The sequence below is a fragment of the Saccopteryx bilineata genome, chromosome 2, assembly GCF_036850765.1.
Source record: "Saccopteryx bilineata isolate mSacBil1 chromosome 2, mSacBil1_pri_phased_curated, whole genome shotgun sequence".
Taxonomy (NCBI): domain Eukaryota; kingdom Metazoa; phylum Chordata; class Mammalia; order Chiroptera; family Emballonuridae; genus Saccopteryx; species Saccopteryx bilineata.
Window position 1 is genome coordinate 372,238,534 of NC_089491.1, and position 137,212 is coordinate 372,375,745.

Genomic DNA, 137,212 nt, shown 5'->3' on the forward strand with positions numbered 1-137,212 from the left:
TTCATGGGCATCACTGGGGAAGGAAGGGAGGAACTGTGATGTTGTGGAGGACTGGGACAGAAGCTTAGATTTGGGAAGTGCTATCTTTCATATAATTCAGACTAAACATAAATGAAGGACCCACCCTTGCCTCTGGGTAGGCAGAAGCCTCAATCTTTCTGTTATTCCAGAGAAAAGAGAAAGTTCAATTGGTATAAAGACACAACAGGGTGGCTGGCAGTGTCTGTGGAGGAGGGCACCCAATGCGCACGCACGTGAGTATGGGTGGATCTCTAGCCACCAGAGCATCGCAATCGCACCAGGGTCTGCAGCTTTAGAAAGAGGTCAAAGTACCTGTATTTTTAATAATTTCTTGACATGGTAAAAGAATTATACATTACGATCCAAGGGCGGTTGGGTGAGGAGGAGGGGCAGCAGAACAATCCAACAAACAAAAAGGGAAACTGAGAAACTCATGGTAGGAGAAGGGACATGTTTTATCTGGAAGGGATCTGGAGGATGGGTAGGGGCACTGCCCAACTAAAATGCAATTGGTTTGTTACTGAGTACTATTCACGGGAAGAGAGCATCCTGACTGCTTCTCTATATAGCATATCGGGAGTAAAAATGATGTATCCAGGTGGAAATACGATTAGGGGTTGGAAGACAGAGACAGGGGAAGAGTAAGTCAGAGACAGACACTGAAAGAGTCACTAGCAGGCTAACTGCAGACACTGACTCTCCAGCACTGGTAAAGTTAAAAAGTGGGGGATATCTCTGGAAGATTCAAGAGACAGGAGGCAACTCTTCTATAGTTTTGACTTGCCCAGCAGATTTCCACATACACACAATGCGTACACACTCGCGTGTATACACACATATACACACAAGTGACTGCTTTCCCTGGAAGCACAATACTATAAATAAGAGAAATACTTTTCCCAAAGAGAGCCCAGCCGGAGCAGCAGCATCTGGCACTCACAGCTGTAGACTCCCCCACCCCAATTTACAACTGGTCTGAAGAGAGGCAATCAGGAGTCCGAGGACTGGCCTTTGCAATAATGCCCAACAGGACCCAAATCACACAAAGAGAAAGGAGCCTTCTCCAAACCCTCTGCCTCCCACCTCTCGGTTCTCCAACTCACCAGCCTCTGGGTACCAAGAAGCTACAATATCAGAAGACAATGGGCCCCAGTGAATGACAGCTGAGACAACTATCAACTCCTGAACAGTGTGTGTGTGTGTGTGTGTGTGTGTGTGTATGTGTGTGTGTGCGCGCGCATGCACATGTGCGCATGTCGCGGTTTGGGGGGAGTCAGGTAACAGAGTAGGAAGGCAGATGTGTGTGTCTATCGTGCACATATGTGTATGTGAAAATTCTAGTTATAAAAACATCTGAAGGAGCTAGAAACAGCTGAGGTCTAAGATGTTTCTTGTCATGTATGTAGATGGGAAACCTGAAGTCATCACCAGCACAACTGTGGCATGGAGGACCCGATATCCCACAATAGCAAGAGACCCTAACCTTACATCAGAAGAGAGGAGCTGGTCTCCCCAACCCCAGATCCTAAAAAAGAAAACCTGGCACTTTCCTTCTAGATCCCTCAGCTCCTAACCAACTAATCATCAAAAGGGAAAAAAAGCCCAAGACACAGGAGTGGGGCGGGGAGAGGAAACACAAGTGTTCTTGTGCCAATATCCTGCACACACAAACCTGGAGTTCTCCAGAAATTAGGACAGGTCGGGTGTTAGGTGTTAGGGAAGGAAAATAGAAGAGTTCCTGAGGCCTGAAAAAAGAGGTAAACACGTCACAGAACTACATGAGAGTTTCATTAGACTCTAACTAAAAACAGAGAGAGGTGTGATTACTATTTCCAGCCAGTTTCCCCGTCACGATAGTCATGTAACAAACCAAGGCAATGTCGGTCTTGAGCCAGACTCACAGAGTCCCCTGGCCCTGGCCTCAGTACAGTGTCTCTGCATTGCTGCTCCGGGGCCGTTTGATCTTCTCAATATTTTTCAGAATCATGTCATGTAGAGTGACCTGGGAGAAGAGATCAGAGAATCATAGAGAATTCTACCCCTGCCTCAAAAAGAAAAGGCCCCTCCCCACCAAATCCCCAAGCAATTCACATAATCTCACTCTCTCATTTGAACCTGAAATCAAGGTGGCTACCCAATTTTTTTTTTTCTTACAGAGACAGAAAGAGATTCAGAGAGAGGGATAGATAGGGACAGACAGACAGGAACAGAGAGAGATGAGAAGCATCAATCATCAGTTTTTTGTTGCAACATCTTAGTTGTTCATTGATTGCTTTCTCATATGTGACCGTGGGCCTTCAGCAGACCAAGTAACCTTGTGCTCAAGCCAGCGACCTTGGGTCCAAGCTGGTGAGCTTCGCTCAAACCAGATGAGCCCATGCTCAAGCAAGCTGGCGACCTCAGGGTCTCAAACCTGGGTCCTCTACATCCTAGTCTGACGCTCTATCCACTGTGCCACCATCTGGTCAGGTGCTACCCAATTCTTATACCCCAAAACTGGGTATACCTGGGTATTTCCAAGGCCCTGTATCTAATAAAAACTAACCTTTATTGAGCATTTAACATACCAATAATTTCACTGGGCCCTTTTATATATTATCTCACTCGTTATTTAAAAAAAATTTTTTAAGACTTTACTCATTAGAGGAGGAGAGAGAGGAAAATAGAGAGGGAAACAGAGGAAGAGAAGGGGGAAGAACAGGAAGCATCAACTCCCATATGTGCCTTGACCAAGCAAGCCCAGGGTTTCGAACCGGCGACCTCAGCATTCCAGGTCGATGCTTTATCCACCGGACCACCACAGGTGAGACCCTCACTCATTTTTAAAAACCATCTTTGTAGAGTATATAATGACTCTAAGCTGCATTTCAGAGATGAAGAAACTGGAATCTGAGGTTAAACAACTCACCCAAGGCCACACACTACAGGTAGCTTTGGTTCCAAACCTAAGTCTGCCTGACTCTAATAATCTCATCTTCGCCCCTATACTACATCACACTCCCTCCCATCCAGGTAGAAAGAAGGAAAATACCCAGCTATATACCCTCAATGATTTCAGAGTTCTTGACACTCCGCTGACTTTGTTCTATTCATTTTACCTCCACCCCTATCTCAACCCCCACAGAGTGGCAAGAAATTTATCACCAGAGCTAAGAGAAGACAGAGCAACCGTGGGCAGGGGCCCAGGTTACTTACATATTGATTCCTTAGTTCTGATATGATGAGGCGAAGGCTGATATATTCTTTCTCATCAATCTCTGTCACAGTTCGGCGATAGTCCTCCTGAAAGAAGGGGCAGAGCAAAGGCTAGTTCCTGAGGCCGACTAGCCGCAGACGGCTCCTCCCCAGCAAGTCACTCCTCCCGTCCTTCCACTTCCACCCTCAGGCCACAAAACCCTTACTTACCACGTGGGGATATTTAGCTATTTTAGAAACCAATTTGGCTCTTGTAATATAATATCTGGAAGGAGAGAGAAGAGGAGGAAGCTGCAGGAGACCCGGACAGTGTTTATCACCACCTCACCAGCCCCCAATGCCTGGGCCAAGCCCTACCTAGAAATCTGGTCCAGATAAGAGGCAGCTTCACTCTCAACAGTCCTTAGTTCTGCAACTGTCTCTTCCTGGAACAAACAACAACAGTAAGTCAGAAGTGTCTTCCACATCACTTCACAGCAGCCCAAAGAGAAAGGAAAAACTGACAAAGCAGGGAGATAAGAGGATCTCCAAAAACCTTCCTCTGCAGTGTGTAAGGGAAGCACATTACCTGAATGGACACCCCAAAGTTGTTCCCATCTTCTATCCTGGGGATCAGGAGCTGTACCCACATTTTGACCTGGAGAGTAAGGAGAATAAAATGTACATATGAAGTCCATGGCTTTTTCTGCTTACGCCATGAAGCATACAATTCATGCTGCTGCGGCCAGATGCCAGGAGCACAGGAGCCAAGATACTTAGTCTGCCAACACCCATATCACCTCCATGCCTCCAGCCCCACCATCCATCATTTTTCATAGTTCAAGCCAGGCTGTCAGAAGTCAGCCTATTGGTCACTAGCCCCTGCCTCACCGTGTTGCATTTCTCAATCAGCAGCCGGATCTCTGGTTTCACTTTCTCAATAATGTCCACCAGCTGCTGGTTGCTTTTTAGCATCCCATTGGGCATCACAAACACCTTGGTTCCTGGCAGGGACATGAAGAAGGCCAAATGATTGGGCTGAGGGCCAGGACATAGCATCCCCCTCCTTTCTCTCTTCTTCCCCAGACCCATGAGATGCTATGACCTCTGCCTTTTATCTGTCACAACAAACACTGACACACCAACAGAATCAAAAAGAGAGAGTGTATGGATTAACAAATGAGCATTTAAAATGTGCCCAAAGTCTGAAAATAAGGAAATTAAAGTATGCTTTAAAGACTTAATGCACTATTATTAAAGAGGAAAAAATAACATGAAACTGGGACTTCTGTGAAAAATCTGCGGTGGGAAATTACCCCAAGCTCTCTCCTTTGGCAGTTCATACTAAGTCAAACCCTCCCTTTTACTGGAAAGTGAGGTTGAGCGTGCTAAATAATGACCATATTTGGAAGACTTGGGAATGCCAACTCTGAGAAATAAAATGAGATCCTGCTTCCATTCCTGGAGAACACCATACCCATCCCGTTTCTCAAGGCTGCAAACCAGGGAGTAGGTGGGGTGGAGGGGCTCTCACCTTGAAAGGCCTCTTCACACTCATCCAACCTTCGCTTCTTGTAAGTGGGCTAAGGAAATAAAGAGACAGAAATTAGCCTGCTCTGAACTCTCACATCCCTACCAGTTACACTTTAAGCAAGTTTAATCCCTTCTTTGACCCCACTGGTTACCTTACTAATTATACAATTTACTAAGTACATACAAGGCTTTAAGAAAAGGTTCTTGCCACAAAGTAACTTACGTTCTAGTTGGTAAGACCAACCTTTCAAGAAATATAACCTATTAAGCAAATACAGGAGGACAGATACTATAAACCTGCGGTTTCCAACCCTTTGCATCTCTCAGCAGACATAAATTACCATATTTCCCCATGTATAAGACACACCTTAATTTTGGGACCCAAAATTTTAAAAAAATGTATTACATAAAATTATTAAACTCAAGTTTTATTCATAAAATTCATACAACTCATCACTGTCAAACTCCCATCCATTAGCTTGTCCTTATCTGTGTCTGATGACGAATCGTTTTCTTCATATATTGCCTCGTCTTCAGTTCCATCTACAGCATTTGAAATGCCAAAACGCACCCAGTTTTTAGACACCAAATTTTTCAGGGAAAGGTGCATCTTATACATGGGGGAAATATGGTAAATTCTGCAGCACACCAAAAACATATTTTTTGCCAATGTGACTAAAAAAATAAGTATAATTTTGATTCATTCACAATGAAGCACTCTTGTTGTGCTGGCTGTTGTCAGTTGTTTTATTTGACAACCTAAGGCAGCAGTTCTCAACCTGTGGGTCGTGACCCCGGGGGGGGGGGGTCGAACGACCAAAACACAGGGGCCGCCTAAAGCCATTGGAAAATACATATTTATTATACAATACATTTTAAAATAAAATATGTATTTCCGATGGCTTTAGGCGACCCCTGTGTTTTGGTCGTTCAACACCCGCCGGGGTCGCAACCCACAGGTTGAAAACCGCTGACCTAAGGGAATAGAGGTCAGTGCCCCTGATGAAACAGTCTAGTATTGGATGTTTTAAAAATTCTTGCAGCACACCAGTGTGCCACAGCACACAGTTGAAAATTGCTACTATAAACAATAGGAAAAAAGAACCATTCAATGCAGGATAAAGAATAATTAAGAGAATATATACAAAACTGCTTGTTCCATAAAGAAACAATATTCGATCAATAAATACATATTTAGCACCTGTTATGTACCAGGAACAATGCTAGGTGCTGGGAATACAAATATGATTGAGATAGTTTCTGCTTTCCTGAATTTTAAGTTCTAACAATGAGACAGTAATGCAGACAAAGAGCAATACAGTGTCATTAGTGTTATAGAATGTAGATATTTAATTGACAGTGAATAGGTAGTAAAGATGCACAGCAAAGATAGGGACTGCAATTATATATCAAGAGCTATCCATCCAATAACAAGACTCAAGACACTGCAACAGGTAAGAAAAATCTTGCTTAGAGGTGTGGGAACAGATCAGACAGCCTGAGGGAACCCTGTAGTTATTAGTCCTACTTGAAACTCTAACACACAGTAGCATTACTAAATTCACCTCAATGCTATTAATAAAAATCAGGGTCTAAAGGGGGTGTACTGCAGTCATCATGTCTGTAGTCCTCATTCCCAGATCCAAATCCCACTGTCTCCTCTGTACATGTTTAGACTGACCAGGAAATAAAGGACAAAGAACCTATTGCTTCAGAAGACAAAGACAATTATAGGACACTTACACCATCCAGTCCATCGTGGCTATTGGTGAGAAGAATGGGATCAGGAACAGGGAGATTCATGTCTGAGTGGATCTGAGTTAGGTCATGAATATTTAGAATTGGTTCCTGAAAGAGTAAGATAGCCACACCCCAAACATTAGTCGTTTTTTTTGTTTTGTTTTTAGTGAGAGGAGGGGAGAAAGTGAGACAGACTCCCACATGTGACCCAGCAACCCATCTTGGGCGGATGGTCCAATCAACTGAGCTATCTTTAGTGCCTGAGGCTGATGCTTGGACCAATGGAACCACTGGCTTTGGGAGGGAAAAGGGAGGGAGGGAGAGAGAGAGTGAAGGGGAGAGAAGTAGATGGTCCTTCTCTTGTGTGCCCTGACAGGGAATAGAACCTGGGAGGTCCGTACACCAGAGGATTTATACACTGAGCCAACTGGCCAGCACCTCATTAGTCTTTTCAAGATGAACAAAAGAGTATCTCATTTGAAGGGCAAGAAATGAAATTACTGTACAGTACAAAACAAAATAGAATCAACACTTAATTTGTCCCATTTGACAGAAAGACCAGGGTCAAAAAAATTGGGAAAAGGAAACGGATCTCTCACCTTCAAAAAACTATCAAGTTCTAACAACTTCTTTGGGAAAAAATTTGCCACCAAATCTTCTGCCTAAAGATGAGAAAAAATACATTAAGAATTATGAGACGGTATCTGTTAACAGGTATCTCTCCTTTAGGAAACTACCAATTAACCGATACTAACGTTTTCTATTTATTTCACTCACCTCACTTGTGATCCGCTCCCTGAAAGAATCAACCTAAAATTAACAAAGAACAATTTAGTAAGAGCAAGTCATTACCTGGCAACAGCGGTAAGGGCAGGATGGGGAGACCCAAATCTAGTTGTCTTTCCCTCACCTTGTAATTGTAATGAAAAGCTGAGAGGCCCCCAGATTGCAAGTACTTTATTTTTTTGCGGACCCATTTCTCCATCTCAGGAGAGGGAAGCAGGGCTTGCGGCCGCGCCTGCCTGTCTTCCCTCTCTCCCTCCCTGTGTCTGAGGCTGTCTGAATTTGTGAACAGATGAAAGACAGACAGATAGGGGAGGTGTGAGCTCACAAACGTGCCAACTTCAGTCCAGACTTGGCCTAAGATACTAGGCAGGCCTGACGCCAAGGGCAGCGGCAGCGGCCGGAGGCGGGGCTGGGGAACTTCCAGCTGTCACTAGCCTAAAGCACTGAGTCCACCACGTGTCCGGGGCTCTCCATCACCATACGAGGTACAGAAGACCACCCTGTATTATCCTCTCCCCTCATGCCGTCTTCGGGAGTGGGGGGTTGGGCTGAGCCGAGCGGAAGCTCAGAGCCGGTGTCCCCAGGGAGACAAAGACGCCATGGGGAATGGGGAGCTGATCAGACTGTTCGGGGATCGAAGCGAGGGGTAAGGAAGCCAGGACCGGTGCCGCTACCTTGAGCTTCACTTCCTGATCCACTTTCAGCAACGAGGCCATGGCCGGGCAGGGCCGTGTCCGCTCCGCTGGAGACCGGAGGCGCTGTGGCTCCGGGGAGGGGGTAAGAGGGACGGGAGGAATCTCGGCTGCTCTCGGGACGCGGCTGCCCTCGCTGGCTCACTCCCTGCTCTCTCGCTCGCTCCCTCCCTCTGTGCGATCTGCCAGCCCGCCCGCCTGCTGCCTGCTGCTGGATGCCTGCTTGCTCTCTCTCTGGCCCTCCCGGCTTTCGCCGCTCACGCCGGAAGTTACGTCACAGCCAATCGCCGGGACTCCAGCTAGAATGCGTATGAGCTTTGCGCAGCCGTACTGAGGGTCGACTCTGGATGCTCGGGTCAGGTTCATGTCTCCCCAGTTCCTGTGCCCGGTAAGAGGAAAGTAAAAGGGAGGGTGGCGGAGGCTGGTTTACTGAGTCCCAGAGAGACTCAGGAGCTGTTTGACTCTCTGTTAGCTCGGCACTCGCCTTCACCGAAAGGACTTTCTTAGCGCTGCCGCTTGGAGGACAGGACCAACGATGTCGTCGCGCGCAAGTGACGTTAGACCGAGAAAGCTGTCGGTCCCGGCGCTAGCTTCAGGGATCTCGTCTGCGATTCTTGCAGCCTCTTCTCTTTGACCGAAGCTCTACTGCTATGCTAGAGCCAGAGACAAAGTTCTATTTTACCAGGCTTCCCCACCTTTCTCCACCACTTAACTCTCATACACTTTCAGACATCGGAGATCAACTGCCTGATGGGTAAATTAACGCCCAGAATGGGTTGGCTTCACGGTGATGCCACTTAATCCTGGAACAGAACCCAGGTCTCCTGATTTCTAGGACAGTGCTGTATCCATTTTCCTAATGGGAGGCAAAGACCTTATCTCCACTCACCCATTCTCTCGGTCTGTCGACATTGGTTATTTTGCTAAATAAAATGGGCGGGCTGTTGTGCTAGGCTCTGTAACATCACTGCCGCAGAGCCTAGAAATATAATGTTAGTCACTTAAGTAAGTTAAAATCTTCTAGTAGCCACATTAAAAAGTAAAACGGGTGAAATTAATTTTAATCATACTTAACCAAGTTTCTCCAAATATTTCAATGTGTATGTAATCAATATTTTTAAATTAATGAGATCATATACATTATTTTTTTCATACCAAATCTTCAAAATATGGTAAGAATGTTAAACTTACAGCACATCTCAATTCAGACGTGCCACAATTGCAGTACTGAATAGGCTCGTGTGACAAGTGGCTCCTGTATAGAACAGCACAGCTCTGGGAAATCAAAGGTAAACAAGACTCAAGTTCTCTGGTCTCACAGGGCTTAATACTGGGGAAGACACCTGAAAGTAAACTGTCATCACCATAATTACAAAATTTGATAAATATTAGGAAACTGATACGGAGAAAATAGCAGGGACCTATTTTAGATAAAGTGGCCAAGGAAGGCCTTTTAGATGAAGTAACAATTACTCTGAGATCTAAAGGATGTAATGAGATTAGCTTGGGAAGACTCAGGGGAGGAGCCTTCAAAGATACAGGTGCAGCACAAGAAAATGCCTTGGGGAAGGAAAGAAGTCCTATTAAAGAAATTGAAAGACTAGTGAGCTGGGTGGGAGTGGGGTGAGGTAGGGTGAAGTGGGTTGTTAGGAAACAAATTTGATTAAGTGCAAAAAATTCTGTAGGGTTGTGAGTATTGGAAATCATATCTTTGAAAGAACTAGCCAGTGCCAGGACACAAGGCAGGCACTAGATACATAAGCCATTTTGATAAGCTACCTATTAGTGTTTAGCATGAAGAGGTTACTCTTTAAACTATGTAATTATCCCTGCTTTCAGACTCAAAGACCTTTTGCACTTATTCAAGACTACATACAACATAGCCCATACTACCTATCTTGCTTATTAACATCTGTTTTCCCATTTTCTATTAACACTTGTCCCTAGGAAATTTAACCTCAGGTCAGGTCTAAAACTTCAGAAATGCTTTCCCAAATTTACCTTATTTTAAGTTTGCTTTACCCTGCATGTATTTAAAAATTTATAACTTCAACTTACAAACTTAATATGTTTGTTCTTGTTGGTGGCTTTGTTCTCAAATACTTGTGTTTTGTTGTCAAGTTGTAAGAAGGCATATACACATTCCTTCTTTTTTTTTTTTTTTTTTTCATTTTTCTGAAGCTGGAAACAGGGAGAGACAGTCAGACAGACTCCCGCATGCGCCCGACCGGGATCCACCCGGCACGCCCACCAGGTGCGATGCTCTGCCCACCAGGGGGCGATGCTCTTCCCATCCTGGGCGTCGCCATATTGCGACCAGAGCCACTCTAGCGCCCGGGGCAGAGGCCAAGGAGCCATCCCCAGCGCCCGGGCCATCCCTGCTCCAATGGAGCCCTGGCTGCGGGAGGGGAAGAGAGAGACAGAGAGGAAAGCGCGGCGGAGGGGTGGAGAAGCAAATGGGCGCTTCTCCTGTGTGCCCTGGCCGGGAATCGAACCCGGGTCCTCCGCACGCTAGACCGACGCTCTACCGCTGAGCCAACCGGCCAGGGCTACACACATTCCTTCTTTATCTCCATTCCTCCTCCCTTATCCAAATGTTTTATGTACTGCTCACAAAAATTAGGGGATATTTCAAAATGAATATAAAGCAATAAAAAAAGCATTTGATTTTTTTTATTAAACAAGAATATCAGAAAAGCAAAGGACAAGTCAAAGAAAGTTGATTATGCAAATGAGACACAAAACCAACTTTTATTTCATTAGTGAAAATGCACTATACAAAAGTCTAAAAGTACTAGAGTATCTGCATGTTTCCTGATGCCCTAATTTTTGTGAACAGTGTATAATATTCCACTTTATTCAGTGAACAGCTGCCGAGGGCACCACTATATTTACCAAACTTTGTTCATTCCTGTGTGCTTATAAATCAAACACGATCACTGATAACTGGTCTCTCTTTAAGTTCATGTCCACAAATCTCAAGACGGTGCACAACACTGCCTGAGACCCTACTACATGCTACTGACAAGTTTACTCTTCCACACTCCAAAGACTGTCATACCTTCTTATCTCCCCAAACCTTCAATATCCCTCCCCTCCCACCTCCAATTTATGGTCTTGGCTTATTTTTCACTGTGAAAACAGAAGCAAGTGAGAATTTAAACACCACCAAATCTGCCAACCTGGAAATACCTTCTGCCTTTCTTCCCCTTTTATTGAAGGAAACATCCCTGTTCCCATTAAAAACCAACTCTTTCTGGCCCTGGCCAGCTAGCTCAGCAGTAGAGCGTTGGCCTGGTATGTGGAAATCCTGCGTTCAATTCCTGGCCAGGGCACACAGGAGAAGCGCCCATCTGCTTCTCCCCCCTTTCCCCTCTCCTTTATCTCTCTCTTCCCCTTCTGTAGCCAAGGCTCCACTGGAGCAAAGTTGGCCCGGGCACTGAGGACGGCTACATGGCCTCCACCTCAGGCACTAGAATGGCTCTGGTTGCAACGGAGCAATGCCCCAGATGGGCAAAGCATCACCCCCTGTTGGGCATGTCGGGTGGATCCTGGTTGGGCGCGTGTGGGATTCTGTCTCTCTGCCTCCCTGCTTCTCACTTCAGAAAAATACTCCCAAAAAACAAACAAAAAAACACCAACTCTTGTGCATTGAAACCCATCCTCTTTTACTTTTTTTTTTTTAAGTTTTATTTATTTATTTATTCATTTTAGAAAGGAGAGAGAGAGAGAGGAGACACAGAGAGAGAGAAGGGGGGGAGGAGCTGGAAGCATCAACTCCCATATGTGCCTTGACCAGGCAAGCCCAGGGTTTCGAACGGCGACCTCAGCATTTCCAGGTCGACGCTTTATCCACTGTGCCACCACAGGTCAGGCCATCTTTTACTTTCTCAAGGTCTGTGTTCAGTGATTCTCCATTCTTTTTCCTGTATTACATATATCTTCCTCCACTGGAACGCTTCCAAACATGGTAAATCTCTCCCATCTTGAGAAAAACCCTCCCTTGAATTCAGATTCCTCTTTCACACTCTATTTCTGTGCTCTTCTTCATGGCAAGACTTCTTGAGCAATGTTGTTGTTTCATTCTAATTCCTTATCTCCCATTTACTCCAATCCTCTCCAGTTAGACTCCCATTCCACATTCTCACTGAGATAGTTCTTGTTAGGTTACTAATGACTTCCATGTTGACAGCACCAGTGGTCACCTCTCTATCTTGCATGAACCTCTCAGTGGTACCCAACACCTGTATGCTGATGGCTATAAATTTACTTCTCTAGGCCTGACATGTTACTGAGTTCCAGTTGTCAACTAAAAAGGCATCTCAAACTTCAGGTGAATTCTTGATTCTCCCACACACACACCTGTTATTTTTCTGCTTGTTTCTATCTCAGTAACCAGCACAACTGTCAACCTAATTGTGAAATGAAATACCTATCAACCTCGATTCCTCTTTCCCTCATCTCCCCACATCCAACCTTCATCTGATCTTGTCAGTTTTACCTGTATAATCCTGTATGAGTATGTTTTTTTTCCATCTCCTCACGTGTTACCCTACCAGTAGTTGGCAAACTCATTAGTCAACAGAGCCCAATATCAACAGTACAATGATGGAAATTTCTTTTGAGAGCCAAATTTTTTAAACTTAAACTATATAGGTAGGTACATTCCTTATCGAGGTAGCGCCCGCACGTGGTATTTTGTAGAAGAGCCGCATGTGGCTCACGAGCCGCAGTTGCTGACCAGGGCCCTAGTCAAAGCCACTGTCATCCTTTGCTGGGACCATTATGATAGACTGATCTCCATTTTCACTCTTGCCATCACCTCCACTACCACATTGTATTCTCTACTCATACCCAAATTATCTTTTAATATGTTAGCTGTGGTTATGGCAGTATCTACTAAAGCTGAATAAATCTGTCTTCCAGAAATCCCAACTCTAGAAACACCCAACAGAAATGTATAAATGTATTCACTAAAAACATGAAAAAGAATGTACATTGCAACACTATTCACAATTGCCTCAACTGAAAACTACTCAAATGTCTCTCAAGAGTAAGATGGATAGCCTGACCAGGTGGTGGTGCAGTGGATAGAGCGTCAGCATGGGACACTGAGGACCCAGGTTCGAAACCCTGAGGTAACTGGCTTGAGCATGGGGTCATCTGGCTTGAGCACAGGCTCAACAGATTGAGTGCAGGGTTGCCAGCTTGAGCATGGGATCACAGACATGACTTCGTGGTTGTTGGCTTCAGCCTAGAGGTGTCTGGCTTGAAGCCCAAGGTCATTGGCTTAAGCAAGGGGTCACTGGCTCAGCTGGAGCTCCTCAACTGTCAAGGCACATGTGAGTAGCAATCAATGAACAACTAAAGTGCCACAGCTACAAGTTGACACTTCTCATCTCCCTTCCTTTCTGTCAGTCTGTCTCTCTCACTCCCACTAAATAAATTTAAAAAGAGTAGAATGGATAACTAAATTAAAAAAAAATTATTGATTTTTAGAGAGAGACAATAAAACATCAACCTGTTGTTCCACCCATCCATGCACTCATTATCATACCTACTATATTGGTTTGTTGCTTTAACAAAGTACCACAAACTGGGTGTCTTTGAACAAGAGAAACATACTGTTTCACAGTCTGAAATCAAAGTAGCTGGACCATGCTCCTGCTGAAGGTACTAAGGCGAAACCTGTTTCAGCCCTCTCTCCTAGCTCCTGGTAGCCTCAGGTGTTGGCTTGGAGATAACTCTTCTCTCTGTGTCTCTTCACATGTTCTGTTCTTGACTATCTTTGTGTCTAAACTGCCCCTTTAAATTTTTTTTTTTTTTTAGATAAAGGGAGAGAGGAGAAACATCGATTTGTTGTTTTACTTATGAATTCATTGGTTGACTTTTTGTGTGTATGTGTGACAGAAACAGAGAGACAGGAAGCGAGAGAGATGAGAAGCATCAGTTCTTTGTTGCAGCTCCTTAGTTGTTCATTGATTGCTTTCTCATATGGGCCTTGACCTGGGGGGGGGGCTAAAGCAGAGCAAGTCACCCCTTGCTCATGCCAGTGACCTTGGGCTCAAGTCAGCGACCTTGGGCTCAAGCCAGCAACCTTTTGGGTCATCTCTATGATCCCATGCTCAAGCCAGTGACCCCACGCTCAAGCTGGTGAGCCCGTGCTCAAGCTGGGACCTTGGGGTTTTGAACCTGGGTCCTTTGCATCCTAATCTGACACTGTCCACTGCGCCACCACCTGATGAGCCTGGTTGATTCTTATATGTGCCCTGATGGGGGATCAAACCTGCAACCTTGGCATATTGGGAGGATGCCCTATCCAACCCAGCTAGGGCTCAAACTGTTTTTATAAAACATCAGTCAAGCCCTGGCCGGTTGGCTCAGCGGTAGAGCGTCGGCCTAGCGTGCGGAGGACCCGGGTTCGATTCCCGGCCAGGGCACATGGGAGAAGCGCCCATTTGCTTCTCCACCCCTCCGCTGCGCCTTCCTCTCTGTCTCTCTCTTCCCCTCCCGCAGCCAAGGCTCCATTGGAGCAAAGATGGCCCGGGCGCTGGGGATGGCTCTGTGGCCTCTGCCCCAGGCGCTAGAGTGGCTCTGGTCGCAACATGGCGACACCCAGGAGGGTCGCAACATGGCGACGCCCAGGATGGGCAGAGCATCGCCCCCTGGTGGGCAGAGCGTCGCCCCTGGTGGGCGTGCCGGGTGGATCCCGGTCGGGCGCATGCGGGAGTCTGTCTGACTGTCTCTCCCTGTTTCCAGCTTCAGAAAAATGCAAAAAAAAAAACAAAAAAAAACCATCAGTCATATTGGGTTAGGGAAACCTAACAACTTCATTAACTTGATCATCTGCAAAGACCCTATTTCCATAAAGGATCCTGGGACTGAACATTAACATCTTTGAAAGACTCAATTCATCCCATAACACCTACTATTATCTGAAATCATCTTATTCATTTGTTTACATGTTTATTGTCAAATTCTCTCCCCTAGAATATAAGCTATTAGAGCAGTTCACCAATGTATCCTCCCAGACCTAGAAGACTGATTAGGTCCTCAGTAAACCTTTGTTGAATTGATGGTTTGGGGTATGTTGTTGAGTATTCACAATCCCTCAAGCACTATACATACTGACCTGTCACATATTCTCCAAACAGCAGGGCACACAGACAGTTTACTCTGTGCTGAGCATTGCTCTCTTTACTTCATATTATTACATCATTTAATCATCACACTACCCTGTGCTCACTTTAGAAACAAGACAAGAGTAGTTGAATAATTGGCTCAAGATCAATGTTGGTGAATGACAAAGATACATTTTCAACCCAGGCAGTCTAGACTTTCAAACCCTCAGGTGTAATCTCTATACACCCATACCCCTCTATAAGCCCATTATATCTCTATGCCTTTCTGAGACCATTAGTAGTGGTAGTTAAAGCAGGAAGAAATGTAGGACTACGAACCCACCATGCCAGGCCTAGGTGGGATTTCTTTGGGAGTGATTCCATTCACCTACTCTAGAGGGAGTCTCATGCTGAAAGATCCAAGAGGAAGAAGGGTTGTAAAGACTAATTAGCAATACTAGGAGAAAATCATCTGTTCATATATTACATTTATGTAATACTAATCATAGGGAGATCACGTACATTTAAAATAATAGGAAAGTGACAATGACTTACTAAAAAATTTTTTAGCCCTGGCCGGTTGGCTCAGCAGTAGAGTGTTGGCCTGGCGTGCGGGGGACCCGGGTTCGATTCCCGGCCAGGGCACATAGGGGAAGCGCCCATTTGCTTCTCCACCTCCCACCCCCCCCCTCCTTCCTCTCTATCTCTCTCTTCCCCTCCCGAAGCCAAGGCTCCATTGGAGCAAAGATAGCCCGGGCGCTGGGGATTGCTCCCTGGCCTCTGCCCCAGGCACTAGAGTGGCTCTGGTCGCAATAGAGTGATGCCCCGGAGGGGCAGAGCATCGCCCCTGGTGGGCGTGCCAGGTAGATCCCGGTCGGGCGCATGTGGGAGTCTGTCTGACTGTCTCTCCCCGTTTCCAGCTTCAGAAAAATACAAAAAAAAAAAAAAATTTTATAAGAGAAAGTTAGAAAGTTACAGAGGTAGAAGGACTCTTGGAGTTTAGGGAGAATGTCAGAGGTGACACACCTGGGGGGGGGGTAGGAGAGGGGAATGGGAACGGCCAGAGTGTGCTGCGGAAAGTGCACTGGGAGTGAGGACGACTTTCTAAGCAATATAAATCACCCAGAAAAAAAAAAGACAGATTTGCCCTGGCCGGTTGGCTCAGCGGTAGAGCGTCGGCCTAGCGTGCAGAGGACCCGGGTTCGATTCCCGGCCAGGGCACACAGGAGAAGCGCCCATTTGCTTCTCCACCCCTCCGCCGCGCTTTCCTCTCTGTCTCTCTCTTCCCCTCCCGCAGCCAAGGCTCCATTGGAGCAGAGATGGCCCGGGCGCTGGGCATGGCTCTGTGGCCTCTGCCCCAGGCGCTAGAGTGGCTCTGGTCGCAATATGGCGACGCCCAGGATGGGCAGAGCACCCCCCCCTGGGGGGCAGAGCACCGCCCCTGGTGGGCGTGCCGGGTGGATCCCGGTCGGGCGCATGCGGGAGTCTGTCTGACTGTCTCTCCCTGTTTCCAGCTTCAGAAAAATAAAAAAAAAAAAAAAAAAAAAAAAAAGACAGATTTGACCTCATAAAAATTGAAAACTTTTGCACATCTGGAAAATACATTAATAGACCACTCATACAAATTGATGAAAAATATTGAGCAAAATATTACCTAGTAGATAAATGAGTAAAGGACACAAACAGAAAGTTCACAAAAAAGTGAACAAGCTGATTTGTACAAATGATGTCAATTTTTTTTTTTTTTAGATTTTATTTATTCATTTTAGAGAGAAAGGAGGGGAGAGGAGCAGGAAGCTCAACTGCCATATGTGCCTTGACTGGGAAAGCCCAGGATTTTGAACCAGTGACCTCAGTGTTCCAAGTTGATGCTTTATCCATTGTGCCACCACAGGTCCTGATGATGCCAATTAATATAATAGAGAAGTGCCATTTATTCCCCCTCCTCAAATATTTGATACCTAATACTGGCCAAGGCATCATGAAACAGACTCTTATACATTACTGGCCCTGGCCAGTTGGCTCAGCAGTAGAGCATCGGCATAGCATGTGGAAGTCCTGGGTTCAATTCCCAGTCAGGACACATAGGAGAAGTGACCATCTGCTTCTCTACTCTTCCCCCTCTTCCTTCTCTCTCTCTCTCTCTCTCCTTCTCCCACAGCCATGGCTCAAATGGTTTGAGTGAGTTGGCCCCAGGTGCTGAGGATGGCTCCATGGCCTCGCCTCAGGTGCTAAAATGGTTCAGTTACTGAGCAACGGAGCAGCAGCCCCAAATGTGCAGAGCATCATCCACAAGTGGCCTTGTTGGGTGGGTCCCCATCCCAGTGCATGCAGGAGTCTGTCTCTCTGCCTCCATGCCTCTCACTTAATGTATAAAATAAAGTAAAATAAAAATATACATTATTGCAGGCAGAATATGATTTTGTGCAACTGCTCTGGAAAACAGTTGCTAATATTAAATAAGAGACATGAAATAGCCATACTCTTTTCATCAATAATCCCAATAATGAGGCTTTATCATAAGAAAGCAGTCAGCTCTTCATTGCAGTGTTACTGTAATCACCAAAACTGGAAGCAAGGGAAATTTCCAGCAACAAATACGTTAAGTTAGAGTGCATGTGATGTGATGCAGCCATGACAATACAATTATAGTGTAGTGCGATTATGGGTAATTCCATGACACTATACCTCTAACTTTTTGTATTGTTACATTATCTTTCTGTAAAAGTTTAATTTTGTTGTAAATTAACTATAAACTTGTGAAAATAACAACACAAACTAAGTAAAGTCTCTGTTCCATTGTCCAATGAAAAACTGCTTGCTGCATATCACTTGATATAATGTAATATATTATACACCACATACAGTATATATTTTTTTGTGCAAATGGAATCATACCATGTATACTGCCTATAACTTTTTTTTTTTTTTTTTTTTGCAAGAGAGACAGAAAGAGGGAGGGACAGACAGGGACAGAGATGAGAAGGGAAAGGAGAGAGATGAGAAGCATCAACTCACTGTTGTGGCACTTGAGGTGTTCATTGATTGTTTTTTCATACATTCCTTGAACTGGGGGCTCCAGCTGAGCCAGTGACCCCTTGCTCAAGCCAGTGACCTTGGGCTTTAAGGGAGCAGCCTTTGGACCCAAGCCAGCAGCCATGAGGTCATGTCTATGATCCCATACTCAAGTGGCAACCCTGTGCTCAAGCTGGTGAGCCCACACTCAAGCCAGCGACCTCGGGATTTCGATCCTGGGTCCTCAGTGTCCCAGGTCGATGCTCTATCGACTGCGCCACTCTGTGGTCAGTCTTTATGTAAATTTTCTTATTTCAATAGACAATCATCTCTTGTGTCAATGCAAAAAAAAAACCCTCCTATCTGGTCTTCCTGCTTCCAACCTTGCCCTTCTTCAGACTACTCTCAAAGTAGTCAACTGAACCAAGTAAAAAGCAAGTTTAACTTTTTTTTTTTTTTTTTGTATTTTTCTGAAGCTGGAAACGGGAGACAGACAGACTCCCGCATGCGCCGGACCGGGATCCACCCGGCACGCCCACCAGGGGCAACGCTCTGCCCAACAGGGGGCGTCGCTCTGCCCCGACCAGAGCCACTCTAGCGCCTGGGGCAGAGGCCAAGGAGCCATCCCCAGCTCCCGGGCCATCCCTGCTCCAATGGAGCCTCGGCTGCGGGAGGGGAAGAGAGAGACAGAGAGGAAGGAGGGGGGGGTGGAGAAGCAGATGGGCGCCTCTCCTGTGTGCCCTGGCCGGGAATCGAACCCGGGTCCCCCTCACGCCAGGCCGACGCTCTACCACTGAGCCAACCGGCCAGGGCCTAACTTTTTTATTATTACTACTAATTTTAGAGAGAGAAAACATTGGCTTGTTGTTCCATTTATTTATGCATTCATTGGTCAACTCTTGTATGTGTCCTGACCGGGGATCCAACTGACAACCTTGGCATATCCAGAGGACACTAACCAACGGAGCCATGGGGCCAGAGCCCTACATTTTTCTTTTGTAATTTTTTTTTTTACAGTGTCTTTGATAGTTCCAGAAGTTTTCATTTCTAAGGAATAAAATTCAATATTCTCCTTTTGGGCTTCTGATTTTCATGTCATGCTTAGGCAGAACTTTTCCACTCCAGGATTATTAAAAATATTCACTCATGCTTTCATGAAGTACTTTTTAAAAGTTTTTATTTATTGGTTTTTATAGAGGGGCATGAGTAGTGAGAAGTATAAATTCACAGTTACTTGGGTCTTTTTAAACTTTTTTTTAAAGAACTTTACTTATTTTAGAGAGGAGATGGAGAGAAGGGGGAGGAGCAGGAAGCATTAACTCCCATATGTGCCTTGACCAGGCAAGCCCAGGGTGGCGACCTCAGTGTTCCAGGTCAATGCTTTATCTACTGTGCCACCACAGGTTAGGCTAGTTGCTTGTTTTGCTTGCTTGTCATATGTGCCTTGACAGGGCAAGCCCAGGGCTTCAAACCCTCAACTTCAGCATTCCAGGTCAATGCTCTATCCACTGCGCCACCACATACCAGGCATGTAGTACTTTTTTTTTTTTTTTTTTTTTACAGAGGCAGAGATAGACAGGGACAGACAGACAGGAACGGAGAGAGATGAGAAGCATCAATCATCAGTTTCTCATTGCGCGTTGCGACTTCTTAGTTGTTCATTGATTGCGTTCTCACATGTGCCTTGACCGCGGGCCTTCAGCAGACCGAGTAACCCCCTGCTGGAGCCAGTGACCTTGGGTCCAAGCTGGTGAGCTCTTTGCTCAAGCCAGATGAGCCTGCGCTCAAGCTGGCGACCTCGGGGTCTCGAACCTGGGTCCTTCCGCATCCCAGTCCGACGCTCCATCCACTGCGCCACCGCCTGGTCAGGCTGTAGTACTTTTTTAATCATTGTATTTTTTCTTTTTTTTCTGTCCCCCTTCCCCCTTATTCATTATATTTTTGATGCCTAAATCCGTGGCTAACTTGGACCTTCTGGTGTAAGCAGTGAAGTAGAAGATTCAGCTCACCACTATCTACATGGTTCTTTTGCCCCACTCATTACATTAAGTATATAGTTCATTTCTCCACTGATTTGGAATACTTTATCACAAACTAAATCCCCCTGTATACTTGGTCTATTTTTAAATTATTTTGTATTTTTCCTAAGTTAGAAGCAGGGAGGCAGTCAGACTCCCACATGCACCGGACCGGTATCTATCCGGCCTGCCCACCAGGGGGCGATGTTCTGCCAATCTGGGCCGGGGCGGAGCCATTCTAGTGCCTGAGGTGAGGCCATGGAGCCGTGCTCAGCACCCCCGCCGACTTTGCTCCAATGGAGCCTTGGGGGCAGGAGGGGAAGAGAGAGACAGAGAGGAAGAAGGCGGGGGGGGGGGTGGAGAAGCAGATGGGCGCTTCTCCTGTGGGCCCTGGCCGGGAATCGAACCCGGGACTTAAACACGCCGGGCGGACGCTCTACCGTTTAGCCAACGGGCCAGGGCCACTTGGTCCATTTTTGAACTCTATTCTGGGTCATTGACCGCCCTATTCCTGCACCAAAACAGAAATGTTTTAATTTTATGCTTTATTATAAAAGATATATCTTTTTACTTTCAGTATCTGAGGTGCTTGACTTTTCCCAATTAATAATTGAAATTTTATAATATAAAATAAAACACAAAGTTTACCTTCTCTCCAAGTGTGTCTACCACTCTCTCAGGGACGTTTGAGAGAAATCCCAGCTCTCCCAAAGCGAAACTTTTTTTAACACTGATACTGCAGGAATAATTAAAGTGGCTCTTCAGAAGCGACATCTGAAGAAAAGTCACTGAATTAGAGAAAGGCGGAGCCTCCTCATTCTCCAATTCTGTCTCTCCACTTCCCCTCCCAATCTTTGCCCGTCAGCCTGTGCCGGCCGCGTTTCCCAGTTTAGCCTCTAGGGGGCGCAAGCCGGCCCGAAAGCGGCCAGGCAAAACAGACCTATTGGCTCCTCCTACAACTGCAGCCGTCGTGGCGTCACATCCTGTCAGGGCGGAAGTCCTCCGCAGGCCGACCGGGAAGTAGCTGAAGGCTGGCTATGGCAGTTCTGAAGGCCTCGCTCCAGGACAGACTTGAGGCCACGGTGCCCCCGCGGTAGACCAGACCAGGGTGGCGGGCTCCGGGCCCCGAGGTGAACAGCGTCGAGGACTGAATCGTGGCCTTAGAAGGGAGCCTGGGAACCCTGACTGCCCCTAATGCAGCCCCTCTCTGACTGGGCTGTAAACAGTCTTTGCCGGGGCTGCCCCGGAAGCAAGTCCACTTGGTATCGTGCGGTTGCTAGAGGGAACGGCGCGGGCGGGATTTCCCCCTTCACAACAGCAAGGTTGGTGGTATCCTCGGACCGGGGGTTTAAGGGTGCCTATTCTCCCTAACATCGCCTCCTCTCCACCGCCGCAGGGATGGAGGGATCTAAGACGTCCAGCAGCACCATGCAGGTGAGCTTTGTTTGCCAGCGCTGCAGCCAGCCCCTAAAACTGGACACGAGCTTCAAGATCCTGGACCGTGTCACCATCCAGGAGCTCACAGGTCAGCGAGACCCTTGCAAAGAGAGTGGTCAAAATTGTTGAAAGTGAGCAGCTTTGGAGATGTAGGTCTTAAGATGTCTGTGCAGTCTGTCACAGACTCCAGTGTCGACCTAGGAAAGTCACTTAATCACTTTGACTCCCTGTTTTCTCATCTGAAACATAAAGGAGTTCTGACATAGTATGCTTCTGAGAGCTTTCTATAACAAGGAACGGTTCTTAGTTTTTACTCCTGCTGTTTCAGTAGATATAATATATATATATATATTATATATATATGAAAATAAAATAAAGGGCATTTTTTGAGGACTTGTCATATACCAAGTGCATTACATGCATTACTTTGTTTAGTCCCTGCAACAACCTCTAGGGATGATTTTACAAATGAGGAATTGAGGCTCAGAAAGCTTAAGTGGCCCTGGCCAGTTGGCTCAGTGGTAGAGCATCAGCCTGGCATGTGGAAGTCCCAGGTTTGATTCCTGGTCAAGGCACACGGGAGAAGCGCCCATCTGCTTCTCCACCCTTCCCCTTCTCTCTTACCCTCCTACAGCCAAGGCTCCATTGGAGCAAAGCTGGCCTAGTGCTGAGGATGGCTCCATGGTCTCCGCCTCAGGTGCTAGAATGGCTCCTGCTGCAACGCAGCAACACCCCAGATGGGCAGAGCACCGCCCACTCCTGGTCATACCTAGTAGATCCCGGTCTAGCGCATGCAGGAGTGTGTCTCTGCCTCCCAGCTTCTCACTTCAGAAAAATACACAAAAAAGAAAGAAAGCTTAAGTGATTTACCCAGTGGTCAACAGTTGATAAATGGAGTAACAGAGTCTCATAGTCTCAAGAAGTGAGATTTAGTTTTAAAAAACTGAATAGGCAGTTTAAATAAGTTCAAGGATCTGACGGAATCAGCCTGCTTGGATATAAATCCTGGCGTCATTTACTAGGTGAATGTCGTTTTGCAAGTGACATCACCTCTCTAGGTCCTGGTTTTTTGGTTTCTTTATCTGTAAAATGACTTCCAGGTAGTTTTAAAAATCAAATATGACTAAGAACAAATACTTAGGAATATGCTGGACAAATAAAACTAAATAAATGTTAGCCTTTGTTACTACCCAATTTCTCTTCTTTGAGAATTAACTCTTTAATGGATTTAGAACTTTTTATCATGGTGGCCCTGACCGAGTTGCTCAGTGGATAGAGCATCTTCCAGTGCGCTGAGGTCTTTGGGTTCAATCCCAGGTCAGGGCACATAAGAGAAGCAACCAATGAGTGCACAAATAAGTAGAACAAGAGTTGATGCTTCTCTCTCTCTCTCTCTCTCTCTCTCTCTCTCCCTCCCCCCCGCCCCTCCTTCCCCCTTCTCTCTTTTTTTTTTCTCAAATCAATGGAAAAATTAAAAAGAAACATTTTTATTTTGGAGATTTTCACATATACAGCTAAGAGAAGGGCATAATGAACATCACCCAGCTTCAACAAGTAACTCCATTCTCTCAGTCTTGTGTCCTCTATACCTCCACTCACCTCCCATTCCCTCTCATTATTTTGTTTTTTTACTTTTGTTATGGAAAACTTCCAAGTATATAATGAACTCTATGTACCCATCACCTAGCTTCAACAATTATTTTTTTAAATGTTTATTTTTTTATTGATTTTAGAGAGAGACTGGAATGTAGATCTGTTCCTGTATGTGCCCTGACCAGAGATCAAACTAAACTGGCAACCTCTGTGCTTCGGGATGATGCTCTAACCAACTGAGCTATCCGGCCAGGGCACTTCAACAATTATCGATGCATATTTAATCATGTTTTATCTGCAGCCCTATCTCTTCCCCTCCCACCCCAAATTATTTTGAAGCAAAACCCAAAAATAAATACCATAAATATTTTGGTAACTATTTTTTAAAGATAAGGTATCTTTAAAAACATAACCATAACATTATACTGGAGAAAAAATTAACAGCCCCTTAATCTTATTTAATGGGAACAAGGGGAAGAAGAGATTCTTCTTTGTGTAAATGGTACTCAGAAAAAGGTGGAGGTGGGGTGATGATAAGGATGTTTCTAATTCTTTTTTTATACTTTCATATCCACTTTTTTTTTTTTTTTAAAGAGAGAGAGGACAGACAGGGACAAACAGGAAGGGAAAGAGATGAGAAACATCAATTCTTTGTTGTGACACCTTAGCTGTTCATTGATTGCTTTCTCATGTGTGCTGTGACCTGGGGGGACTCCAGCTGAGCCAGTGACCCCTTGCTCAAACCAGTGACCTTGGGCCCAACCCAGAGACCTTGGGCTTCAAGCCAGTGATCATGGGGTCATATCTATGATCCCACATTCAAGCCAGTGACCCCGCGCTCAAGCCGGTGACCTCAGGGTTTCAAACCTGTGTCCTCAGCCTTCCTGGCCAATGCTCTATCCACTGTACCAACACCTGGTCATGCTTCACTTCTGCTTTGATAGGATTCTTTCTGACTTAATATTTTCCTTGCCCTTAGCTCCATTACTTGCCACAGCCCAGGTGAAATCAGGAGAGACCCAGGAGGAAGAGGCTAACTCAGGAGAGGTAGGAAACACTGAAAGGCAAACTGGGTTTCTGCAAGGTACTTTGTGCTTCTAGAGCCACAGATTTTGGGGATGTCTGGTTAATAAGAGACATTCTACGCAATCAGGCCGCTGTGGATCATTGGAGGTAAGGAAGTACACCTGAGGTCACAGGGTTACTGAATGAGGCATCCATTCAAAAATGTGAAGAGAGATTCTTTATTTGAGGCAGAATTATAAGCCATTATAGGTGAGAGATGTGATGACCTGTGGATCCAGGTCATCTCAGGGCGTACCTAGTTTATATCTGTTGTCCTAGGTAATTATTAATATCTACTTCTCTTCATTCTCTAAAGTATCTTGGTTTGGGCAACGAATTATATAATTACCCTGGCCAGATAGGATTGTCAGTGTTAGAGAACATGTCATTTTAAACTGTGATAACTTCAGTGAGCATTTTCATTGCCAAAAACAGATGTCATAGGTTTTTTTATCACATATAAATTATGTCAAAGTATTGAAAACATAAATTACCTACTTTTTTCTATGCCATGGCAACCTTCATTGTAGTCTGATCTGGCTTTGTCCTTGTGTTCTTATATATAGGACATCTCACCTTTACCCCTGACTAGTGTTGAGAAAATGTACAGTTAATTATAATTGAGTATAAACAGAGTTAGGGAATGCTGTTCCCCACAAAAAATCATATGGGACTTGAAGTATGTCTGTACCAGGGGTCCTTCCTTAGTATTCAAGAGTTGGCTAGATAATACCCATTTGTTAAGTCTCTGTGGTTTATCAGTCTTGTGGTTATCAGGTATAAAGCCAGATAGTTCTGAGGCTGTCTTTGGGAAATAGACTTCACCTCTAAACTGTCAGAATTCTAATGCCCTCTTATTTCTTTCCCAGGAGCCATTTATTGAAACTCGCCAGGATGGTGTCTCTCGCAGATTCATCCCACCAGCCAGGTGCCTACTACTCCTCAGCCCCCTGCTCCTTGCCAAAGACTAGTAGAACTTTAATTGAACCCGGACTTGAGGCCTGGAGCTAGGTGAAAGAGCTGAAGCATCACTTAGCCTTTTGACTCTTTTAGAAAAGATGCATTCCCTTATACCTGGCCCATCACTTTCCAGGATTCAATTAGTACTGGAAAACCCAATTAGTTTTTCCTGTAGCCATTCATATGTGGGAAGAGACAGTAGCTCTCATGATAAAGAATTGAGACCAAGTCAGGGGAGTGATTAACAAATAGAAAAGATGGGCTCTTGAAAAGTTTAAAAATAGCAAATGTTGTAGATGTTCAGATTCTTAGTTATTGATGCATGTGAAGGTGGCTGGCGAGGGATGTAATATTAAAATGTGGTCTTTCCAGGTTCTCCTTTTCCGTCGTAGACACACACATCTCAGTTTTTGATTGCCCCTCTCCCTCCTTAGTCCATCCAGGCCAACCTTCATGCTGAGTGCCCCTGTGGAAGACCAGCATGGCCTTCCCTTGGGAGAGAGGTACCTTTGGGAGGTCAGTCAGGCTAGGAGTGGGTGTGCACCTTGAGGCCCCTCAGCTGGTGCTTGAGAGTCTCTGCCACTGGCACCACAGTAGGTGGAGGAGGCCTCTCTGCTCCCTCATGTGGCCCATGGGCGGGGGGCTGTCTGCAGGATGATGTCTACAGAAAGTGCCAACAGCTTCACTCTGATTGGGGAGGCATCCGATGGTGGGACCATGGAGAACCTCAGCCGAAGACTGAAGGCAAGTCAGCCTCATTCCAGCATCAAGCAGTGGGCATGGCTGGTAGAGGTGGGGGGGGGGGGGACTGGGCAGGTAGCGTGGGGCAGGCCCTACCCTGACTCTCCCACACTTCCAGGTCACTGGGGACCTTTTTGACATCATGTCAGGCCAGACAGATGTGGATCACCCGCTGTGTGAGGAATGCACAGATACTCTTTTAGACCAGCTGGACACTCAGCTCAACGTCACTGAAAATGAGTGTCAGAACTACAAGTGAGTGCTTCTAGAGCCAGGGCCCAGAAAATGACATATGGGCTTGAGCTGTCACTGGTCTGAGACTGCCTGGTCCTTACCCAAGAGTGTGTTCCACTCAGGTGAACAGGTTCCCTCTGGTAAGCATACTGTGTGTCCTTGGCAGACGCTGTTTGGAGATCTTAGAGCAAATGAATGAGAATGACAGTGAACAGCTGCAGCTGGAACTAAAAGAGCTGGCGTTGGAAGAGGAGAGGCTGATTCAGGAGCTGGAAGATGTGGAAAAAAACCGTAAGATAGTGGCAGAAAATCTCGAGAAGGTGCAGGCTGAGGCTGAGAGACTGGACCAGGAGGAGGCGCAGTGAGTGATCACCCTGTTCTTCTCTTTTCCTGCCCTCAAAGCTCCAGCTGAATGTGTCTGATTCGTTTGTAAGCTGCAGTCAGCTGTCATTTCGCAGCATGTCTGCTCTGGATCCTGCCAGGCCCTGTTTCTAGAGTTTTGTTTGAAGGGTTATATGTGGAGGGTCAGCATGATTAAGTGAAAAAAGCATGTTGATTAAATAGAGAAAGGATAGCAAGGGCTGTAGTCACAGCTCTGTGCTGTAGGGAACTGGGCTCATTTGGGTTAGTCAGCTGCTGCACCCGGCATCCTGCTCTGGAAGGATGAGCATACTGGCCTACATTCATTCTTTCTTAGCTCAAAATTTTCACTGGTGCTCTTGACCTGAGAGAACCCTCTGTCTATTGGAGGAGACAGTTTTCACATTCACTGAAATAGGGGATATGAAGGACAGGACAAAAAGTTAATTTTTCACAGAGCAGTGTAACAAGTTCCATTGGAAATGGTGTTTACTAAACACTTCTCAGCCATTTGGCTAAGATCAAGTGTGGAAATGGTGATTACTAACTATTTTAAAGGACAGTAAGTATATAGAGGTGAAGTTAGAGAAGTTCAGTTATGACTAATCCATGGAAGAAGCCACTCTTGACCCACTCACCTTGATTTTGGAAAAGATCAGACATCTAAGAGATGTTTGGCCCTAGTTTGAGTCTCTTTTTCCTCCTCTTTTTGAATATGGGCAGCTGGAATTTGAGACATTCCTGTCTCTCCCAGGCAAAACAACTGGTGCAGATAAGTTCCTTTGCGTAGGATCTCTGACAAATCTGAAAGCTGCTGTGACTAGATGCAACCATGATTACTAAGAATAAATCATTAAGGAGAGTGATAACAGAAATTTTAGCCTCCAAACTAACAACCTTCAATGGCTACCTTGGTTGCTCACAGGTATCAGAGGGAATACAGTGAATTTAAACGACAACAGCTGGAACTGGACGATGAGCTAAAGAGCGTAGAAAACCAGATGCGTTACGCCCAGATGCAGCTGGACAAGCTGAAGAAAACCAACGTTTTCAATGCAACCTTCCACATCTGGTAATGAGGGCTGGAGGGTGAAGATCTGGGAAGTACCACAAATCTGGCTTCAGCTGTTGACCACCAAGCCAGGGTGCCCATCTCCCACAAAATAGGACTGTATATCATTCTTACCCCATCAGGTTTCTTTGATTCCTTGTGATGGGCTAGGAACAATCAGGGAATTGGAATTCTAGAGCTTATTGCCATCTACTCTTTCAAAGAAAGATCGAACCCTCCAGCCACATGAAATTCTGGTTCTCTGTCTGGAGCTGATTTCTTACCCCAAAGGACATTCATGTATTAATTTATTTGATGTTTTATCCATTTAGTATCTGTTGAGCGTCTTCTGTGTGGTAGGTACTATTCTAAGCACTGGGATGGCAACAGCAAACAATTTGTATTCTTTCTAGTTGCTTATAATCTCGTGGAAAAGATAGATAAGTAATAGACAATTATAACACAATGTGATAATGGTTAATATAGGGTACTGTGGGAACACAATGGCCACTTGACCCAATGTGGGGAGGCCGCATGGAACGTTTTGCTTCGGGGAAGCTGAGATGTGAAGTAGAAGTCTGCAGAGGAGGGGGGTGGTTTCTGGCAGAGAGAACATCATGTGTAAAGAAACAGGAAAGTGGGAGTGGTGAATTCAGAGAGCTTATTGTGACTAGAGATTGAGTGTAAAGGGGAGAATGACAGGATATGAAACTGGAGAGTTACCAGTTCCTAAAGTATCTTGTAGGTGTCATAAAAGCCTGCAGACTTAAACCGAAGGCATTGGGAGCCACTGAAGCATTTTAGACAGAAAAGTGATATAATCACGTTTGCGATTCTGATAACTTTACCTGCAATGTGAGAAAGAACTTGGGGAAGAGGGCAGTATTTTTGGTAAGGAGACAGTTAGTAGGAATCGTCACAGGAAAAGAAAGTAGTGGCATCGAGTCTGGGGAGAAGTGGACAGCTTGATGAGATTTAGGAGGTAGAATCACCAGAGTGGTGCTTTTTTGCAGGGGGGGGAGCTGAGAAAGAGCATTCAAGGATGGTACCCAGGCTCTGCTTTGGCATCTGAGCAGCAGGTAGAGGTGAGGACTGACACTTAGACATATATTTGAAGCACCACGTAGAGGTTGGATATATTAATCTGGAGATGAGAGAGGTATAGGCTAGATTTTAGGTGAGAGCAGGAAGTGTCAGAATTTGCTAAGTTTTAAGTTCTCCCTATATTTTTCCTTGCCTGTTTGCCTTCTTCTGTAGGCACAGTGGACAATTTGGCACAATCAATAACTTCAGACTGGGTCGCTTGCCCAGTGTTCCTGTGGAATGGAATGAAATTAATGCTGCTTGGGGCCAGACGGTGTTGCTGCTCCATGCGCTGGCCAATAAGATGGGTCTGAAATTTCAGAGGTAAGAAATGTAGCCCTTTCTTGTGGCGTGGTACATCTTTGATATCGTTTGTATCTCCATTCTGGTACTGCTCTCCACTATGGCCGAAACCCTTTCTCCCAACAGCCTGGGAGTTTCCTGTCTGTGGAGACTGCCTGCTTCTGGTTTTCCCCTCATCATAGGGCTCTTCCTACTGATAAGCAGTCCTTGAGTTGCATGACCTTAGCAGTAGTCCCTAACTTACCATCTATCTCCAGAACCTTAGTGTTCCTTAGGCTCTTTTCAGTTTTTGTCCTTAAATCTAAAACAATTTCATCCACAAAGGCCCCCCCAGACAATTATGTAATAAATATACTTTGTTTGGTAAGCAAATCTTTTTTTTTTTTTTCTGAAGTGAGAAAAGCAAAGGCAGAGAGACTCCCACATGCGCCCAACTGGGATCCACCAGCATGCCCACCAGGGGGCGATGCTCTGCCCATCTGAGCCATTGCTCCGTTGCCCTGGAGGCACTAGTGCCTGAGGCAGAGGCCACGGAGCCATCCTCAGCACCCAGGCCAACTTTGCTCCAGTGGAGCCTTGACTGTGGGAGGGGAAGAGAAAGACAGAGAGGAAAGAGAGGGGGAGGGGTGGAGAAGCAGATGGGCGCTTCTCCTGTGTGCCCTGGCTGGGAATCAAACCCGGGACATCCACATGCTGGGCCGACGCTCTACCGCTGAGCCAACCAGCCAGGGCCGGTAAGCAAATCTTAAACATGGATTCTATAGGGAGATGAGGGAGAGGGTTGGGAATAATAAAAGAGGATGAAGTCTGAAAAACCATTGGGTTCTAACATCCCAATAATCACTTTAGTAAGAGTCCTGTATCCATCTCTGTATGCTTCTTCTTTTAGATATCGACTTGTTCCCTATGGAAACCATTCATACCTGGAGTCTCTGACAGACAAATCCAAGGTACTCTGGGGAGCTCCATTTTCACTGGAATACAGAATTCTTGTACCTTCTAACAAAATGGTTTTCTTTTGATAGTGGCATTATTCAGTTTCCTTCTTAGACTGATATATCTCAAGAAGAGTCAATGTCTTATCTAGTTCAGGATTAGCTCTTTGAGGTCTAGAGAGAAGTTAGGTGTTTCACAGTCTATTGAGAAGGGATATGGACAGATTGGAGGAGAGTGTGTGCTTTAGAATGGGGAGTGAATCACTGTGAGGTAGATATTTAATTCATTTCCATTGATAGTAAAACAGTACTAAGTGCATTTTTATTTGCCCAGAGTTACTGTTTTCAGTGGGATACAGAACATGACTTGAGAGATTGAGAGGATTGGGAACAGTCTCTGAAATATAATAGCCTGTCTTAGTGCCACACCCATAGCCAGTTCTCTCTTCTTGGGCAGGAGCTGCCATTATACTGTTCTGGTGGGTTGCGGTTTTTCTGGGACAACAAGTTTGACCATGCAATGGTGGCTTTCCTGGACTGTGTTCAGCAGTTCAAAGAAGAGGTTGAGAAAGGCGAGACACGTTTTTGTCTTCCTTACAGGTCAGTATCCCCCAGTGCTGAATGAACCTAGAGTAGGACCAAATTGAGCAGGATTGAAGGGACAGTAAGAATAAAGGCAAAACATATAGAAGGGGAAAAAAAAAACAACATATAGAAGGTGGGAAAGCAGAAAATGGTACGAAATCACTTGACACTGATGGGCAAAGACTGATGTAGCACTGCAGGGAGGACCAAGTGTGACCACCTGGCTCCTGGAGAAAGGAATGTTGTCTTAGACAGTTCAGGGGATTTTCATAGCACAGAGCTCATGCCCACTCTCCAATTTCAGGAGGATGTTTCCTTAAGGCCCTGGAAATATACAGGAATGCTTCCTTTGGCCAAATTGTGTAGGAGCCCGGTGATGGATGGCAGTCTTAGTTCAAGAGAGTAAGGCCGAGCTGCTTCTGTCACCCCAAAACAAAGCATTTCTTTTCTTCTGCTGCCCTTCTCTCCCCATGAGCTCAGGGATGCCTAGGAAAACAGTGAGGAGTACTGTAACCCTCACTTACCCTCTGCTCCAGGCTTGTCATCTGTTTGGGTGTGTGTCCTGTCCCTGTACTCCACAATGACAATGAGACTCTTGTGACAGCCTTCTTGATTTTTGGCTTTCAAGCAAATCCAAAATACACTACCGTTCCTCGCCAAGAGTTCTTTAGTAGATAAAATGACGTGAATGGTCCCATGATTGAGTCCTTGCCCATTTGCCTGAACTGACTTAACTCGGATCTCAGTTACTAATGAGCTCTGCTGTGTCCATCTGCAGGATGGATGTGGAAAAAGGCAAGATTGAAGACACAGGAGGCAGCGGTGGCTCCTATTCCATCAAAACCCAGTTTAATTCTGAGGAACAGTGGACAAAAGCTCTCAAGTTCATGCTGACGAATCTTAAGTGGGGTCTTGCTTGGGTGTCCTCACAGTTTTATAATAAATGACTTTCTTTTTTCCTTAGGGGGACGTTTGCCTTAAAGGCTTTAAAGTATGTTTTGTTTGAAAAAAATAAAGGTTTTAAATTAAATTCGGGTACTATTAAAGAGCACATGTTTACAATACCAAAAAAGAAAAAAATCTACAAAAGCCACTTTATTTTAAAATATCGTATGACAAATAGTTTCAAAAGCTATACATGCCATGTATAGCTACCAGCCTTTGTTACACTTTTGACTCTTAACCCCATGCCTTCCTTCCCCTTCTTCCCTTAATACAGCTAATTTAAGTTTGCTTCTGTGTTGTTTTTTAACTGAGTTGAATTGAGATTGATGTGTTTTCACTGGATTTTATCTCTCAATTTCCTGCACTTAACAAATTAAATAGACACTTTTGTCTCCACCGAGACAAGATGTATAAGACGCACAGTTGGATAACGTGAGAAAATGACATATAAGCTTTGGTCACCATGTGATGCGATCAGAAGCTTGAAATTTAACACTTCTTCTCACTTGGTTCTAGTACTGAATGCCTGCTCTGCTCTGTGTTAGAGATATGAAATGGTGTTTGATACTGTTTGAGACGTTATGGAGAGATTTAATTATTTGTAATAAAAGATTTGCTGCAGTCTGATAATTGCCCAAGGTGCACTGTTGTTATTGTTTTGTTTGTTTGTTTGTTACCTGAAAGAGAGTACTTTGTATTTCTGAGAGAATTGAGTTCAAATGCAGGTATGTGGAAATTCTGTGAAACATGTTTAGAGATGGGTTAGTGTTACCTTTTAAAAGGATTAGTGGAAATAGCTGCAGAGAAAGCCCTATTTGTGTAGATCTCAATAACAGAACAGAGATGTTTAACTAAGGGAAATACAGGCTGCCTTCTTGCTAAGTCAGGGTCAACCAGTTTTTGAGCCCCTGATTAATACTCATCTCCATGTCTGATGTTCTCTATTTATTTATTTATTTATTTATTTTCTCTTTTCTGAAGCTGGAAACGGGGAGAGACAGACAGACTCCCGCATGCGCCCCACCGGGATCCACCTGGCACGCCCACCAGGGGCGAGGCTCTGCCCACCAGGGGGCGATGCTCTTCCCCTCCGGGGCGTAGCTCTGCCGCAACCAGAGCCACTCTAGCGCCTGGGGCAGCGGCCAAGGAGCCATCCCCAGCATCCGGGCCATCTTTGCTCCAATGGAGCCTTGGCTGCAGTAGGGGAAGAGAGACAGAGAGGAAGGAGGGGAGGGGTGGGGTGGAGAAGCAAATGGGCGCTTCTCCTGTGTGCCCTGGCTGGGAATCGAACCCGGGTCCCCCGCACGCCAGGCCGACGCTCTACCACTGAGCCAACCGGCCAGGGCCTGATGTTCTCTCTTAATGAAATGAACAGTTAAAGCCATAAATACCTTGTTAAGCAAAAATGAACCAACTTCACTAATATTCTGTCTCTCCCACCTTTTTACATTTTCAGCCTGATGCAACAAAAAGGACATACTTGTCCACCTTAACTCTTGTCTCTGATGCAGAAAAATAAGCATAAAGTTGGAAAACACAGTTCAAAAGATCCTTGAAACTTTTGTACTCTGGGTATTAAAGTAAACAAAGGGATGGATGAGTGCCGTGATAGAGGGCTGTTTATAGCTGGCACATCCAGCCTGTCTCATGTGTTGGAGGAAGCGGCAGCTTTCAGAGCTCTGGCCGCGAGGTGGGGAGGAACAGGCTGCTGTCGCCTGGGAGTGTTGGCTCCCACGCTGTGAGTCAGGATTGCATAAGAGAATGCAGCAATGCTCTCCAAGGCAATGCCAGTGATGCTCTGCAAATGCCCCACAACCTTCAGAAATAGAGACAGATTGCTTATTACTAAATCATCTCAACATGTTTTAGTGCACAAATTGCTTGGGCTGTTCTCTCAAGCCAAGTATAAATTTTTTTGTTTCTCTGAATTTACAGAGAAGATTAAGTCCAGATCCCAGTGTTTGCCAATAGCCAGATTACACTTGGATACCTTTGCCCTGATGGTGCTAGTGTGGAAAGTTTCTGCTAGACATTTCACTCGGCTGGAGATAAGTTTTGTGAAATGTGAGAGGGATGTTTGGGCCTTGACCTTTTCTCTATTTGGGACGATATATCTATTGGACTTTAAAATGATAGTGGATTATCATCATAAAGGGAAATGAACAAGCTGAACTGGACCTCCATTCCAATTTCATAAGAGGAAAATGACACTTCAGTTCTAACCTAGTTTTTCCTCTCCTAAATCCTGCTCATTCATGTTAATCCTGGGACTTGGCACTTATCTTTTATAGGTTGTTTTCTGTTTTCCTTTAACGAATGGGGGAATGCTTTCTATTAAATGAATTCTGACCATGCTGGTCCTGCTCAGTGGTGCATACCTGGCTCCAGCACTCGTGGTTTTGGATGAAAGCACTTGCTGCAATGATTCCTACTGCCAGCAGCATAAAGTCTTCCTTCACTGAAACAAACTTTTCCCTGAGTGATTAAAACCATTATTAAGTTGGGAGCTAGAATGAAATTTGATCTTCCCAATCCTAGGGTCATGGAACTTCAATTGTTCTTTATGTTGACAATCTTGGATATTTTAGACATGGAAGGAAATGGTCAAATAATAGCTAATCGACCCTTCTCCCAGCCTCCCCCAAATCACCTGGGATTAAAACATGAGCCTCCTGTCTGGTTTATAGGCCTTTTGTTGTTCCATCTGTCTCCCTAACAAATGTAACTGTGAGGCTTTTTACCATTCTGACTTTACAGTAATCAAACACTTGTGTCCAAGTTGCAACCTTGTGACTGGCTTCTTTTCCCAAGTGACTGTAAAAGCAGTCCAGTAACCTCAAATTATACACAGCTATAAAGAAAGAACTAGAAAATAATTACTTGAAGTCATTTAAATTTAAGAGTAAAAGCAAAAAAAGGCTTTTAGGGTTTTGCTAATTGGGCTCAGTCATCTGCATCCAAGCAACATACTGGATGTTAATTTGAACCAGATAACCTGTGCAGGTTATCTGGACTGGGTGCCTTGCTAGGTAAAGTGCATTCCCCAAGTTCTCATGCTGCATTCTAGACTCCCTGTTTCTGGAGGGAGCCTACGCTAAAGGGGTTGCCTTACCCTTGCAGTTGACTGGGTGTGGAGTTCTCAATTGAAGCCCTCAGAAGGCTCTCATATATGGGCTCATGCAGAAGATAGACTAGGTCGAGCAGGGTTAGACAGGTTGCATGCAGCTGTGCGGCTGGGACCAAACAGCCATTGTATCCTAGGTGGAGTATGGGCATGGTAAAGAGCATTATGCAGGTCTTTTCTGATCATATCAGTTGTTATGTAACATAAAACTGTTGAGCTGCTAAAGTGCTTCCTGGTTTCTTTGCTTTACTGTAAGAAACCTCTTTAGTTGGAGGTCAACTTTAAAGGACAAAGGGAAAGATAGAGAAATCTCCATATAACATGCTGTATGTTTGTTTGTTCCCCTCTTATCTCATGCCTCCATAAAATCACTTCTTTGATCCTGCAGTAAGAGGGTGCCTAGTGAGTCCAAACAGCAGCCAGGCGCTGGGACCTAGATTCCTTTCCCTGACAGGTACCAGTGAGAGCCCTTTCCTCAGTCATCCCAGGCTTCTTGCTGTTCCTCACTGGTGGGTTCTGCCCACTGCCCCCAAAACCCTGAGTACATTCTTACTGTCTTCTCTGGAACACTCCAACCCACAGTCCCTGACACTTAACAAAGTACCTAGAACCTCGAGGAGCATCTCCACATATGCCAGTGGAGTAGGCAGATTGATTTGAAAGTTCAGGGACTTCAAAACATCAAGCTCTGACTCCAACAGTTCTTCTTTAGTGTGTAGATACCCTAGAGCTTGGAGGAAATTCAAGACTGTAATGTTGCTGATTATCTGAGCAAGAAAAAACAAAAGAGAGAGAAAAGGGTGTCAGAATGAAGGTCATACATCTTGGCATAGTATCCAAAGCCCTTCACAGTCCAGCCCATGCCTTCATCTCATCTTCTGTGTTGGTAATTCCCCCTTACACTAATGCTGGTCATGTAGAGCTTCCACTTCCAAACCCACCAAGCTCTCCAAGCCTCTCTCTACACATGCTGTTTCCTGTATCAGGATCTCTCTTTCCTCCCCCTTCTCTCCCTGCTTTCCTTAACTCCTCTCTCTCTTCCCTTAAGACCCACCCATCTTCCACACTCCTCCCCCTTCAAGAAGTCATTTTCTCTAAATACACTTCCTGGACTCTCCAAGGCTAATAAGGTACATACACAGCCCTCGGTATTTACACTAATCAGAATACTTTCCCACATTGTTTGCCTGTGTGTCTTCTCTCATTGGATAGTAAGTTCCTTGAGAGCACAGACAATATTTTTACTGTTGCAGCCATGGCACCTAGTGCAGCATCTGGCCACAGAAGACAATAAATATTTGTTGAATGAATGATACTTTGTTATATAGGCATTGGGTAGTGATGTGGAAAAAATTTATCCTTTATAAATGTAATAGCTTGCCTTTAATACTGATAGGCTTGTTGACAGTTCAGACATTTTATATCAACTGTCCTTGAGTCCATGGGGAGAAAAGGTGACCTGTGTGAATAATGGCATCTATCCAGCAATTATACTTTGGGAACAAAACTTCAGGCTATCTAATAACCGCCTGTGCGTGTGTGTACGTGCGCATGTGTGGGAGGTATGCTTAGGGAGCATAATTGCACTCTGGAATTTCCATATAAATAGTATCACCTAGCCTAGGAGTAGGTTTCTCCCAGTCACCTTTGGATGAGCTGGTTTCTTTCTAACACTCAGGTGCCCATGAGCAATCCCAGCTCCTTACTTTGTAGTGGAAAGAAAGTTTGCTCGCCAGCTGAACACATGACACAAGACGCAGGATAAACTTGCTGAACAGCTGCTCTTTCAGAGTCCTCCAATTCTGAGGCACTGTCTTTCCTCTCAGCTGGATTGTAGCTTGCCTACAGATAGTCTCTGCCTGCTTAACCATAAACCTATAAAGAAGGAAAAGGGAGAGTGAACAATCCACACTCACTCAAACTAAGGGGAGTTTCTGCTTCAAATTCTGCTACATCTTATCCTCTCCAATAGCAATTGCTAGCTAAAAAAATTTACATTTGCAATAGAGGGTGCAAAACGAAGTGTCATAGTAAGGGGAAACTAGTACTTTTTTTTTTTTTAAGATTTGGGGACATTAGTTGTTCTGAGGGTACCACTTACAAAGGCCTTATGCTTAGGGCTTTACCTTTCTAGGATTTCCACAGCCTGGTAGCTCACGGATTTCTCCAGACACCATTGTTCAGACAGAAGAAAAACAAACTCTGCCAAAACAGGAAAGAAGAGCCTAATTCACAAGGTGCAACCAAAACCACTCTGTGAAGTCTTGGCGTTGTGTAAAAGCCATGGTGGGGCCAAGGGAAGAAGGTCAAGAGGTGAGAAAGATGAGACTGAAACAACCCAAGCTAGCTTGGTTCCCTTTGCTGCCAATAGGCAGATCAGAGGCATGAAAAGGAGGCTGACTGAGTGCCAAAGACAAGGGCTTACCAAGCCCCCTCAGTGACCCTGGAGACTTCCTGTGGGTCTCAGCTGATAAAAGGCTTAGCCAGCTACACACAAACATACCAGCTGGTCTAATTGGCCTGAACATCATGCTGGGAACCCCGAGTTTCAAGGGAGATTTTTGGCTAGATAAAAACCCTAACCCCTATATTGTTTGCAGTGGAATGTTGACAGGAACAGAAAGGTCCCTCCTGCAGCTTCAATAGTCTTTATAGTACTGTTTGTTTAGTAACCACCCTCTGAAGAACTCCCATTGCTTTACAAACACGATTCACCTTACAGCTGGACACCATCTCTCCACCAACAGTTTGTTGGGTAAATGTGTGGTGGCTGAGCCTCTCAGGAGCAGGCTTGTTACGGTGGAGTGACTTGTTTTGAAGAAACATCCTCCAAATCAGGGCACACAGCCCAATTTGGGGAGGGGAGGGGAGTCACTGGGAAGGTATCTGGCGGGAAGGGCCAGATACCTTGGCAAGATTGGAGGCTGCCTGTTTCTCTTTTAAAGAACCACCCAAGATAGAATTTTATTTAGTTTGCAATATCATGAGAGGGTGGAAACAAGGGTAAATGTTAGTGCTCAGTAAAGAAACCTGCAAAACTGAGAACTTTTAGCCCTGATCAGCAAAGAATTACATACAAATTACTATATGTTTTCAGGGAAATTTTGACCTTCTTAGAAAAGAACTATCAAAGTTAAGCAAGCACAAGCTAATTTAACAATCTATTCGACATATATTACACATAGGTATATGTACAAAACCTTATTGTTAGTAGGGATTAAAGCTCTGCTAGCAGTGTCCAATGAAGAGAATTAGTTTAAGCAAGTAAGCAAAATACCCTAGAATATTTGCATGTTATTAACCAATCTTTTTATTTAATAGAGTTTAGGCTTTGTTTTCTTTGTGCGTGTGTGTGTATGTATAGTTGTCAGTTTGGTTTTGGTCTGAATTATCTGGGAAATTGTTTCTGTTTTTCATTTTAGCTTGCCAAGAGCACAGAGCTTGGGTTAGGTGGAATGGATGAGGGTTGCACCTCTCCCTTGCTGCTGGCTCCACCTCCTGCACTTACAAACATAATCAGATCTTGCCTGACCAGGTGGTGATGCAGTGGATAGTGTTGGACTGGGATGCAGAGGACCCAGATTCGAGACCCCGAGGTTGCCAGCTTGAGCGCGGGCTCATCTGGTTTGAGCAAAGCTCACCAGCTTGGACCCAAGGTCGCTGGCTTGAGCAAGGGGTCACTCGTTCTGCTGAAGGCCCACGGTCAAGGCACATTTGAGAAAGCAATAAATGAACAACTAAGGTGTCACAATGAAAAACTGATGATTGATGCTTCTCATCTCTCTTCATTCCTGTCTATCTGTTCCTATCTATCCCTCTCTCTGACTCTCTCTCTCTGTCTCTGTAAAAACAAAAACAAAACAAACATACTCAGATCTATTCTTAACTAAAAGACCCTCCCTTACTGTCCTCGTAAGCTAAGACTTTGTCTAATTTCTTGAAAGCCTAGCTTACATCTGCGGCTTCCACTCCATCATTCACTTCCTAATGTTCTGCAATTTGGCTTCTATTTTTTCCTACTTGCTGAAATGATTGTCTCAAAGGCCAGCAAATATGTCCTAATTGTAAAATATCATGACCCTTTTGCCATCCTCATTCCCGTGGTTCATATCCCCGAAGCATCTGAAACTGCTGGCCATCATTCCTTCTTAAAACTCTCCTCTTGCTTCCAAAGATCTCTTGGTTCTATCTTCCAAACCATTCCTTTTATTTCCTTCACAACTCTTCTTCCTACTCCAATTTCTGGAACACAAAATGTTTCCCAAGGAACTGTCCATGACCTTTTTTCTCCCTCTAGTAGCTCATCCTCTGCTACAGTTTCACAGTATCATATATGGAGATAATTTCCAAACCTTTATCCCTAGTTCTGACCTCTCCTCTGGCTTTTTAAGCAGCCTTTTAGAAACCTTCCTCTGTTTTATAAGCACCAAAATTCAGTAGATTCAAAACCAAAGCAATTATCTTTCCCAAACAAAAGTTTTTCTGGGGGTTTTGTTGTTGTTGTTGTTGTTTAATGTATGTGTGTGTTTCCCTCAATGGCTCCACTATATTCCCAGTCTCCTAAGCTCAACTCTTCGGCATAGTCATCTTTGTCCTCTTCACTTCGTCAGCCCATCCACTGTGGTACACTATATGTTCTTAATCCATCCTTCCTACCTTGTCATTCTCTCAGCCTTATTATCTAAACTACTAACACAGACGCTACTGGTCTACCTCCCTCCCATCTCTCTCTACTCCAATCCATCCTTTACATCACAGCCAAAATATTTTTCTAAGGCAAAAGGTACAGTTATATCACACTCGTATTAAAAAACCTTCAATGCCTTCTTGCTTTCCTACCAAGCCAACTATAAACTTCTTACCTTGGCACTCTAAGTTCCATATGGAATGTCTCCAAACTACCTTTCTGATCTTTTTTTTTTTTTTTTTCTGAAGCTGGAAACAGGGAGAGACAGTCAGACAGACTCCCGCATGCGCCCGACCGGGATCCACCCGGCACGCCCACCATGGGGCGACGCTCTGCCCACCAGGGGGCGATGCTCTGCCCATCCTGGGCGTCGCCATATTGCGACCAGAGCCACTCTAGCGCCTGAGGCAGAGGCCACAGAGCCATCCCCAGCGCCCGGGCCATCTTTGCTCCAATGGAGTCTTGGCTGCGGGAGGGGAAGAGAGAGACAGAGAGGAAAGTGCGGCGGAGGGGTGGAGAAGCAAATGGGCGCTTCTCCTGTGTGCCCTGGCCGGGAATCGAACCCGGGTCCTCCGCACGCTAGGCCGACGCTCTACCGCTGAGCCAACCGGCCAGGGCACCTTTCTCATCTTAATTTAAACTTTTCCAGTGCTTTGGCCAACATGGCCTACATGGTACTCACACTTACCCTGAGTGTCCCTATTTCCATAGCTTTACTCATGTTAGAAACGCTGACACCCCCCCCCCCCTTACTATCTTTACCAACCAGAATGTCATCTTTCAAGGTCTACTTCAAATGCCAGGATGCCTGGAGGACTCCTTTAATTCTTCCTATCCACACCTCATCTCATCACTCCTTTCAATTACCCTTAAAAGCTTGTTTAATCTCGTATGTCACTTATTCAGCCATACTTGTACCTAAGCATTTGCAGATTTGCCCTAATATCCTCCAAGGATTATAAACATGGTTTGAAAGCAGGGACTAGATCTCCGTTTCATCTTTCTATCCCAGTCAACATGGATAATAAATACTCTGCACATATGGAAAGCAAGGGTAGGGTGCTGGTGTGTCTCGTTCATCACTATATCCCCAGCACCTGGCATACAGTAACTTATTTGAATTAATAAAGTAAACTGAATCTCAAGTTCGGTGCCTCAGAGACTGATGCCCGGGTCTTCCCTAAAAACCCAGCTCCCCGGCCCTGCGTCCACACCCACGATCCGGGTCTCCCTGAAGCTGCCCATCCAGCCCGTAGACTCCTGCACTGCTTGCTCATTCTGCTGCGCCAGGTGGAGCAGAGCGTCTTCAATAGTCTCTGTGGCAACAGCTCCAAACTGAAATTCACTGAGAGAGGCCAATCTTGGCCTTACAGGTCCTTCCATTTTCAGAGGCCTTTTTGGACACCCAGACGGCTCACTAGACCCAAAAACCAATGCCCTTATCTCCTTCCAGAGCCTTCTGCCACATTCTGGATTCGTTCTCCCCTCCTCTGTGCTTGTCCTCGCCTCAAGTCTGAGGAAAACCCAGTGCTACCACGGCCTCCAGCCCTTCACAGCCTTTTCCCGCCTCAACGGCCGCGAACCCCTTAGCCAATCAGAAAGCACGGCCGTTTCCCTTCTCCCCGCCCTTCTCCTAAGGCCAAGAGACGCACCGGGTTGGTAAAAGAAAAGGCGGACTACAGTTCCCAGCGTCCCCGGCGGCGGCCAAACGCTGTTATTCCCAGCAAACTCCGCGCCTGGGGACTGCGAAGGGCGAGCGGCACTATGGCGGCGTCGGGATCTGGTGACCCTCTGGATGCTAAGAGTGGACAGGCTCCTGTGGCCCAGCGCATCGACCCGACTCGGGAGAAACTGACTCCGGCACAGCTGTATGTCATGCGTCAGGCGCAGCTCGCCCAGTGGCAGAAGACGCTGCCACAGCGGCGGACCCGGAACGTCGTGACCGGCCTGGGCATCGGGGCCCTGGTGTTAGCTATTTGTATCCGTCTGGACTGTAGACTCAGGGAGACCGCAGATGGGGGTCAGAGAAGGGGAACAGAGGCGTGTAGGAGGGCAGTGTGAGGATGATAGAAGGAGTCTGAGCTGTGAAAGTCGAACGCTGAGCCGAGCGTTTAATGTCATTTTAAGATGCTCTTTTAATGTAATTCATTAGTAATAACGGGGTGGGAGTTAGGGCTTGGAAGAACAGAGGGCAGAAGATCAAGTCACTGATTTGGGAAGATGAGAGATTAACAAGTGTGGTGGAAACAAATCTAGGAAAGGGGAATGTGCATATATTCCAAGTGGTTTCCCTAACCCACCTCCCCAGATGGTTACACAATCTACTCAGTGTCCCAGGAGCGTTTCCTAGATGAGCTGGAAGATGAGGCCAAAGCAGCTCAAGCCCGAGCTATGGCAAGGGCATCATCAGGACCCTGATTCAGATGGGCATTGCACATCTTCAGGCTGCTGGAACCTCTTCACATGATGGATGATGCCCCGTGACCTCGTAGAAGTTGAAGCCTGCTCACAGCATTGCTGGCCACCTTACAAACCTTGGACAGTGACTGAGCCCAAAAAGACAGGGAGTTATGCATTTGGCCATCGTCAAGGGAACATTGCCCACCTCATACTCAGTATGTGGCAGCTGAGCCATTCTTATAGTTTGTTTTCTTTTTTGAAAGGTACCCAACCTTGGCTTTTCCCACGCTTTCTGACTTTGTGATTTATCCCCTTCACTTCCCAGGGGCTGGGAGGAAGAAATACAAGAAATGGGCTGTTATTGGAGTGGGTATGACAGCTCTGGCAATGTTGGGGACTATAGGAAATATGGGGTCAAGTGGAGAATAATAAACTGAGTCATCTCTCTTGGAGTCAGATGAGTGTGTTGGGCTGACACTTCATGCTGGAAAGCTCCACAGGCAGTAGCTGCAGCGGTGGCATTGCCCCAGGGAGCTGTAAATGTTTAACTAGAATTACTTTTTCCGTGAGATCTTTCCACCTGATTTAAGGGAGAACTCATGGTGGGTCACTGGGCTGTTTGAGACTAAACCACATCTTGGGGATAGGAAGGTCACTCTCTGTCCTCTACCCTCAAGAACACACTATTCCAACTTTGGCATTTCCCACCCTTAGAGAGAACGGTCAATGAAGGATGAGGGACAAGCAGCTTTTTTTTTTTTTTTTTTTTTTTTTTTTAACTTCTATTGGGGCCCACCTGTGCAAATGTAAGGTGATGTCTAGATGGGATCTTAGTTTGGTGAGGTGGGTCATTGACCTTGCATTTTTCTTATGAACTGCTGGCAGGAAACCAGAAGGCTGGGCATCTTCTACCTTTGCCTCCTATAGTGAGAGGAAAGTCCCTTCTAAGTCTTCCCCTTCTTTACCGCACAAGCCTTTGTCCCCAGTTTTTAAGGCCTGACAGACACAAATTCAGAGTCCTGGTTTCCAGCATTTTTATTGACTGCTGCTAATTCTTGTGAGAACACCCTGTCCACTTGCCCTGCTGGGAGTGTGCCCTCTGGAAGCATCTGTGCTTGGGTGGTATTGCTTAGTGGTTGAATCTTGGCTGAGGAGGTAGCAGGGATGGGAATGGTAGGCTGCAGAATTTATACCTTCTACACACAGCAAATAGTTCTCATATTTTTGGCTCTTCGCTGTAATGGAACAACACTCTCCATGCCCCTTTGTCCTCCTACTCCCTCAGTACTGGGATCTTCCTTGCAGAGTAGTGCTGGTCAGCAGATTCTGAGAGCACAAGCTACATGGTGGGTCCTGGTATGGTGGAGACACATGGCTTCTGTTCTGAATTCACTGCAGGGAAAAGAAAAAGTACTGAAGAAACCTCCAGGGTGGGAGGAAGGTACAGCTGCAGCCAGTTACAATTCCCTGGGCTCTCCCACCCTTGGGCCCGCCCTCACCATCCTGCCAACATCCCCGGCGAATGTCACCCCCTTGCTTGCCCGCTGCTCCTGGGAGCCGGTGCTGCTGCCACTCAGGGAGTTCCTTCGTATGATGCCTGGGTGCAGGATGGGGAGGGAGAGCACTGAGTGAGGGAAGGGGCCGCAGGGAGACAGGGGACTAGGCCCCACAAACCAAGGTCAGACCTCCAGGGCCTGAAAGAAAGCTGCATCACTAGGGAAATGAACTTAGGAAAGATGGGAGTCTGGCAACTGCAGTCTCACCAGGGCCTGGGGGCTCGGAGCGCTGCAGGCTGTTGCGGCGGGATGTGGGGAAGCTGCCCTTGGAGAGCCGGCGCTGGCGGCTGGAAAGCATGGCAGCCGGGGCCACGATGCCCGGCGGGGGCTGCTTCCCAAGCCTGCTGTACAGGTCCTCAATTTCCTTTTTCTGTAGTGTCTGCAGTGCCTCCACCTCTGTCAAGTGCCTGAGGGTGCACCAGGAGCATGAGGGCTAGGTACACGCTTTGCTCTCCCAAGTCCACTTCTTGTCCTCCATCCTCCCCAGACTCACTTCTGTCGAAGGCTCTGCAGCTCAGCCCAGAATTCTTCATCCTCCCCACTGCTCTCTGATTCCTCACTGCTCAGACACAGGCTGCTATAGGAGTAGTTCATCCACACTGGGCTGGGGTGGCCCAGGGGTAGGGAGCTGTCCCCCACTTGGGGCTCCTTCCCACTGTCCCTTTCCTCCTCAATTCCAGCGCCCAAGCCCTCGGCTGCGCGGTCACTCTCGGCCAGAGCCTCCCTGGCCTCCGGCCCGCCTCCAGCACTGTCCTCTGTGTCTGAGCTTTCTGAGGTCAGCTGAGGAGTTGGAGGCTTCAGGGAACCAGAAAGAGCCAGGGATGTTGGTTGCCTGGGAAGAGGCTCAGGTGGTTCCTTGGATGAAGTCACTTGGAAACGCCCAACAAGCTGGGGCTTTCCCTCTGCAGAGAGACAAGGAGGGAGTCATGGAGAGAGGGGGAGAAACCGGTGGTGGTATACCAAGTGGCTTGATAGTGGGCGGAGGAAGGTCAGTGGTCAGAGGCCTCACCTTCAGAGATGGGTGCCAGTCTGGCTTCACCCAGAAGTGGCCGAGCAGGATTTGGGGAGGCCTACAAAGTGCAGGTCCATGAGGAGAATGATCCAGAATGGAGCCCCCTTAATCATCCCTCTTGGTTTCATACTTACCTCACTCTCCAACTCGGCTGTCAAAGGCGAAGGCCTCTCCTGGCCACAGGAAGCAAGGGGGGCGGGAGGGGGCAGGCTCGGTAAGGGACCAGGAGGGGCTGGAGGAGACTGGGAAAGGAGCCCAGGTGAGGGTGACAGCAGGGACTGGGCCACAGTCATTACCGCCAGTGAGAAGGCACTAGCCAGAGAGAGGAGAGGGGCTGCTGTGGTGGGGGGGAGGGGCGAAGCAGAGGAGCATGGGAGAAAGGAATGAGGCATGAGAGTGCCCTGGGAACCATTGGGAGAGAAGGGAGGGGGGGAGCTGGGGGGGAGAGAACTCTGTGGAGGCTGAGAGGGTGGAACTGGAAACTGGGATACACTGGGGGGAAATGGAAGTGGAGAGCTGGGAGGGTGTGGATAGAGGTTTGAGACCTGGGAAGAAATTGAGGAGAATGGGGTGGGGCAGGAATGACATGGGGGAGAAGTGATGGGGAAGATGGGACTCGGAAAAACAGGGGTTCCAGGAGAAAATGGGTTTCCAGGAGACACAGGGGTTCCAGGGGAAGATGGGGAGGTGGAGAAGGCTGCCCAGCTGCCATGCTCCAGGGAGGTACTGCTCTGGAGCTCTGCGAGGGGAGAAGGGAGTGTTGAGATTCCAATCCACCATTTGCTGCACCTTTCCCAGGAGGTGGGAAGAGTACGGACAGAACTCAGTACATACCACTGGATGGGTTGGGGAGGGGGCCTGGGAGGGAAGGCAATGGCGCTGGCTCCTCCTGAGGGAGAGAAGGGGCCCACAGTCACAGTGGGGAAGAGCCTAGTCTTAGATGGAAGCTTTCAGACTAGGGTTCTTAAGCTAGGACTCATGGACCTCTAGGAGTCCAGAGACAGATTTGAGGAATTCAAAAATGTATTGCTGAAAGGTAAAAAGGCATGATGGCTGTACCTTATTTAAGTGATTCAGAAAAAATATGTGGACACACAGAAGGGAAAGGAGAAAGATAAAATTAGTGTGGCAAAACAATTGGCAAGTCTAGTCTAAGAGTATCTGGGAGTTCTTTGTACAATTCTTGCAACTTCTTTCAATGAGTTAGAAATGTAGGCATTGAAGACATTTTTCTAGAACAAGGGTCCATGGCTTTCATCAGAGGTTAAGAGCCACTAGTTTAGGTTCCCAGAGATGGAGAGGGGTTAGATCCAAGGTGACTGGTGAAGCAGAGAGTAACGAAGCTGCAGCAGAGTCCGTTTCCCCCTGGAGGTGCCCAAAGGGTCTGACCTGAGGACCCAGGGGGTTTTCGGCAGCTTCCACAGGGCCTGTATCTCTCTTCAACAGGGTCTCCACTCTCTGGATAATCTCCCGAATCCGGTTCAAGAATCCGGCTCGCTCCGAAGGTAGAATGAACTCATTATACACCTGGCAAAGGTCAGCAGGAAGGGGGATGGAGGATTCAGTTATCCCACTCATCTCTTTCCCCTGCCCCGATCTTTCAAAACCAGCCCTTCACCCCACCACTTCTGCCAACCACCAACCTAAAACAAGTATTTAAAAAATGTCTACTGAGTGTCAAGCACTGCGTGGCATTAGCTATTTTCCTCTAAGCTGTAGAGGAAACTAGCTAACCTTCATAGGATGCACATATATAGTAGAGACTTTACATATCACATTTAATGCCAACAGCTTTCTGGGATTTGTATTAATACCCCTATTATAGAGTTAAAATAACCAGTATTCAAAGGTTAAGTTCAGTCTGCCCAAGATCACAGGATTTGCACCCAAACCTGTCTAAGCCAAAGCCTGAGTTCTTTCCACTGTTTGCTCACATGCTTTTGGACACAGTTCTGTTCTCTTAGGGCTTTTAAAGTATAACAAGATTCCTGGCCAGTTAGAGCATCATCCCAATATGACAAGGTTGTGGGTTCCATCTCTGGTCAGGGCAGATGCAAGAATCAACCAATGAATGCATAAGGAACAACAACAAATTGATGTTTCTCTCACTTTCTCTAAAATCAATCAATCAGCCAATAAATAAATAAAATATACCACATAGATGTGTATGTGGCATGCACACACACATACACTTAAATAAAAATGAGGCAATAAATAGTAAATATAACATTCCACAAACACTTATTAGCACATATTATGTGTCAGGCATTGTGCCAGGTACTGTGAGAAATACAGGGAAGCATAGAACAAGGTCCTGGTCCTGAAGAAGCCCAAAATCTAGTGGAAGAGACACATACATACAGAACTCAATACACTGCAAGTCAGCCCACGACAGGTGAGGCATTTATGATTGAGGGATAGATAACAATGCTGTTCTGGGCAGGGGAAAGGGAGAGTTGTTGTTTAATGGGTATTGAGTTTCAGATCTGCAAGATGAAAAAGTTCTGGAGATCTGTTTGACAACAGTGTGAATATACTTAACGCTCACAAACTGTATACTTAAAAAGGGTTGAGGGCACATTGTATGTTATGTGGGTTTTTGTTTTGTTTTGTTTTGTTTTTTTTAACAGAGAGAGAGACAGATAGGGACAGACAGACAGGAACACAGAGAGATGAGAAGCATCAATCATTAGTTTTTTGTTGCAAGACACCGTAGTTGTTTATTGATTGCTTTCTCATATGTGCCTTGACCACGGGCCTTCAGCAGACCGAGTAACCCCTTGCTCGAGCCAGCGACCTTGGGTCCAAGCTGGTGAGCTTTGCTCAAGCTAGATAAACCCATGCTCAAGCTAGATAAACCTATGCTCAAGCTGGCAACCTCGAGGTCTCAAACCTGAGTCGTTTGCATCCCAGGCTGACGCTCTATCCACTGCGCCACTGCCTGGTCAGGCTGTTACGTGTTTTTTAACCACAATTCTTAAAAATGCTATTCCAAAAATAGAGTAGGTGATACCACCCCAGGGGGTGCAGAGTGGAGGGAGCTAGGGGAGCTGGGAGGGTGGCACCAAGCTGAACTTTGAAGGATGGATAAGAAAAACAAGCCTTTAGGACCTACTGTGTGAACACATCTCATAGATTATATCATAGCATTGCCCTTCTCATATATATCACATCTCATATATTATATCAGAACATGTTTGCAAAATAGATATTATCACCTACATTTTACTGATGAACAAGGGAGGTTCAGAGAGGTTAAGAAACTTGCCCAAGTTCACTGAATTAGTAAATAACAGCTGAAATTTAAACTCAAGTCTTATGTGAAAGCCCATCCTTTCTTCTGTTCCACACTTCATCAGGAAGAGGAGGGCAGTGCAGGCAGAGGGAACAGCAGGAGTAATAGCTCTGGGGCGTGGAAGGGCTGGCACGTTCACAGAGTAGTGGAGACTTAAGTAGAGCTGAAAGGACTGCGAATTGTAAAGACCATGTTCTAGACGCAGGGGTCCCCAAACTTTTTACACAGGGGGCCAGTTCACTGTCCCTCAGGCCGTTGGAGGGCCGCCACATACAGTGCTCCTCTCACTGACCACCAATGAAAGAGGTGGCCCTTCCGAAGTGTGGTGGGGGGCCGATAAATGGCCTCAGGGGGCTGCATGCGGCCCGCGGGCCGGAGTTTGGGGACGCCTGTTCTAGAGTTTGGCTCTTACTCTGTAACCACAAATAGCCACTGAAGATTTTGGGGAAAAAGCAAGATCAGATTTAAGTCTCAGGAGAATTCTGCTGCAGAGAAGTGGAGGGTAGACTGGTAAAGAAAGAAAAGAGGGCAGTGGGTCCTGGGGTCAGGGGGCGGGTCTCTGTGGCAGCGTGAGGCCTGAGTGGGCTTGAGAACCCAGTAGAGAAGGCTCTCAGGCAAGAGGCGACAGACCCCTGAGCAGATAAGGCAGAAGCAGAAAAGCTCCCAGCCTCTTCAGAGAGGACCATTTAGAAACCAGGGTGACTGGAGGAAAGATTCCAGAAGAGGCAAGTAGCTTGATAAAAAGGTGATACTCTTGCATGCCAAGTGATAGTTTGTCTTTGTCCTGGACACAAGCTGAGTGACATAGAGGAGAAGCGTTTTTAGAAGACAGTACCTGAAATGTGACGTTTCTCCCATTCCCTTCCCTCCTTCACCCCGGAAGCTGACGGCCACCGCTCTCACTCCACTGAAACTGGTCTCTCACAAGGACCTTCTCCTGACAAAAGCCAGTGTGATCTTGCCTTAGGCTTCACTCTATGCCACCTCCTTGAAACTCTCTCTCCCCTTAGTTTTTACTAACATCTTTCGGGGCTCTTCCTACCTCTCAGGCTCCATCTCTGTGCCCTGTGATGACCTGTGCCCCCTCCCATTCCAGAAGTGGAGGTATCCACTGAGACACACTCTCAGGCTTTCTATGCCTCTGGTTTTGCATGCCCATCTCCCTTCATTCTCAGTTCTATACTGACGACTCCTAAATCCACCTCTCTCTCTAGCCCTGCCTGACTCACATCCTGCAACTGTGGACAATCTTATCTTGCCTGTCATTGAAGCTCACCATGACCCCTAAGAAAAGCCCACTTTCTTTTCCAACTTCCCCTTTTCTTTGATAGTCTACTCCCAATAGTCCCTCCAAGCTACAAGTCACCCTTGATATCCCCTCTCCCTAACACCCTATCATATCAACTCAGCAAATATTTACTGAGTACCATGTGTATTGTACTACGTCAATAAATTATTGTATTACAGAGTAACTTATTTGCTTGAAACCCCCTCCTGCTTCCCAGATAATCTATTGTTTCCAATCCACACCTGGTTTCTTGTACCCACCTGTCAACTGGATTCCCTACCCCCCACCCACACCCACATCCCATGGCAGATCGGTCTTCCTAGAACCTATTCTAACCATGTTACACTCTGCCTAACTCATAAGACCATCTATAATCCAGGCCCACTCCAAATGCCCAACCTTGCTTCCAGAAGGACTTTTAGTGGAACCCTTAATTTTAGTGGTCTCCTCATGAAGATCTCCCAATGCCATATTCCAAGTTACTCCCTACTTCTTTGCCTTTGCCTGTGCTATACCCCCCCGACTGCCCTTTCTACCCTTCACTGCCATTCTTACCCATCTGTCAGACCTCACCTAAATCCTACTTCTTCCCGCCCCTGCCCCTAGCCCATCCTTCACTTACAGCCACAGTATTGCCATCTAGCATGGACTTCACTGTAGCACTTGTGTATATTCAATCTTAGTCTCAGATTGCTCCCCCTGAGGATCCAAACCTCACTGGATAAACAAATCTCCCCCAAAACAAGGGCAGAGATGTCTTTGGTGACATTGTGCTGAGTGTCAACCAGTGCTTTAAAAACCCTTGCTGTTGGTTGGGGCAGGGGGAGTTCAGCAACAGGGAACACCAGGAGAGAGAGTCTTATCCAAGACTCAGACACTCTATCCTCCTATGTCTCCCCCTTACCATGGCAGCTGCGATCTCTTCCGGACTGTCCCCATCCAGATCAAATCGGAAGGTCACCATCTTGCTGTTGTGTGTCTGTAGCTGGCACTCAACCACTCTGTCATTCTGGTCTGAGACCTTCAGATTTAAATTCAGAAAAATGGAGGAGGTCAAGCCCTCTGTCCTCTCCTCACATGTCCCCACCCCACCCCAACCAAGTTATGTGGCTGGATTATAATTGGAGAGAAGCAGACGCTGTCCCCAAAGTCTGGCTGCCACTTGGGTACCAGTCACACACTGCTACTTCCCTTTTCTGGCTGACCTCCCCCATCCTCCTGACAGCTCCCTCCTGGCCCTGAAGGTTGTTCCCCAGCTCCTGTGCCTCTTCCTTACACTAGTGACACGAAGCCGGGATCGGGGTCTGCGCCGGAGATTTCTCGCGAGGGGTCTCCTCATCCGTCCCACCCCTTCACCCACGTCGCTGAGGCCTGATGCTGCATCTGAGGCGTAGCTACAAGAGGAAAAGGAGATAGAAGGACTGTCAGGGTGGACACTGGGACCCCAGAGCTCCATGTCTCACCCCAGCACCCCAAACTCATGCCAGAACTTACCTGTCTGCAGGGGAGAAGTCACTACCAGGGCCAGAGCATGGGATGGATAGGGCAAAAGCCTGCAATAGGATACAGGCTCTTGAGATCAGGGAAAGAGCATTGCTGGCCCCCAGGAGGCAGTTTCAAGGATGCTGAGGTAGTAGGGAGATGGAATTAAGGAAGATGAGGACAACAGTGGTGGATCTCCAGGGACATGGGGCCCGGTCATGGGGTTGGATTTCACAAGGAAGGAGGTAGGTCATAGGCTTTGGATAGCTGGCAACCCTCCCAAGTGACCCCCTCTCACCGAGGGCAGGCAGAGATGGGACTCAGCGGGGCTGGATGGCACCTCCATAGGGGGCTGAAGGGCAGGGTCTGAGGCATCCAGGAAGCCAGAAGAGCTGAGGTAGCCATCAGTCTCGCAATCCGCTGGTGGGTGAGGGGATCGAAAAAGGGGAAATAAAGGAGAGTGGTGGCAGAGGAGGGGGCTGCCTGAGAAGGGAGGGGCCTGGAGTCGTCCAGAGGAGCTCCAGGGCTAGATGTGGAAGGCAGGGTAAGTGGCAGTGCTGCTGGGTTGAACTTCTGGGCAAGGGGTGGGGTGCAGAGGCCAAGGGTTCTGGGAGTTACGTGCCAAGGTCAGAGGTGACTTACAGGTGGTAGATGAGTAGCTGGCATGGCGGAAGAGGAACAGCTGGTGCTGGTCTGCCTCTGGCTCCTCAGGCTCAGGGGGGAAGGAACTGGGAAGACCAGGAGTCATGGGAACAGCTGGTGGCGGGGGTTCTGGCTCAGGGGGGAGGGCCTCCAACTCCCTAGCTTTGCGTAGCTTCTCACGCTTCCGTTGGATAGCAGCCACCCGTTCACGCACTGCACGGGCCACTGGCTGATAATCAGCTTCGCAGACTAAGCCCAGGGCCACCTGGAGTAGGAGGGTGAGAAACACAGGTTGGGCCCACCCTCCTCAAAGACCCATCAGAACACTTTTGTGGAGCCTCTAAGTCTAAGACATAGGAGGAAGGAAACTGACATTTATTGGTTACCTACTGTACCCATTAACTAGCAATCCCTTACACTGTCACTATTCAATCCTCCCAATAACCTCCTGAGGGAAGTCTTATCAACCCCATTTTAGAAATAAGTTGATATTTCATGTTTATATAGTAAGTCACTTGCTTTCATTTGGGGGGAGGTGGGACATTTGGCAATATTTGGAGACTTTTTAGTTGTCATAACTGGGCATCTACTAAGTAGAAACCAGGGATTCTTCTCAACATCCTACAATGCATAGGACAGTCCCCAAAACAAAGATGTGAGTGGTGTCCCGCTCAAGAACCCCTATAAGCCCTGGCCGGTTGGCTCAGTGGTAGAGCGTCAGCCTGGCGTATAGAAGTCCCGGGTTCGATTCCCGGCCAGGGCACACAGGAGAAGCGCCCATCTGCTTCTCCACCCCTCCCTCTCTCCTTCCTCTCTGTCTCTCTCTTCCCCTCCCGCAGCCGAGGCTCCATTGGATCAAAAGATGGCCCAGGTGCTGGGGATGGCTCCTTGGCCTCTGCCCCAGGCGCTAGAGTGGCTCTGGTCGCGGCAGAGCAACGCCCTGGAGGGGCAGAGCATCGCCCCCTGGTGGGCGTGCCGGGTGGATCCCGGTCGGGCGCATGCGGGAATCTGTCTGACTGTCTCTCCCCGTTTCTAGCTTCAGCGAGAAAAAAAAAAAAAGAGCCCCTATAAGTAGTGGGTCAGGATTTGATCTCAGGTCAGTGCTATGGAAAACTGTTCTTATGCCACATTTCCAGCTTCTTGACCCAGACCCACAAAGTTGACCCCCACCCTTTCAACTTCCATTTTTCTATTAATAACCTTATATTCTCTCCCTTCCCCCTCAGGCCTTCCTAAGCCAGGCCCCCAAACTTTCCCCATATCTTCTGCCTCCCAGGTATACCTCTCCTGTTCCGACAGCTTGCTTTCATCATCTCCTTATTCATTTCAGCAACAAGCTTTGCTGGGCACGTAAAGGAAGTAGGGTGGGGTGATGTGACTTAAAGGCTGAACAACCTGAGTTTAGATCCAGCTCTGCCACTTGCTTGGCACCTTGGACAAGATATTCAACCTCTCTGAGCATTCATTTCCTCACTAATAAATCAGGGTAAAGTCATTCCATGTAGAGGTGGTAACAATGATCAAATGCATGAGAGTGCTCTGAGCCATGTACACATGTGGGCTATTAATAGACTCCTACCATGTGTCAACACTGTCAGGAACAGAAAAATCAGTAAATAGTCTCAGCACTTAAGGAGAGAGAAATGTATCCTGGTGGAAAACAAGACCGCTGGTGGTGGGTCCTGCCACTGAGGACCTGCTAAAGTGAAAAGCAGCTTTTAATTTTGACTCTAGAGGGTCCTGAAATTGACGGTTCTGAGCATGGAGGACGAAAGAAAAGAGAGAGATGGGGTGTCGGGGTGAATAAGAAAAAAAAAACGAGAGAGAAAAGAGTAGCTCGATAAATTGCAGAGAAAGGCATTCCAGAAACATCAGATCAGCAGGAAAGAAAGCAGGGAGGTTGGAGGAGCCAGGGTTTGTCTTGGAAAAGGAAATCTTAAGCGTGTTGAACACAGGATGTGTGTGTGGGTGTGTTAAGAAGGAAGGGGCAGGGAGACACTGGCAGGAGATGCTGAGAAGAGTGATTGGGCCATTTCGTACCACCCCGAGGCTCCTCAGATGCCCGCTGTAGGGCAGTCTGCCCTCCCCTCACCATCTCCTGCGCCACTTCCTCAGCTGCGTCCCGGCCCAGCTGGAAGAGGAACTCAATGGCCTGGTTATCCCGTGGACGTCCCCCGCGCCGGGCGTCCTCCATGCGTAGCCAGAGCTTGAGGTCAGGCTTCTCTCCATCATCCTCCTCTGCCAGCTCCACGTGCACCCCACGCTCCTCGCGGAAGAAGGCGTGAGCCAGAAGGTCCTGGATGGTGAACCTGCGGGCCAGCGGCGCCCAGTGAGCCCACCCCCCGCAGCCACCGCCCCAGCAACCCACCCAATCTGGCTCCCTCTATCCCACCTTTCATTCTTATCCGTGCGGATGCAGCCTTCAATGATCTCCTTCACCTCGGGTATTTTCACCTTGTAGAAGCTGTTTGGCTTTGTGCCCTGAGGGAAGGGGTTGCTTTAAGCCTCCAGCTCTCTGCACCCTTGCTATGGGCTTGATGCGCGTGTTCGCACACACACGCCCAAGGAAGCAACACTTGCAGCTGCAAAAGCACTGTGACTGCTACTAGAACATTTGATTTCAATTCCCAAACCCCCAAGTACCGACAGTGTGAACTTAAACAAGTCTGCCTCTAAGCCAGTTTTTTCATTTTAAAACGCTGGGCAGAATATTTGCCATGCTGACTGACCCCCTGGGGCAGTTGAAAGGATCCGATGAGAGATTGGAAGTGGAATCATTTGTAAACTCTAGGGAGCGCTACACACACATCATTATTCTAAATAGCTTAATCTGGGGGGGGGGGGGTGCGCGCACGCATCATATCCTTCAGTGCAAACCAGGGCATCTTGTGTCTAGCCTGTTTTCATTAAGGGAAAGGGCACTGACCACGGACTGGTTAGGACAGGAATATGGGAGGGGACCTGGAATTCCTTCTCCTCTCCGGCCTTCTCTCACCGAGGTGACCTTTCGGTAGATTTGTGCGGCATTCTGGCACTCGGAGTAAGGGTATTCGGAGGTAGCCATCTCCAGCATGCACATGCCAAACGCGTACACGTCCACAGCCTCATCGTACTTTTCTTCGTACATCTCCGGCGCCATGAACTCTGGGGTCCCTGTAGGATTCACAGCAGGCATCAGGCTGCAAAGCCTCCCTTCTGGCTTCTTCCTCCCCTTGGGTGTACATAGGCTGGGCAGCCCTCCAGTTCTGGAGTGCAAGTGGGCGACCCTTCACCACTGCGGTAAGGGGGAGAGGAGATGCCATAGGTCTCCCCATTTTCCCCATGGTTTTCTAACTCCGTAGAACTCGAAGGACCCTGCTGGGGGAAAGGGGGGACCCCAAGCTCTCTTCTGACTGGGAGAGGTAGAAATGGCAAAGACCGTTCTGGAGGGACGCACCGATGACACTCTTGGCAAAGGAAGCACGCTTGAGCGTGGCCAGGCCCAGGTCCCCGATCTTGACGGAGCCCGTAGGGCCCGTGATAAAGACGTTGTCACACTTGAGATCTCGGTGCAGGATGGGGGGTACCCGCGAGTGTAGGAAATGAAGCCCTCGCAGGATTTGACGGCTCCAGCGCTGAAGGACTCGGGGCTTCATCTCACGGAATCGCCTCAGGTATCTGGGGAGAGTACAGAGCCAGGATTGTTGCGGGGGGGGGGGGGAGCGGGGGAGCAGCCCCCCCCCGGAAGTTCTCCTAGCCCCACCAGCACCACCACCCATGCATCTTCTGCCCAGCATTCTCCTAGCCTAGGTCAGCGCAGGGATCCAGGGAGAAACGGAGTTGGGAAGTGTGGTAGGCACATATGGGGCTATAGGGCTGAGGCCAAGGTGCTGTGGTAGCACCGGAAGGGATGACTAACTGCCCCAGCGTGGGGGAGGGCTCTACAAAGGAAATAACTTTTGTATTGCATCGTGAAGGATGAGTAGGAGTTCAAGGGTGAAAAGGGGAAGAGATGGAGACTTTCCAGGGAGAGGGAACACTGTGCTTAAAGGCATGCAACCAACAAGCCACAGAGGAGGATGGGAGGAGGTGCTGGGAATTTGGTTTGTCTGAAATTTAGGCTGAATATGAGGCTGGATCCTAAGGGCTATGAGCAGGTTAGGAAGTATGGACTTTATCCTAAGAGCCCAGGGAGATCTTGAAGGGTTTTAAGGATGGGAGTGATAGGGTCAGATTTGCAATGGAAGGAGATAACCCTGGATTGCAGGAAGATAGGATAGTTTGGAGAGGAGAGGGATAGCGCGAAGGAAGGCCCTCTGAGGGGACTGCAGGTCTCCAGACCAGTGAGGTGGCAGCAATGTAAGAGTGTAGATGGGGCAGTGAACTCTGAGTGGGGAGATGCAAGGAGGGACTTGGAGACAGACTGATGGGGGAAGGGTATGCACAGAGTGGAACGAGAGGAGGCATCTGGGGAGATGCCCAAGTTTTGGCTGGAGTACTGAGTGGACCTTGCCATTCATCAAAGCAGGGACACAAGAGGGGTGCGTGAGAGATAGTGAACCTGGTGCTGGACCTGGATGTAGAGTTTGAGGAGCCTGAAAAGTTTCAGAAGCAGTGAAAGCTCCCACCACCAACCCTCCCACCAACCGTTACAACCAATCGCAGAGCTCACGTCTTCAGCGTGCCAGAGGTCATGAGTTCCGTGACCAGCACAATGCAAACCTGGCCCCTCAGCACTGACTTCCACGAGTCATAGAAGCGAACGATGTTGGGGTGCTGCAGCCCCTTGAGCATCTCCACTTCTTCTGAGAATCGCTGCCGCTCTGCTCGCGACAGTTTCCGAGTCTGTGGGGTAGGGGATAGGAGTCAAGGTCAAGTCAAGCCCAGGACCCCCCCGTGGAAGGAAAGGATGGGGCACAGGGGGCGGGAAGATGATGAGGGCTGAAGCTGTGGGATGGGGCTGGGTTGGTGAGATCGCAGGCCTAACCAGCTGTAAACCCCGAATTTCAGGTACGCCCCCTCAAAGTTGCTCAAGGACACGCCCATCCTGGGTCTGGGGCCGCCTCTTGGACCCCCCGCTGGACACAAGCGGCTTTATGCAATCAGGTCCTGGAGCCCTGAGCTCATTCAATAGCGCCTTTGTGGCCGCCCAGGCAGGCCTTGAGGCGGGAGGGGGCGCCCGGGGGCTGGCAGCGGGCTGGCAGCAGGCGGGCAGCAGGCGGGCAGACGGCGGACACAGAATTGGGGCCGGCAAGGGGGTTAACCTCATAAATTGAGAACTGCTAGAACGAGACAGGAGGCAGAAGGGCTGCAGAGGGAAGTACAGAGAAAGGAAGAATCAAGGACCAGGTGCCAGGAGACTGCCCCCTGTCCCATGGCTGTCCCGCCTGTCTCATCACCCTCCCTCACCCCCTCCACCCCAGTCTGGCCGCCTCTCCTAGCCTGGCCTAGAGCCTGGGGTGCGGCACTGGCAGGAGCAAGGGGCAAGCCCAGTGCCAGGGCTCCAGGAAGGACCCTTCCCCCAGGCTCTGTTCCCCACTCGGCATCTGAAGCTGCTGGCCCCAACTTGAAACCCACGGGACTCAGCAACTTTGGGTCTGGGGAGGGAGAGCCCAGGTAGTCAGTGGGATAAAGAGCAGGACTGGATTCCAGCCAGGGCCTGAGCTCCTTGTCTCCTCCTCCCCCAACTGTGGAGAAGTCCAGAAGTCTGACTGCTCCAGAAGGGGCCTGGAAGGGCCCCATCCTGCCACAACAGCTGAACTCTTCTTAAGTGGAGAGGACTCTGCCCCACTCCCTGGCCTCCATCATTCTGCAATGATCCAGGTTGAGGAAACAGGAGGACCAGGGTCATGCTGTGGGTCTCAGGACTTAGGGGAAGGGAGGGACCACAGCAGGAAAGTAGTAAGGCCAGCCACCTTTTCATACCTGAACTGGCTCAGTACTCAATTTCCCACCCTACTTCCCACTTCTCAGGGCTGAGTATAGAGACTTTAAAGTGAGAAAATGTCCAAACCCATTGGGGAACCACCACACACCACCTGCCTCAGTTTCTCTTTCTGCTCCCCAGAATCAGCCAGATCCATGGGTCATCAGAACAAGTGGGAGCAGGAATGTCTGGACATTTGACTGGAAAAATACATCCCTCCCTTGTTGCTATCCCTTGGGTCTCCCATCCCAAGACCTCCAAAGGGTCCCATCCCAAGGTGCTGCCAAGGGGGCACCCAGCCGCACCTGCAGCTCACACCAGGCCACCTCCACCGTGGTGTCGGTGTCTAGCCCTCGATACACCGTTTTGAATGAGCCACGTCCAATCTCAATGTCAAACTTGAGGTATCGGCCGTCTGGGGACGTTGCCACAGCCTGGGTCTCTGTGTCCTCTTTTTCCTCCTGCTCCCTCCGCCGCTCCTGGGCCGCGGCTTCGGGGACCCTCGGCGGTTCCCGAGACCCCGGGCTTCCTGCAGAGCACGCAAGCTCTGGACACACAGTGTCTGCAGCCTTTACCGGGGCTCCTCCAGTGCACGTGCCCTTGGGGGGCTCTTCGGAGCTAGGCGGTGGACTCCTTGAGGGGTCGGGACCAGCAGAGTCCGGAGGATCGGGGGGCTCCGGAACGGGTGAGGTTGTCTGGGACCAAGAGCTCAGCAGCCCCAAGTCAACTGAACTTCGGCGGCTGAGACGGGAAGAACGCGGCCGGGGCTCAGTCTTCCCGGAGAAGCGACGCGCCCGGCGAGCAAGGGGCCCAAGACGGGGTGCCCCCGTGGCAGTGACAAGGGGCGGGGGCCGCAGAGCCAGGTCTGCCTCCGCCTGGGACATGGGGACCGCGGTCTCTGGAGCCGAGGGTGCCAGCATGAATAAGGGCCGGGCGGCGCAGGGCGGTAATACGGCCGGCTGGAGAGGAGGTGGCTTGACAGGCGGAACGGCTGGGTGCGCAGCACTCAGGCTGAGCTACTGGGGCCCTAGCCCCCAGCTCACCCGCCCCGGAGCCCCGCCCCTATTCCCCCGGGGCCGCCCCCTCCGAACGGCGAGCGGTGTGGATTCCGGTGCACAGCCCTTCACCTCATACGTCGCCCCGCCCCCGGCCGATCCCCCTCCCTCGCCTCCCCATGCGCCGCCTTCGGGCTCATTCCTAAGAGCCGGGTGCGAGGTCGTGGAGTGTCCTCCCGCACTGAGTGCGCAAACCTGTTTGGGGGGGCATGATGCTGGATAGGGAGAGGAAATGTGACTGTGGCTCGCCAGCCCTAGAAAGGGGGGTGGCTAGGGGGAGGCCACAGCACGCCTGCACGCCCCAGATAAGTAGCACCACCCCTACTAGTCGTCCAGAGTTGCACCAGGCTGACCATACAGAGGTCAACGGAAAGGTCTGGTTTTCTCCATTGCCACCATCCCTCCTGGCTGCACAGAGATGGGTGTGTGCAACCCAGGACAAGCCCCACACCCCAAATCAAGGACCCGGTAAGCCATCCCGTCCACCTTCCTACCTTGACCACACCTTGGCCCTGATTAGAGTGGCTGTTTTTGCTATGTGGGCTCTCCTTCCTCCCCCTTATGTTTGCCAAAGTTTCCAATAAACCAAAGTCCATGTCCAGTTACCCCCCCCCCCCTCAGCTCCCCTTGGCCTCAACTACCTCACCCAGACCAGATGGATGGAGGGAAGGTCTTCGGAGTAGTTCAGGACTTTCATGAGGTTGGTGAGGGAAGGGGAAGCCATTAAGTTTCTCCAGTTCAGACACAGAAAGCAGTCTGTCCCCAAGCTGTGTTCCATCAGCACTCCCCCACACAGCCCATCCAGCAGATGTAAAACCGCAGGCTCATTGGAGCCTGCCAGCACTGGAGGACTTTCTCATTTACAAAGGCCATAGGCGTTCTCTCCCATTTCCTTAGCTGGGATTTGCTCAGGGCATAACACTTCACAGCCCTCTCCATGCCCATTTTAGTAGTGACATCAGAGGCAGGCAGTGGGGTTGAGCTTTTTAATATCATAAATCACTGTCTGGCCCCGCCTCTCACTGCCAGGCCCCTTCTTGGGCCTCCTATCTCCATATTGCCTGGAAGGCTGCCTGCAGCCAGGGCTTCCACCATCCCCTAGTTAGGATCCAGCACCAGCCTAAGAGGGGAGGCAACAGCAGCTAAGGGGGTTGGAGGGGGAAGAGACAGAAGCTTGTATAGGCATGTGTGTGTACTTACATATGTGAACACATGTAAAGTGCTGGGTTGCAGACCCTGGCTCAGGGACAATCTAGGACAGGAGAGAAGGTGGGGCAAGGAGCACATCTTTTCTTTGTGGCACCTCAGCCTCGCCCTATCCCAGGGACAGACACACGGGGTAAGTGGGAAACCCATCCCTGGACTGAAGCCCTTTTGAGTCTGGTGGAGTCACAGATCCAGTCTGTGGGGACACTGGGTCTGTCTCCTTTTGAAAGCCCTGGAAGGGTGAGAGGTAAGGCGTAAAGGGAGACAGGTCTCTGCTAGAAGAACTTGACACCGCGGCCATCGCTGATGGTGATGATCTCTGCCTTGTGCTCCTGCTGTAGGGCCTGCAGAGCCCGCAGTACAGTTGCCTCATCCAGCCCATGGAACTCTGGACAGGAGACAGGGGCAGTCAGGGACACTCAGCGCCTTGAGATTCAAAGCCTCTGAGTAGAGCAGTCTAGTTGGAGGCTGAGACCTTACAAGGCCAGGATACACATGTGCCATCTCTACTGCTGCAGCTGCCACCCACCCTTCCAGGGGTGGGCCTGACCAGAAGGTGGTACAGTGGATAGAGCATTGGACTGGGATGTGGAGGACCCAGATTCAAAACCTCAAGGTCACTGGCTCGAGAGCAGGCTCACCAGCTTGAGCGCAGGGTCACCAGCTTGAGCATGGGATCATAGACATGACCCCATAGTCACTGGCTTGAGCCCAAAGGTCGCTGGCTTGGAGCCCAAGGTTACTAGCTTGAGCAAGGGGTCACTGGCTCTGCTGGAACCCCCAGACAAGGCACATATGAGAAAGCAATCAATAAACAACTAAACTGCCATAGCTACAAGTTGATGCTTCTCACGTCTCCCTGTCTGTCTGTCTGTCCCTGTCTTTCTTTCTCGCCCCCACCCCCAAGAAAAAGAATAAGGAGTGAGCCCTGGCCAGGTAGCTCAGTTGGTTAGAGTGTCATTCTGATACGCCAAGGTTGCGGGTTTGATCCCTCCTCAGGGTATATAACACAAGAATCAACCCATGAATGCATAAATAAATGGAACAACAAATCTATCTCTCTCTCTAAAATCAATAAATAAAAAAAATTTTTTTAAAACATTAAGTAGAAGAAAGCTTTAGTCAGCATAAAATGAGTATTCATACTTATTTTCCCTTTTTTGATTTTGTCTGACTCAACTCCCATGTGCACCCCAATTAGTGTACAACGCACAAAAGTGACACTATTTGCTTACGGGCCACAGAAGAGACCTTGACAATCAAGACTAGGGAGGTCAAGGACAAGGGCCTAGTTGCACATCTGTACCCATCATAAAGACCTGTCCTAAAACAAAGCATAGCCATATGCCAGAAGACTGTTAAGGTCCAGCACAGGTAACTGCCCTTTCCTAGTTAAAAGGAACAAAGGTGGGAGCCCTGGGCTAACTGAGTGTCTAGAGATGTGGCAATCTACTACAGGGAGATATGAGGCAGGAGGCAAGCCCTAACAAGCTTGTACACCTCATTCCCTGCAAGGGGCCCAGCTCTTGAGTCAGGAAGCTTGCTTTCTGAGGAAGCCTCCACCTTTATCCAGCCCGAGTGGTGGGCTAAGCAAGGCAGAATCACTGAAGTCATAGGTAATGGTGGAAGTAGCAAGCACAGGCCTGCAGAGCCAAGAGTTATAAATGCTGTTGGGGCAGTCGGGACCTAGTAAAAAAAGAACGCACCCCCCCTTTCCGCAGCTAAGATCGGAACTTTTGGTGATCCGGGGGTCAGAATATGAAGGCAGAAACAAAAGATCTAAGAGAACATTTATACTATGTAAAAATCAAACATTATGCAAATCACTGCCTGGTTAGGAAACAAACTATTTAAAGGGCTGAGGGTGTTGGCCCAATCCCTTTAGCTAATGCCCAGAAATCTTGAGCCCTCTATAAGAATAAAGGGTGAAAAGAAAGCCTGCATCAGCAAGAAATGAGATTTCAGGCTTAATCTCCTGCCCTGGTTCCTCATTCACCATCTATCTACACCCTTAATTGTTAACTTTTCATGGGTCATAGGTGCCCTTGAAAATTTGATAATATGAACTCTATCCCACAAAATTTGGGGGTTTTTCTGTATATGAAAATAATGGTCATGAGTTAAGAAACCTTGTATTATGTAGTATTTGGAATTCCGAGGCAAAGAAATGTGAAGTCTGAATGTCAATTAAACAAGGACTGGAGAGAGGATTCAAATGACAATATTGGGGAAAGGGAAAGGCATTACCCTCATCCTCTGTGTCTTCCCCATTGGTCAGTTCATACAGGGTGAACACGGAATTGTTCTGGCCACTCCTGGAAACCTATGGACATAGAAAACAGGGATTGAATAAGGACCAGGAATCTCCTGGGAGGTAAACTGGCCAGTTTCACCTCTCTGACCCAGGAATGGTACCCAGTCCCAAACCAGATCTCTTACCTCTGCAGAGAAGTGGCTAAAACCCACAAACCCTACAAGTGCTATATTTATACGTGTATACACATATTCAGAACCACTAAACCACAGGCCTTCACGTGTCTGAGGAGTGACCTCTCATTCTGGTTATTTTCCTGTTCAGGAATGGGTGGTTTATATGCTTGTTATATTTGGGTTGTTGATGCTTTTTCCCTCTTTTCTCTCTTGGGAATGTTTAGAGCTGGTGGTGGCTGGGAATTTGGGGGACAGACTCTGTCCCCACACCCACACTGGGTCAGAACACTGCATTCATATTGTGGACAGCCCTATAAGGGTGCGGTGGGGGAGGGACCCCATGTTTTGTTTTGTTTTTTTCTTCCTTTCCCCATTTATCTTCTGTGGCCAGAGGCTCCAGCCAACAATAGTACTTGTGGTTCCCAGTACTGCATTCTCCAAACATGGCCTCATGTAGCCTCTGGCCTCCAACAGGCAAAGAAAGGGAACTCTGTGTAGACATGGAAATTGAGTCACTGAAAGCATCTTGCCGGGAAGACCTGCATTTCCTCTTTCTGCCCCTTTCCACTTTGCTCTCAGTCTTGGTCTGGGAACACCGGGTATCTGCAGAGCACAGATACCATTCTCCTTTGCCATGCATTTGTCATTGCAGCAGAATACTCTCACCCACTGATAGATGAGTTTCCCCCATTCTTCTGGCCTCCGCCACATGATCAGGAAGCTGGACTTGTTCTTATCCAACCATTCGAGGTTCCCTGCAAAACAGATACTTATGAAAGCATCATGCTCTAAGAAGGAACAAAAAAGTAAAAACCAAGATAGAACGAAGGAGTAGAAGAGACTCATCTTTGAGAAGGAGAAATTCAAATTTTGTTTTACTGTTGCTGTCCACAAGGCATTCGTTTTCCTCCCACATTTATCCAGGTGTTAGGGCACAGATGGAGAGATTTTAACTTTGTATACCAGTGGGGGAAAGAATGTGGGATATTGGGCTGTCTACTGTCCAGAGACATTTGGGCTTCGAGCCAGGGGAGAGAAAAAAGTAAAGACTTGTGTTAACCTGCCCTCAGGAAAACAAGGAATCTGGGGAACTGAACCCACCTTTCTTCCTCAGTTCCTCTAATACAATCTGGATTGATTCCACGGGGAGCTTCCCTGATTTAAGGTTAAAGGCATGCCATTAACGGAATAAATTGAGGGGGATAAAAATCTGCAGAACCAGTCTCCTGCTGAGAACCACCTGCCCCCTATCTTTTCCTTCCACACACACATATGTGCAATTCCCTAGTGGGATATAAATGGGCATTTCCTGGATATCGGGGGGAAAGAAGATAAAGACAAACTATTGCAATTAAAAGGAAGAACTTGACAAAATGAAAGGTACTGCATTTTCTCATCCTGTCTTCTCTCCTTCCTGCACAGATATTTTAGTTATGAGTCAGGCAGCAAAAACAAATGACCCTTACTTCCTGGGAGGAGAGTAGGTGGAGAAAATTACTAAAGGTAGTACCTGAGTTTGAACCTCCCAGTGACCAGGACTGGAAATTCAAAGTCAAAAGGGCTCTCAGGTTGAAAAGCTTGGGACCTGGCTTCAGGACAGAGGCTCTAAGACCCGAATGACACCTGGATACCCATCACTGCTTAGGACAAGAGGGTTTGGTGCTGCATTTGCGTTTGGGGGTAAAATGGATGCCAGCTCCATGTATTTGTTCTTTCCCAAGGCCAGTGTGGATGGGAACCTGACTACTATGGGTGAAGGAGGGTGTGTGAAGTCTGGGCATGTGGCAAAGTGTGTAAGTGCATGTGTGTGGGCTGTGGACGAGCCTGAAGGAGGATACGCTGTAGCTTCACGTTGTTGAAGAGCGGGCTCTCCTGAGCTTCCATCACCGTCATGCTGGACTGTTTGTGCAGGCGGCAGAAGGACAGGACCAGCGAGCACCAGGCGGCCAGCTGCTTCTGCCGAGTGTCCACGTTCGGCTGTAACCTGCCGGGTGAAGGGAGTGGGTTGCAAATTACAGGGAGTGAAAGGGCGAGAGGCAGCACTTGCCGGAGGCGCGTTTGGGGGAGAAAGTGAGGAGCAGAGTGGTGGCGACAGGGTCCTTTCTCCCCCTCCCCATGTGAAGGATCAAGGCTGAGCCCGGGTTTCGGGAGAGGGAAGGGAGGCACAGCGGGGCTTCTCGGGGTCTGAGCCTCACGTAAAGAAGGGCGGGAAGCGATACTGCCACGGCCACTCGAAACTCATCGCCATCGTAGTAGTCCAGGAAACCCGGAACCTCCCGGCAAAGGACTTCCGGTCTCTGTTTCGGAACGTCCGGGCAGAAAGTACAGCAGAAAGGTTCCGGACCCTTCTCGGGAGACGGGGAGCAACCTAAAGAAAGGGGTCTATCTTCCTTTCAGCCTGTCCTTTGCCATTATCCTAAAAATCCTTACCATTTAGAGTAGAAAAGTCCCTGAGAAGTCTTCTGATTCAACCTCAGAGAAAAGCAGTGACTTCCTCCAGCAGCCCAGTTTGTTACTAGAACTGCAATTAAAACCCCGGTCCAGACCCCAGCCTAGGCTTTTGTCCACTATATTAAACTTCTTTCAATGTTAACATTTGTGTCAATTGCCATTTAAATTAAACACCTCACAATTCCCCAGATTCCTTCAATTCCTATGTCCTTCTACTCCGTCATTCTTCATGCAGCACCTGTGGTAGAACATTTGTAACTTTTATCACTGGAAACAGCTCTACTTCCATGATTCAGAATTTACATCTTTAATCATAGTCATCAATCTCTCACTTCTCCCATGTCTTCACCTTCCTAGCCTCAAGTCCCAGATCCCTTTTGGTCTATCTGACTCCTTACCCAGACTAGACTACTCAATTTTGTCCCCTTGCCTACCTATCTGCTGGCCAGTCCCCAAACCAGGATTGTTGCTTCTTGTCCAACCACACTCCCTTTTTTATCATTCCTTGTTGGGGAGTATTACTAAAAATAAAAACAAATCACCAAAACATGCTAACTGAGCCCCAGATTCCTTGACTACTTGACTAACCTCACTGCTGGGCTCTAAGTGCAGCCCAGTGACCCTTTGTCTTTTACTGATTTCCTGTCACATCCCTGAAGATAACTCTTAAGACTTTTCCACACTCATCAAGCCATTCTATCTGTCCCCCCTCTCTGGGGAATGCTCTGTTTTATAAGACTGAGGCCATGTATGTTACCTATCAACCTTTCCCTCTCCATCTGCCATCACAATCAATTTATCTCTCAATAATTCCTCTCCACTTTTATTCCTTCCTTTTGAAATCAAAGGAGGAAGTGTCATTCTTCCTTTACAAAATCAACTCTTTGGTGTATCCTCTTGTCTTTCCTTTCCAGCTTCCTCTAGGACTTCTTTGTGCATCATCTTCCCTCCCTCCTTTCCCCTGCTTCCTCTTCCCTGGTCTACAAAAATATGCAGAGGTCATCCCCACTCTAAATATGTAGTGTCCTCTCAAATTCCTGTATGATCTCTAAAATCTCCTTAACCCAAATCTGTCCTTCATTATGCACAGTTTCTGGTTCACAGAAGTGCCCAACAAATATTTGTTAAATGAGCAAATGAACTATATAATTGATAATGTTCTTTCAAAGGGCACCATCTCCTTTGCTTCCATGGCACTGCTTTATCCTTGTTCTGATACTGTCTGATTTTCCCCTTTGTCTCCTTTTTCCCCGTTCTTTTTTTTTCTTTTTTTCTTTTTTCTTTTTACAGATAGAGAGTCAGAGAGAGGGATAGATAGGGACAGACAGACAGGAACAGAGAGAGATGAGAAGCATCAATCATCAGTTTTTCATTGCGACACCTTAGTTGTTCATTGATTGCTTTCTCATATGTGCCTTGACCATGGGACTACAGCAGAATGAGTAATCCCTTGCTCCAGCCAGCGACCTTGGGTCCAAGCTGGTGAGTTTTTGCTCAAACCAGATGAGTCGCGCTCAAGCTGGTGACCTCGGGGTCTCGAACCTGGGTCCTTCGCATCCCAGTCCAATGCTCTATCCATTGCGCCACTGCCTGGTCAGGCCCCATTATTTATTTATTTATTTTTAATGTTTACTTCATTGATCTTAAAGAGAAGAAGTGGGGGGGGGAGACTGGAACACAGATCTGTCCCTTTATGTGCCCTGACCAGGGATCAAACTGGCAACCTCTGCACTTCAGGGTGATGCTCTAATCAACTGAGCTATTCAGCCAGGGCTCCTCATTCTTTAAATATGGGTGCTTCCTAAGAACCTAACCTCAGATTTCTTCTTTTCAATATAGTTCTTTCTTAGAACTCTCATCCCTTTCATGGCTTTACATAACATTTCTGTGCAGAATACTAAACTTATGTTTGCAGCTCTACCCCTCTTTCCACACCCCCCTCCATTTCTAATTCACTGTGTAAAATAACAGCTTGTTCCATCTTGCCTCATATTGCATATCCTTTTCTTCAAGTTACCTTTTCCTCTTAATGGCTCTTCTTTTTATATGATTTTTATTTATTCATTTTAGAAGAGAGAGACAGAAGGAAGGGAGGAGCAGGAAGCATCAGTTCCCATATGTGCCTTGACTGGGCAAGCCCAGGGTTTTGAACCAGTGACCTCAGTGTTCCAGGTCAATGCTTTATCCACTGCGCCACCACAGGTCAGGCTGGCTCTTTTCTATTATTACTTCCACTACTGTCTGAATAACTCAGGTTCAAGGCCTGAGTCACTTTAATCTCTTCTCTCTGTCACCTGCTTCATACCCAAATCCTGTTGATTCCTTCCCGTTTTTAACTGTTTCTTCTACTTTTTAATTATATTTTATTTCCCTATTCATGGTACATTTGGTCCATGTCCTCCTTTTCTCAACACTGGATTATTACAATAGTTTCCTAATTCATCTCCGTTTCTGCTCTCCCCACTAAGGGAGTGCGCTCCACCTAAGGCCTATTCACGTAGCAATTCCACAATCACTTCCTGTGATCACACCTCTGCTAGATGTGACCCTTCCTTCCTTTGCACACATAGAAAACATTTTGTTTGTATCCCTTGCATAAATATCATCGCACAGTCCATTGTTTTTGTTTATTTGCACATGTCAGCTTCCCTACTAGTTGAAAACCATTGAGAGCAGAAAACAAGTCTTATCTAACTTATCTTTCCAACACAGTATATTATACACAGTGTCTTATACCAGCATGTCTTTGATGTATATTAGTAAAATGCATGAAGGCAAATATGGGCCAAGAAAACCATAGATATATCCTTGGAGAAGACATGCATTCTTGGAAACAGCTAAGATTTATCTCAGGGGAAAACTCAAAATGTCCTAGGGAATAGGTGTGTCTCCAGAAGGACTGATATGTCTGAGAGAAGTGTGTCTCAGAGAATGACTATATACATTTCAGGAAGCATACAAGTATATATTTACAAAATAGATAGGCATATAGCCTGACCCGGTGGTGGCGCAGTGGCTAGAGCGACCCAAGGTTTCCGGCTTGAGCATGGGCTCATCTGGCTTGAGGACAGGCTTGCCAGCTTGAGAATGGGATCATAAACATGACCCCAAGGTTGCTGGCTTGAGCCCAAAGTCACTGGCTCAGCTGGAACCCCCCAGTCAAGGCACATATGAGAAAGCAATCAATGAACAACTAAAGTGATGCAACTATGAGTTGATGCTTCTCTTCTCCCCCCCCCCCCACTTAAAAAATAGGTAGGCATATCTAGGAAATGGATACATATATATTCAGAGAAGCAGATATTTCAACAAGAAAAAGAAGAAAGTTCTTGAAGAGACTTTAGGTGACACAGGGAGTAAACAGGTGTTTTGTGGAGAACAGTTATTCTCTAGATCAATGGTCCCCAACCTTTTTTGGGCCACGGACCGGTTTAATGTCAGAAAATATTTTCATGGACCGGCCTTTAGGGTGGGATGGATAAATGTATCACATGACTGAGACAAGCATCAAGAGTGACTCTTAGACGGATGTAACAGAGGGAATCTGGTCATTTTTTAAAAATAAAACATCGTTCAGACTTAAATATAAATAAAACGGAAATAATGTAAGTTATTTATTTTTTCTCTAGATAGTTCTGATGACCTGGCAGGTTTGTCCCAAGGAGAACTGGAGGTAAAGGTTCCCATATGAGAACTGAGCCTCATTGTTTAGGGCAGTGGTCCCCAACCCCCATTTGGTACCGGTCCACAGAGAAAGAATAAATAGCTTACATTATTTCTGTTTTATTTATATTTAAGTCTGAACGATGTTATATTTTTAAAAAATGACCAGATTCACACGATGCTCTAACCAACTGAGCTACTGCGCCAGGGCTGGGGACGTGTCATAAGGGAGCATAAGTGTGACTAGGAAGCTGATAGAAGGATCCAGTTAAGAATTAGTGTTTGCGCCTGAGCATTGGCCCGGGATGCTGAGGACCCAGTTTTGAAACCCCGAGGTCGCTGGCTTGAGCGTGGGATCATAGACATGACCCCATGGTCACTGGTTTGAGCCTAAAGGTCGCTGACTTGAAACCCAAGGTTGCTGGCTTGAGCAAGGGATCACTCTTTCTGCTCTAGCCCCCCCCCCCAGGCATATATGAGAAAGCAATCAATGAACAACCAAGGTGCCACAATGAAGAATTGATGCTTCTCATCTCTCTTCCTTCTTGTCTGTCTGTCTCTGTCTCTCTCTTGCTAAAAAAAAAAATAAAATAAAAAATAAAATTTTGTGTTTGCTATAGAGATGACAGGTCTCTGACCTCAGGATCCAATCTCCTGCTTTGGGCTTCTTTCACCACACACCCATCTCTGGTATTGTTTTAGTGGACACTAGGGGGCAGTGTGCAGCCAGGCTGTAGGCCACACCCCTGGGGTCCAAGACAAAGTAGCGTGAGGGCCAGGGACCTGGAGGGGAGAGTCCTGTGGTGAACCTAGCAGAGGAAACCCCCACCACCTTTGCCCTCTTTCGGAGGTCCTTAGGGGTGGGCTCCGGTTGGTCAGATCAGGGTTCCTATTCCCAGTCTTTAAGAGTGAACTGAGGCATAAATGAGGGGAAAATTCAGGGCTCCTGTGTGGTCCCCTTTCCTTCTTGCATCAGTCACAGCAGAGTTCTCCCCTTGCCCCTGCCCCCACACCTCCCCAGCAGCTGTCCAGACCGGAAGGGAGTCTCTTCCTGCATGTTTCCTGGAGCTGAGTTTGGATAGGGGCAGGAAAGGCCCCGCCTTGGGAGGAAGGAGTGTATGAGTGTGGCCTTCAGGTGGGGGGAGGGGGAGGTGTAGGGGGCAGGTAACTGAACAAAACAGTGGGGCTATACAGATTCTTCCAGCTCTGCTGCCCAGAGCTGAGGACCTGTGGGAATGGCAGACTCTGGGAAGGACACAGGCCCCACTGGGATGGGGAGGAGGACAGTATACAAAAGAAGTCTTTTATTTTGAAGATTACAGAATTTGTGCCATGACCCCACCCAGCTCCATTTCCACCAATTTAAGGCTCTGCAGTGGGAAGAGAGTGAGAGAATGAGATAGGGAAACAGGCACTGGAGGTGGCAGGGGAAAAGATTAAGGTGGCTGCTGGGAAAGTCAGGCCACCTTAGGCCTGGGCTTCACTGTCTTTACTCCTCCACACCACAAGGGTGACCAGGAATGGAATGAGGCATATGGGGGCTATGATCATGGCCAGGAGCACATCCTCTGGAGGGTCTGAGAGGGTGGGCTGCACCAGGGAGCAGTTGGCAAAGTGGGTCTGGTGAGTCTCAAAGATGATCTGTTCCGCCAAGGGATTAGGAAAGCCCAGGCCAAAATGGTCTGCATTCTGTTCCAAGCAATACTGCAGGTCGCTATAAGGTCTGGGGGCAGGAGAGAACTAGAGTGAGGGAGGAGTTGGACCCACAGAGAGGAGAGTCCCACATTTATTCAGGGCCCACCCACTAGAAGCAGGCTACATCCCTGGCCCAAACCACCCTCCAGCACTGCCCCTACCTGCTAATTATGGTCCAGTCGCACCAGTCTTCTCGGATAGAGTCCATTAAATCCTTATAGTCCCGCCAGCACAACTGGACAATTGTCTCATAGTTCTCCACCATGGTCCCTGTGGGTACTAATGCTGCACATTGACCACACCCTGCCCCTCCCTCCAAGTCCTCTGGTCCAGGTATTTCCAGCCAAGAGCCATTATCCATGACTTTAAACATAGGAACTACCTGGACAGCCTCAGAGAGGTTCCCAAGCAAGACATTTCTGGCTGAGGGGAGAGTCCCAACTCAGGAAAATTTTAATGCCTTCCATGTGCGCAACACTTTCCAGACTGACAAGTTTCCAAATACACTTTCTTCCGGGGTCTTCTAACCCATCTGTGAAGTGAGCTAGCTTAGAGGACTGCCTCATGGGAAATGAACCCTTCCCTAGTGACTTGCTTCTCCTCCTGCCTTAGGCCATCTTCCCACTGCTGCTGACTACTCACCTTCTGGCTCCAAGCTGCCTGGGGTGGTAAGAAACTGAGCCACGGACTCCTGGGGCTTCAGGATAGCTATGGGCAGAAATGGGAGGAGGTGGAAGAGCTAGGATCTGGGCAGTGAAGTCTGGAGGGTGGATGTGAGTTGGAGGCTGAGATCCTTCTCAGAAGAGAAGGAGGAATAATTCATCCAAGGGGTGCCTCAGTGCCCAAGAGAGTGGGCATAGTAACAGTTCCCTCCCGTCACATTCAGTCCCCAAACTTCCTCCTTCCTCGCCAGCCCCAGATCTTCTAAGACCTGTCCGCGGGCTCCCCGCCCCAGCTTCCCCCAAGTGGGAAGCAGCTGGCGCGGCATCCTTACCGAGGTGGGGCCAGGGACTGTCCGAAGGACAGCGCTGTCCTCATCCACAGCCCAGGGTCCGTTTCGGCCTCTGCTGTCCAGCCCCACTTCCCTCCAGGGCCTCCCGCGCTTCCCACCCGAGTCCCCGGCCGCTGCGCTCACCGCCCAGCAGGAGGAGGAGGCAAAGCGCTGTATGTCGCCCCGCGCGGGTTGCGGGGATCCGCGGGCCGCCCGCCGCACTCTCTGCCCGGAGTGAGGCCATCGCGTGGCGAGCTGGCGAGGAGGGGCCGCAGGGCTGCGCCGGACCCGGGCGGGGGCGCCTATATCCCCGGCCCCAGCTGCAGGAAGCCGCGCCGCTTCCTCGCAGGGGCTGGGACAGCGGCGGCCACGTGGGGGGCGGGGGCGAGGCCCGGGGCCGGCGGGCTGGACCGGGTGTAGCAGCCCCACCCGGTCCAGGCGCCCGCCACTCCTCCACTTCGCGGGCAACGGCCCACCCTTTCTTCCCGCTCACACTGCGGGGTTGGACGGCTCCCCCTTGTAACCCCAGAACCGGGATCCATTTCCTGGTCTCGGTTGCCAGGATCTCCAGGACTTGCAAGGATCTCCAGGACTTACTGGGGTCTCCCTCCGGGACTTGGAGAAGAGGGAGAGGTCTGGGAGCTCAGAGGGCTTCTCCACGCGTCAGTATCTAAGGCAGGGGGTTAGGGCTGTCCTGGGCTGTAGGGAAAAGAAGGCCTGGAGCTGAGTTCAGAGTTCTCAATTTCCCTGGGAACACCCACTGATGTCAGGCCACCTGCCAAAACCCGGGAGGAGATGAGAGCCACCCTTCCAGAGGGCCTGAGGATAGAGACAGAGGGAAAACCAAAGTCCCAATACCTTCTTTCCCAGGTGTCTCCTGGGGCCTAGACCCACAAACAGGATTAGGGAGAGGGGCAAAAGGAAGATGCCTGCACTCCCAGATAGAAGCTGGCCACAACTCTTTAGGGCCAAGGTTGCGAGAAGAGAAGCATTTGGATTCTAAACTTTAGAACCTACAATATGTGATGTCATTCATGAAATGGGCACATTATTATCCCCATTTTACAGAGAAATAAGCGAAAGCTGAGGAGAAAGAGCCCAGAACTTGGAGTTCAGAAGCTCTGAGTCCTGATTCCACCTTTTCACTCCTCTGGAATGACTTCAGTTACCTTCATAAATTCTTAGTGTTCTCCCATGTAAAACAGAGACATTGCCCTCTTCACTAAACTGTAGTAAGGATGACGTATATGAAAGGGAATGGAATTGCACTCACACAGTAGATGCTAGTTTCCTTTCTTCCTTTCCTAAGGACTTGCCTAAGGTCACACCGTTGGCAAGTGGCATGCTGATCCTGGGGCCCTAGGAGCCCTGACTTCTGCCACTTCACAGCTGTCTCTGTGTCTTAAGCCAGAGCTTCATTAGCTTGAAGCAGTGGAGGAGCCCAGAAGCTGGCTTGGCTATGACATTCAACTCCAGACACAGCTGTCAGCACCGAACTTTCCTAAATTACTCCCAGACACTGACCCTTGAACTCAGCTGCTGTTGTTAGCCAAGTAGGATATCCATGGTGGATCCCTGTCCATCATGAATTATGTCTCATGATCTCTCTTCAAAATCTTCATCTCAGGGTCTTGGGCTCTTGAGTAATGGCCACTGATAATCTGTAGTCTCCTCCATAGCTAGGGTTAAGAGGTTGCTTTAGAAAGACACCCAGAGGGAGAAGTGAGGTGGCCTATTTGGCATAAACCCCAAAGCCCTCCTGCGGAGGGTCATCTGCAATGTGCAGAAAAGAACCTGGCAGTTCTGACCCACTTCAGGCCAGGGACAAAATCAATTCCTTCTCTTCCACCTGTGATTTCCCTTTTTCAGGAAGAAAACATGGGCAAGAGGGAAATTCTGGGTGCTAAGATGGAAGGAGGAAGCAAGGAGGGACAGAAAGCAAAACCAGCCATTTCCACTGGGTTGCGGTCAGCAGCACCTGAGCCCACTGTAGGTTAGGACTAGGGTTGGGGTCAAGATTAAAGTCGACAGAAGCAAATATTGAGTATTAAATAAGGCAGCATGGTATAATGAATAAAAACAAGCAAACACTGGTTAGGATTCTGAAGGCAGGTTCTGCCTCTATCTTGCTGTGCAACCTTGAGCAGGCCATTTTATGTCCTCGGGGCGCCACATTTTCATATACAAAATGACCTTAGACTCAGGAGGGAATACACAGGTGACTTGGTAGAAAGTGTGATTTTTAGCCTAGAGTTGGGGTTAAGCTTGCATCAGGATTGGAGCCCTCCAAAGGAGAGCTTGTTGTAGTCATTCCTGACCAGGGAAGTCCAAGCCCGCCCTTGGCAGAGGCTGGAAAATTTCTCTCCTGATTTTCCTCTTCACTTTGCTTCTTAGCAGTTAGGTGTTTGGATGTTTTCTATCCTGGTAACTGGGGATCAGTTATGGAGGTCCTTTGGGGCTGAACCGGGACTGGAGACCTCACCTTCCTCTTCCAAGTTGCCATAGGAGATAGTCCCATGTTCTGCAGCAAAGAGACAGAGAGGGGCTTCGCTAGGGACAGGTTCTTTCATGGGAAGTCCCATTTTCCACTCCTGGGAGCCTTTTAAAGCCCACTTCGGCTTTCAAATGTATCGTTTTTGCTATAAAAATAGCTTTAATTGCAAGGAATACATAAGTATATACTTGTTACAAAATATATTTTGTCTTTCAAATCGTTTAAATAACCTGGAAGTGAGCCAAAATATGAAAAGAAGATTCAAACTTGTTCCCTTTAAGGGGAATGCTGCCATGATTGCCTCGCACAAGCACAATCAAAGGCAATGATGATACTGAATTCCAAAGAGCGAGGGCGGTTATGAAGGCTTTGAGGCCCGTAGGTTGAAGAGCTTGATTTTGGAAAGCCTCAGAGGGTAGCAGGAGACAGGAAAGCCATGAAATTGAAGGACACTTCAAAGGACAGGACGGAGCTGTGGGGTCATCAGCATCTGGAAACATTTGTTGATGTGATTTGGTGCAAGATGTGCTAAGTAGGTCTGTAGTCACATAGAGTCAGACTTAATCAGGGTATAGACGGAGTCTCCCTAGTGTTGAGGTAATACTGGAGAAACATAGCACACTGAAGCCAGAGTTTCCAACTCTGTCTGCAGCTCAATCTCTGTTACAAAATATTTAAACACAGAAAACTTTATAGCCCCATTCTTTTATCACTCACCTCTCCACATATTTTGGACTTAAAAAAAAAAGTATACATAGGATTTAATATTCATACTGTTCAGTGATTTCATTTTTTATGTAATAACATGTCTTCAATATCTTTCCTTGATACCATATGTAGATGTGCCACTTTCCTTATAACTGTCACATAGTATTATTTTTATTCTTGTTTTCCCTATATCCAGTGGAGTCTGGTCTTTAAGTTCCCTATATACTTCCTTATTAACCTGTCCCTGCCCCACCTCCACCCCTCCTGCTTGGGAAGAGAAGACTATGGTTCTGGTCCAACTGAACATTGACCTGAGATTTCTGGCCTCAACCTAGATTGAGTTCTCCTAAGTAGGGATCCTACTGTCACGTAAATTTCCCTTCTTATTATAGGTTAGGAGCCTTCCTGCCTGGACTAGGGGGAGAGATGACTTGGTCCTTAGGAGAAGTGCCATTCCTGATCCTCAGCCTTCCCCAGAACACACATCTAGAACAACATAACGGGAAGTATAAAACCCTGGGGGTCTCCTGCACAACAAAATGACAGGTGGAACATCTTGAAATTAGCATCTATACAGTATAGAGACATTAACACATGCTGACCTCTTCCCCAACTGTCTGCAAAATAAAGAGAAGAGCACAAGAGAAGATGTGGGAGAGAAATAGATTCAGGGAAGCCAGAAGTTCTGGCTAAGTGAGGCTGATCTTTCCAAGCTTGGGAGAGGAGACAGACGTCTTCGGAGGGCAAGGAGGCAGCAAGAAAAACCAGGAGGGCTGCAGTCAGGGAGCCAGCTGGCTGAAAACGGGCAACCAAAGGGATGGGGACAGATACAATTACTCCATCTCTCCCCAGTCTCCTCATCTTCATAATGACAGCACACTCGGTATGAGAAGGATGACCACCTCTCAGAGGCGAAAATGGTCATCAGAGGAAACGCAGGCTCTTGCATTGGTAAAAAGCATGGAAAATGGTTAAGTTATATTCCTCATCAACTGCTGAGGACTTAATAGTAGCTACCATTTATTGAACACTTACTACATGCTGTACAGTGTTCTCTGACACATGCGCTGACTGCTTTGCACAAATTTCTTAAACCCTTACACCATAATATCAAAATTATTTCATCTGTGGGTGAAATGAGAAAACAGGAGTGGTTTGCCCAAGGTCCCAGAGGTAGTAATTCAAAGAGTCAGGATCTGAACCTAGAACTGCTTAATGCTAAGCTGCATGTCTTAATTATTATGATTTATCACTTCCTTCTCACTCCAAATCAGAATATTAATTCCTTATTGGGTGCTGAAAAGAAGGGAAAAGGATAGAGTTTCTTCCAAGACCTGACTGACTCCTTCAAAATAAGATCCTGCACACAACTCGCTCTCCCTCCTTCCCTGACCCCGGCCGGACCATGCCATCACATGGTGGAGGCTGTTTTTCTGAAAAGAAGCCAGACTAGATTTACAAGAACAACGTTCAGACAGTGTGACTGGAGAGGACCATGGCCAAATGACCACAGCACACGCCCAATAGTGCTGAGAACACTGTTGGTCCCTTAGCACTGAAGGCTGACTCATGGTTGCGTCAGGACCGACTGAATTCAGATGCCAGGATTGCTTTCACCCTTCCTCCATTCCCGGGCGGTCCTGTGAACCCATCCCCAGGACCGCTCCTGCCTCCTCCCAGCACATCCAGGCTGAACGGTGTACAACATGGGGATGCCCTGAGGATGCCAGGCAGTGTGCTCAATGCCCCACACAAAATGTTTCATTTCAAACTCACAACTCTAGCCTGGTCTGTGGTGGGGGAGTGGATAGAGCATTGACCTGGAATGCTGATGTCGCTTGTTTGAAACCCTGGGCTTGCCAGGTCAAGGCACATATGACAAGCAAGCAATGAACAACTAAAATGAAGCAACTATGAGTTGATACTTCTTGCCCCTCTCCCCATAAAATAAATAAATAAAATAGAAAAAAAACCCCGCAAAACCCTCACAACTCTGTTAAATAGTAACTCACTTGAGGAACTAAAGCTCTGAACAGTTAGGTAACTTGTTCAAGGTCAGGCAACTACTATTGATACACAGGTCTCCTTGATGCCGAAGCCTGGCACTTTACCTCTGCTCCACAATACCTGACGCAAGTCCACCTGCTAGCCAGCTTGCTAAACAGAGCCAAATAAGAAGGGATGAGGCTGAGCGGCCAGAAGGGCAACCAGACAGCGTTCCTCATGGCACAGAGGACCTTCCCCACTCAGTACAACCCCTCTTCTGGCCATGACTACTTCACCTACACCGTATCGTTTCACATCCTTTCCTCTAAGACAGGGGTCCCCAAACTTTTTACACAGGGGGCCAGTTCACTGTCCCTCAGACCGTTGGAGGGCCAGACTATAAAAAAAAACATGAACAAATCCCTATGCACACTGCACATATCTTATTTTAAAGTAAAAAAACAAAACAGGAACAAATACAATATTTACAATAAAGAAAAGTAAATTTAAATCAACAAACTGACCAATATTTCAATGGGAACTATGGGCCTGCTTTTGGCTAATGAGATGGTCAATGTGCTCCTCTTACTGACCACCAATGAAAGAGGTGCTCCTTCCGGAAGTGCGGTAGGGGCCAGATAAATGGCCTCAAGGGGCCACATGTGGCCCGTGGGCCGTAGTTTGGGGACCCCTGCTCTAAGACTTTAATACATTAGATCAGCGACTTTCAACTAGTGTGCCACAAAAAAACTTTAAAACATGCAGGGGCCCAGCACTCGTTCTGTGTCTAGCTGTCACTGGTTGAAGCGGGGTGGTGGCATAGGGATTGGTGTGTTCATATAATCCAAGAAATGGAACCTGAACAGCCAGGGGAAAACTTTCTCAACATCAAAACCAGTGGTGAATTTGGTAAATGCCCTGCAAAAGATATGGAAGAAAAACAAGATCTAGGAACACTGGTGAGATGGTTGAATTACGCATAATGCTGCAGAGCAAGACTGCTGGAAAAGGAGGCAAGAATATTAAGGCTCTGCATGCAGACTATTGTGCCAGTGTTTCAGTCCCAGATAGCAGTGGCTCCAAGCGCATATTGAGTATCAGTGTTGATACTGAAACAATTGGAGAAATTCTGAAGAAAATTATCCCTACCTTGGAAGAGGGCCTGCAGTTGCCATCACCCACCACAACCAGCCAGCTCCCGCTTGAATCAGATGCTGTGGAATGCTTAAATTACCAACACTATAAATGAAGTGACTTTGCAAATTGAGACTGTTGATCCAACAGAGTCTGACAGGAGGAATTATTAGGGCCAAAGTTCCTAAAATCAAAGACCTTTGAGAGGACACTCAGACAACAATCAAGCTTTTCAGGAATGCTGTCCCCATTCCACAGACAGAGTCGTTCTCATGGGAGGAAAACCTGATAGAGTCATGGAGCGCATAAGATCATCCTTGATCTTATAGCAGAACCCCCCATTCAAAGGACATGCCCAACCTTATGATCCCAATTTTTACAATAAAACCAGTGATTATGGTGGCTTTACAATGATGTTTGATGAGCGCAGTGGATGTCCCATGAGATTTCCCATGCGGGAAAGAGGTGTTTTGACAGAATGCCTCCTGATCAAGGTGGGCATCTGAAGCCTACATCTAGAAGAGATTATGATAATATGGGACCTTGGCGAGGACCTCCTTCCCCTCCTCCTGGCCAAGGTGGCCGAGCTGACGGCAGTGACAAATCTTCCTCTTCCTCCATTACCACCACCTAGAGGAGATCTAATGGCCTATGAAGGAAGAGGAAGACCTGGAGACCATTGCGATGGCATGCTTGGTTCCAGTGCCGAAGAAACTTGGGATTCTGCAATAGATACATGGCACCCTTCAGAATGGCAAGTGGCTTATGAACCATATGGTGGCTCGGGATGTGATTCTTCTTCTTCAAGGGGTTGTGGTTGATCTTAGTGGTGATCTCATATGGTGATCTTAGTGGACCTATTATTGCTACACAAGTAACTATTTCCAAAGAGGTGGCTGTACCCATTGTTGGCAAAGATAGTCAGAAGATTAATTCTTTTTTTTTTTTTTTTAGAAAGGAGAGAGAGGGAGAGAGAGACAGAGAGAGAGAGAGAGAGAGAGAGAGAGAGAGGAGAGAGAGACAGAGAGAGAGAGAGAAGGGGGGAGGAGCAGAAAGCATCAACTCTCATATGTGCCTTGACCAGGCAAGCCCAGGGTTTCAAACCGGCAACCTCAGCATTTCCAGGTCAACGTTTTATCCACTGCGCCACCACAGGTCAGGCGATAGTCAGAAGATTAAACAAATTAATCATGCGGCAGGAGCTTCGATCAAAATTGATGAGCCTTTAGAAGGATGCAAAGATTGGATCTATACCATTACAGAAACACAGGATCAGATACAGAATGCATAGTATTTGCTGCAAAACAGTGTGAAGCAGTATTCTGGAAAGTTTTTCTAGGGCTAGTGAAGGACTGAAGGAGTCCTGCATCTTTCTTTTCTTTTTAATCTGCTTCTGTTTGAAAACCCAGCATTCCCTTACTTCAGAGGTGTTCTGCATTTGATGTATAGTGAAATCTTTGCTGTACACTGGATATAATGTTTTAGTTCCTTACAAATGGGATGGGGGAGGGTGTGCAAAAACTAACAATGAAACTTAACAGCAGCAGAGTGAGTGAATTTTCATTTTTGCTCGTTGGTGGTTAAAAAGGAAGGTTCCCCCAATGTAATTATTGTGAACACTTCGCTTTGTGGTTACTGTAACATTCTGGGAGGGGGTGTGGAGCAGGCAGAAAAAATAACAATAGTTCATAAGTCCCTGCATCTATTCAGAGCAGTGTGCAGAATGTAATGCTCTTTTGTAAGAAATATTCTATGATTTAAAAAATAAATTTAGTGACCCTAAAAAAATATATATTTTTTTAAATTTGAATGGTAAAAAAATTTTTTTTAAGAAATTTTTTTTTTTTTTTCTGAAGCTGGAAACGGGGAGAGACAGTCAGACAGACTCCCGCATGCGCCCGACCGGGATCCACCCGGCACGCCCACCAGGGGCGACGCTCTGCCCACCAGGGGGCGATGCTCTGCCCCTCCGGGGCGTCGCTCTGCCGCGACCAGAGCCACTCTAGTGCCTGGGGCAGAGGCCAAGGAGCCATCCCCAGCGCCCGGGCCATCCTTGCTCCAATGAAGCCTTGGCTGCGGGAGGGGAAGAGAGAGACAGAGAGGAAGGGGGGTGGGTGGAGAAGCAAATGGGCGCTTCTCCTATGTGCCCTGGCTGGGAATCGAACCCGGGTCCCCTGCACGCCAGGCCGACGCTCTACCGCTGAGCCAACCGGCCAGGGCCTTTTTTTTTTTTTTTTTTTTTTTTTTTTTTTTTTTTTTTTGTGAGTCATTTTCCTTTATTCCTGCTCGCAACCTGCGGGTGAGAAAATACACATGGGGGGGGGCACTTTCCATTCAGGACTTTCAAAGCCACTGACTTTTTCCTTTTTTTTCCTAGAATCAAAGTCCCTCACCAGACTTATTCACCTCTGTTCCCCATCTCCTTCTCCTGCACAAACTGGCTTCTCCTTCAGCATTCCGCCAGTATGGCTGGCTCCTCTCCACCATGTGGCCTCTCTGCCCTGCTACAACATGAGATCCTCCTCTCAGCTTAGAAGAATGTGGTCTCGTCTCCCCCAAGAATTTTTAAAACACAAAATATCCAACTATTTAGTCATGGAACTGACCTCTTTTCCCTTAGATTGTCAAATTAAAAACAACAGCCAACACAACAATAGCTATCTGGTGTGAATGCCCTGTCTTGAACCATAAATGTATATAGGTCATATACTATAACAGAATTGTATCTTATTGGTCATGTCACATAATAAGGTTGTGCCTGATTTGGCTAATTCTTGGTGCCAGAAATCCTTATAGACAAGTAGGCACCTGGGTTTTTTTGTTGTTGTTGCTGTTGTTTTTAGCGAGAGAGAAGGACAGACAAGGACAGATAGGCAGGAAGGGAGAGAGATGAGAAGCATCAATTCTTTTTTGTGTGTGGCAGCTTGGTTGTTCATTGATTGTTTTCTCATATGTGCCTTGATGGAGGGAGGGTTCCAGCTGAGCCAGTGACCACTTGCTCAAGCCAGCGACCTTGGACTTCAAGCCAATGACCTTTGGGTTTAAGCCAGTGACCATGAGGTCACGTGTATGACCCCACACTCAAGCCAGCAACCCCATGCTGAAGTTGGTGAACTCGCTCTCAAGCCAGATGAGCCAGTGCTCAAGCCAGTGACCTCAGGGTTTCAAACCTGGGTCCTCTGTGTCCCAGGCCCATGCTCTAGCACTGGGCCACCACCTGGTCAGAAAGCACCTGATTTTTAAAAAAGTTCTTTTTGGGTCCTGGCTGGTTGACTCAGTGGTAGAGCATCTGAGTCAACACCTGGCGTGTGGAAGTCCCAGGTTCAATTCCCAGTCAGGGCATACAGGAGAAGCAACCATCTGCTTCTCTACTACTCCATCTCCTCCTTCTCTCTCACTCACTCTCTCTCTTCCCCTCCTGCAGCCATGCCTCGAATGGATAGAACAAGTTGGCCCCAGGAGCTGAGGATGGCTCTATGGTGTCACCTCAGGCACTAAAACAGCTTGGTTGCCTGAGGAGAATGAAGCATCTCCCCATAAGGGGTTTATAGGGTGAATCCTAGTTGGGGCCCATGCTTGGGGCACATGCGGGAGTTTGTCTGTTTGCTTCCCTGCCTCTCACTTAATAAAAAACCAGTGATTTTAGATTTTAAAAGGTAGGTCATTATTATTATTATTATTATTTGTAAATTAATTAGAATTATACCTATCTTTTTTTTTTGTCAGATCAGCAAAAATGTGTTTTTTGGTGCGCCACAGAATTTTAGTAGAATATCAGTGCCACAAGGTGAAAAGGTTGAAAATCACTGAATCAGATGGACAATGAAAAAAAGCTCATAACCTTATGAAATAAATCATTTTTCTAGATCATAACAAGGATCCATTATATATATTTTAAGCAAATATGACACTAACAGTGTACGTGTGTTTCAACACATGTAGAGTTTATACTGTGAGCTATGAAGTACTATAAAAGGCAATATTTTTCTCATCTGTAAAATGGGGGTAATAATATCTATAAATTACAAGATTTAAAGCACTTAGAGCAGTCCTTGGCACATAGTCAATGTATATTATTATTTCTATTGTCTTAGTAGTTAAGACACTTTGGAGTCATGCTCACTTGAGTTTGAATTTCAGCACCATCACTGATTTAATTGTATGATTATGGGAATACTAAAGGGTTTTTTTTTTTTTTTTTACAGAGACAGAGAGAATCAGAGAGAGGGATAGATAGGGACAGACAGACAGCAGGAACGCGGAGAGATGAGAAGCATCAATCATCAGTTTTTCGTTGTGACACCTTAGTTGTTCATTGATTGATTTCTCATATATGCCTTGACCGTAGGCCTTCAGCAGACTGAGTAACCCCTTGCTCAAGCCATTGACCTTGGGTCCAAGCTGGTGAGCTTTGCTCAAGCCAGATGAGCCCGTGCTCAAGTTGGTGACCTTGGGGTCTTGAACCTGGGTCCTCCACATCCCAGTTTGACACCCTATCCACTGCGCCACTGCCCAGTCAGGCTAAAGGGAATTTGTTAAATATATAAATAAATGTGATTTATTTTTGTTCCTTTATATACAATGTCATGGATATAATCTGTAGATAGATATATGTTCTTTTCTTGTTCTCAAAGGGTTTCCATAGCCTGCTATCCCATTCAAGCCACAATGGGGTTCAAAGGGCCATATCATTAGAAGTGTAGGACCCTGCTGATAAGCCAGGGAAGAGAAAGGGAAGTCACAGAACCAAGGGACACTCCCCTTTCCTGTCTGGCTAGGATTTGTTTGTCTTCCACACAGGCTGTTCCCTCCTGATAGGGAGTGTCCAACTTTGATTGGCATCTCCAGTACAGGGGAAGTAAGGAGCCCCCTGTCTCTCAGGAGTTGCTTTTCTCTGGATTTGCAGAGTAGTCTCAAACACATTTCTCATTCTGGGGCCACTGGTGAGAGCAGAAAGCTATGGAGAGAATCCAAAATCAGGATGTCGGCCCTGGCTGGTTGGCTCAGCGGTAGAGCGTCAGCCTGGCGTGCGGGGGACCCAGGTTCGATTTCCGGCCAGGGCACATAGGAGAAGCGCCCATTTGCTTCTCCACCCCCACCCCCTCCTTCCTCTCTGTCTCTCTCTTCCCCTCCCGCAGCCAAGGCTCCATTGGAGCAAAGATGGCCCGGGCGCTGGGGATGGCTCCTTGGCCTCTGCCCCAGGCACTAGAGTGGCTCTGGTCGTGGCAGAGCGACACCCCGGAGGGGCAGCGCATCGCCCCCTGGTGGGCAGAGCGTTGCCCCTGGTGGGCGTGCCGGGTGGATCCCAGTCGGGCGCATGCGGGAGTCTGTCTCTTCCCGTTTCCAGCTTCAGAAAAATACAAAAAAAAAAAAAAAAAAATCAGGATGTCAGAGCTAGAAGACCTCAGAGAAAGGAAGAGGTAGAGTGGAGTGGTTCAGAGCATGGGTTTGGGGGTCAGAATGACTGGGCTCAAATCCTGGCCACACCACTTACCAGCTAGGTGATTTGAAGTAAGTTCAGAATCCTTTTAAACCCTAGTTTCCTGAGCTGTAAAAAGCAAGGATGAGTATATTACTGACTTCATATGAAATGAAACGACCCGTTGTAAAGCACTTAGTACACTGCCAAGCACCTAATGGAGCAGCCAGTATTTGAAGGCTATTGTTATTTTTCTCGTTCTGCAGTTTTACAGTTGAGGAGTCTGATGGCCCAAAAGGAAGCACAGCTCATTAGCTGTCCACCCAATCAGGGCCACTTCCCAGGCAGTGCCATGCCATAGGTGTGTCCTGTGGGATCAAGGCCCTGCATTAACTGTGCCAGGGATAGAGAATGGCCAGCACCGCCCTAGCTGTGGGATTGGAGCTTTCAGAGTGTGTGCAAAGCAGGGCACAGATTCCACCTAAGTAATCCTCCAAAGAGAAAGTTTCTTCCTACTGAAATAACTTATTTTGTTATTAACAAAGGCTAAGCAGGCCCTTTCTAACATTTTTGGCTCGGAGGCTCAGAGTTTAAACTTATGACAGCCATGGACAAGGGTTCATTGTGGACCTGTTCTTACTTGCTGAATTGAATGTATTATAGTGATCCTTAAGCAACTAGAGGTCAGGAACTAAGTACCTGGGAGTGGAAAGCTAGGTTTCTGAGATCAGAGGACAAAGTGTCCCAGGGAAGAAAGGCTTCAAAAATTGAGCCATGTTTCCAGGCTCAGTGATGTCTAGGCCTCAACTTGATTTGGAGTTACCTTTGCCTCTAAGTGTTCAGGGAAGGGTCTGGCACTTGAGTTGGCCCCACCAAGGCCTGGGCGGCAGCCCCAGTTTCTGGTGACCTTTATGTGGGCTTTTAGGTTGCCTATTTGCTTTGTTTTGTTGTTTGTTTCCCCACAGCAGGGAGGCCTTTCCCTGCTTCTGGGTGGGAACTGGGGGAGGGAGGATGGTTTGCTCCCATCGCCACAGCTGTGTTTACACTTTCCTGTCAGGGACTGTCTGGGGCCCAACCTTTCCTTAGTCCTTTGTATCCCCCCCCCCCCCCCCCCCCCCGAGATGTTATTTGATATCCCTGTGGGCTTTACAAGGGAGGGGCAGAATGAGTCAAGGGGTCACCATCCAAAGGGGGCTGAAAGGAAGGGAGGAGGTTGCGAGGGAGGAAGGAATAGTGCAGAAAGCTCTCTTTGAATTCTGGGAAGCATCATCTCCTTTTCTTTCTATCAGTGGCTTGAAGACCAGCAGGGAACAAAAGTTCACTTAGAGCCTGCCGGCCCCAGGAGGAACAGAACATGCCATGTTGTTTCTAATCATTTGGTAGGACAAGATTTTGCTTGGTGATGGGGAGGTGATTGCACAGAGCAGTCTTCCCTAGGGCTTCACTGGGGCCAGTAGTCAGTTTCGGGCATGTTAAAGCCAATAGGATCATGCTAAAATACACATAAATTAAAAAGGACTTAAGACGACAGTCAAGTAAATAGTGCTCTTCTTCTCCAGGGAGCAAGTTGAGCTGATATTAATCAATATAGTAGTGTTGCCGGACTCTCAGCCAAGCCCAGGAGAAGGACTGCCAAGGCAAATCAGGCATCAAGTTTCAGAAATTAAACACATAATTTTATTTTTCCGCAATAGGGACCTTTCAGAAAAAGAACAAGCTCTATTAGGCTACTCAGCACACTTTGCCCAGTTTCTTTCAGCCCCGAAGGCCTGCAATTTAAGAGCAAGATGAGCAACTGGAAGCCAGCAGTGACACAGTCGTTCCTTTCTCCCGTGAACTGCCTGGGGGCGTGGCTGGGGGGAGTGGGCTAGGGGTAATGGGACTGTTCTTCAAAGGTCCAGTTGCTGAACGCTTGCCAAGAGTTTTTCTACGAATTTATAGGACAAAGACCTGAAGGGTTGGAAAAGAAAAAGTTGTGGAGGAAGAGCGGGCCAAAAAGATTGGCTGAAGGTTTCTCATGAACTACAGTCAGTTCAGAAAGAGGCTGGTCTCAGGAAAAATTCTTTTCCATCACACGACGAGGAATTGATTGGCAGACAAATTTTCCCTAAGAACCCCATGCTAGTTGGTGATTAGGAAAGCTGTTTTTATAAATTTCCAGTGAACAAGGATTACTAAACCCTGGGCTTGGTCCTATACCAAGTATCATTGTGAGTATAAAAAAGGTATACAGTGGCCCTGGCTGGTTGGCTCAGTGGTAGAGCGTCGGCCTGGCATGCAGAAGTCCTGGGTTCGATTCCCGGCCAGGGCACACAGGAGAGGTGTCCATCTGCTTCTCCACCCCTCCCCCTCTCCTTCTTCTCTGTCTCTCTCTTCCCCTCCCGCAGCGAGGCTCCATTGGAGCAAAGATGGCCCAGGCGCTGGGGATGGCTCCTTGGCCTCTGCCCCAGGCGCTAGAGTGGCTCTGGTCGCCGCAGAGCGATGCCCCGGAGGGGCAGAGCGTCGCCCCTGGTGGGCGTGCCGGGTGGATCCCGGTCGGGCGCATGCAGGAGTCTGTCTGTCTCTCCCCGTTTCCAGCTTCAGAAAAATACAAAAAAAAAAAAAAAAAAAAAAGGTATACAGTGAAGTAGTGAGTGTAAAAGTGGTCCTGGAGTTGCAGTAAGAGAGACCCAGGAGGGCTGGTAGGCTTTACTGAGGAGGTGGAGCTTGTGCCATGATCTACAACTTTGACATAAATCCTCTCACCTTCCTTCTTTTCCACCTCAGAATATTTCTGGCCTAAGCTGTGGTGCACAGTGGATAAAGCGTTGACCTGAAACACTGAGACTGCGGTTTCGAAACCCTGGGCTTGCCTGGTCAAGGCACATATGACAAACAATCAATGACAACTAAAGTGAAGCAACTATGAGTTGATACTTCTTGCTCTGCCCCTCTTCTCTGTAAAACCAATAAATAAAATCTTAAAAATGTATTCAGTGATACCTCGGTTTTCCTTGATAATCCATCTGAAAACAATCGGTGAAATCCAAAACCGACAAAAACTGAGGCAATTATTTCCATATGAATCAATTAAATCCAATTAATTTGTTCTAGACACTCCAAAATACCAAAAACACATTTTTATAGAGAATAAATGTAGTGTTTAATACTAAAAACAATAATAAATTAATATAAAATGAATATAAAAGACTAATGTAAAGAATAAATGAACATCTAACATGGCAATAAATGAACATCTAACATGGCATTTACCTTTCTTCTTTTTTTTATTTTAAAGATTTTTTTTTAACAGAGAGAGGGATAGACAGGGACAGACAGACAGGAACAGAGAGAGATGAGAAGCATCAATCATCAGTTTTTCGTTGCGACACCTTAGTTGTTCATTAATTGCTTTCTCATATGTGCCTTGACCACGGGCCCTTCAGCAGACTGAGTAACCCCTTGCTCAAGCCAGCGACCTTGGGTCTAAGCTGGTGAGCTTTTGCTCAAACCAGATGAACCCGCTCTCAAACTGCCGACCTCGGGGTCTCGAACCTGGGTCCTCCACATCCCAGTCCAACGCTCTATCCACTGCACCACTGCCTGGTCAGACGGCATTTACCTTTCTGAAGACTCTTCTTGGCTTATAGAAGATGGCAAGGAGGGGAGAGAGAGGTGCAGATATTACTGTTTGGAAGGGGAATCCTCCTCGATAAGGACTTTAGGTATCAAGGCACTATCTGGGGTCACTATCCTTCTTGGTCTTTTGGCACTAGGACCAGCTTCAGAGTCAATGGACCCATGTCGCACAAGAAAGCTGTCCAAAGAGGTCTGCTTCTGCTGCTTCTTTAAGATTTGCCTAAAATAGGGCAAGACATTATCATTAAACAAGTTGCAGACACGGCCTGCAACAGCTTTGTCTGGATGACTTTTCTCCACAAACCCCTCTAAGGACCTTACTCCACATGGAGAAGATGTCCTTAATCCCTGAGGAAGGCACATTCTCCCCTGTCTCTTCCTCCTCACCTGAAGCAGCTTCTTCCTCTGCCGTCTGTTGCACTTGTAGGTGAAGGTCTTGCAGCAGCTCTTCAGTGGTGAGTTCTTCACTGTGGTCATCCACCAGCTCTTCCACATCCTCACCCCTCTCCTCCAAACCCATGGACTTCCCCAAATCAACAATTGACTGCGCCACATGGGTAGTGTCATCAGGGGAAGGCTCAAACCCTTCAAAATCTCTCTCATGCACACATCCTGGCCATCATTTCTTCCAGGCAGAGTTCATGGTCCTGGGTGTCACTCCCTGCCAAGCCTTACCTATGAGGCTAATGCAGTTGAGAATGTTGAAATATTTTTTTCCAGAACTCACTTAAGGACAATTCTGTATCTGATGTCACCTCAAAGCACCTTTGAAACATTGCTTTTGTGTACAGTTTCTTGAAATTTGAAATGGCATTCTGGTCCATGAGCTGGATGAGTGGTGTGGCATTAGGGGGCAAGAACTTCACTATGATAAAACTGAACTCCTCCAACAATGTGTCTTCCAAACCTGCAGGATGTGCAAGAGCATTGTGCATTACCAGGAGGCACTTAAGGGACAACTGATTATCCTGGAGGTATTTTTTCACACTCCGGCCAAACACTTCATCCACTCAATGGAAATCAGCCTCGTGACCCATGCTTTCTTGTTTGTCCTCCACATCACACACAATTTACTTTTTTTTTTAAACAAGCATTTGATTTATTTTTTTTAATTTTTATTTATTCATTTATTTTTTACAGAGACAGAGTGAGTCAGAGAGAGGGATAGACAGGAACGGAGAGAGATGAGAAGCATCAATCATTAGTTTTTCATTGCGCATTGCAACACCTTAGCTGTTCATTGACTGCTTTCTCATATGTGCTTTGACCGCGGGCCTTCAGCAGACCAAGTAACCCCTTGCTGGAGCCAGCGACCTTGGGTTCAAGCTAGTGGGCTTTCAAACCAGATGAGCCCGCGCTCAAGCTGGCAACCTTGGGGTTTCGAACCTGTGTCCTCTGCATCCCAGTCCGACGCTCTATCCACTGCGCCACTGCCTGGTCAGGCCACACACAATTAATTTAGGGTTTTTTTAAAATTAATTAATTTATTTATTCATTTTAGAGAGGAGAGAGAGAGAGACAGAAGAGAGAGAGAGAGAGAGAGAGAGAGAGAGAGAGAGAAAGGGGGAATGAGCAGGAAGCATCAACTCCCATATGTGCCTTGACCAGACAAGTGCAGGGTTTTGAACCAGCCACCTCAGCATTCCAGGTCGACGCTTTATCCACTGCGCCACCACAGGTCAGACTAATTTAGTTTTAATCACATTGTTTCTGCTAAATATTCTAGGAGTTTCTGAATTGTACAGCAGTAAGGGCTTCACTTTACAATCACCACTAGCATTACCACACAACAAAAGACTTAGCCTACATATCTTTCATAGGCTTATGTCCTGGCAGTGCCTTTTTCTCCTGTGTAATGAACGTCCTCTTTGGCATTTTCTTCTAAAAGAGGCCAGTTTTATCACAGTTGAAGACTTGTTGGGGGATGAATCCTTCAGCCTCTACATAATCTTTGAATTCAGACACAAATTTTTTGGCCCCAGACTTGTCCGAACGCGCACCTTCGCCGTGCCTAGTAATACTGTGTATGCCAGTGTGCCTCTTGAATTTTTCAAACCAGCCACTGCTGGCTTTAAAATCACTATGTGCACTAGTACTTGTCCCAGGCATTTTCTTAATAAGATTGGCATACAACAGTCTGGCCTTTTCACATATGATGGCCTCTGAGACAGAATCACTATCTGTTTTTGATTGATCCAAATTAATAATAACTGTTCGACATCTTCAGTTGTTTGTCATCTCTGTTTCTTTAGCACATTCACATCTTTTGCTACATTAGCCTTTATTGCTTCCTTTTTTGCCACAATGGAACTTATCATGGATGGCTACTTCCCATACATGTGGCCGATTTCAGCAATCTTGGAGCAGCTTTCATACAGTATTTTTCAATGATTTCCTTCTTCAACTCAATCGTGTTCCTGGCCTTCTTCTTCAAAGGGCTTGCTGGCTCTGGAAACTTTCTTTGGTCCCATGATGGAGCAAAAAGGAAAGGGTTAACTTATTAGCAAGGGAAACACGTAACAGGGTCAATGATATTGAGCACATTTTGAAACTGAAAGACTCAAAATAAACACATTACACCGAATACTGTATACACAGTAATCACTCACATGTAATTGTAGTATTAGCACTTGCAATCAATAAAAAAAGCACAAAAACACTGGAAAGCAATGGAATTGTTTAGCTAGAAGCGTGGGGTGATGCCCACACATCCAGAAACAACGCCACACTGAGCAGGAGAAGGCGTGGGTTGCCCTTTGTTTTTGCAAAATTAGCAGCGAGATCACGTGGGCACGCCGACGAAATCCGAGGCAACTAACAAAAACCAAGATAATTTTTCGCAGAAAAAAGCGTCGAAAACCGAAACCGACAATAACCGAAGTCAACGAAAACCAAGGGTTATTTCCACCCTGGACAGTTAGCTTAGTTAGTTAAGAACGTCATCCCGAAATAACAAGGTTGCAGGTGCTATCCCTAGTCAAGGCACACACGGGAAGCAACCAAAGAATGCATGACTGAATGGAACAACAAATGAATACTTCCCTTCCCCCTTCCTCTCTCTCCCTTTCTTTCTCTGTTTCTCTCTCACTCTAAAAAAAAAAAAAAAAAAAAATCAATACAAATTAAGCCAGAGTTGGATAGCTAGGTTACAGTGTTCCTCTGAAGTGCGGAGGTTGCCAGTTGAATTCTCTGGGTCAGGGCACATACAAGAGCAGCTCAATGTTCCTGTCTCCTCTCTCTTCCCCTGTCTCTCTCAAAAACAAAATAGCCTGACCAGGTGGTGGCGCAGTGGATAGAGCATTGGACTGGGATGTGGAGGACCCAGGTTCAAGACCACGAGGTTGCCAGCTTGAGCGCGGGTTCATCTGGTTTGAGCAAAAGCTCACCAGCTTGGACCCAAGGTCACTGGGTAATAATAATAATAATAAAAATAAATAAAATAAATATTTCTGTAACCATATTTTATTATTGCAAAACTTTTTTTTTTTTTTACAGAGACAGAGAGTGAGTCAGAGAGAGGGATAGACAGGGACAGACAGACAGGAACAGAGAGAGATGAGAAGCATCAATTATTAGTTTTTCGTTGTGCATTGCGACACCTTAGTTGTTCATTGATTGCTTTCTCATATGTGCCTTGACCGCGGGCCTTCAGCAGACCGAGTAACCCTTGCTCAAGCCAGTGACCTTGGATCCAAGCTGGTGAGCTTTTGCTCAAACCAGATGAACCCACGCCTAAGCTGGTGACCTCAGGGTCTCAAACTTGGGTCCTTGGCATCCTAGTCTGATGCTCTATCCACTGTGCCACCGCCCGGTCAGGCTGCAAAACTTTTTTTATCTTTCCTCTTGTCACTTGGCATACTCTCCTAAAACAATGTTGTCCACTCCTATGGTATTAGTTACTATCCCACATGTTGATGGTTCCAAATTTCTCACCAGTCTCAGTCCTGACAATCAGATCTTCTGAACATATCTCCTGAGATAACTCACATCCTTTTTTTCCAACAATTATTTATTTAGTGTAAAGTTCCTCAAACTTGGTCACACAGTGGGATCACCTGGGACGCTCTGAAAACTTGCAAAGCCCAGTCCAAACCTCAGACCAATCAATCAGACTCTCTGGGGGTGGGAGGCAGGCATCAGCTATTTCATTCAGGTTCCCCAATTTTGATTTTAATGTGACCCAAGTTTGAAAGTCAGTGATCTAGAAGGTATTGGGATTGAAAAGGAAGATCATCATAAATTATCAAGCATGAAGGAATGTTGTCTTTATTTGGTAGTTATTTGAATAGAAGCAAGAGAAAAACAGCAAAGTCAAAGTTTCTGAAAGAAGAAAAAGAACACTAAATCGGGAATCCTCAGACCTGAGTTTCAGACCTGACAGAGCAATTTTTCATCTTTGTAAGGCAAGTATTTTATCTCCCTCATGCCAGAATAGCCTTGTGTGTAAAACTGAAATCCTTTCTATCTACTTCATAGAGTTGTTATGAAGAATATTTGAAAAAAATAAACATTATAGGCTTTTAGTGTTATATACTTGGAGACAAATTTAAGGTTATTTTGTATTTTAAGTTTTAATTTTTTGCCTGACCAATGGTGGAACAATGGATGAAGTGTCAACCTAGAACAGTGGTCCCTAACCTTTTTTGGGCCACAGACCGGTTTAATGTCAGAAAATATTTTCACGGACTGGACTTAAGGGTGGGACAGATAAATGCACAAAATAAAATTATGCAACCGGCGTAAAAACTGTGGCATTTTAAAATATAATTGTCGAACTTACGAGACAAGCATCAAGAATGAGTCTTAGACGAATGTAACAGAGGGAATCTGGTCATTTTTAAAAAATAAAACATTGTTTAGACTTAAATATAAATAAAATGGAAATAATGTAAGTTATTTATTCTTTCTCTGTGGACTAGTACCAAATGGCCCACGGACCGGCACCGGTCCGCGGCCTGGGGGTTGGGGATCACTGACCTAGAACACTGGGGTCGCTGGTTCAAAGTTCCGAGGTCGCCGGCTCTGCATGCAGGCTTGTCAGCACAGGGTCACTGGCTTCTGTTGGGGAAACATCCACAGGATCCCAAAACTTGAAAGGTTGCTGGTTTGAAATACCCAAGGTCACTGGCTTGAACAAGGGGACTCTGGCTTGGCCCTGGTGAAGGCATGTACGAGAAGCAATCAATGCACAACTAAAGTGAAAGCAACTACGAGGTGATGCTTCTCACCTCTTTCTTCCTTCCTGTCTCTCTCTCTCAAAAAAAAAGTTTTATTTTTTATTTATTTTTATTTATTTATTTGTATTTTTCTGAAGCTGGAAACGGGGAGAGACAGTCAGACAGACTCCCGCATGCGCCCCACCCGGATCCACCTGGCATGCCCACCGGGGGCAACGCTCTGCCCACCAGGGGGCGATGCTCTGCTCCTCCGGGGCATCGCTCTGCCAAGACCAGAGCCACTCTAGCGCCTGGGGCAGAGGCCAAGGAGCCATCCCCAGTGCCCAGGCCATCTTTGCTCCAATGGAGCCTTGGCTGCGGGAGGGGAAGAGAGAGACAGAGAGGAAGGAGGGGGGGTGGAGAAGCAAATGGGTGCTTCTCCTATGTGCCCTGGCCGGGAATCGAACCCAGGTCCCCCGCACGCCAGGCCGACGCTCTACCCCTGAGCCAACCGGCCAGGGCCAGTTTTATTTTTTTTAACTTTATATTTTGAAATAATTTTAGATTTTCAAGAGTTGAAAATGGTAGCGACTTCCTGTATCCCTTCAGCCATCTTCCTTAAATGCTGAGGAAGCATAATTGCCAAAGCCAAGAATTAAGATGAATAAAATACCATCAACTAACCTATGGACTGTATTGTAATTTCATTATCCTACTGGTGTCCTTTTTCTGGACTAGAACTCAATCCTGGATCATGCATTACATTTAGTTGTCATGTCTCCTTGGTCTCCTCCAATTTGGGACAGTTCCTCACCTTTTCTTTCTATGATGACTTTTGACATTTTTTGAAGATACTGGCCGATTTTTATGTAAATTTCCTCTTACTTTAGATTTTTCTAATGCTTCCTCATGATTTGATTCAATTTACGCATTTTTCAAGAACACTGCAAAGGAGCCTGACCTGTGGTGGTGCAGTAGATAAAGCAACAACCTAGAATGCTGAGGTCACCTGTTCAAAGCCCCAGGCTTGCCAAGTCAAGGCACATATAAGAAGCAACTACTACAAGTTGATGTTTCCTGCTTCTTTCCCACCTCCCTTCTCTCTCTCTCCTCTCTCTAAAATCAATTAAAAATTTAAAATAAGTAAATAAAAGAATACTATAGATATGACTTTGTGCCCTTCTCATTGCATCATTTTGAGAAGTACCTAATGTAATATGAATATGTTAACTTTGATCACTTGGTTAAAGCCATGTCTGCCAAATTTCTCTCCGGTAAAGTTATCTTTGTAACTTATCTTCTCAGGAGATACTTTTTAATACAGGCTAATTTGAATCTAAGTGATTGGGAAAACTGTTGACAGAAATAGAGAAGTCACATGTAAATATTTTTATTTATTTATTTTTATTTTTTTTACAGAGACAGAGTGAGTCAGAGAGAGGGATAGACAGGGACAGACAGACAGGAACGGAGAGAGACGAGAAGCATCAATCATTAGTTTTTCATTGAGTGTTGCAACACCTCAGTTGTTCATTGACTGCCCTCCCATATGTGCCTTGACTGCGGGCCTTCAGCAGATGGAGTAACCCCCTGCTGGAGCCAGCGACCTTGGGTTCAAGCTGGTGGGCTTTTTGCTCAAACCAGATGAGCCCGCGCTCAAGCTGGCGACCTCGGGGTCTCGAACCTGGGTCCTCTGCATCCCAGTCTGATGCTCTATCCCCTGCGCCACCGCCTGGTCAGGCGAAGTCACATGTAAATAAAGCAATAAATAAAGCCCATATCCTGACCTGTGGTGCCGCAATGGATAGAGCATGGACCTGGAACACGGAAGTTCCAGGTTCAAAACCCTAGGGTAGCTGGCTTGAGTGTGGGCTCACCAGCTAGCAGTGGTAGTCAACCTGGTCCCTACCACCCACTAGTAGGCATTCCAGCTTTCATGGTGGGTGGTAGCGGAGCAACCAAAGTATAAATAAAAAGATTTAAAAAAAAGATAGATTTAACTATAGTAAGTTGTTTTACAAAGATTTATTCTGCCAAACTTAGCGAAAATCCGACATAAAGTACTTGGTAAGTAATTATTATTATATGCTTTAACTTGCTGTAACTCTGCTTTATAAATTTTATAAAGTAAAGTTACTTCCCTACTTTATAAATCACCATTACTGTGGAACTGGTGGGCGGTTAGAAAATTTTACTACTAACAGAGATACAAAAGTGGGCGGTAGGTATAAAAAGGTTGACTACCCCCCTGAGCTTTGAGCATGGAATCATCAACATGATCCCGAGGTTGCTGGCTTAAAGCCCAAGGTTGGTGGCTAGAAGCTCAAGGTCACTACTGCTGGTGAGAGCAAGTGATCACTAGCTCTGCCTGAGGGCTTACCTCCCCTCCCGGTCAAGGCAGGTAGGAGAAGCAATCAATAAACAACTAAGGTGAAGCAACTACAGTTAACCCTTCTCATCTCTCTCTCCGCACTCTTTCTCCCCCTTTCTGTCTCTCTGCCTTTCTCTCTTTCTCTGGAAAAAAAAAAAAAAAAGAGCTCATAAACCCGTGTTTGGAGGTATTGGTAGCTGTGAGGGATCAGTATGAAGGAGTGAAATAAGACGTGGGGATGCAAGCGCTGGGTAAGTTCTTCAAGAAGATATTAGTGGCTCCTCAAAGTTTCCCAAGAAAATTGTCCCCTGACAAGGCCACCTTGGAAACCCTCCGTCTGGGGTTGTACCACCTGGACTCCCGAGTAGAGGTGTTCGCGCCAAGTGACAGACATTTCCAAAAGGAAGCCCGGGTGGTCCGACCTACGGGGGTGACTCAGTGCGCACGCGCCGGAGGAGGCGCGGGGCGGGACCACGGCGCGGTAGGCGGGGCCACGGCGCGCAGGCGCCCTAGTGGAGGGTGCCTGCGGCTCGGGATGGAGGGTGAGTGAGTAAACAAGCCCGGGCGGGTCGGTGGGGCTGGGCCGTGGCACCTTGCCACCAGGGGCCTAAGGGACCGAAAGGCGAAGGGGGGTCAGAAAATTGGGAGGAAGCGGAGGGGCACACTGCCTTTCTGCTGGGGGTAGCGGGGCGCCCACTCCCGGTTCCGAGGGCTGGGGGAAAAAGGGGCGACGGACGAGAGAGCCCCGGCGAGGACGGCGTCTGTGGCTGGGAGGGCGGTGTGTCCGGGAGGAGGAGCAGCGGGGGCGGGCCCGGGGACGGGGAATCCCGTTGGAGGGCGGAGGGCGGGGTGGGTCGGGTGGGCGGGAGCCCCAGTGTAGGGAGCGCGCGGGTGGGCGGTGGCACCTGCGGGGGCCCTTGGCGAGGTGTAGACTCTCAGGGACCTGGGGATGTGGGAGAGGAGGGCCAGACACTGGAGCTCAGTTTGGAGGGTGCTGAGGAATGGGTTGCAATAAAAACCAGGGCCGGGACCGGGGTGAAGCGAAAAGCGAGAGTGAGGTCCTAAGCAGCAAAATATGAGGGGGCACTCACTCGGGGTGGAGCTGGTGCAGACACTTTAGATTTTGGGCGCGGGGCGCCTCTAGCCTCACCGGTCCCAGCCCCCAATAAGCGGCAGCTTCTCTCCAAATTTGGTCTCACGCCTATCCCTGCCCACCCCAGAATTCAACTGGGGATCAAAGGATAGAAGGGAAAGAGCCTTGAAGCCAAAAAGCAAGGTGTTGTATTTGGGACTTGCCTGTTAGTAAATGTGGGACAAACTTTTTCGGTAAAAAAGTGACAACTGAAGAAATTGTTTCGAGGGCGGGAAAGGGAAGGGATATGGAAGGATGTCAGTGCCACCGGTGGAATATTGGGAGCTGGCTTTAAAGGTGAAATGTGAGATTGTAAATGGAGTGGCCTAAGTGTGGAGCCTAGCGCTAGAGGGGTGAGGTTAAGGAAAGGAGCCGAGGTGGCTGAACTACTGCCGTGTGTAGGACGACCGCATTGAAAATGTGGTCTGAACCTCCGCGTTTGCTGCCATGACGTCTTTGAGAGAAAAATCCCCCACCTGGTGCATTGAATGAAGTTTCCAATCTGAGAAGGTGCTGTCAGAGGTTCTGTGAGAGCTTGTCTATTTTAATATTTTAAGCCTTGGAAATTCCCCAGGGCTGGGATGGTGTGGCATTGGAAGAAGAGATAACTTAAGTAGAATAAAGTGTGTACTTGAGGAAAGGAATTTTTTGTAAACACAATTATAATAGAGAAGGGACTATCTATAAAAACATTATTGTCAAGGTTTATGTTGAGTGTGTGTATCACAGTGTGAATTAACTTTCTCAGGGCAGGGATGTTTGTTTTATTCACTGATATACCGAAAGCACCTAAAACAGAGCCAGACACACAGCAGGTGCTTAGTACATATTTGTGGAATACATAAATAGTGGGCAGATTGCTCATTGTGTTACTAGAGCTGTTTGCAGAGGTAGGTTCATCGCTACTGTTTATGTATCTCCACCGTGAATTGAAAAAGAATGAGTCTGACCTGTGGTGGCGCAGTAGGGCGTCCACCTGGGATGCTGAAGTCGCCAGTTCAAGACCCTGGACTTGGGCCCTGGCCGGTTGGCTCAGTGGTAGAGCGTCGGCCTGGCATGCAGGAGTCCTGGGTTTGATTCCTGGCTGGGGCACACAGGAGAACCTTCATCTGCTTCTCCACCCCTCCCCCTCTCCTTCATCTCTGTCTCTCTCTTCCCCTCCCGCAGCCAAGGCTCCATTGGAGCAAAGTTGGCCCAGGCGCTGAGGATGGCTCTGTGGCCTCTGCCTCAGGCGCTAGAATGGCTCTGGTTGCAACAGAGTGATGCCCCAGATGGGCAGAGCATCACCCCCTGGTGGACGTGCCAGGTGGGTCCCAGTGGGGCGCATGCGGGAGTCTGTCTGACTGCCTCCCGGTTTCCAACTTCAGAAAAATACAAAAAAAAAAAAAGACCCTGCACTTGCCTGGTCAAGGCACACATGGAAGTTGATGCTTCCTGCTTCTCTCGCCCTTCTCTCTCTCCCCTCTCTAGAATGAATAAAAATAAAATCTAAAAAAGAAAAAGAAAAAGAATGGGATGGAAAATTAAAAATCTACAGTGCCATCCACCCAGGTGTTACTTAGCCTGCTATTTAATAAAATTATTTGTTATAAAAGAGAAACTAATAAAGACATTGAACTTACCCCTAAGACAATCTTCTGTAAAGGGACACCTTCATGTGGATGAAAGAATTCCATAGGTTGGAACTTTTATATTCTGATATCAGTCTCTCTTAAGTTTAAGAGTATTGTTCCTTGCTCTGACTAGGTAGCTCAGTTGGTTAGAGTGTTCTCCTGATACACCAAGGTTGCACATTCAATCACCAGTCAGGGCACATATAAGAATCGACCAATGAATGCATAAGTAAGTGGAACAATAAACTGATATTTCTTTCTTTCTCTCTTTCTCTTTCTCTCTCTTTCTTTCTCTCTCTTCCTCTCTCCTGCTCTCTCCCCCTTTCTCTCTCTAAAAATCCGTAAAAGGCCCCAGCTGGTTAGTCGATTGGAGTGTCATTCCAAAACAACAAGGTTGCAGGTTTGATCATCGGTCAGGGCACACTCAGGAAGCAACCAATGAATACACTTTTTTTTTTAAATTTTTTTAATTTTTTATTTATTCATTTTAGAGAGGAGAGAGAAAGGAAGAGAGAGAGACAGAGAGAGAGAGACAGAGAGAGAAGGTGGGGAGGAGCTGGAAGCATCAACTCCCATATGTGCCTTGACCAGGCAAGCCCAGGGTTTTGAACCGGCGACCTCAGCATTTCCAGGTCGACGCTTTATCCACTGCGCCACCACAGGTCAGGCATGAATGCACATTTAAGTGGAACAACAAATGAATGTTTCACTTCCCCCTCTCCTCTCTCTCCCTTCCTCTCACTGTCTCTCTAAAAATCAATCAATAAATAAAAAATTAAGCCTGACTAGATAACTTGGTTGGTTGGAGTGTCTTCCCAAAGCACAGAAGTTACTGATTTGATCCCCAGTCAGGGCATATACAGGAACAGCTTGATGTTCCCGTCTCTCTCCCTGCCTTTCTTAAAAAAAAAGGCAATAAGAATATTGTTACTTAAGTGTTTTATCTCCAAACATTTTAATAATGTTTTTCCATTTCCAACTAATGACAAACTACGTTCTAGTTTTAGCCTTGCAAATTGAGATCCATTTTTCTGAAGTAAGATTTCCAAGGTTTTGTAGCTTTCTTTTTCTATGGAGAATTTGACTAGTAAATAAGGTAGTTATTATTTCCAATTATATATATATTTTTTTACAGAGACAGAGAGAGTCAGAGAGAGGGATAGACAGGGACAGACAAACAGGAACAGAGAGAGATGAGAAGCATCAATCATCAGTTTTTCGTTGCACATTGTGACATTTTAGTTGTTCATTGATTGCTTTCTCATGTGTGCCTTGACCGTGGGCCTTCAGCAGACCAAGTAACCCCTTGCTCGCTAGCGACCTTGGGTCCAAGCTGGTGGGCTTTTGCTCAAACCAGATGAGCCCGCGCTCAAGCTGGTGACCTCAGGGTCTCGAACCTGGGTCCTCCGCATCCTAGTCCGACGCTCTATCCACTGCGCCACTGCCTGGTCAGGCGCTCTATCCATTGCGCCACTGCCTGGTCAGGCGCTCTTCAGATTTTTTTTTTTTTTTTTTTTTGTATTTTTCTGAAGCTGGAAACGGGGAGAGACAGTCAGACAGACTCCCGCATGCGCCGGACCGGGATCCACCCGGCACGCCCACCAGGGGCGATGCTCTGCCCACCAGGAGGCGATGCTCTGCCCCTCCGGGGCATCGCTCTGCCAAGACCAGAGCCACTCTAGCGCCTGGGGCAGAGGCCAAGGAGCCATCCCCAGCGCCCAGGCCATCTTTGCTCCAATGGAGCCTTGGCTGCGGGAGAGGAAGAGAGAAACAGAGAGGAAGGGGGGGGGTGGAGAAGCAAATGGGCGCTTCTCCTATGTGCCCTGGCCGGTAATCGAACCCGGGTCCCCCGCACGCCAGGCCGACGCTCTACCGCTGAGCCAACCGGCCAGGGCCGCTCTTCAGATTTTTTTTTTTTTTGCCACTTTTATTAGCTTGTTTATCTTATTGAGTTTGGGGATTTTTTAAATTTTGTTTTGAGGGGGTGAGTAGCAGGAAGCATTGGCTCGTGGTGGTTGCTTGTTGTATGTTCTTTGACCTGGCAAGCCCTGGGTTTTGAACTAGTGACCTCAGCATTCCAGGTCAACACTCTGTCCACTATGCCACGACAGGTCAGGCAGGAATTGTTTATATAAAGATTTATTTTTAAACTTCTTGACCAAAACAGTATGTTTTAGAGTTTTTATTCAATGTATAAGTGAACTAAATGAACATAATAAGCTCTTAATAGCTTAGTACTTAATTGAAATGTAAATGTTGTTTTGCATTCTAAGAACTAAAGAACAGATCAAGTAGAAATATAAAGTATTTTTTATGTGCCATTCCCATGCCCAGGATGAATGAATCCATTTCTCCACATCTGCTCTAGTAAACACTGAGTGTTTTTGTTTGTTTGCTTTTTACAAAGAATATTTGGAGTGATAGTTGCTGGTTAGTGTCCAGAGGCTATGAGAACCAATCTTATGGCTGTGTTTTGGTGTTTATTTTAATCATACCTGTCTGTTCCAAATGGTATGTCTCATCTTCCTCATACACTTTGTGAGACTAACTGCCATATAAACTTTTAGAGACATTGAAAACCCACTAAAAAGCAAAGCAAAATAAATATTGCCTCATGTTCACATGAAATTCAAATATCATTTTTATTGTAAAAGGAAGTGTGACTTATTTTACATTATGATTGGTTAAAACGTATATTTCATATATATTTTCATTTGTATGTATATACTCCTCTGACCAAATAAAGTAATTGAGTAAAATTAGAAGTAGTGCCATTAATTACTGGACTGTTGTAGTATGTTTACTGTCAACTCTTTTGACAGACTGTAGGAGATGACATTTTAGTTATAACACCTTTCTTTAATAAAAATATTGATATGTTTCTGAGTCCATCTCCTCTAAGAAATCTACACACAAATACACATACCCATTCCCACATATATGCCCTAGCAGTTGTGGATTGAGGGAGGAGAGAGATGAGAAGCATCAACTCATAGTTGTGTCACTTTAATTGTTCATTGATTGCTTGTCATATGTGGAGGTAGAGGGTGACCTTACACCGAGCCAGTGACTCCTTGCTCAGGCCAGAGACCTTGGGCTTCAAGCTAGCAATCACTTGATTGAGTTTGGGCTCAAACTAGCGACCTTGAGCTTCAAGCCAGCAACCTTTGGGCTCAAACCAGCAACCTTGGGATCATGTCAGTAATCCTGTGTTCAAGCCAAGGACCCTGCTGCGCTCAAGCCAGGGACCCTGCGCTCAAGCTGTGCTCAAGCTGTTCTTAAGCTGGATGAGCCCGCGCTCAAGCTGGCAACCTCAGGGTCTTGAACCTGGGGCCTCAGCATCCAGGTCAATGCTCTATCGACTGCACCACCACCAGTCCGGCAGGATTATGTTCTTTTACATTACTTGATCTCCAGTTTTAAATGGATGCAGGAAACTTGCCCTAAACTTAACTATTTCTTTTTTTTAATGTTATTTAGAAAATTAAATTTAAAGGGGTGATATTGATCAATAAGAGTACATAGGTTTCACATAAACAGTATGGCGTTTGAATTGTTGACTATGTTGTGTACCTATCACCCAAAGTAGGTCATTTTCTGTCACCATATTAAGCTTACTATTTCAAAAAGGGAAATGAGTTCCAAAAGGAATGGGAAAGGGATTGCAATCAAAATGCATTCTTTGCCCTGGCTGAGTAGCTCAGTTGGAGTGTTGTCTTGACACGCCAGGTTGCGTGTTCAGTCCCCAGTCGGGGCACATAAAAGAAGCAACAAATGAATGCATGAATGGGTGGAGTGACAAATCAATGTTTATTCCTCTCTCTCTTTCTCTCAATCGATCAAAATAAGTAACTTAAAAACCACTTTTTGAGGAGGTTATGATGTCTCACTGTACTGTGATCTGTAGCATTGAGGTCATTTGCATCTCAATAACTGTAACCTAAGGTTTCTCAGGGAGGCAGTTTTCTTTTTTTTTTTTTCATTTTTCTGAAGCTGGAAACAGGGAGAGACAGTCAGACAGACTCCCGCACGCGCCCGACCGGGATCCACCCGGCACGCCCACCATGGGGCGACGCTCTGCCCACCAGGGGGCGATGCTCTGCCCATCCTGGGCGTTGCCATGTTGCGACCAGAGCCACTCTAGCGCCTGAGGCAGAGGCCACAGAGCCATCCCCAGCGCCCGAGCCATCTTTGCTCCAATGGAGCCTTGGCTGCAGGAGGGGAAGAGAGAGAGAGGAAAGCGCGGCGGAGGGGTGGAGAAGCAAATGGGCGCTTCTCCTGTGTGCCCTGGCCGGGAATTGAACCCGGGTCCTCCGCACGCTAGGCCAACGCTCTACCGCTGAGCCAACCGGCCAGGGCAGGGAGGCAGTTTTATCTTACATTTTATCCTACATTTTTCATTTTTTGGAGTAGACTATTAATCTTGTTCAGCAAAAATTATACATGTGAGTGTGGTGTATATTCTTAGTTTTATCAGTCAAAGAGTCCCTCTTTTGGCTCCATTCCACAGAGGAATGAGAAGTATTTAAAAGATTGTAAGAGGAAGGCCCTGGCCAGTTGGCTCAGCGGTAGAGCGTCGGCCTGGCGTGCAGGGGGACCCGGGTTCGATTCCCGGCCAGGGCACATAGGAGAAGCGCCCATTTGCTTCTCCACCCCCCCCTTCCTCTCTGTCTCTCTCTTCCCCTCCCGCAGCCAAGGCTCCATTGGAACAAAGATGGCCCGGGCTCTGGGGATGGCTCCTTGGCCTCTGCCCCAGGCGCTAGAGTGGCTCTGGTCTTGGCAGAGCAATGCCCCGGAGGGGCAGAGCATCGCCCCCTGGTGGGCAGAGCGTCGCCCCCTGGTGGGCGTGCCGGGTGGATCCCGGTCCGGCGCATGCGGGAGTCTGTCTGACTGTCTCTCCCCGTTTCCAGCTTCAGGAAAAAAAAAAAAAAAAAGATTGTAAGAGGAAGAGAGGTGGTGCCATTTAGGAAAGAAATTCAGGTCAGCTTAATTTTTTTTTTTAAAGATTTTATTTATTGATTTTAGAGAGAGAGGGAAGGGGGAGGATGCAGTCATAGTTGGTTCACTTTTGCTGTTGATCGATTGTGTCTTGTATGTGCCTTGACCTGGCAAAACCAGGTTTCAAACTGCTGACCTTAGTGTTCTAGGTCGATTCTCTAGCCACTGTGCCACCACAGGTCAGGTCAGGTCAGGTCAGCTTAAGTTTTTATAACCCAGGATTTTAGCACTCTGGGATTTAAATTCCTAGATTATGTTGTTGTTTTGTCCCCTTCTTCCAGAGAGGTAATATTTAACTGACAGGAAATTCTGTTTAAGAGCTTGAATCACTTGATTGAGTTTACAGTAAACAGTGAATCTGTCTGCATTTTGCTATTTATTTATCCTCTAAGTTTCTTTTTTTGTGTGTATGTGTGACAGAGACAGAGACAGAGAGAGGGACAGATAGGGACAGACAGGAAGGGAGAGAGATGAGAAGCATCAATTCTTTGTTGCGTCACCTTAGCTGTTCATTGATTGCTTTCTCATATATGTGCCTTGACGGGGGGGGGGGGGCCTACCGCAGACCAAATGACCCCTTGCTTAAGCCAGCGACCTTGGGCTCAAGCTGATGAGCCTTGCTCAAACCAGATGAGCCCATGCTCAAGCCAGTGATCTCGGGGTTTTGAACCTGGGTCCTCCATGTCCCAGTCCGACACTCTGTCCACTGCGTCGTGGCCTGGTCAGACTATCCTCTAAATTTCTAATAGCATGCTACCGATCTATTTGGTTCATAAAATGGAACAAAGTCCATGTGCATGAGATATCATAGTTGTGATCTGATTATGGCATATATGTGACAGTGGGTTGGATTTTGCTATTTTCTTGTGTCTGTGCTGTCAAGTCTTTTGGGGAAGAGCAGGTAATTTTGAAATGATTCTTCAGAAGAAATGTGATGTTAAGCTCCAAAATAAAACTTTTTTTTCCAGAAAATTTGAAAACAAGGCTTTAAACTTTAGTTTCTGTTTCAAATTTTGGCTCTCCATAGTTCCTTGTAATACTTTGGAAATTTAAAATATTAGGTGTTTAATAATATTAGGTGACCAGGCGGTGGCACAGTGGATAGAGTGTCGGACTGGGATGCAGAAGGACCCAAGTTCGAGACCCTGAGGTCGCCAGCTTGAGCGCAGGCTCATCTGGTTTGAGCAAAAGCTCACCAGCTTGAGCCCAAAGGTCGCTGGCTTGAGCAAGGGGTTACTCGGTCTGCTGAAGGCCCACCGTCAAGGCACATATTAGAGAGCAATCAATGAACAACTAAAGTGTTACACTGTGCAACGAAAAACTAATGATTGATCCTTCTCATCTCTCCATTCCTGTCTGTCTGTCCCTGTCTATCCCTCTCTCTGACTCTCTCTGTCTCTGTAAAAAAAAAAAAAAAAAATTAGGTGAAATGACTTAAACTAGTTCTCTAGGAAACAAGTAGATAATGTAGAGTAAGAATATAATCCTGTAGATTTTGTTGTATTTTTACCTGCATATAATATTTATTCTTTCTCTAAAATAATTGGTGGGCCTGCAGGCAGAGCCTAGAAATTGGTTCAGAAAAGTAGAATAGCAAACTTGGTAATTGTGAGAATATATTTGTACACATGATTGGAAGGATAAAATTTAATAAAATAAAGAACCTTCCCAATGGCAGCAAGTATTATTGGGACCTGATTTATATGCAGAAATAGTGGTAGCAGAGACTTTAGTCTCTTTTATTTTATTTTATAACTGGATTTATTTTGGTGACATTGATGAATAAAATTGTATAGGTTTCATATCTACAATTCTACATTACATAATGTGTACATTGATTGTACTGTGTTTACCATCCCAGGTCAAACTCTTCATAGTAAGGGGGAGCATCTTACTGAAGTATCAGGGTCTAAGTACACTTCCCTGACTTAAAAACCACTGTCTGTTCTCTTTTGAAAAGCTGCACATTTGTTTTGCCTTCATGTCTTACCATTCTTCCAAAGAACAGAAGGCACATTATAAAACCGGACACTTCCCTTGCATTCTATGAGGTAGGTAGAGTATGTTATAGTAAGTACTTCTTTAAAACTGTGACTCTTACTTCAAACATCAAGAAAAGTTATTTGCAGTGTTATATATTTCCATATGTCTTGCTGTTGACTTGGAGATGAAATTATGCTGTGGTCATAACCACCCTTTCTTGGCTAAGAGTATGGTAGATTTAGACAATTTGGTAAGTATGGTTTTATAGTACTTTCCATGAACCTCTTTGATATTAATTTGGTTCTTGATGAACATTTTTCATAATCAAGGTAGTAGGCTTCAAAATTTCTAAGTAATGGACTTCCTAAATATCTCTGAGAGAACTTCTTCAGTGCTAAATTAAAAATGAGTTATCACAGGTGGACAGAGGATAAGCTTTTTGATAATCAGACCAAGAATTGCTGACATGAAATCTTTTAATTGAAACTTTCTGTTGAACTTCTAGATATGGGTTCTTTAAGTATATGTTTTTATGAGTAAATATGATGAGAAAGAAAGTATAGCTGACCATGTTTGAGTTTGAGAAATGCTCCGTTTCCAGGCAGTAAAATGCTGTTTCTCATCCTTATCTCTCTTAGATTACAGCAAAATGGATATACCAAATCCCCCAACTTCCAAATGTATCACTTACTGGAAAAGAAAAGTTAAGTCTGAATACATGAGACTTCGACAACTTAAACGGCTTCAGGCAAATATGGGTGCAAAGGTAAAAATAATCCCCAAGTGAAAGGTTCTGTATTTTAATATATTGGTCCAGTGTGGAGGGGTTGAATTTTTTTCTCTTCTCTTTGAAATCCTAACAACTTTTTTCTTGGCTTGGCTAGGCTCTATATGTAGCAAATTTTGCAAAGGTCCAAGAAAAAACCCAGATCCTCAATGAAGAATGGAAGAAGCTTCATGTTCAACCTGTTCAGTTGATGAAGCCTGTGAGTGGGCATCCTTTTCTCAAAAAGGTACTTCCAGGTGTCTGAGCTCAGCTTCTTCTTTTCCTGGACTTGTATTTGTGATTAGAAAATAAGAAAGGATAACAGATACAGTTAATATAGTCAACTTTGAATTACTAGGATGGTAAATCTGTAGCTTAAAGAAGAACCTTTTGCCTATTGTTGTTTCAGCATAGTCATTGTAGAAAAGTAGGACATCTGCTATCTACTTTCCTGGGTTCTGTGTCCAGGTTTCAAAGCAACCTTTTTTTGTGCCTTGTTTGGCACCTTCAGCCCTTTGATGTTGGTAAAAGGAATGTCCTGGATGAATGACAGGAGTATATTGATCAAAGGGATATCCCTTATTGTAAATTTACAAACCATTCTAGTTTCTTAAAGAAATAATATATTGTAAATTGTTTTTTCTATTGATTTGAGAGAGAGAGGAAGGGAGGGGAGAGGAAGGGAGACAGAAAGAGTGAGAAAGAGAAGCATCAACTTGTCATTCCACTTAGTTGTTCCATTTAGTTGTGCATTCTTTGATTGCTTCTTGTATGTGCCCTAACCAGGCATTGAACTTGTGACCTCAGTGTGCCAGGAGAATGCTGTATCCACTGAGTCACCTGGCCTGAGATAATATTTTTAAAATATAAAAAGTGGATAATATATTGATAGTAATTTTGTTTCCCAAAGTAGAATATGACTATAATTTCTTTTGCTTCCTTCAGTACTGTCCCCATCAATTGTGCAGCTAAGTTGATGTCCACTGTCATAAAGTTTAAGTGTTCAGGAAAACTTGCTCGTCTTCCTCCGCATCTTTTAGGATTTTCAGAGGTCCTTTGCTGTTATGTGTACATAACTCAAGGAAACCAACAGTTTTATTTTTTTATATTTATTTATTTATTGTATTTTTCTGAAGTTGGAAACGGGGAGGCAGTCAGACAGACTCCCGCATGCACCCTACCGGGATCCACCCAGCATGCCTACCAGGGGGCAATGTTCTGCCCCTCTGGGGTGTTGCTCCGTTGCACCAGAGCCATTCTAGCACCTGAGGCAGAGGCTATGGAGCCATCCTCAGCACCCAGGCCCACTTTGCTCAATGGAGCCTCGGCTGCGGGAGGGGAAGAGAGAGACAGAGAGGAAGGAGAGGGGAAGGGGTGGAGAAGCAGATGGGCGCTTCTCCTGTGTGCCCTGGCTGGAAATCAAACCCGGGACTCCTGCATGCCAGGCTGACGCTCTACCACTGAGCCAATCGTCCAGGGCCTAAACCAACAGTTTTAGATTGAAGTAAAACATCAAGTGTGGGATTTGAAGCCCTGGCCGATTAGCTCAGTGGTAGAGTGTCGGCCCAGCATGTGGAAGTCCCGGTCAGGGCACACTGGAGAAGCAACCATCTGTTTCTCCTCCCCTTTACCCACCCCTCTCTTTTCCCACAGCCATGGCTCAAATGAGCAAGTTGGCCCGGGTGCTGAGGATGGCTCTGTGGCCTTGCCTCAGGTGCTAAAATAGCTCAGTTGCTGAGCAATGGAGCAGCAGCCCCAGATGGGCAGAACATCAGCCCCAGATGGGGGTTGCCCGGTGTATCCTGGTTGGGGTGTGTGCAGGAGTCTGTTTCTTCACTTCCCTGCCTCTCACTTGATATAAAAATAATAATAATAAAATTAAAAAACATTTTTAAGTGTGGGATTTGAAATAAAATCATTGAGTATAGGAGGCACTGTGCTGGATTCAGTAGAGGATACAAAGGTGAATAAAAGATAGTTCCTGCTTTCCACAGGTTTACAGTGCAGTGGCTCCTTTTAGGAACTGACTGTTACAAAACCCTCAGCTTATTAATTTGAAAGAATTAGAAAGCTACTGGCATCATTTTTAGAAGGAAAAGCCAATTCTCTCTTGGGTTGTGTGCTTGCCTTTCCCTCTCCATGTCGTTGTTTATATTTCAGTGTACCATAGAGAGCATTTTCCCAGGATTTGCAAGCCAACATATGTTAATGAGATCTCTGAATACAGTTGCATTGGTTCCCATCATGTATTCCTGGTCCCCTCTCCAGCAGAACTTTATGGTATGTATTGAAAGCACTCTGCTAATGTTTAAACTCTATGATTTTCTTATGTTGACATCCTGGCACCTTTCTTAAGGTAAATATTATCTGAGTATACTTAACAAACCTTGGACATGCAGGGCCGAGTGCTTTTGTAATTTATTTACTCTGAAAGGTATATTACAAGTTGTTCTGACTTGTTAGATGTTGTGCTCTCTGAAGTGTACTGTGTCGATGCTGGTTCGTTTTTGAATGAATGAGACTGGGCAAGACTCCAGTTTTCCCTTACTACTTTGGCCCAATTTTACAACATTGTGTGCAGTTAAATGCAGTCTAAGTCAGACACTTGAGGCTTAAGCATGTTGACAGCTCCCTGCTGATGGCTCAATCCTTTCTGAGTCCCCTAAAGGCAAGACACTATGAAAGCAACTGAGATAAATGAGGTGTTCAGGGATCCACAATCCTTTCATCTAGGCCTTTATACTGACTTCTGCTGGGATTATTTGTGGTTCTGATAATCAGTCCTCTCTAAATACTGCCATTGCTTGTCATCTGCCCGATAACAGATAACAATTCTGCTAACTAGAATAGGATGTGGATTTACTGAAGGGAATCTGCTCTTAGAATAAACCTTAAGAATAATTTTACTTTGTTACTTGAGGATTTGAGAATGTGCCCTCTGCTGAACCAAAAAAAGAAAAAATCCATTAATATTACTTATTGCTAGAAAGTATTTGTAGTTCATACTATTGATTGACTTAAGGTTCCCACTAAGTATGATTGACATGAGTTATAATCATATTTTCTATTATGATTATGGGAGGTTAGTCTTAGTTTGTAATAGAATATCTGAAGATTTTATGATTGCTCAGTTTCTGTCCTAAATATTCTAGTTATATTGCAGATTATACTTTTGGAAACCTTCCTTATTTACTCTCTCTACATATGAGAAGAGTTAGTATTAAAGACTCTTTAGGTTGTTATTCTAGGTGATATTCATACCTATTTCACAGTGATGATTAGTGGATAAAAATGAGGCAATAGATGATGGAATCACTGTGAAAAATACTGTATTTTTCACTTCTTAAGACCCACCTGACCATAAGATACACCTAGGGTTTTAAGGAGGAAAATAAGGAAAAAATATTCTGAACCAAATGGTGTGTTAAAATATTTAATAAAATACTGTATTTTTCGCTCCATAGACGCATGGTCATTTCCCCTACACTTTTGGCGGGGGGTGGGGGGGTGGGGAGGAAGTGCATCTTATGGAGTGAAAAATACGGTAAATATGCTATCAAATTTTAGGTGTTTGTGGAAGTATCCTAGTTAGCATCATGCTAAACATTTGGTGGTTAATATCCTCAGGTAGTTAAACTGATGTTTTGTTTCTAAAAGTAGTAGTGCCCTCTTCCATTTGAGGTTTGAGGTTTTGTCAGCAAAACAAAATGGCCAGTTTTTAAAATGCAGTCAACTGTGACCAAAGTCATTTTCAGGAGATTCAAGCAGCAAAAAAAGCCTCAGCAAAGATTTCATTAAACAGAAAAGAGGAGGTGCTTAGTGGATTCATGGAACAAATCACATCTGGTTTGATTTCAGGTAGAAGATGAGACAGTTCTGTGCAATATTCCCTACATGGGAGATGAGGTGAAGGAAGAAGATGAGACGTTCATTGAGGAGCTGATCAATAACTACGATGGGAAAGTCCACGGGGAAGAAGGTAGCGGTGCTAGGCTCTCTGGGAGAAAACTCTGTTAGAATGGTGCCTCTTCTTTGGTCCATCGTCCTCTTCCTTTTATCTGCTGGCTGCCTCGTGGTGTACACAGTGAAGAATATTTCAGGGTAATCGCGTGGCTGAGAGTAGAAATTTTATAGTAAAACTATTCCAGCCTGGCCTGTGGTTTCGCAGTGGATAGATTATCAACCTGGAATGCTAAGATCGCTGGTTCAAAATCCTGGGCTTGCCTGGTTAAGGCACATCAAGCAATGAACAATTAAAGTGAAGCAACTATGAGTTGATACTTCTTGTTCTCCCACCTTTCTCTGTTAAATCAATAAATAAAATCTTTAAAAAAAAATAAAAATATTTATATTGAAAAATATTCCAGTTAAATTTTAAAAGGAGTTGGAACATAAAAGAATCATACAGTAATCAGTGATGGGAGAGAAAGTTCAGTATACAAATAAGTGATTATAGAAGTTTTTCATAAATCCACCCAAGGCCTTTTGTTCTTCATTTCCCTTTCTCTGAGAATGGCAATGACCATAACCTGTCATACAACTTTGATCCAGATATCATATCTCAGAAGCTGTTTATAATATCTTGACTTTCCTAAAAGAAGGTCATTTGGATTTAGTTATAGACCTAGTAAAGGCTGTCAGCTCTGGCTGGATAGCTCAGTTGAGCAGAATATCATCCCAATATGCAAAGGTTGTGGGTTTGATCCCTGGACAGGGAACAGATCAATGTCTCTCTCTCTCTCAAATTAAAAAAATTTTAAACTGTGTTAGAAAAGGCTGTCAGTGTGTAAGAAGTGGGAAGATGAGAGACTCCCCATGGATTTGCAAACCAATAGCCTCACCTGCACTTTTGACCTTTTTGGGTGCTGTTAGTATGCTGCTGAATTGCGTTTATCACTACGCCCTCTAGTGTTTAAAGTATTTCTCCTAAGGTGTAGTGTAACTCCAGATAGTCTGATTTTAGAAAAAAATGTCTTTTTATTCAAAGAAGTAACTACTGACTAATTAGCAACAAAACCAAGTACATTTTTATTTTATCATTCTTTTTCTGTCACATATGCATTGTTTGTACATTTCTGTGAGATTTTGGACTATAAGTACAGGTTGTCCTGTGACTATAGAAGTAAAGTACCCCAGTGAGAATAAAGTTTATAACTGGATTTCCCATTTTAGTCAGCTGACCTGTCGTAGTTGTAAGAACCAATGAAATTATTATAATTCCCTGGTTGTCCATATAAAAATGTACACATGGCCCTGGCAGGTTGGCTCAGTGGTAGAGCATCGGCCCGGTGTATGGAAGTGCTGGGTTCGATTTCCGGGTAGGGCACACAGGAGAAGCACCCATCTGCTTCTCCACCCTTTCCCCTCTCCTTCCTCTCTATCTCTCTCTTCCCCTCCTGCAGCCAAGGCTCCATTGGAGCAAAGTTGGCCCGGGTGCTGAAGATGACCATGGCCTCCACCTCAGGCCCTATAATGGCTCCGGCTGCAATGGAGCATCGCCCCCTGGTGGGCGTGCCAGGAGAATCTTGGTCGGGTGCATGCTGGAGTCTGACTGCCTCCCTACTTCTAACTTTGGAAAAATACAAAAAAAACACATGTACACGTGTAACCTATCTGAGTCTCAGGAGTGAATACAAGAAAACCTTCATAGGAGGACTAATGGAATATGAAACAACCACTCTTCATCTGTTTAATTCTTATGTTTCAGAAATGATCCCTGGATCTGTCCTAATTAGTGATGCTGTTTTCCTGGAGTTGGTAGACGCCCTGAATCAATACTCGGATGAGGAAGAAGAAGGGCACAATGACACCTCAGATGGAAAGCAAGATGACAGCAAAGAAGATCTGCCAGTAACAAGAAAGAGAAAACGACATGCTATTGAAGGTAAATACTACTACTTTCTTATTCCACTTTAAAAGTAACAAGGAGGCCCTGGCCGGTTGGCTCAGTGGTAGAGCATCGGCCTGGCATGTGAAAGTCCCAGGTTCAATTCCCGGTCAGGGCACAGGAGAAGTGCCCATCTGCTTCTCCATCCTTCCCCCTCTCCTTCCTCTCTATCTCTCTCTTCTCCTCCCGCAGCCAAGGTTCCATTGGGACAAAGTTGGCCCAGGCACTGAGGACGGCTCCATGGCCTCTGCCTCAGGTGCTAGAATGGCTCCGGCTGCAATGGAGCAATGCTCCAGATGGGCAGAGCATTGCCCCTTGGTGGGTATGTGGGTGGATCCTGGTTGGGTGCATGCAGGAATGTGTCTCTCTGCCTCCCAGCTTCTAACTTCGGAAAAATACAAAGGAAAAAAACAAAAAAAAAAGTAAGAAAAAGGAAGAAGGAAAATACAGGAAGGTTTACTACTTTTTAAAGGCTGTTGATGCTTGTCATTGGTTCGCTTAAAAGGGGAAAAATGATCATTGATGATAGCTTAATATATCTGGGATCTAGCTGAGAAGAAAGTAGAACTTCGAAAACAATCATTGACCCTGGTGGGTAGCTCATTGTCTTAATATATCAAGGTTGTAGGTTCAATCCCTGGTCAGGGTACATACAGGAATCAACTAATGGATGCATGAATAAGTGGAACAACTAATCTCTCTCTCCCTCTCTTCCTCTCTCTCTTCTTCCTCTCTCTCTTCTTCCTCTCTCTCCCTCTCTTCCTCTCTCTCTCTCTCTCTCTCTCTCTCTTCCTCTCCCTCTCTCTCCCTCTCTGTCTCTCTTCCTCTCCCTTTCTCCCCCTCTCACTTTTTCTTTCCCTTTTTCCTTCCCTTCCTCTCTCCTTCCTTTCCTTTCTCCTTCTCTTCCTCTCTCCTCTCCCTTTTCTCTCTCAAATCAATCAATAAAATAATAAATTTTTTAAAATCATTGTTCCTTTCTAATGAAAAAAGTAATATATTTGGAAAACATGGAAACTTACAATGAACAAAATAAAGTTTGCTTATAATCCTGCTGCCTAGGAATAACCAGCATTAATATTTCCTTCTAGACTTAAAAATATATAAAATGTGCGCCTGACCAGGCAATGGCACAGTGGATAGAGCATCGGACTGGGATGCAGAAGACCCAGGTTCGAGACCCTGCGGTCGCCAGCTTGAGCAAGGGCTCATTTGGTTTGAGCAAAAAGCTCACCAGCTTGGACCCAAGGTCCCTGGCTTCAGCAAGGGATTACTCGGTCTGCTGAAGGCCCGCGGTCAGGGCACATATGAGAAAGCAATCAATGAACAACTAAAGGTGTCACAACAAAAAACTGATGATTGATGCTTCTCATCTCTCTCTCTGTTTCTGTCTGTCTGTCCCTATCTCTCTCTCTCTCTCTCTCTGTAAAAAAAAAATTAAAAAAAGAAAAAAAATGTGTATGTGTTATATATACAGTGCATACAATGTTATATGTCAAATATATCTCAGTTTTTTAATAGTACATATATAAATAAACCTATTTATATGTGTTATGTGAAATTAGGATCATGTTTTGTGTGTGTATACACATATATTTTTATTTAATATTACAGCATGAGTATTTTTTCATTTTGTTAATAATTAACTAATGTTTAATTATACTCTGTTACTTAATTATACTATATATGTGTGTCTCTTTCGTTATAAAAAAGTTATGTCTTATTCTTTAGCATCAACATATAGGATTCTTCTATATTCAGGTCTCTCTGAGGAACCAGTGGTTTTCACCTCCAGATTCTATCTTGGGCAGTGGATTTTGATGTTAATGTGTAGATGACTCTGATTCTCCTACTTACTGGTAGTCTATTAGATAAGTCCAGGTAGCCTTGACCTTCTTGATATATTCCAAAACAGCCAGTGCTTAGGTTAATTAACAGAGTTCTCATCGAAATGCTGTGACAAAAGGAAAAAGGATCAAACAGCTTTGTTTGCTTACTCTGATTATAGATGACACTCTGGAACTTTGTCTTTTCTAATTCAGGCAACAAAAAGAGTTCCAAGAAACAGTTCCCAAATGACATGATCTTCAGTGCAATTGCCTCGATGTTCCCTGAGAATGGTGTTCCAGATGACATGAAGGAGAGGTAGGGAAAGCTGTCCCCTTCAGGCCATGTAGAGTGATGAAGCAAAATTTTTGGTCAAACTTGTATTTGGTTAATAAAAAGCCTTGTTTATGCTAAGTGTGTTAGTATTTGCCTGTACTTCTGATTATTTCTGGCTTACTTGCTTACCCCTAAATATCTGTTCCCATATTAAGGGTCATTGTTGCCTGGCTTTTGAGTAAGTCTGAACAGAGAACTTTTATAATTCTGCCATTTTTTTGGAGAGTTACTTTAGCACCATACTTATCAAAACTTTCCCGTGCCTTACTTTTAGACATATGCCCAGCCCAGCATAATTACAGTGTACCCACTTAGTTATACACAATTCCATCATCAACAAGACTCATAAAAACCGCCTGACCTGTGGTAGTGCAGTGAATAAAGTGTTGACCTGGAACACTGAGGTTGCCAGTTCAAAACCCTGGGCTTGCCTGGTCAAGGCACATATGGGAGTTGATGCTTCCTGTCCCCCCCCCCCCCCTTTTCTCTCTCTCTTTCCTCTCTAAAAATGAATAAATCAAATCTAAGCCTGACCAAGTGGTGGTACAGTGGATAGAGCGTCGGACTTGGATGCGGAGGACCCAGGTTCGAGACCCTGAGGTCGCCAGCTTGAGCATGGGGTTACTTGGTCTGCTGAAGGCCCTCGGTCAAGGCACATATGAGAAAACAATCAATGAACAACTAAAGTGCCCCAACGAAAAACTGATGATTGATTCTTTCCGTTCCTGTTTCTCTCTCTCTCTCTCTCTCTCTCTCTCTGTAAAAAAAAAAAAAAAAAAAGACTCATAAAAACTCCCATCCTCTCTTGGCCAACTGTACCTTGATGACTGTCAGTACTCAATCTGTATTTTCTCAGTGTAGACATTCCCTGGGAAGGAACTCTTATCTCTGTTTTCTTAAATAGGTATCGAGAGCTTACAGAGATGTCAGACCCCAATGCACTTCCTCCTCAGTGCACACCCAACATCGATGGCCCCAATGCCAAGTCCGTGCAGCGGGAGCAATCTCTGCACTCCTTCCACACACTTTTCTGCCGGCGCTGCTTTAAATACGACTGCTTCCTGCACCGTGAGTGGGCTACTCCAAAATGTTTTCCTGTTTTCTATTCCCAGCCACCATTTCCTTCTCTTGATTTTAGCTTATCATATAGAGTTCCCAGCTTCTGATCTGATGATGGTTTTACAAAGGACCAGTCTATTGTCACTTATTCAGTTATAGTGCAATGTGCTTTGCATGGCCAGGACGGAATAACCAGCAACGTAATTGTTCTTGAATACCTCCTAGCTTTGAAAGTATTGCGTTGGAATCAGAGATGATTAAATTTTATGCACCTTGGGAGCTATTTATATCTAAATTCTATAGTAGCTCCCTTATTCAGTCTTGTTCCCCCCCATCCAGTCAAGGAGATGAATTATTGGAAACAGGACCATGTTTTGTTTTCCAGCTTTTCATGCTACCCCTAATGTATATAAACGCAAGAACAAAGAAATCAAGATTGAACCAGAACCATGTGGCACAGACTGCTTCCTTTTGCTGGTACGTCCTTAAGCTGTTCTTCCATTGTAAACTTTGTTGAAAATTGAGCAGGAAATGGTCCTTGGTCTTTCTGCCCCTGGGAACACAAACCAAGTGAGACAGTATGTAGCACTTGGGTCATTAAGTAGAAATAAAACATGATTTCTGCTCTTAAGGAGCTCCCAGATACTGAGGCAGTAGGGCTGTGAAGTTAGTCTTCTGAAGTGAGGTTTGTAGAGCACTGATGGCTTTCTTGGTCTAATTGTCATCTGTTCAAATTTCAGAGTCTGAAACTGTATTATTTGAACTGAGCTGTGTGTGTATGTTTAACTTACAGAAAAGTATATATACAAGTTTTCTTTTATTGCTTTTTAGAAATCAGTGCATATTCAAATGCTGAACTATCTTGCCCCAAACTTTTTATTAAGAAAAAATTTAGTTATGTAAATAAAATTGAAAGATACTTTTTCCCTCAATTTAATAACATTTTTTCCATACTTGCTTTATTCTTATATTTGTGTCTGTATATCTTTTGCTGAGCCCTTTGAAAAGAAGTTGCAGCACTGGCCAGATAGCTCAGTTGGTTGGAGTATCATCCAGATACACAAAGGTTGTGGGTTTGATCCCCAGTCAGGGCACAGATAGGAACAGAGCAATGTTTCTATCTCTGTCTCTCCCTTCCTCTCTCTCTAGAATCAATCAATAAATTTTTTAATAAAGAAAATTAGTTGCAGACATTGTGATGCTTGTTTGCTAAGTATTTCAGCATGAATCTCCTAAAAATAAAGACATTTTCTTACATATTACAACTAAGAAAACTAATGAGAATTTCATAATATACCTAGGCACTCATTTATTTTTAATTTTTATTTATTTATTTAAGTGAAAGGAGGTGAGATAAACAGACTCCTGCATGCGTCCCGACCAGGATCCACCTGGCAACCCCTTCTGAGACCAGTGCTCTGCCCATCTTGGGCCATGTTGCAACTGTAGCGCCTGAGGCAGAAGCTCCATGGAACCATCCTCAGTGCTCAGGGCCAACACTGTCAAATCAATCAAGCTATGGCTGTGAGAGAGGAAAAGAGAGTGGGGGGGGAGAGAGAGAAAGAGAGATAAGGTGGAGGGGGATCAGAGGAGAACCAGATGATTGCTTCTCCTGTATGCCCTGACCAGGAATCAAAGCCAGGACTTCCACACGCTGGGTTAACGCTCTACTACTGAGCCAACCAGCCAGGGCTCTAGCCATTCTATATTTAATTTTTTTTAGCAGTACCAAAATAGTTTTATTTTCAAATCAAGATCATACAGTTATGCATCATATTTGGTTATGTCTTTTCAGTCTCAAATAATAATACCACATTTTTTTTTTTTTAGAGTCAGAGTCAGAGAGAGGGTTAGATAGGGACAGGCAGACAGGAGCAGAGAGAGATGAGAAGCATCAATCATCAGTTTTTTGTTGTGACACCTTAGTTGTTCATTGATTGATTTCTCATATGTGCCTTGACTGTGGGCCTTCAGCAGACTGAGTAACCCCTTGCTCGAGCCAGCGACCTTGGGTTCAAGCTGGTGAGCTTTGCCCAAACCAGATGAGCCCGCGCTCAAGCTGGCGACCTCGGGATCTCGAACCTGGGTCCTCCGCATCCCAGTCCGATGCTCTATCCACTGCGCCACCGCCTGGTCAGGCCATATTCTTTTTTTCTTTTGAAAAGTTTAGTCTGGTTGTCTTGTAGTATGTCCCATATTCTGGTTTGTCTGTTGTTTCCTCCTGGTGTCATTTAACTTGTTACTCTATTCCCTATTTCCCATAAGCTAGAATTAGTTCTGGAGGCTTAGTTATATTTATGTTAAACATTTTGTATAAGAATATATTATAAGTGATGCTCTGTGTGTCACATTGTAGCATAGGCATATAATATCAGTTTCAGTGAATTTCAAAACTTTTCTTTTGCAATTTCCTTAGGGCCTACAGTATATTGTTCTGAATATTTTTATTAATGGCAAACCTTTATCCTTTATGTATAGATTTAGATTTTAGAAACAGCTAGATGTCTTTAGTAACCAAGTCTGGTAAGATGATAAATGATCAAGCTGCATGATAGTGATTTGGTCTTTTAAAAAAAAGGAAGCAGCCTGACCTGCGGTGGCACAGTGGATAGAGCGTCGTCCTGGAACGCTGAGGTTGCCATTTGAAACCCTGGGCTTGCCTGGTCAAGGCACATATGGGAGTTGATGCTTCCTGCTCCTCGCCCCTCTTCTCTCTCTTCCCCTCTCTCTAAAATGAATAAATAACATCTTTTTTTAAAAAAGGAAAAAGAAAGCTATAAAGTAGTGAAACAGTATTCTTTCAAGTTTAATATACTTAATTGGAGGGAAGTTCCAAAATTAAGTAATAATATTGTACAAATTCAGGGATTACACATTTTATTATTGAAACAGAGACAGAGCAGTAGGATATGAAGAACAGTGTGGCCTGGGGACAAGGAACCCTGATCCTTGTACCCACTCTGGAACAATTAGCTATATACTCTCAATCAGGTCCTTTCCCCTCTCAACCTCATCAACTCATCTACAGGAGAGTGTGTTCGCAAATTCCAAACAGCTAATACACAAATAATTGTAGATACAACTCACTGGAAAGTTGAAAATTCATAGATTATATCTTTTAAAATTACTTCAAAGGATTGCTCTTTTGTGAAGAAGTATAAGTTTCTAAGTGTTACAGTGTTTGCTAAGCAGCTGTCAGATAGTCACACTTATATGGTACAGAGCAAACAAATTAAAAAGACAGTATCATTGCATGTAAGTACAGATGTTGAAGAAGACGGTTTGTGATGAGGGGATAAAAATATGGCGACTCTGGGCCTATTCTGGTTTTCTGTCTATAACGTGTCCATTGCAGGAAGGAGCAAAGGAATACGCCATGCTCCACAATCCTCGCTCCAAGTGCTCTGGTCGTCGCCGGCGAAGGCACCACATGGTCAGTGCTTCCTGCTCCAACACTTCAGCCTCTGCTGTGGCTGAGACTAAAGAAGGGGATAGTGACAGGGACACAGGCAATGACTGGGCCTCCAGTTCTTCAGGTACAGTTAACAAGATGATCTTTTCTTTCCACACAAGGACTCTGGTAAACCCAGGATCACTCCCAATAGCTATTATTAACATTACTACGTATTATAAAATTGTTAATTCTTTCTACAGGTTCACCAGGGGAGACAGGGACTATTTTTTTTACTAGCTATGCTGCCTTTTAAATAGAATACGGTACTTCTGAGTTTGTGACCAATTGCATTCCACCTTCTTTTGTTTCTTTTATTTCTTCCTCTCTTAGAGGCTAACTCTCGCTGTCAGACCCCCACAAAACAGAAGGCTAGTCCGGCACCACCTCAGCTCTGCGTTGTGGAAGCACCCTCGGAGCCGGTGGAATGGACTGGGGCCGAGGAATCTCTTTTTCGAGTCTTTCATGGCACCTACTTCAACAACTTCTGTTCAATAGCAAGGCTTCTGGGGACCAAGACATGCAAGCAGGTACTGTCTGAAAGGAGCAGGAACAAGCGTGGTCCCTCCTTTCTGTCACTAGTGGGCACTGCTCTGCCAGCCCTTTGCCATCCTGTAAGCCTGCCTATGGGGAGAGAAGCCGTCTCAGGCTCAGTCCCTTGTGAGCCTGTGCTTCTGAGCTATAAAGGGGATCTCCAAACACGTGGCCTTCTGTGGAGGCCAGGCCCAGCAGTGCTTGCAGCTCTGCTATCCTCCTTGCTGAGCTCTTATTTCTGTCTTAGCCATGATCTAACTCTTCTGGATGTTTCAGCATACTCTTAGCTTCCATTTTGGTTCCCACCTTTTCTTTTAAGCGTGTATTCATTTTCTAGAAGGGACTCCCAGGTCTTTCTGGGGACATTCTAACCCAGTGTACTCCTGCTCCCCAACTGCTGCTGCTGCTCCTGTTCCTTCCATCAGTCTCCTATTGCTTTATCCAACGAATGTCCTAGCACACAATTTCATGACTACACTCCCAAAAGATAGGCCTGGACCTCGCCTTCTCACTCATACCGTCACTGGAATCACAGTTTTTTTGGGGTTTTTTTTTTTGGGGGGGGGATATGACCTTTATTGAGCTTATCCACCGAAGTGGAGATGTCTGTACAAAACCAAATGTTTGTTACTATAACTTCTGCATCACAATTAAAATCCAAACAGTTTTTTTAAAAACAGTCAACTCAATCAAAACCCACTACTTCAGAATCAATAGCTTCTTTGAAGCCACAGTAACACTTAAATATGGTTAAGACTCAAATGCAGAAATTTGGTTGGTTGGAAAGCTAATTAAACTTCCAACTTGCTCAAATAGAATTACAAAAAGGCAAAATTGTGTTTTTCACAGAGATACAGTCCACTGGAATCACCAACACTGGACAGCTGTTAGAGTATTTAGAGTCCTGAGATAATAAGAAATCCCGGCATCCTTTAAACAGTCTTCTGTTGTCCTTTCTTCCCAATCAAGAGATTTGTGGATGTGTGGAATTACACCACCACCAGTAATTGTAGCCTTGATGAGAGAGTCCAATTCTTCATCTCCACGAATAGCAAGTTGCAAATGACGAGGGGTAATACGCTTTACTTTTAAGTCTTTTGATGCATTTCCTGCCAATTCAGGTACCTCTGTGGCGAGGTACTCCAGAATGGCTGCGCTGTACACAGCAGCAGTCGCGCCCACACGTCCATGACTGGTTGTCCTAGATTTCAGGTGTCGATGAATACGGCCCACCGGAAACTGCAAACTGGCTCTCTGCGAGCGGGAAACCGCCTTTGTCTTGGCCTTTCCAGAGTCTTTCCCAGCCTTGCTGCCAGCCATTTCGAAATTTGCTGAAGCTCAAACAAGCAAGGAAGAGAAAGGACTAATGAGACACCCAGCGACACCTCACTGCCTACTCCGTCGCACCGCGATTCAAACTGCCTGGAATCACAGTTTGATGGTAGCCAGTGACACTCTGAGGCAGGACAGGGCTGTAGTGAGGAGACCCTGTAGAACAGGGACAAGGAGTCAGGTAGTAAGGCCAGTCTGTCCAACAAGAAAGGAATGCCAGAGCCTGAACCCTGCTCACCGGCTCCTAGCTTCTGGAGGAGTTTCTGTGGCTTCTTCTTCACGCCTCCTTTACTTAGAGCAGACAATAGAACCGAGAATTGAAGTGCCCTTTGCTTTCATTGCGGAGCTCAGACCTATTTCCCTGAGACAGATTCTTTTTTATTTTTAATTTTAATTTTTTTTTTTTTTACAGAAACAGAAAGAGAGAGAGAGAGAGAGAGATAGGGACAGGCAGACAGGAACAGAGAGAAAGATGAGAAGCATCAATCATCAGTTTTTTGTTGTGACACCTTAGTTGTTCATCGACTGCCTCCTCATATGTGCCTTGGCCAGGGGTGGGGGGCACAGCAGACCAAGTAACTCCCTGATCAAGCCAGCAGCTACCTAGGGTCCAAGCTGGTGAGCTTTTGCTCAAACCAGACAAGCCCGCGCTCAAGCTGGCGACCTCGGGGTCTTGAACCTGGGTCCTCCGTATCCCAGTCCGACGCTCCATCCACTGTGCCACTGCCTGGTCAGGCCTGAGACAGATTCTTTTTTTTTTTTTTTTTTTTTAAGGTATATCTTTTTTTAATTAATTAATTAATTTATTTATTTTTATTTTTTACAGAGACAGAGAGTGAGTCAGAGAGAGGGATAGACAGGGACAGACAGGAATGGAGAGAGATGAGAAGCATCAATCATCAGTTTTTCATTGCGCGTTGCAACACCTTCGTTGTTCATTGATTGCTCTCTCACATGTGCCTTGACCGCGGGCCTTCAGTAGACCAAGTAACCCCTTGCTGGAGCCAGCGACCTTGGTTCAAGCTGGTGGGCTCTGAGACAGATTCTTAACCCTAACGATCTATCAAGCTGGGTGCAAAACAATTTTTGTGTGTACTTTTCCTGAGAAGAAAATGTATACTTTTCCTGAACTCTCAAAAGGGCCTATAACTAAAAAGGAAGGAAAAAGACTAAAAAGGAATCCCCTAAAGAAAGAAGCACATGAAAGGCAGCCAGCTTTCCTGAAATACTGTCCTTCTGGGGTATCCGGCTCTGCCATCTCTGTACCAGCAGAGGGAGCTAGTGCTGGTATGTGTCAGTTCTCACACTCAGTTACACAAGGTACACAAAGTTGCCCTTCCTGAGAAGAGTTACTGTCGGTAAGGATCAGCCCACCTGCAGGGCTTGGCAGGCAGAGCTGTAAATGAGAGGTACTAACAGGAAAGCTGTAAGTGTGCTCAGTTTTTCTCCTTTCTTGAGTCAGGATGAATGGTTAAGAATGAACTTCAGAGCCATCGCCACTCTGTCTCCCCCTGACTAGAGAGATGCTCAGTCAGCTGCTGGGAGCTCTCTAGAGCCCCCCTAAGCCCAGCACCTGGCTGGGTCACTTATATGACTGCCTAGCTCAAGAAGGAGTGACAGGTCCTCTTGGATTTCTCTTCCAGGTCTTTCAGTTTGCAGTCAAAGAATCACTTATCCTGAAGCTGCCAACAGATGAGCTCATGAACCCCTCACAGAAGAAGAAAAGAAAGCACAGGCAAGGGTTGGACAAAGGACTTTCTGTGGCCAGGCTGTTCCATGTGCTCTGACTTCCCCTTGGACTTCCCATCTGCCTCCCTCTTTAGCCACTGCCCATCCCTTTGGCATTGCGCAAGCGCGGGCCAGCCTTCTCAGCGCTCCCTGTGGGTCTGTGCCGCGGACCAGCCTGCGCCCTGTCCCTAGATGCTGTGGATCATGAGATCATTGTTTGGTTTTCCATTTAAGCTCCTGGCCAGTAGAATGTGAGCTGGCCTCATGGCTCTACCTTGAGGCCATTTTCCTCATTGGGTGATTAGTCAACCACTGTACCCACTTCTCAACCCTGACACCAGAGTTGTTTTGTTTTGTTTTTGGCACGTGTATTGTTTTTCTAAGTTTCATAATACTGTTTTCTAGCTAGCCTTTGCTTAGAGTTGGAAGTTTTTGTTTCTTGAGGTGTTTTTTTTCAAAACAAAAAGTATTGATACTCTGCCTTGGCGTGGTTCCCTAATTACTATCACCTATTGAAGGAAGGAACCGATGTGGATTCTAGTTATAGAAGGAAGTCCCTGTGGCCGCTCCCTGTCAGTTCCTTCACTCAGAGCGTGTTCCTGAAAAGTCTTCTCACCTCCCCATCTTGAAACTCTGCCACCCCTCCACCCCCTCCATCCCTCCACCCTTCCACCCTTCCACCCTCTACCCCCCCTCCACCCTTCCACCCTTCACCCTTCCACCCTTCACCCTTCCACCCTTCCACCCCCCACCCCTCCACCCTTTCACCCTCCACCCTTCCACCCCTCCACCCCCCACCCCTCCACCCCTCCACCCTTCCACCCTTCCACCCCTCAACCCCTCCACCCCTCCACCCCTCCACCCCCCACCCCCCACCCCTCCACCCCCCACCCCCCACCCCTCCACCCTTCCACCCTTCCACCCTCCACCCCCCACCCTTCCACCCTTACACCCCCCACCTCTCCACTCCTCCATCTCTCCACTCCTCCACCCCTCCACCCTTCCACCTCCCACCTCCTCACCCGTCCATCCCTCCACCCTCCCACCCCCCACCCCCTCACCTGTCCATCCCTCCACCCCTCCACCCCTCCACCCCTCCATCCCTCCAAAGGCAGGGGAGAAGGAGGAACAATAGACATAGAGGGTTGGATTTTGTTTGGTGTCTGTTTTTTGTTTTATATATGTTTGTTAAGGGGGGTGTTGCTTATGTTTAAATCTTGAAGCATAGGCCAGTGGGATTTGGGATGGACTCTAGCTGCCCTGTACCAGAACAGGGGCCTTCTGTGGGGGGATTTGGAAGGACAATCCCCAGTTATCAAACTGCAGTCCCTTGGAGTAGGTTGCATTGTCCTTTACCCACGTTTACAGAGTTCCCCAGAATCATGACCCAGACCCATCCTGTCTCTTTTTCAGGTTGTGGGCTGCACACTGCAGGAAGATTCAGCTGAAGAAAGGTAGGTTCCAGCAGGGCCTTCGACAGTGCAGCTCCAAGTCTCACCACTGTGGCCGTTCTCTGCCCCACCTGCAGCTGTACTTGTTGACCCGACACCGCTTCCATGGGTTACGGTTTTTCTGCAGCAGCTGAGAACAGCTCAGCTTCTCACTGCAGCTGCAGAGACCACTGAGGAGGTAGACTAACGGACCGTGTGGCCTCTGCTTTCACAGTATGCCATTTTCCTGGTCCTGGACTTCATTTAATGTTCAGAAAGCTGCGCTACAGTCCTGGGCTATTTCCACACTTTCCCCACAAAACAAATGACCCCATTGTAGCTTTTATGAACAATTATCATCTAGGATTGCCTCTCATTTCCGGTGTCAAATGAGTGTCCAAGGTTATGGTTGGAACGAGCCTCCTCTGAATCAGCGCCGTCAGACAGTGGGGAGGGAGGGCCGCTCGGGAGCCTGGGCCCAGCAGTGCACTGTTCTCTTCTGTCCTAGATAACTCTTCCACACAAGTGTACAACTACCAGCCCTGCGACCACCCGGACCGCCCCTGTGACAGCACCTGCCCCTGCATCATGACTCAGAATTTCTGTGAGAAGTTCTGCCAGTGCAACCCGGACTGTAAGAGCTCTTTGTTTTCCCTGGAGCCAACCCAGTCAGTCGGCCCCAGGGCATCCCTGGTTGCCCTCCCTCCTGTGCCTTTTGCTGCTTAGGGGCCTTCTGATGCTCTCCTGGCTGCTGCATCTTAAGCATTCTACAAGAGACTTAAGATCTGGAAAGGTCATTTTTTAAAAACCCTTACATATATGATTCTAAAAGCAACAATTATACAGAATCAGTTATTTTCCCAATTTTACCATCTAGGGCAGAATGAAGAGATAACAGGAATCTTTTTCCTTATGGTGCAGTTACAGCCTCCCTTCCCAGAATGTTTTATAACAGATACAGGTTACAACCCTGTGTATGTCTATTTCAGTTTAATACCTGGAGTTTTAATATCCAGTATGTCTGGATGTCAGCAGGAGGTAGGATAGAGGACAGAAGTGCTTCTCTCACCTCTTATCACACTGTGTCCTTCCCCCTTCAGGGCAGTTTGATGGCAGTCCCCAGAGCTTGCAGAACCTGGTGCCCAGGCGTTTGTGCTGAAAATAACTCCCACCCGTAGCAGATACCACTCTGAACCACAGCAGAGGGGTGCTGGTACTGGGGAGGGCAGTGGGGGGGGGAGGGTGACACAGAACGGATGCATTCTGTTTTCAAAATGATTGTTGGCTATTTATTTTGATGTTGGCTATTTACCAGTGAAAAACACTGATTTCATTCACTATCCACCCCCTTCCAAATTCTACCATCAAGGAGAAGGGAAAACATTGTTCACTGTTGGGGAATTTCTAGGAAATACATCTCTGTAGTCAAACCTGCTTTTTTGACTCTCAAGCATAAATGTTGGGAGGCACTCCATTTTCTTTGGAAAAAATGGTTTTTTGGAGTTTTTTGTTTGTTTGTTTGTTTTGTATTAAGTTGGAAACGGGGAGGCAGTCAGACTCCCGCATGCGCCCGACCGGGATCCACCCGGCATGCCCACCAGGGGGCGATGCTCTGTCCATCTGGGGCGTCGCTCTGGCGCAATCAGAGCCATTCTAGCACCTGAGGCAGAGGCCACAGAGCCATCCTCAGCGCCCAGGCAAACTTTGCTCCAATGGAGCCTTGGCTGCGGGAGGGGGAGAGAGAGACAGAGAGGAAGGAGAGGGGGAGGGGTGGAGAAGCAGATGGGCGCTTCTTCTGTGTGCTCTGGCCGGGAATTGAACCTGGGACTCCCGCACGCCAGGCCGACGCTCTACCACTGAGCCAACCGGCCAGGGCCAGAAAAAATGTTTTTTGATTTTATGATTATCGGGAAGGGAACTTCTGTTTTGCCAAATATCCTTGAACACATAACATTTACTTCTCTGCTGTCCCTTGAGTCAAACCTGACCCAGCATTAGCCTGCTTCTCTTCCTACCCTTACCTGTTGTCCCCCCAGGTCAGAATCGCTTCCCTGGCTGTCGCTGTAAGACCCAGTGCAATACCAAGCAGTGTCCTTGCTATCTGGCTGTGCGAGAGTGTGACCCGGACCTGTGTCTCACCTGCGGGGCCTCAGAGCACTGGGACTGCAAAGTGGTTTCCTGTAAAAACTGTAGCATCCAGCGGGGCCTCAAGAAGGTGGGGGCCTTTCTCAGGGCTTTCGGCCGGGTTATGGGATGTGGGAGAGACTGGATAGTCCCCAGCAGCCTGTTTCTACCAGTTCCTTGGCAGGTTTGTACTTGAAAGTGCTTGGTAAATTCTAAAAGACACACTTTTACTGAATTAGTTAAGTTTTCTGTCCCAGTAATGGATTAGAAAAGTGACTAAACTGGCCAGATGGAAAGGCGCAGAAGGATGGACTGCTCATTGATGTTTATTTTTATTTGACACATAGCAGTGAATGCCCAGAGTCAGATCCAGAAGGTCCCCAGGTCTAGAGGAAGGGGCGTCATGTTTCCTTTCACCACCTCCCTTTTTGTTTTTCCTCCCACAAGAACAGAATGGCTTACACCTTTTTCTGTTTTCAGATCCTCTTAACAGTTGCTAGTTCTTTTCCACTTTGCCCACATCATACACGTGCACCTCCAGCACGCATACCCCCTCACTCACACACCCTATAGTCTGAGGTTTGACTCCTTCTTCCCCAGCACCTGCTGCTGGCCCCCTCAGATGTGGCTGGATGGGGCACCTTCATTAAAGAGTCTGTGCAGAAGAATGAGTTCATTTCTGAATACTGTGGTGAGGTGAGTGCTATCAGTTTGGCCCACATTCTTATCTGGGGAGATACTGATGAGAAACTCTGATTTTCTGTGGTCCAGACTTCTGTGAATTAATCTCTAAATAACTCAGCTGAGTTTTCACAGGGCCTTTTGGGGGATCCCACAGAACTGTTCGCAGTCCTGAAACAAACCACTCTTTTTCAACTCTGGCAGCTGAGGCCACACAAAAGGGGCTGGTGGGGGGACTCTTCAGCATAACATTGGCCAGCCTGGGTAAGGATTGCAATGAAATAACTGAGCTCAGTATGCTATAATCCTCAGCAAGCACCTAGATGTGCCACTGCCCCTCCCACTCCTGTTCAGGGGCAGGGGATCGTGCCCTGAGCAGACAGCCTGATCTCCTTGTTCTTGTCTGTCTCTGCAGCTCATCTCTCAGGATGAGGCTGACCGACGAGGGAAGGTCTATGACAAATACATGTCCAGCTTCCTCTTCAACCTCAATAATGGTATGGAGTCTTCTTTCTCAACCCAAGGTCGTCTTGGGCAGGTCATCCTACCAGATGTCCCTTGTTACGGTCCAGGTTCAGATCAGCTCTGAATCTTCCAACAGAGGCACAGAGCAAGGTGATGAGATTGAACCCAGAGATACCACGAGCCACAGTTCACTTGTTTTGGGAGAACTTCCATTTCTAGTTGTGTTTCTAATCAGAGCACTGAGCACTTACACCTCAGAAATCTCCCTCCCTAGATGGGAAGAGGAGACCAGAATTCCAGTGAAAAGGGGGAACTCGAAGGGAATACTCCTACATGAAGCTGCATTTTTTTAAAATTGAATTTATTCAGGTGACACTGGTTAGCATAATTAGACAGGTTTCAGGTGCCCAATTCTATAACACATCTCTGTACACTGTCTTGTGTGTTCTCCCCCAAGTCAAATCTCATCCCTCACCATCCCCCCTTGCCCTCTCCCACCTCCACACCCCACTCCCTGCAGTCGTGCACTGAAGCTGCACTATTATGCTGCCTGCTTTCCCAGATCCTGTTAGTATGCTGGGCTTCAGAGTGCCTACTGGATTGTCTTGTTTCTCTTACTGTTTGATTGATTTTTTTGTTTGTTTGTTTGTGGCAGAGACAGAGTCAGAGAGAGGGACAGACAGACAGGAAAGGAGAGAGATGAGAAACATCAATTCTTTGTTGTGGTTCCTTAGTTGCCCATTGGTTGATTTCTCATATGTGCCTTGACCGTGGGGCTACAGCAGACCGAGCAACCCCTTGCTCGAGCCAGCGACCTTGGGTTCAAGCTGGTGAGCCTTGCTCAAACCAGATGAGCCCGCACTCAAGCTGGCGACCTCGGGATCTCAAACCTGGGTCCTCCACGTCCCAGTCTGACGCTCTATCCACTGCGCCACTGCCTGGTCAGGCTCTGTTTGATTGATTTTAAAGTCAAGAAGCTGTGAAGTTACCTGTTGAACACATGGTCTTCCTTGATTTACTTTATACAGATTTTGTAGTGGATGCAACCCGGAAGGGAAACAAAATTCGATTTGCAAACCATTCAGTGAACCCCAACTGTTATGCCAAAGGTGAGTCCCCAGTGACCTGGGAGGCGGGCTGGGTGAATGTATACTTCACTTACTATGTTCTATCCATTATTAACTTTTTTATAGCTGAGCTATTTTCTTGTCCAAAGATAATTATGATTACTGTCTGGTATCATTTTGAGCCCCCCCCATTTTATAATCTGCTCTTTTGACTGAATACATTATAAACATTTTCCTTCAAACATGAGTCTTTTAAAGATAATTTTTTCCCCACGTCATTAGCCAGAAAAAGAGATCTGAAAGTGAAGAGGCAGCTTTATTGACTACTTTCTAATTCCACTTCATTTATGTTTTCACTGGTAATTTGAAGAAAATCAGCCCAGAATCACAACTGATTGTTGACTTGGGGTGACTAGGAACCTAGCCCTGGGTTATTCCTATTTGCAGTGGTCATGGTGAATGGGGATCACCGGATTGGGATCTTTGCCAAGAGGGCAATTCAAGCTGGCGAAGAGCTCTTCTTTGATTACAGGTGAGACAGCCAGGTCCTAGAGAGGTGGCCCTAGAGGGGGAAGGGTAGCTGTTGGAATTGACTTAAGGCTTAGGGTGGTGATATGGATGAAGGCGAGGATCTCGTGCTCAAGGCTTTTTCTTTGTTCTGCTCTCTGGTACCTTGCCTCAGAAGGGGGAGCACTGTACACTGCTGTTCAGAAATGGGAGGGGAAGTGAAATGGGAGGGGACTCCCATCTTTTTAATCAGAAAAGCGTTGATAGTAATCTGGTTCCTCCTCCTGCTCTGGAACAGGTACAGCCAAGCTGATGCTCTCAAGTACGTGGGGATTGAGAGGGAGACTGATGTCCTTTAGCCCTCCTGGGCCCCACCAGCGCTTATGGTAGCAGCACTGTCTTTGCTTGTGTGCACACACCACTGCTGCTCGAGTTTCCTGCACTATGTGTCTCCCACACCAAGAAACCCCCCACCCACTCCCTCGGTAGTGAGGCCTCAGTTGTGTCCAGTGGGGACAAAACTGGCTCAGTGTAAGGGAAGACAGGCAGCTAGGGCTTGGGTCCCAGGAGATAGTGTTGCAGATGTCAAAGCTTGCATCTCAGGCCTCGGGGGAAGAGAGCACAGGCTGGGGGTAGGTGATGTATGCTTGATTTCTTGTCACCCAGGTTGTGGGTCTCAGGAACCCACTTGGGCAGATCCTAACAAGCATTAGCCTATAATTCTAACTTTCCACATCAAGGGCCCTTGTATAATTGGGTTGCCAACATATCTCTGTGGTCCCGAGACCTGGAGAGGACAGGCTAAGTGAAGTTGGTACCTGGAGCTCCTGAGTGGCCTGGGTTAAAGGTGGGCCTGGCAGGCAGCACAGACTGAATTCAGAGGGGAGATAGATCACCTTACTACCTCTTCCTTCCTGGCAGGATTCAAACGGAAAGAATGGGTTCTAAGTAGAAATATTCTGCACTGGGAGAAGGAAAGTTAAGTATCATCCTCCGATGGACAGTGAGAACCAGCCTGATGATAGTAGTTAAACTGCTGAGCCTTTGGCCCAGCATGCTTTGAGAAACCTCTATGTATTCTGGAGATGGACACATTTTCAGATGCCCCAGAGCAAGTACCAGTGCCCTGTTAGCTCATTCCAAAGTTCTAGCTTAGCAACTGCAGGCAGGCATTATGCTGCTACTGAAGAAGCGTGGAGGGGTATACCAGGCTGGGTGGGAGTGCTCTGGTTCCCTGGAGCAGTAGTTGTTTTCAGGCCTTTCATTCCCCTTAGAGACTCAGGCCCACAGAGCCACTGTTACCTATCTCCTCTGCATAGATGGGTGTAGGCCTGGACTGGGGGAAGATTGTTGGTGTGATTGATTTTCCTGTCTGTAGCACCTGCTGTTGGAAAGGGTGAGTTGACAGTATGTGTTTGGAGATGGGTGAAGGACTCCCAAATTGCACGTGTTTAGGATGGCATCTGTACTGCACTGGCAGAGGGTATTCAAAGCGTCGAGAAGACCACCTGTGCCAGTCCGTGATGCTGTTCTCTCTGGGATTCATGCAGAGCAAAGCACTTTATTTCCTTTAGGTCTGTAGATTGGGGTGGAGTTGGAGCTAAGGTCTCTGGGGTCCTTGCGTAAGTCCTATTTCTGAGGGAGGGGGAAGGAGGGGGTGGAAGGGTCTCCTGTTCTGTCTCATTGCCTGGTGGAGATAGAGGAGCTGCCTTGACATAGAAGAATTGAATGAGAAAGGCCAGCTCTAAGAGCTGCTCTGTCTGTGGCTGGCATGCTGAGCTGGCAGGGAATGAGGAGCATTGTGTTGGGTGAAAAGGACATGGGCAGGTACAGACTGGCCTAGGGAGTATCAGAAGAGGGAGCGGGTGTCTCCCTTCTCTCTGGGGAATTAGAGCCTCTCTTTCCAAGTCTATGCTGACCACTCCCTTCCTCCAGTCTCACTGGCTGTCCCGTGAAGCAAGGAGGAGGATTCTCTCTGGCCAAGCAGCCATCCAGGGATTTTTGTGGGACACACACACACACACACACACACACACACACACATTCACCTATTCTCACTCACCACACTTGTGGGCACATGTACTCAGCAGAGCACACGCTCAGCCAGCGTGTGACAGAGCCTCTTCTCACCTGATTGGGCCAGCCTCCACCATGATTCTGATATGCACATCTGCTGTGGTTTATACTCATTGTGTATTGGGGACACCTTCTAGCTGGACTGTGGGTTCTGAATTACTCATAAATTATAGGGGAAAACCAGAGACCGATGAAGGAGGAGGAGTTAGGTCTGTCTGAAATGCTAGCAGCTGGCCAAGAGGAATAGGTGGGAAAAAATTACGTCCAGCCTTTGAGAGGCAGGACTGACCCCACCCTTCCCTCAGTGTGCAGAATCACTGTGGTCCATCCCTACTTCCCCAGTTTCAGACCACTAATACTCCTGTTTCTCTAGCATTCCCATCCTTTTTCCCTGCTGTCCCCAACCTTTAATGACGGGTGTCAACCCTTCCCCCCAGACATGTAATGATAATGGAGCAAGGTGGTGGGGTGGGTGCGGGGGAGGCTGGTATATGTGCGGCTTTATTGCCAGTGAATTTCACGCACTTTATAAAGTCCTGTGGCTTGTGACCTCTTATCTGAATAAAGTGGCAGAATCCATTTTAGCAAGTTGTGTACCGTATGTTTGTGGGCTGGAAAGATCCAGGGATGGCAGTTCAGGGGCAGCTTGGGCTAAAGGTTTAGCATTCTGACCCCCACTTGTCCACTGAGATCTGGGGCTGGGGAGGGGAGGAGGTTGGCAAGAACCAGTCAGGCTCCTTTTAGATGATGCAAGAATTCTGAGGACTCCCCAAAGGCATTTCCAAGCTCTAAGATTAGTTCCCTTCAACCATCCCACTAACCCCACCTAACCACGACACTAGCCACCACACACAGACTGGGGCTCTGCCACTCTGCTTTATTAATGGCTCTGAGTCTTGAGAGCACAGCTTCAGAGTGGAGGCCAGATCAGGCTGGAGGAGTGACCAGCAGACCTCATGGACTTCCAACACAGGAGAAGCAAACTACAGACCGTGGGCACAGCATAGGACAGGACAATCCATTGTTTTTTTTTCTTTTATATATAAACTGATAATTTAAAAATTAGAGTAATATATAGAGTTTCTCTAGAGAGACTTTGCAACAAAAAATATATATAAAGAATGTGACATCCTTGGCAAATGAAGCAGCATCTCTGAGCGGAGGAAAGAGGGCTCCTCATGCACTGGAGAAGGGGCCAAGCCTTTGGACAGGCACCAAGGCTATTGCATACCTTGGAAGAGAGAGGAGGAGGAGGAGGCTGGCTAGTCAGTGTGTCTGCATTATTTTCTCTACGTTGCAAGTTTTTATGGCTTTGGCTAAAGCGTTTGAAGCAGCAGAGGTACTAAGGTGCTAAACTGAGGCCTCTCAGTCTCTGTAAAAAAAAAAGGGAGGGGGGTGGGAGACAGTGATGAAGCCCTCCCTAACCCCCAACTGAGTGGACGTAGATGGAAGATGTTCTGCAGGGCAGGGGGAAGGCTGGGTATGATTTAGCAGCCTCCTCCCCCAGACCTTGTGCATCCCTGCAATCCCACACATCTGTCCCTGCTGAGATTGAATGTTTGAAGAGAGACAGTTAATTTCCCCTGAACTCTGTTAATCCCTGGCAGCAGCTGGGATAGGGATGGCAGGAAGGGCCTGTCTCAACCTCATGAAGCTTCTCCTTTGGGGCAGGCAAACACCAGGAGGCTGGGGAAACGGAAACAGGCAGGGCATTGGTTTAGGCAGTGAGGCTCGGCCACTCCCTTTGGTCCCATCTATAGATCTGCCCACCAAGCTTGGCAAGAGGGGCATCCTCTGGATGAGCAGAACCAGCTAAGAGGAGCCAAATGTCCCTGACAGGGTTGGGTAGAGGCAGGTACTGGGGAATTTGAGGAAATGGACTTGGTCCCTGAAGCCCTTCTGAATCATTCAGATCTGGACTCCTCCAGGATCTGGGGTAGGTTTTGGTCCCGGGAGCCAGGGGCTGGGGCTGGGGCTGGGGCTGGAGCTGGGGCTGGGGCTGGGGCTGGGGCTGCAACTTGGGTAGAAGCTGGTGTAGGGGCTGGGGCCTGGGCAGAGCCTGAAGCAGGTAGGGGAGGTTTGCTGCTAGGGTGGTAATCATGGGTAGCCTTGGGCTCATTGGTGTGGTAGGAACCCTTGTAGCGATGATTTTGCAGATAGAAGAGCACCAACATTCCCACCAAGCCCAGCAGCAGGAAGGCCACCAAAACTGAAAGGGAAAAAAGAAACAATTCAGGGCAGATCTTTGGGGTTTCACCTATATACAGATGCACATGTATGTTCTTGACTAAAAGCATACCTGTGTGTCAGTGTCTGCTCTCCAACCATATCAGACTGTTCCTCAGTGTCAGGTATGTCTGAATTCCTGGCTTATCCCCTGTCATTTCTCTTTCTAATATTCTCTTTTCACATCCCTGGTAATTACCCCAATTTCTTATCTCTCTAGGATGTTACTATACCCCATTTCTTCATTTCTTATCCATAGTCCCATCTTGATATTTCAATTAAAAAATCTATAGGGCCCTAGCCTGACCTGTGGTGGTGCAGTGGATAAAGCATCAACCTGGAATGCTGAGGTCGCTGGTTCGAAACCATACACTTGTCTGGTCAAGGCACATATGGGAGTTGATGCTTCCTGCTCCTCCCCCCTTTCTCTCTCTGTCTCTCACTCCCTCTCTACTCTAAAATGAATAAATAAAATAAAAATAAATTAATTAATTAAAAATCTATAGGGCCCTAGCCAGTTGGCTCAATGGTAGAGCATTAGCCCAGCATGTGGAAGTCCCGGGTTTGATTCCCGGCCAGGGCACACAGGAGAAGCACCCATCTGCTTCTCCACCCCTCCCCCTCTCCTTCCTCTCTGTCTTTCTCTTCCCCTCCCACAGCCAAGTCTTCATTGGAACAAAGTTGGCCCGGGCACTGAGGATGGCTCCATGGCCTCCACCTCAGTTGGTTAGAATGGCTTCCATTGCAGCGGAGCATCGCCCCCTAGTGGGTGTGCCAAGTGGATACTGGTGGGGCACATGCGGGGAGTCTGTCTCTCAGCCTCCCTGCTTCTCACTTCAGAAAAATACTACAACAACAAAAAATCTATAGCATCCTCACCCTGGCCAGTTGGCTCAGTGGTAGAGTGTTGGCCCTGCATGTGATGTCCTGAGTTCAATTCCCAGTCAGGGCACACAGGAGAAGCACCCATTTACTTTACTCCTCCCCCTCTTGCTTCTCTCTCTCTCTCTCTCTCTCTCTCCCCCCCTTCTCTTCTCCCTTCTAGAAGCCATGGCTTGATTGGAATGAGTTGGCCCCGGGCACTGAGGATGGCTCCATAGCCTCTACCTTAGGCGCTAAAAATGGCTTCAGTTGGAACAGAGCAATGGCCCCAGATGGGCAGAGCATTGCCTCCTAGTGGGCATGCCGGGTGGATCCTGGTCAGGGAACATGCAGGAGTCTATCTCTGCCTCCCTCCTCTCGCTAAAAAAATAAAATAAAATAAAAATCTCTAGCATCCTCAAACATTTAAAAATCGCCAGCCCAGTCATATACTACCTTCAGCATAGGCTGTCTCATCCTTTGCACCACCATGCACTAGGGCCGTCACACCCCTCAGCCCTGGGGATTCAGGGCAGGGAGGGAACGCTGACAGGGTAGAATCAGGAGGTCTGGACAGTGATCACACTACTCACAGCCTAAAAGTATGGCAACCCATCCATCATCATGGTAGTACGGGAAGTCTGAAAAAGAGAAAGCACCAGGTAGGAGAAGCCTTCTACATGGTAAGCATCAAGAATCATTTTCTTTCCCTGTCTTCCCTCCCTCTTCCTGTCCCAGGGACGTACCTGGGGGCAGATACCAGGGATCCAGCTCAGGTGGCACCTCTGAGAAAAGACGTGGCATGGCTCCACAGTTAGATTCAGACAGTTCTCCCTGAACTCGAAGGGCCTCAGCTAGCTCAGCAGTCATGGGCCGAGGGGTTCGGAAGTGGGTCTTGAGGGGGGCCACATTGTTGAATCGAACACCAGACAGGCAGCCCAAGAAACCTGGTGTGTTATAGCGCTGGATCTCGGGGTCAATCACTCCTGTCTCTGGGGAAGAGGCAGGCCCGGAAAGAAAGGGGCTTGGACCTCCAATAGCCCTGCTCCCTCTCACCATCCATAAGTTTCCCGCTCACCCACCACCTGCACTGCAATTCCCAGTTCCTTCATTCTCTTCTAGGCTCCAGGGACTTCACCCACAATTTCTTACCTAAAACGCATAGTCACCCGCAGCTTACCCATAACACGCCCTAGATACAAGGCCTTGGGTGAGTCCAGCTGGCTGTCCACCAACAGTGAGAACTTCTGTTCTGTCATTGGGAAGTAGTCCACCTGAGGCGGGGAGCGGGAAGGAGATGAGGGAGAGAGAACAGAGGCAGACACAGCCGTGATTGTGCAGGAACTCTGAACTCTGTCCAAACTGGTGGTAAGTCCTAGCTCTGTCTAGGCGGATAACCCCTGGACCCAGATGTAGGATTTGGTATTAAAAAACCAACCAGCTGGATGACCCCGTGGTCGCTGGCTTGAGCCCAAAGGTTGCTGGCTCATTGAGCAGGGGGACGCTGGCTCAGCTGGACCCCCCCCCCAATTGGGGCACATATGGGAGAAGCAATCAATGAACAACTAAGGTGCTACAGCTATTGATGCTTCTCATCTCTCTCCCTTCCTGTCTGTCCCTCTATCTCTCTCTCAAAAAAACCCAAAAAAATCCAACAACCTGGTTTTAAGCCCCGTTTTTGCAGCTTCCTAGTAGTTTGACTGATAAACCACTTTACTTTCTGAGCCCATTTAACAATTTGTAAAACAAATAATAACACCTGCGTACCTGAACAGCCTCACAGTCCTGTTGTGAGAGTCACATGAGGTAATGCATGTGAAAATTCTCTGTAAATTGGGATGTGCTCTACAAATGCTAAATACTTGACATTTTCCTGGGTGCCACAATCTAGATCATGAGGTTATGATCTGAACTGTTCCACCTCCCTCTGTACACACCTGGATGAAGAGGCTGCGGTAGACACGGGTGATGTTGACACTGTGGGGCTGACCGTCAGTCACGGGTCGGGTGGTTAGCTGGTACACGTAGGGGCTGGTGGTGCCCAGCTGATACCGCAGCTGCAGAGTCCCTGTGGGGAGGGGAGGAGAAACCGGGAGTCTCCTCTCAGGTCCCACAGTCCCCTTTTTCTAAGAGCACTTGGGTCCTAGATGTATTAGTGAGTCAACAGTGTGAGAACGAAGGGTGCCGTGGGGGAAACGGGAGTTGAGGGAGACAGCCTGTTGGGAGCCTACCATCTTCCTTGATGAGCACAGCCATGTAGTCACGCACAAAGGAGCTGACATAGAGCAGGACAGCAGGGGCAGACTGGGTGCTGAAGCTGAAGGACACTTCCTCTCCAGTGACGTTGTAGACGGGGCCCCGGTAACCTGGCACAGGCCGGCCGGGCTGCGGGTAGTCAGGCAGACGGTACCCTGGGCCATGGTAGCCAGGCACGTAGCCAGGAGTGTCATAGCCAGGGATGTAGCCGGGTTCATAGCCTGGCACCGGCCGGCTCAGCATGTGGGAGAACTCCCGGGCTGCAGAGCGCAGTGCTGACTGCAGGTTATAGCGCATCCAGGTGCCAGACTCAAAGAAACCACCAATATCTGAAGGCAGAGGTAGTGAAGTCAGGGCTTCTGGTCCCACATTCAGACATTGTATATGTCATCCGCACACACCCACCCGTGAGACTTGCCCTCAGTTCTGCCACCACCACAGTTTCATCTAATCTACCCCCTGCATTTTACAGGTGGGGAAACTGAGGCCCAGAACTGGGTAATGACTTGCTTAAGGATACACAGTAAGTGAAGAACCAAGATTAGAATCGAGATATCGTGACCCCATCCAGAACATTCACCGCTACTCACACATTCCAAACCAAGACCAAAGGTCTCCTCCTGTTGGTCCCTAAGTCCCTGTAACTCCCTAACTCCACCAGACTTCCCATCAGTAACCTACCTGCTCACGCATCCTCCTAGACCAGCCTTAGGGAGGATGCAGTCTGGTTATATGTGCAGAGATCTTGCTGTGGTGAATGAAAAGGCTCTCCTTAACCAAGAACCAGGTTGTAGACATGTTTTAGGAGTGCAGCAATTGTCAAATAGGAAATGGCATAGGAGGGCCTCATGCAGCCTGAGGTGGATATGCTCGCAAGGGGGGTAACCTGTGTTACCTTGGTGATAGGGGAAGATGGGGAAGTTACTTGCTTGTTGCTTTTGAGTTCTTTTACTACCAGCTAGCTGTACCACCCCTTCCTTGCCCCACTTTATGCCTTTGGCATCACCCCGTATCTTCAGCTGCCTAATGGTCCCAGATCAGAGCTCAGGAACCCAGAGACAACTCTAGTTTTCCCTGGTGCTGACTTTATACCCTCCTTCCTTTCTTTCCTGGCATCCCTACATCCTACATGCCATTATACCCAATGGCTCTCTGTCCTCCCATAACCAGTAGCACTGACCATGGTTGCAATATGGCCCATCAAAAGCTGTGAGGTCACAGTCACATGTGTAGTAGCTGTAACGTTCCACGCAGCGGCCTCCATGGAAACAGGGGAACAGGGGGTGGGTGCAGTGGCCTGTGCAGTTGGGTGAGGTACCCTCAGAGGCATTGGCACGGCCTTCCAGGTTCAGAGTCACTCCATTCAGACGCATAGCCCTCAAGCAGCCCACGAAGGGGCGCCTCTTTAACTCTGCGGATCCTGGGAATGGAGAGCAGGTCAAGAAGTGGGTTTAGAGCAAGAGACAGAGAGCTAAGTACTGGGGTTGGGAAAGGAGCCAAAGGGGCTGAAAGAATGGAACAGAGCCATTGGGCAGGGACTGGAGAGGAAAGGTGGGCCTTGCTCACTCTGAAGCAGAGGGGGTTGGGAACTAGGACGTGGGCTTCCTGGAAACAAGAGCGGCCTTGAGAAGGTGGGAAGGATAAGGAAGCTTCAGACCTGCCTCTGGGTTGCTGCTCACCAACGTAGAGCGGCTGGTCATACTCCAGCCAGATGTAGGTCTGTAGGGGCATTGGCCGCACCACCCAGGGCCGGTGGTCCACACGGAGCCGGGCCTGCTTCACGTTGATTTCAGCCCGGACCAGGTGCCACTCATCATCATTGAACTCCAAGTCATCTGCGTGTACAGTCAAGTTTTCATCTCCGTTCCCCACATCGAAGGCGAAGACCACATCCCGGGATGCTAGACAGTGTAAGGGTGAGGGAAAGAGCATTCACACCTCCAAGATCCCTCACAGATTCCTCGCCCAACACAACCTCTCTTCTTCACACTCTTCAGAGCTCCTGGCACGTCCCTCCAATTTGTCTGCAGCCTGGGACAAAACCCATAAGCTGCTTAAAACCTCATACCCCTGGTCTCTCCCAAGTTTGCAGGTCTCCGGAGTTAGCGTCCTAGCCCCATTTCTCAGGTTAGAAGCATTGCTGGTCAGCTCAGAGAAACCTCAAGTGTCCGCCTTCCTTATTTACAAGTAAGGGGCCTACGGCTCCAATAGATGAACTGGACCAAAAAGCCAGTTTTCAAGACAGAGCTGGGCCTAGACCCCACAGTCATTGAAAGCCCTCTCCACACTGCCCCTCAGAAGGGCATCTGGCCTTGTCTCTTGCCCCAGCCTCCACCTATCCCTTTTCTCCACAGAGATCGTCATCTCCCCCACGCCCCTCCCGGTGTGCCTGCTCACTGTTTAGTTCCACCCGCAAGTAAGGTCGGCACCACTGGTAGTAAGAGCCTCCCTTATTCTCTAGGAAGACTCCTGAGGGAGCCGAGGTCCTGAAGTAGAAGGAGACATCAAGGCTGTGGTTGGCACGGATTGGAGGGAAGCGTAGTGCAGCCCCAGTGTGGAAGGAGATGGTGTTCCAGGAATTTCCTACAAAACCAGATGGAGGAAGGCCTTGTCAGGGGGGTTGGAGGGTGGGAGAGTAAGGGAGTCTCCGGTAGATGGGAGAGGGAAAGACAAATACAGATAGCAGTAGCCAAGGGGGACCGAGGAGTGTAATGAAAGAGAGGAGCAACACAGATGGGGGTCATTATAGCAGGACCTGCCGTGTCTGGCAGTGCGTCCTGGAGGCACTCAGTGGGTCAGGCCAAGATTTTGGAAACCAAAGAGCCAACCCAGGAAGGGTACACGAAAGGGGTCTGCCACTCACGATCACCATAGCAGCGCAGAGGCCTCAGGAAGAACTGGGCCTCAGAAGTGGAGCGGTTTGTATCCCCCACCACCACCTGAGTGACAGGCAAATGGTCAACAAAGGTCAGCAGTCCTTTGTCCGTTCTCCTGTGGGGGCAAGATGCAGTGGCTCAGCCACTGCCATTCACCTGCCCCGGAACCCTGAAAGCCCTGTCCCTTTGCTCTCCTCACCACTGGGGCTGGTCAGCATCACAGTTACAGTACAGAGCAGGGTCCACGCAGCTCCGGTCCAGACCACAGGCACAGCGCCGGATCCCAGGCTGTGAGCCTCCCCAGTAGAAGTGCTGCTCTTCATTTCGGCCGATCCAAAAGCTGTAGGGGTAGCCTCCTGGGGAAGAGGTGCAGGCAGTTTCCAGGCCCTGTCCCTCTACCAGCCTCTGGGCTCCCCTCTCCCCCTTCTAACCCGTCCAGACCCTTGAATCTTCTAGCCCAGGGCTCCAGCTTAACCATCTGATTTTTCCTCCCAGGCCCCCCACTGGTCCCTCCTAATTGTCCATCCCACCTTCTTGGACCCCAGCTTCAACCTGCAGTGTTGAGCAGCCTAGAATTGTAACAGGAAAATTCGATCCACTGTTCACAGTGCTGGGAAGCATTGGCCAGGGCACCGACTTCCTCCCAGGATGCATTCCAGTATTGGATAGCCCCCAGGAATGGCCGCTCCATGCTAGAACCTGTCACCCGAGTTGTCCACAGCCTGTCATGCCGCACAACTGTCCATGCCCGGTTCTCTGGGGGAGGGGAAGGGACAGAGCTTTGGCTGGAGATGGACATTCTCTACCTATCTCCCTACCCACCTCCATCACCACTGCTGC

The 137,212-nt window shown here is 47.0% G+C and overlaps 9 protein-coding genes and 2 pseudogenes across 20 annotated transcripts in view; 4 read left to right on the plus strand and 7 right to left on the minus strand.

The window, feature by feature from the left end:
* Positions 1-324: 324 nt before the first annotated feature.
* On the minus strand, positions 325-8,199 carry PSME3 (proteasome activator subunit 3). The gene is made up of 11 exons (XM_066263549.1): positions 7,929-8,199; positions 7,246-7,278; positions 7,068-7,130; positions 6,472-6,576; positions 4,730-4,778; positions 4,087-4,199; positions 3,785-3,853; positions 3,574-3,641; positions 3,427-3,481; positions 3,217-3,303; positions 325-2,023 (listed from the first exon to the last, which is right to left on the minus strand). Exons 1-11 carry the CDS (start codon positions 7,968-7,970, stop codon positions 1,943-1,945), a joined length of 765 nt encoding a protein of 254 aa, XP_066119646.1. The 5' UTR covers positions 7,971-8,199; the 3' UTR covers positions 325-1,942.
* Positions 8,200-8,233: 34 nt separating this feature from the next.
* Positions 8,234-32,026, plus strand: BECN1 (beclin 1). Of its 3 annotated transcripts, none has more exons than XM_066263552.1 (12): positions 8,234-8,334; positions 21,497-21,625; positions 24,110-24,177; positions 25,065-25,123; positions 25,809-25,899; positions 26,015-26,151; positions 26,297-26,491; positions 27,416-27,562; positions 28,799-28,948; positions 29,817-29,877; positions 30,320-30,462; positions 31,226-32,026. In XM_066263552.1, the coding sequence occupies exons 2-12, from the start codon at positions 21,499-21,501 to the stop codon at positions 31,392-31,394; spliced, it is 1,347 nt and encodes a 448-aa protein (XP_066119649.1). In that variant the 5' UTR covers positions 8,234-8,334; positions 21,497-21,498; the 3' UTR covers positions 31,395-32,026. The 3 variants fall into 3 exon arrangements, with proteins under 3 accessions (XP_066119649.1, XP_066119647.1, XP_066119648.1); XM_066263550.1 differs by lacking the exon at positions 8,234-8,334 and adding an exon at positions 21,074-21,230; XM_066263551.1 differs by lacking the exon at positions 8,234-8,334 and adding an exon at positions 21,250-21,422.
* A 1,011-nt stretch (positions 32,027-33,037) lies between these two features.
* Positions 33,038-40,586, minus strand: CNTD1 (cyclin N-terminal domain containing 1). The gene is made up of 7 exons (XM_066255408.1): positions 40,418-40,586; positions 36,643-36,718; positions 36,223-36,391; positions 35,121-35,283; positions 34,505-34,649; positions 33,771-33,867; positions 33,038-33,208 (listed from the first exon to the last, which is right to left on the minus strand). Exons 1-7 carry the CDS (start codon positions 40,584-40,586, stop codon positions 33,038-33,040), a joined length of 990 nt encoding a protein of 329 aa, XP_066111505.1.
* Positions 40,587-40,925: 339 nt separating this feature from the next.
* COA3 (cytochrome c oxidase assembly factor 3) lies at positions 40,926-42,061 on the plus strand. Its single transcript, XM_066255409.1, has 2 exons — positions 40,926-41,181; positions 41,512-42,061. The coding sequence occupies exons 1-2, from the start codon at positions 40,968-40,970 to the stop codon at positions 41,619-41,621; spliced, it is 324 nt and encodes a 107-aa protein (XP_066111506.1). The 5' UTR covers positions 40,926-40,967; the 3' UTR covers positions 41,622-42,061.
* A 566-nt stretch (positions 42,062-42,627) lies between these two features.
* On the minus strand, positions 42,628-57,831 carry WNK4 (WNK lysine deficient protein kinase 4). 3 transcript variants are annotated; one of them, XM_066263554.1, is made up of 19 exons: positions 57,089-57,830; positions 55,530-55,702; positions 54,315-54,535; positions 53,874-54,031; positions 53,271-53,359; positions 52,971-53,187; positions 50,879-51,143; positions 50,535-50,656; positions 50,249-50,307; positions 50,031-50,148; positions 49,659-49,775; positions 45,561-45,698; positions 45,006-45,060; positions 44,306-44,910; positions 44,169-44,229; positions 43,653-44,061; positions 43,367-43,566; positions 43,145-43,200; positions 42,628-42,995 (listed from the first exon to the last, which is right to left on the minus strand). In XM_066263554.1, exons 1-19 carry the CDS (start codon positions 57,701-57,703, stop codon positions 42,993-42,995), a joined length of 3,681 nt encoding a protein of 1,226 aa, XP_066119651.1. In that variant the 5' UTR covers positions 57,704-57,830; the 3' UTR covers positions 42,628-42,992. The 3 variants fall into 3 exon arrangements, with proteins under 3 accessions (XP_066119651.1, XP_066119650.1, XP_066119652.1); XM_066263553.1 differs by having other exon boundaries at positions 43,103-43,200; XM_066263555.1 differs by lacking the exon at positions 43,145-43,200 and having other exon boundaries at positions 57,089-57,831.
* Positions 57,832-58,810: 979 nt separating this feature from the next.
* Positions 58,811-63,797, minus strand: VPS25 (vacuolar protein sorting 25 homolog). The gene is made up of 6 exons (XM_066263557.1): positions 63,670-63,797; positions 63,313-63,458; positions 62,576-62,629; positions 62,141-62,229; positions 61,292-61,367; positions 58,811-59,432 (listed from the first exon to the last, which is right to left on the minus strand). The coding sequence occupies exons 1-6, from the start codon at positions 63,720-63,722 to the stop codon at positions 59,320-59,322; spliced, it is 531 nt and encodes a 176-aa protein (XP_066119654.1). The 5' UTR covers positions 63,723-63,797; the 3' UTR covers positions 58,811-59,319.
* A 5,073-nt stretch (positions 63,798-68,870) lies between these two features.
* On the minus strand, positions 68,871-70,774 carry RAMP2 (receptor activity modifying protein 2). 2 transcript variants are annotated; one of them, XM_066255411.1, is made up of 4 exons: positions 70,419-70,774; positions 69,926-69,991; positions 69,445-69,553; positions 68,871-69,311 (listed from the first exon to the last, which is right to left on the minus strand). In XM_066255411.1, exons 1-4 carry the CDS (start codon positions 70,516-70,518, stop codon positions 69,056-69,058), a joined length of 531 nt encoding a protein of 176 aa, XP_066111508.1. In that variant the 5' UTR covers positions 70,519-70,774; the 3' UTR covers positions 68,871-69,055. The 2 variants fall into 2 exon arrangements, with proteins under 2 accessions (XP_066111508.1, XP_066111507.1); XM_066255410.1 differs by having other exon boundaries at positions 69,445-69,562; positions 70,419-70,696.
* Positions 70,775-76,313: 5,539 nt separating this feature from the next.
* On the plus strand, positions 76,314-77,935 carry LOC136323569 (heterogeneous nuclear ribonucleoprotein K-like; annotated as a pseudogene).
* A 15,703-nt stretch (positions 77,936-93,638) lies between these two features.
* EZH1 (enhancer of zeste 1 polycomb repressive complex 2 subunit) lies at positions 93,639-128,737 on the plus strand. 6 transcript variants are annotated; one of them, XM_066263562.1, is made up of 21 exons: positions 93,645-93,702; positions 102,864-102,954; positions 103,525-103,652; positions 103,771-103,899; positions 105,813-105,932; positions 107,511-107,631; positions 109,360-109,536; positions 111,579-111,681; positions 112,604-112,767; positions 113,144-113,235; positions 116,114-116,294; positions 116,543-116,739; positions 119,719-119,810; positions 121,217-121,257; positions 121,742-121,867; positions 123,270-123,448; positions 123,958-124,053; positions 124,454-124,535; positions 125,532-125,612; positions 126,018-126,102; positions 126,376-128,737. In XM_066263562.1, the coding sequence occupies exons 3-21, from the start codon at positions 103,536-103,538 to the stop codon at positions 126,434-126,436; spliced, it is 2,244 nt and encodes a 747-aa protein (XP_066119659.1). In that variant the 5' UTR covers positions 93,645-93,702; positions 102,864-102,954; positions 103,525-103,535; the 3' UTR covers positions 126,437-128,737. The 6 variants fall into 6 exon arrangements, with proteins under 6 accessions (XP_066119661.1, XP_066119657.1, XP_066119659.1 ...); XM_066263561.1 differs by having other exon boundaries at positions 93,673-93,702; positions 102,765-102,954; XM_066263563.1 differs by lacking the exon at positions 93,645-93,702 and adding an exon at positions 94,515-94,802.
* On the minus strand, positions 117,307-118,159 carry LOC136323570 (histone H2A.Z pseudogene; annotated as a pseudogene).
* CNTNAP1 (contactin associated protein 1) overlaps positions 127,187-137,212 on the minus strand; it is a 17,736-nt gene continuing 7,710 nt past the window's right edge. For both annotated transcript variants that reach the window (XM_066263558.1, XM_066263559.1), the window contains exons 13-24: positions 136,925-137,128; positions 136,572-136,728; positions 136,360-136,487; positions 135,894-136,079; positions 135,176-135,397; positions 134,677-134,916; positions 133,472-133,825; positions 133,178-133,308; positions 132,421-132,514; positions 131,987-132,232; positions 131,834-131,881; positions 127,187-130,362 (exon numbers count right to left, since the gene is read on the minus strand). In XM_066263558.1, coding sequence (XP_066119655.1) covers positions 130,058-130,362; positions 131,834-131,881; positions 131,987-132,232; positions 132,421-132,514; positions 133,178-133,308; positions 133,472-133,825; positions 134,677-134,916; positions 135,176-135,397; positions 135,894-136,079; positions 136,360-136,487; positions 136,572-136,728; positions 136,925-137,128 — 2,315 coding nt within the window. In that variant the 3' untranslated portion in view covers positions 127,187-130,057. The remainder of the gene's footprint in view (positions 130,363-131,833; positions 131,882-131,986; positions 132,233-132,420; positions 132,515-133,177; positions 133,309-133,471; positions 133,826-134,676; positions 134,917-135,175; positions 135,398-135,893; positions 136,080-136,359; positions 136,488-136,571; positions 136,729-136,924; positions 137,129-137,212) is intronic.

Bases quoted from the DNA above. Each gene is read 5' to 3' on its own strand.
- VPS25 (XM_066263557.1), bottom strand. From the start codon at position 63,722: ATGGCGATGAGTTTCGAGTGGCCGTGGCAGTATCGCTTCCCGCCCTTC. The intron at 63,459-63,669 runs GTGAGGCTCAGA...TTCACCCGGCAG, and splicing joins CGCTTCCCGCCCTTCTTTAC to GTTACAGCCGAACGTGGACA. The intron at 62,230-62,575 runs GTGGGTTCAGTT...TCTGTTTTGCAG, and splicing joins AGAGGAACTGAGGAAGAAAG to GGAACCTCGAATGGTTGGAT.
- CNTD1 (XM_066255408.1), bottom strand. From the start codon at position 40,586: ATGGAAGGACCTGTAAGGCCAAGATTGGCCTCTCTCAGTGAATTTCAG. The intron at 36,719-40,417 runs GTGTGGACGCAG...CTGTTTTGGCAG, and splicing joins CAGGGAGACCCGGATCGTGG to AGTTTGTTTTTCTTCTGTCT. The intron at 33,209-33,770 runs GTATGCACCACT...CTATTTCTGAAG, and splicing joins ACCACGAGTGCTGGAGCCAG to GTTGTGGGGCATTTGCAGAG.
- BECN1 (XM_066263552.1), top strand. From the start codon at position 21,499: ATGGAGGGATCTAAGACGTCCAGCAGCACCATGCAGGTGAGCTTTGTT. The intron at 21,626-24,109 runs GTCAGCGAGACC...CCTTGCCCTTAG, and splicing joins CACCATCCAGGAGCTCACAG to CTCCATTACTTGCCACAGCC. The intron at 25,124-25,808 runs GTGCCTACTACT...GGCTGTCTGCAG, and splicing joins AGATTCATCCCACCAGCCAG to GATGATGTCTACAGAAAGTG.
- EZH1 (XM_066263560.1), top strand. The intron at 109,537-111,578 runs GTAAATACTACT...TTTCTAATTCAG, and splicing joins AAAACGACATGCTATTGAAG to GCAACAAAAAGAGTTCCAAG. The intron at 121,258-121,741 runs GTAGGTTCCAGC...CTTCTGTCCTAG, and splicing joins GAAGATTCAGCTGAAGAAAG to ATAACTCTTCCACACAAGTG.
- PSME3 (XM_066263549.1), bottom strand. From the start codon at position 7,970: ATGGCCTCGTTGCTGAAAGTGGATCAGGAAGTGAAGCTCAAG. The intron at 3,854-4,086 runs GTGAGGCAGGGG...CTTACTCTCCAG, and splicing joins TGATTGAGAAATGCAACACG to GTCAAAATGTGGGTACAGCT. The intron at 3,642-3,784 runs GTAATGTGCTTC...TGTTTGTTCCAG, and splicing joins ACTTTGGGGTGTCCATTCAG to GAAGAGACAGTTGCAGAACT.
- WNK4 (XM_066263553.1), bottom strand. From the start codon at position 57,703: ATGCTGGCACCCTCGGCTCCAGAGACCGCGGTCCCCATGTCCCAGGCG. The intron at 53,360-53,873 runs GTGAGAGAAGGC...CCCTTCCCTCAG, and splicing joins TCTACCGAAAGGTCACCTCG to GGCACAAAGCCAAACAGCTT. The intron at 50,308-50,534 runs GTGAGAGGGGGT...ATCCTATTGCAG, and splicing joins CCCATCTCTGCCTGCCCTCG to GCTTTTGCCCTATCCATCCC.
- RAMP2 (XM_066255410.1), bottom strand. From the start codon at position 70,518: ATGGCCTCACTCCGGGCAGAGAGTGCGGCGGGCGGCCCGCGGATCCCC. The intron at 69,563-69,925 runs GTGAGTAGTCAG...GTGCAGCATTAG, and splicing joins AGGCAGCTTGGAGCCAGAAG to TACCCACAGGGACCATGGTG. The intron at 69,312-69,444 runs GTAGGGGCAGTG...TCCTGCCCCCAG, and splicing joins GACTGGACCATAATTAGCAG to ACCTTATAGCGACCTGCAGT.
- COA3 (XM_066255409.1), top strand. From the start codon at position 40,968: ATGGCGGCGTCGGGATCTGGTGACCCTCTGGATGCTAAGAGTGGACAG. The intron at 41,182-41,511 runs GTATCCGTCTGG...CCACCTCCCCAG, and splicing joins GGCCCTGGTGTTAGCTATTT to ATGGTTACACAATCTACTCA.